Genomic DNA, 144179 nt, shown 5'->3' with positions numbered 1-144179 from the left:
AACAAAGGCTCATGAAAAGGAACAAGAATATTATTTTCTGTGTAATTATGCTTGACTTCTATTGTGTCATTCTAACATGCATTCTTACATGTTTTACTGTTTTTATGGGAACAACATAAGTTTTAGCAGTTCACATACATAGCCTACAAAACATAAGACATAAGTCTTATTTAATATAAAAATGTCTCTACATTTTCCATAAATAACAACAACAATAACAACATGGGGGCAACTGAACATTTATTTCAATCAGTGAACATAATAAGACATAATAACATAATGAAGACATTTATGTGATATATATATATGTTTATTGTTTTGTGTGTTCCTTGGCTACCCACTCGAAGGGCCAGGTCTTCCCACTGTGAGAAAGATGGAGATTTGTTTCTTACATCAGCATTGAATGAAATTCAAAACATGTCAATGAGAAGAACATTTTTGAGTGAAATATTTTACATGGATTCAGTAACCTGATTACTGTAGCTGACATTATTATGAAAGTTTGATTCAGGAGTTAACATACACTGTTTTGATGCTTCAACTGTTAGCATTATCATTATTCTCATAATTGTTCTATTTCTTTGGTAATATTTGAGATGATAAAATAAAATGAAGAGACATCCAACATACCACATAGAACAGGGCTCCCACTCCACAAGTTCCATTGGTTTTCCCTAGAAAGTATTAAAACATATCTACCATTAGAAAGTTAACATGTGCTCAGATGACAAATTTATATATATATATATATTTTTTTTTTTATAAACTGCATATAGAGAAGTAATGACCAGTGATCTTAGTTTTTATTGTATAGTGTGATGGCATGTGACAGGAAAGATTTCCTGTATCTGTCCCCTTCAACATATTTCACCTCATGTTATGAGAAAACAAACCTTTAGCCTTTTGTGGTTTACGACCCTCTTGACAGGATAATAATGTTCTCCACCAGACATCCTATGGCTGCATTCTAAAAGAGAAAAATAAAGTATACAGTTACAATGTTTTGCATGTTAATATTAACCCTCTTGCCAAAAATAAATAAAGTCGGACAAAGTGGATGAAATGCCTAAAATGTTAAAAATGCCAAGAAACTGGGTTGTAATTTTTCACTTTAACATGACATTGTGTATGGGTTCCCACAGGGTTTCTTACTGGGTTATCTTCTTTTCTACATTTAATACATGTTTTCCCTTACCAAAATTATCAGAGAAAGTAACATTAACTGCCATAATTATGTTTATGTTTATGTTTATGCATTTAGTAGACGCTTTTATCCAAAGCGACTTTCAATTGAAAGATATATAACATTACAACTAATATCAAAGCTAACAATAAGCTGCATAGAAGGAAACCACAAGTCAGATTCTGTCAGAGGTGACAGTGTAGAGATAGAGTGCAGGTATAGAGGGAAGTACAGAAAGATAAAAGTGCAGTAGATGGAGTAGGGAAGTACAGGGTAAGTGCTAGGATAGGAGATGCTCTCTGAAGAGCTGGGTCTTCAAGAGTTTCTTGAAGATATTCAGGGATGCTCCTGTTCTGGTAGCGCTCAGTAGGTCATTCCACCATCGTGGAACGACACATGAAAAGAGTCTGGATTGTCTTAAGCGTGGTGTAGGCGCTGCTAGACGACAATCCTGTGACAACTGGAGTGACCGAGTTGTGACATAAGCCTTTGCAAGAGCATTCAAGTAGATGGGAGCCGTTCCATTAAGGAGTCTGTAGGCTAACATCAGTGACTTGAATTTGATGCGGGCGGCTAAGGGTAGCCAGTGGAGTTCAATGAACAGAGGGGTGACGTGTGCTCTTTTCCGCTGTTCGAAGACCAGACGCGCTGCCACGTTCTGGACCATCTGCAGCGGTTTCACAGCAGAGGCTGGGAGACCAGTTAGGAGAGCATTGCTGTAATCAAAGTGGGAGATGACCATGGCCTGCACCAGCAGCTGGGTGGTTTGGAAGTTTGAATGCAGATGCTGTGGTGTATGGTTGGTTTGGCTGAAGAGACAAGCAGTTCGGTTTTAGAGAGGTTTAGTTGGAGGTGATGGGCTTTCATCCATTTTGATTTGTCAGAGAGACAGTCTGAGATTTGTGCTGAGACTGTGTGGTCATCAGGTGGGAATGACAGATGGAGCTGGGTATCGTCAGCATAACTTTGGTATGAGATTATACCAATGAAAAGCACTTTCGCAATTTCCACTTGTGGGATTTATAAAGTATTCTTATAACAAGCCACTAATTAATAAATATTAATTGCTTACCTCTGGCTCTGAGGGTGCTGGTGGATGGCCGGATGGCGGAGCTGGTGGGTGGCTGAATGGCGGGGCTGGTGGATTGCTGGACAGCGAGGCTGGTGGATGGCTGAACGGCGGGGCTGGTGGATGGATGGACGGCGGGGCTGGTGGATGGCCGGACAGCTGGGCTGGTGGATGGCCGGACAGCGGGGCTGGTGGATGGCTGAACGGCGGGGCTGGTGGATGGATGGACGGCTAAGCTGGTGGATGGCCGGACAGCTGGGCTGGTGGATGGATGGACAGCTGGGCTGGTGGATGGATGGACAGCTGGGCTGGTGGATGGCTGGACAGCGGGACTGGTGGATGGCTGGACAGCTAGGCTGGTGGATGGCTGAACGGCGGGGCTGGTGGATGGCTGAACGGCGGGGCTGGTGGATGGATGGACGGCGGGGCTGGTGGATGGCCGGACAGCTGGGCTGGTGGATGGCTGAACGGCGGGGCTGGTGGATGGATGGACGGCTAAGCTGGTGGATGGCCGGACAGCTGGGCTGGTGGATGGATGGACAGCTGGGCTGGTGGATGGCTGGACAGCGGGACTGGTGGATGACTGGACAGCTAGGCTGGTGGATGGCCGGACAGCTGGGTTGGTGGATGGCTGGACAGCTAGGCTGGTGGATGGCTGGACGGCGGGGCTGGTGGTGGTGAGGCTGGGGGATGGTTGCTGGTCAGTCCAACCTCAATGAAACCAAAACACAATTTAATTCATTTTTCAATAGTAGTAGACCCTATATTGCCTGCAATATATATTTAGAAAGTCCTCCCCATGTCTGCGTCTGTTTTCTCCGGGTACTCTGGTTTCCTGTCACAGTCCAAAGACATGCAGCTTAGGCTAACTGGTAACTCTAAACTGCCTGTAGAATGGTTGTCTGTCTCAATGTGTCAGCCCTCCAATAAAGCAGCAACTTGTCTAAGGTGTACCCCGTCCTCTTCCACTGACAGCTGTGATGGGCCCCAGCAACTCCTGAGATCCACTAAGCATAAGCAGTTACAAATAATGTATGTATATATATATTTTGAAAGACCCTTGCTCAAATTTCTACTTTTAATGTATATGTATCACCTAAAATCTGCCCCACAATACTTCTGAGCACAGGTTGTCACTAAAGAGGTACTTTTATATTCCTCCACCTGAAGAGATTTTTCTGCACGTAAGTAAAATGTGAGATTATTACACAACCGACTCATCATCTCAGTCTAGGTGTGACTGAGGCTGAAATATGCAAAACACAACCTCATTCCCAATTCAGCTTCTCAATCTCAACAATGATGCTTTTTGTCCAACATATCAGAAGCAGCAGTGTTGAAATTTCACAGCTCTCAATGAGAAAGTAAATGTTGTACCTTGTGGGCTATTACCATTTTTATGTTGGAAAACCATGTTAAAATAAGTATTAAGGTACATAATAAAATAACAGCCTAGACTCCATTATAAATGTCTTTTATCCATAAGTGTGGAAAATGAAAATAGCTGTCTGATCATCAGGCATAAAGTATTCATGAGATTTTGTAGTACTCTGATATGTTGACAATTAAAGGTATCAGTGATACAGTTCATGTGCTTACCTTTAACTACCACCTCAAATAAGGCCTTCGTCCTGTCTAGGCACTGCACAGCCTGGTTGGACAGCTGCCACTTTGGGTGCAGGATATTTGCAAACCAGGTGTCAGGCTTTTTGCCTGGTTTGCCGACCATAACGATGGCCTTGTACCCCAGTGCATGTAACTTTTCAACCTAGGTATCAAAAAAGTAAATTAAAATCTCATACAGAAATATCACAAGCATGAATTAAACACAGAGACATGCAACACATACCAAAATGGATGCCTCATCCATGACATGTGAGGTGGTTCTATTCTTCCTTTGTTTTTTAAGCCAGTCCTCTTTTTTTGCCTCAAATATTTTTAATTTTTTTTCAAGTCTTTGCCTTTTAGGCTGTACCACCTGGCAAGACTTGCATGTCTTGGCAGCCACAGGAATGACTGCATTGCAGCTAGTGCAGATGGTTGTGGTTGACCCTCTTGGCATTTTTTACCTGGAATATGAAGCGATATTTATATTTTAGCAACCAGAGCCATGTTCTTAGCAGCCTTATCAGTGTAATTAAGATAAGGTAAGATATCAATATTATATCAATATATCTAGATAGATATTAAATCAACTATAACAGTAGCCTGCTTACATGAGGTAGGATGGATAGACAGTTGTTATCAATAGGGTTTATATTGCATGTTAATTAGTGTAAATTGCACATTGCTGATAAAAAATGCACATTACTGTCCAAAGTTGTATGTTGCATACTACTAATTAAGAAATAGAAAAACAGTGATAGTATTGCACAAATTAAGATGTATACTACATCTTAGTATTAAGAAGAAAAAACAGTAGTAATGTTGCACTGTGTTATTATTGCAATTCCTGTTACAGTACTAGGACAACAATTAAAAAAAATAATTTACATCATTTTTGCCACATTCTTAGCTCACTGTAATTATATTTAATAAAAATATATTCACACTACATTTAATATCTGTAACTTACCTGTCCAGCTTCAGCTATACTGCCGTGTGAAGAGCGCGTACAATCGTAAATTAGCGCCAATATGTTCACGACCCGCCTTATTAGGCCTCTGATTGGCTGACTGTGATCTGTAACCAATCACCTACACAGATAACCAGGGCAGTAGCCGATCAAAAGCAAAGACTGGCGCGTGGTAAATCAGCTGACTTCCCACCCCAAACTATTATGTGGACTACGTTTTTATATTCTGACAATCCAAATATGTTTACACTAACGCCCCTTCTGTAAACATCTAACTATAGGGAATTTTGTTTAATAGTTCTCTTTATCACACAAGCATATAAAGTAAGTAAATAGAAGTTTATAAAGTTAAGAGCAGCATACAAAATAAAGTGAAATACACGTGGATGTGGGTTAGGGATGGATGTAAAGTGCAGATTGTCAGGTGCAAGTCCAGCTCATGCTTTCGGCAGAACATATAAAGCTTTGGGGATGTCATTCTGTTCATGGCCTGAACTCCCTGAACCTGCCCGAGGGGAGTGTGCTAAAACGACATTGTCCAGGGGGTGAACAGTCAGACCTGATCTTTTTGGCTCTGTTTCTCAGCTGGGCAGAGTAGATTTGTTCAAAGTATGGAAGAGGGACACCAATGATCTTAGATGCACTCTTATTGACCCGCTGCCTGTCCTTTCTCTCCTCTGAGGTGCAGCTGGGGAACCACACCATGCATCCATAGCCCAGGTCACTTTCTATGGTCCACTGGTAGAAGTTAGTGAGGAATCTGTGGGAGCCCAGTTTTTCTGAGGGTACACTGTAGGAAGAGTCTCTGCTGGGCCTTCTTCAACACTTCTCTGGTGTTCACTTCCCATATCAGGTCCCCTGAGAGGTGAACATATGTACCTGAAACTTCCCATCTGTTTCACTTCCAGTGATCACCAGACTGGCATGTGTTGTGTCCCTGTTGTTATGAAATTTTATATCCTTAGGTTACATGAGGTCACGTGTGGGCCTTGAGGTCCTTGGCAGTATTTATTGTTTGGCTTTGACTGGAAACAACAGGTGCCAGTCTATCTCAACACTGTGGTGGCCAGAGTTGAAAAGAGCGGTTGCCGCCTTCTTAGACATAATAGAAAACTGGCCGTTGACGTTCACATTGGCGTAAACCAGGGATGTCCACATGTTGTGGATGTTTAATCTGATGGTTAATCTGAATCATGTGTGTTGAAGTAGGGAAACATCTAAAACCTGCAGGACAGCAGCCCTCGAGGACCGACTTTGGACTAAACAGACGGTAGTGTCTCCAGATTACAATATGCTGACAGTAACACCTGCATGGGAAAAAAAAACAACACTCTTTGGCCTAATTCTGGGCGTAAAGTATTTGTGGTGTTATCTTGGGGTTTAAAGTATCCACCAGCATGAGTTGGGCAGAATGTGAGAATGACTCAGGTTTCTGATGTACTGTGAGTGTCTCCAATTCTCTTTGTCAAAGTGTTAATATTACAGCATAAGACAGAGGCTCCTGAACACTTTTTCCCTCCTGACCTTACCATTGACCTTTGAATTCAGCAATTTCTCCACAACACCTGTGTTTTATTAAGTCTTTGATAAGCTCCTTTGTCTTGGTGTTGAGAAGCAAGTGATTGTTCTGACACCAGGATGTGAGGGCTTGGACCTCCTCCCTGTCTTGTTGCTTCTCATCCCCACCACAGCTGTGTCATCTGCAAATTTGTATATTAAGTGTTATGAATGGCAGTGAGTGAAAAGTGAGTATAAGAACGCTGGTTATGGGACCAGGCCTACCGACAGTAAAGCTGTACTGAATACCTGATCCATTTGTTTTTGTTACATGTCATAAAGAGGCGCAACAGCCTCCTGTGATTCCACATAACTCAGATTAAGAAGTGTGATTCCCACATATGCAACTGTATATTGTGTACTGTATTTTATATTAGTTTATCTGCATCTCATATTTACAGTATATATATTTATATAATGTCATAGTGGAAGAAAATGTCACGATAGTGCAAATTTAAGTAATTTATTTTATATATGCACATCTTTTAACATCATACAGTATGCACAAACTGTATAACAAATCCACACATTTGGAGTGGAGAGCAGGTTGGTGTGGGCTCTGCAGGTACAGAGTGTTTTCCAGACTTGAACAGAGCGCAAAGATGGCCGTCATAACTCTTCATCCGTTGATGAGCTACTGTCCAAGTTTTCTTCCCCGGAGGAAGACTCATCTAAAGACACCATGTGCTGTCCCAGAATGCGCTGATATGTTGTGCGTGCTGCAGTCTGCTGAGCTTGAACTTTGCACAGTCTTTGTTTCAATACGCAGAGTAGTCCCTCACGTCCACTCTCTGTCAATGCTGCAGTACTGCCTAAGATTATTTGATAGCAAATATTAAAAGAACTTGTTAGTTTTATCATTACAAATAATCATTAAAAATATTTAAAAAAAAGCATATATACATACTTTGACCTGTGATTCCTTCAGAGAGCTGGGAGGAAAGCGTTTCAATCGTTCCAGCCATGCTCCGCATGTACTCCCAGTGCTGCTTGATTTCACGAACCACAATTACCGCTTCTTCTTCAAGTCTATTCAGCAGCATTACTTTGTCAAAAACTTTTTTTTTCTGGCACATATCACCGTGACCTGCAATTCATCACATCAAACACGTTAGCAATTATAGAAAGGTTTTAAGGTTTGTGCATGAGCAATCTTACACACTCAGTCTTACTTACATTCCCAAGGCCAGGAGAAGTTGTCTTCAACCAAGAACTCATCAGGAGGAGGGAGTTTGTCAGCATCACCCACAACAGTGTTGTAGTCAACAATGGCATCATCCAAAGCTTTCTTTTCTGCAGCAATCTTTTTTCTAAGTATATGCCTCCGCTTACTGCCAACTGAAGGATGAAACAAAATGATTGCGTGAAATTATAAATTTACAAGGTAATAAATAATTAAAAAACAAAAATAGCCTTTATAGTCTCACCAGTCTGACGATAGAGCTGAAACTTGCGCTGCTTGATGCTCAAATATAGTCCTTCGATGGTCTTCTGCCTATCATTTTGAACAGTTGCTCCTTGTGAAGACAAGTAAAGTTGTGACAGAGTTCAGTGACGGAGGCAAAATTTATTCAGTACAAGCAACATTGTCAGAACCATAAATAAATGTGAAAAAACAAAACAATTTCAATTGATGTCATTTACAATTAGTGAGTTCCAGCAGAGTTCTGTAAATAAGCATAATGAACAATCTTCTCCCCGTACTACCTGTGGTCCACTGCTGAACATCACACACCCATTGCTGGACTGCGTCTTCATGTATAGACAACTCGGTAGTGAGTTTTTGAAGGTCCTTCGTTGCGTCTGCAATCCTCTGTACAGTCTGTCAAAAACAAATGCATTGTATCATTTTCTCCAAAAACAACAAATTTTTTTTTTTAATTAAAAAAAAAAAAAAAAAAAAAAAGCGTCAATACCATACCTTGATGTATCTTTTAGCCAATGTCCAGTCAAGGTTTTCTGCCTTCCTCTTGTTCCAGCCACTTGCTTGGATCGTTAGCATGTCTGTGCGAACTTGACAAACAAACCACATTAGGCCAAGAAACCAGAAACTAAACAAATTACACAATTTAGATGAAAAGATTATTTACCTGCTTTTGCCATGAACTTAGAACATATGGCTGCTCGAGAAAGGAAACTGTTGACTTGTTCTACTTCCTCTCCCATGGTTGTACCTGCTCCTTCTTGGTTACGTCCTCCCCACTTCAACTACAAAACATTTAATGAATTGTTACACTTTGAAAAAACACAAGACTGGGGATTTATAGGGGGTATTATAAAAACAATTTGTCAATAATTACCTCACACATCCATGAATGTGCTTTAGCATGCATAATTGAAAGAAATGGGTGCATGTTCAACAGGTCTTGTAGCTCTGGACAGAAACGGACAACCCTCTCCAGATATGGCCAGTATTTGCAGACTACGTCAGAGCAAAAAAACTTCAGTCGGTGACGCCAACTGTTTCTGAAGATATAACGGGTACGCAAATATTTCACCACGGAACATATTCAGTCCTTTGAGCAAGACCCCATGACGGCAGACCGCAACTTCAACACCTTCCTCATCCAATTTGCTTGCCGACTTGCTTGCAGACTCTCGTGCTGCCACCCATTGACCTGTACCACAAGTCCCTTTTGCAGGATTCTAAAAAGAGATGAAAGCAGATATATGTAGATAAACTCAAACTGTATGAATAAAGCTGTAAATGTCAATGTTGTGGTCATAGTAAATAAAAATTGTAAGTAGACTGCAAGTGTTTATCAAAATTTAAAAATAAAATGTAAATTTACATGTTTGGTTGTCCCATGGATGTAGTCAACAAAGGAGGACACTTCGGCATCCTTGGCCAGAAACACACCATCGAAAAATCCATCAGGTCTTAAAAAAAAAAAAAAAAAAAATAGAAAGGATTAAAATGACAATTACAGTAGCACTGTAGAATTTATATGGAACAGAATTCTACACACCCCGGTTGGCTCTTGAAGCGGTAAAGTTTCCGATTTCCATCCACTGCAACAGCCAGCATGGAGGGTGTGCATGCAGGACATTGAAAATGCTGCACCTGAGACAGCCTTTCCACTTCGTATTTGGCATAGGTCCATTCCAGAAATGACTTCTGCATAGTATCCCCACATATCTTGCCGCTCTAAAAGCAAAACATAAAAGGCATGAGGACAGGGTATATCTGTTCTCTGACCCTGGATTCTGCATTCAATTCCAATAAGCCTGCACCACCTCAGCAAACTTGGTTGTTTTCTTGAACAACATCTTGTACTCACCCGACCAAAGACTTTTGTGCGATGGTCTAGCATGCTAACAAAAGCTTGCCGTGACATTCCTGGGGCAGTGATCTTGAGATCCTCGTATGTACTGAACAAATCCACAGTGTACAAAGTGTCAAAATTGGCTGTGGCTAGCCAATAACCACTATCAACCAGATCACCCATGTCCACTGACAAGGACTTTCCACAGGGGCAGCTGACACGTGGGAGGGACAGATTGTAACGGCCTGAATATCAAAAGAAAAGTTATTCCAAAACACAAGGAATATAAAAAGTTGATACTGTATGAAAAGACTATTTTGGAAAATCCTTACCATTCATTCCAATCAAAATTACTTGCTTTCCTGGGGAAACACTCATTTGCCCAGTAGAACAATCACAGTGAGGATACATGATTGGTAAGACGCACTCTAGGAATGAAATAAGAACATTTCACATTATAAATAATTGGAAAATAAGGGTGTTCTTTCAGGGTGATATAACTTAATATTGTATTTAACACATTTTAATTACAAAATAGCCTATATAGTTATTAACAATGGTTACCTTTTTCATGGTAGGAGAATTTTCCTCCCTCATCTTCCTTGATGTATGTGGAAGGTGACAATGGCCTAAAAAAACCCTCCATCATAGATGTTCTGTTATGGAGTGCAATAGACTCATGTGTTGTAACATCACATGCAGTACAGTAACGTGGTCTTGGCAAACAATCTCTGCATGTCACTACTGCAAGCTTTTGTCCACAGTGTTGGCATAATCCCTGTTTAGGCCTCTCTGATGATAACATATGGTTAACCATAAAGGGCCTTAACATAGTCCACTTTTGCAAGGTTGAACTTTGCCTTTCCTTCCACTGTGATGAGACGGGTTCTTCAGCAGGACATCCCAAGAGATCTTGTACTTCTTGGATAAGGGAGTCTAAAAGACAAAGGAGAAAATCTGCTGTAAAGTAAGGTTCAATGTAGCTAAGCACAACAAGTGAAGAAAAAAAAAAAAAACAAGTAGGGAGAAGAAGAAAAGTAACCTAAGTTTTGGATGGTCTCCGTCTCTTGTCCATATGTCGAAGAACAGGAAGGTTCTGTGCTCCCAGATGTCACTGCGAAAGTATAATGATTCATTTTGTAATTAATCATTTAGTTTTATATATATATATATATATATATATATATATATATATATATATATATATAGTATAAAAAAAAATATAATAACAATTAGCTTGAAGACCACCAACCAGTGACTTGTCCCCGTTTCCGTTTCTCCCCAGTCCTCTGTCTTTTATGGAGAGGTTGGCCGTCCTCGTCTTCCTCAAGCCAAACAACCTTTTCTGTCCGAGTTTCAGACCCTGTCGCTGACTCTTTACTTTGACTCTGTTTGACGTGAAACACACCACTTTAATATCAGGCAATAGCAGCATCCGTATGAACAGGCAACTGTAAAAAAAAATGTTCCATACATACAAATTTCTGGCGAGACATATTTAATATTACATAATAACTTCAAATTGCCTCCAGGGGTGTCAAACTCATTGTCAACGAGGGCCACAGCAGCATAATGGTTGTGAGAATTTATTATGTATTCAACTTACAAATGTTACATATATGTAAAAATGTTACATATATGTAAAAATAAATGTTCAGTTTGAAACCCACATTACTTGAATCAATGTTCAAAATATTTAAGCAAATAAAGAAAAATATGTGCCGTTCAATCGGATTGGATCTGCACCCTCTGTCTGACAAATAGTTGGTGGTCAAGGATTATGGGTAGTGTAGGCCTTTCCGCCATCCAAAAATACGAATAAAACTTTATTTATCAGAATCGATGGAGAAAAAATAAAAAATTCTGAGGGCAACAATAATCTATTTTATTGTTGAATTATCAGTGAAACTTTGACACGTTTGTGTTGAGAAATGTTGTGATATCATTAAAAGAAATCCTTAAAATAGTGAGAAAAATACTTCCGGGGCAGAGGTTCCTCGGTTTACCAATCAGATATAAGCTCAGTGTGGTGCATCGAGATTTTTTCACAGAGCCGTAAACCGGAAGTCAAAAGAGACGGTAGCTGTGTTCGAAACCGCCTACTACATACTTGCAAACGGCATACTCATTCGATCAGACAGTATGCTGTATAGTGCTACTAAAGCTAGCCGCAGCGAGTAACGCACTTCCGGTTATTTTCACAAAATAAAATACCCGTTGCCTTTTATCATAGGGAAAGCCATTACGATACAATTGGTGCTTTTGTTTTGAAACAGGAAGTGAACCTACCCTCGTAACTAGCATAGATATGGTAGCCGGTAGCTAGCTTGAAACTGCCGTTTTGACAGGAAATAACGATCGGCAACGTCACGTTACGTTGCATCCTGTGTAGTTTGAGTATGAGTAGTAATCCCATGATGCATACCCAACATTTAGGAGAATCTAGTATGCATCCGGGAACTTAAAAAACGTTAAAGTTAGTAGGAGTAGTAGGCGGTTTCGAACACAGCCGGTATTACCGTTGTTGTAGCAGAAAAAAAACCATCTCGAGCATGCGCAGAACGCAATGTCCAATTCACCACGTGCTTCACTAGTCTAAAATCACGTTTAGTGTGACTGTAAACCAAGTTATCTCGGTGTCTTAATCCGACCACGAGTAACAATATCCGCAATTTCTCTTCAGATTAAGGTGTATACATCCATTTAATAACTCATTCTTATTGTAATTCAGCCCTTAATCCGAATTTTACAGTGCCCTGTAACTCCACTGAGTATGCGCAATTATCAAACGCCTAGGGGCGTCCAGAGTTTTGCCTTTGTCGATCCTGGCTTCTAGCTTCGCTGACCACACACGCCTCATTTCCTCTGATAAATGTATTTTTTGGCAGTCTATAAAACTCCAAAATGTTTTGAACGGTCTGACCGAGTACCCCCAAAATGGCGACTGCCGAATTGATGACAAAAACTCAGGTAGAAATTCAGTAAAAAAACTCGGCACCCACATTTCTTAAGAAAGGAACATATCAAAGAAGATATTTTTCTTACCTCACATTCTCCCAAAAGCATGTCGGCAAGAAATAACTCATCGTCGTCCTCTGGCCTACTCATTGTACCTAACACGGTGTTTACCTGTTTAAAATACAAGAGTGAGCCAGCCAGCTGCGGGGCCCTTTTAACCTTTTTTTTTTTCTTTTTTTTTTTTTCAACTTTATTGACAGCGACAAACTGATAAGCCTGGTTTATAGTCGGTAACGCAAGACGCAACGCAAGACGCAAGACGCAACGCAAGCCCTTGCGCGGTTGCAAGTCCCCCCTTGCGTGCTTGCGTGTGTCACCTCAATTTTCTAAACTTTACGCAAGACGCAAGCACAAGCCACTGGCTGTGTTCGAAACCGCCTACTACTTGAAAACGGCACTCATCGATCTGACAGTATGCAGAGCGTTTACACACAGTGCACTTCACTCCTGTCCGAGCCCAAATCAGCCAGCCTGAAAAGCTGATTTCCCTTAAGCTATAAACTCTGTAAATATATAACTATAGCAACATTTGAAACATTTTCAGGCGAGAAAGTAGTCGTTTAGACCCCCAAGGTGTTGAAAATCTGACAAAATACCGGCTATTTACAAGAAGAAGAAGCATGAATCCACTCGAAGAGGTCCTGGCGGTGAATTTGCTTTCATCATAGTAGGCTTGTCATTGAAAAAACCCGCTACTCCACCTACTGTCCTGGCGGTGAATCGCCACGCAGCACACGCAAGCGCCGACAAAGCAAAATGAAGTATAAACGTCTCGAGCCATTAACATACGCGCAAGACGCAAGCGCAAGGGCAGTTAAAAGAAGTATAACTCAGCCTATAGACTTGACCTGCTTGCGCATGCGTTATACAGATATGGTGCAGCTATCTCTTAATGATCTTTTAAAATATTTCTCGTTTGTTATCCGGGATTAGATGTACGACCCCTCTTTAAAGGTTTACAGCAAATAATATCATTAACAAATACAAATCATCAGACAATATGCAACGAGGTGGCCTAGCAGCCATAGCAGCGTCCATAGCAACCACCATGAGCCCCAGCTAATATGTATTGTCCTAGTTGAGTTGCCGTACTGTGCCTGATCCGCTCGCGCATGCGGCATACAGATTTGGCGTAGCTATATTTTAATATGCTTTTTAAATATTTTTCTCGTTTGTTATCCGGGACCCCTCATTAAACGTTTACATCAAATAATATAATTAACAAATACAAATCATTAGATAATATGCAACTAGGTGGCCGAGCAGAGATAGCAGCGTCCATAGCAACCACCTTAACAACGGTGCAAATCGTTGCATTGCAACGATTTTCTAAAGAGATGCTAAAATCTTCGTAGAAACTAATAAAAGGAAGGTCGTCTACATTCTCTGATAGAAGATTATGAAAATATAATGCAAACTTCTCGTCAGAAATGTCATCTAAATGTATGTAAATGTGCATGGTAGCTCAAAATATTACATTTTCCACAGAAAATGTAAGGAGTGTCCGCCATTCTTTTTGTTTTTACCGGGGGGAAACTTGACGGTCACGTGACCAGTGCCGAGGCCAATGTAAATGAATGGCCACATTAAACGTAAGTATGTCACAATTTTAGAGCCTTTATCGTGAATATACCACGTTTTCCCCCGTGGACCAACGTAGGTATTACACGCTTTGCTGTGAGACTGGGTTGGTATATTTAACCCCATAAAACCACATCTCGATAAAATACATGGTATTACATAGGAATATATGGGCAACAGCTGAAAAGAAAGGACAAATTGTTTGTTTTGTTTATTTAACAGTGTATTTTTTAATTCCAAAATGTCTTTATAGGAAATTCCTGCAGTAAAGCAAAATTAAAAGCTATGTCAGAAGTAGCCGTGAACCTTGTGTTTGAAATCTCAATATTTAGGAATATGCAGCAGTAAAGCAACATGAAAGCCAGGATAGGAGTATCTGGAGATGTGTTGTAGATTACATGCTGCATATATATTTGTCACATCCACTGTTGCTCTGAGCTCTGGAATTGCCAGTCCATGGTGCTAAAGCTCCACAACGTCACATCATTTCAAGTCAAGAATCAGGTCATGCCTGGGCCTCCTTGATACACAGTTTTGAGTTAGCTTGCTTATTTTTTAAACTGCTCACTGTGAGGTGTTGTGTTGATAATTTAAGTTTGGTTCTGTCTCTTCCCTGTTTGGCTGTAGTGCACTGATGAGGGGAGCAGGTCGTTTAGGCCATTGGCGTTTAGGCCGCAGTCGTTTAGGCCAACAGAGGAGTCGTTTAGGCCCCCCTGCAGTCGTTTAGGCCACAGGGAGCAGTCGTTTAGGCCAGGCTACCTGAGCAGCTGAAATCTTTATTATTGTACATTTGTTATTATAAGATATAAGTCAGCTCTACTGGTCTGTTTGGGTAGCCTACATATCTATGGTAAATTATTTAATAACCAACTTTAGTGTGGAAACGTTTTTTTTATTTAATAAATGGTGATTTATAAAGTGATGTAATAAAGATTTCAGCTGCTCAGGTAGCTCGATGACAATGCATGCTTATCTTATAAATCACTATTTTAATTCTCACAAACCGCGCGAATCTAACGGGCTTCTAAATAATTACAGCATTATTGTCCAATGAATGTGGCAATGCGGATGATTATTTCCACAATTTTATGAATTTATAAATCACCATTTATTAAATAAAAAAAAAACGTTTCCACACTAAAGTTGGTTATTAAATAATTTACCATAGATATGTAGGCTACCCAGACAGACCAGTAGAGCTGACTTATATCTTATAATAACGAATGTACAATAATAAAGATTTCAGCTGCTCAGGTAGCCTGGCCTAAATGACTGCAGGGGGGCCTAAACGACTGCTCCCTGTGGCCTAAACGACTCCTCTGTTGGCCTAAACGACTGCAGGGGGGCCTAAACGACTGTGGCCTAAACGACCTGTATCCCTGATGAGAGGTGCAGACAAGGTAGAGATGACCAGTTGATTTGGGCTGGTGCAGGTAGGGCTGGATGTCCAATAAGGAATATGGTCACACACACACATACAAGGACATCAAGCAAGTAAAAGGCAAAAATGGTGAAATGAAATAACATTATGAAAAAGGAAAGAAGAAGAGTGATATAAAGAGATGGGGGGATGTCACCGATGAATTCAGCATCAAATAATCACAAAATGAAGCAGTGAAATAACTTGAAAATCACCACAGAGGTAGCTGGGGACATATAGAACAGGAATCTGGTGGAGTTTGCAGAAAACAATCCTTTTTTATTTTTTTATGAATATTTTAATATGGCCATATACATCATGCATTGGGCAAGATTTCAACATCAGATTATTAAAAGATGATGCAGTGAAACAACTTGAAAATCACCACAGAGGTAGCTGGGGACATGTCGAACAAGAATCTGGTGGAGTTTGCAGAAAACAATCCTTTTTTAATTTTTTATGAATATTTTAATATGGCCATATACATCATGCATTGGGCAAGATTTCAACATCAGATTATTAAACAATGATGCAGTGAAACAACTTGAAAATCACCACAGAGGTAGCTGGGGACATGTCGAACAAGAATCTGGTGGAGTTTGCAGAAAACAATCCTTTTTTAATTTTTTATGAATATTTTAATATGGCCATATACATCATGCATTGGGTATGATTTCAGCATCAGATTATTAAACAATGATGCAGTGAAATAACTTGAAAATCCCCACAGAGGTAGCTGGGGACATGTAGAACAAGAATCTGGTGGAGTTTGCAGAAAACAATCCTTTTTTTTATTTTTTATGAATATTTTAATATGGCCATATACATCATGCATTGGGCAAGATTTCAGCATCAGATTATTAAACAATGATGCAGTGAAACAACTTGAAAATCACCACAGAGGTAGCTGGGGACATATAGAACAGGAATCTGGTGGAGTTTGCAGAAAACAATCCTTTTTTATTTTTTTATGAATATTTTAATATGGCCATATACATCATGCATTGGGCAAGATTTCAACATCAGATTATTAAAAGATGATGCAGTGAAACAACTTGAAAATCACCACAGAGGGGACATGTCGAAAAAGAATCTGGTGGAGTTTGCAGAAAACAATTGGTTTTTGTATTTTTTATGAATATTTTAATATGGCCATATACATCATGCATTGGGTAAGATTTCAACATCAGATTATTAAACAATGATGCAGTGAAATGACTTGAAAATCACCACAGAGGTAACTGGGGACATGTAGAACAAGAATCTGGTGGAGTTTGCAGAAAACAATCCTTTTTTAATTTTTTATGAATATTTTAATATGGCCATATACATCATGCATTGGGCAAGATTTCAACATCAGATTATTAAAAGATGATGCAGTGAAACAACTTGAAAATCACCACAGAGGTAGCTGGGGACATGTCGAACAAGAATCTGGTGGAGTTTGCAGAAAACAATCCTTTTTTAATTTTTTATGAATATTTTAATATGGCCATATACATCATGCATTGGGCAAGATTTCAACATCAGATTATTAAACAATGATGCAGTGAAACAACTTGAAAATCACCACAGAGGTAGCTGGGGACATGTCGAACAAGAATCTGGTGGAGTTTGCAGAAAACAATCCTTTTTTAAATTTTTTATTAATATTTTAATATGGCCATATACATCATGCATTGGGTATGATTTCAGCATCAGATTATTAAACAATGATGCAGTGAAATAACTTGAAAATCCCCACAGAGGTAGCTGGGGACATGTAGAACAAGAATCTGGTGGAGTTTGCAGAAAACAATCCTTTTTTTTATTTTTTATGAATATTTTAATATGGCCATATACATCATGCATTGGGCAAGATTTCAGCATCATATTATTAAACAATGATGCAGTTAAATGACTTGAAAATCACCACAGAGGTAGCTGGGGACATGTAGAACAGGAATCTGGTGGAGTTTGCAGAAAACAATCCTTTTTTTAATTTTTTATGAATATTTTAATATGGCCATATACATCATGCATTGGGCAAGATTTCAGCATCAGATTATTAAACAATGATGCAGTGAAATGACTTGAAAATCCCCACAGAGGTAACTGGGGACATATAGAACAGGAATCTGGTAGAGTTTGCAGAAAACAATCCTTTTTAAATTTTTTATGAATATTTTAATATGGCCATATACATCATGCATTGGGCAAGATTTCAACATCAGATTATTAAAAGATGATGCAGTAAAATAACTTGAAAATCACCACAGAGGTATCTGGGGACATGTCGAACAAGAATCTGGTGGAGTTTGCAGAAAACAATCCTTTTTTAATTTTTTATGAATATTTTAATATGGCCATATACATCATGCATTGGGCAAGATTTCAACATCAGATTATTAAACAATGATGCAGTTAAATGACTTGAAAATCACCACAGAGGTAGCTGGGGACATATAGAACAGGAATCTGGTGGAGTTTGCAGAAAACAATCTTTTTTTTTATTTTTTATGAATATTTTAATATGGCCATATACATCATGCATTGGGTAAGATTTCAACATCAGATTATTAAACAATGATGCAGTGAAACAACTTGAAAATCACCACAGAGGTAGCTGGGGACATGTCGAAAAAGAATCTGGTGGAGTTTGCAGAAAACAATTGGTTTTTGTATTTTTTATGAATATTTTAATATGGCCATATACATCATGCATTGGGTGAGATTTCAACATCAGATTATTAAAAGATGATGCAGTGAAATGACTTGAAAATCACCACAGAGGTAGCTGGGGACATATAGAACAGGAATCTGGTGGAGTTTGCAGAAAACAATCCTTTTTAAATTTTTTATGAATATTTTAATATGGCCATATACATCATGCATTGGGCAAGATTTCAACATCAGATTATTAAAAGATGATGCAGTGAAACAACTTGAAAATCACCACAGAGGTATCTGGGGACATGTCGAACAAGAATCTGGTGGAGTTTGCAGAAAACAATCCTTTTTTAATTTTTTATGAATATTTTAATATGGCCATATACATCATGCATTGGGTATGATTTCAGCATCAGATTATTAAACAATGATGCAGTGAAATAACTTGAAAATCCCCACAGAGGTAGCTGGGGACATGTAGAACAAGAATCTGGTGGTGTTTGCAGAAAACAATCCTTTTTTTTAATTTTTTATGAATATTTTAATATGGCCATATACATCATGCATTGGGCAAGATTTCAGCATCAGATTATTAAACAATGATGCAGTGAAACAACTTGAAAATCACCACAGAGGTAGCTGGGGACATGTAGAAACATAACATTGTATTTTAGCCAAATAAAAGCATGCAAGCAGTTTGAAGTGAAGTGTTGACCCAAATGTCCATTATTCTTGGCAATGGATTACATGGACATATATTTGGTGCCACTGAGTCATGCCTGAACAAAGAACCAATAGATTTTACTGTACAATTTTGGAGCTAGGGTCCTTCAAAAACACAACATTGCATTTTAGCAGACACAAAAATCATATGCAAGTATTTTGCAGTACAGTGCTTATCCAGATGTTCATTATTGTTAACAATGAATCACTTGGACATACTGACAGCTCCACTGAGTTGTGCCTGGAAGAGGACTTAGTAGATTTTACTGTAAAAATGTGGAGTAATTGTCCTAATACCTCACGTTATGATGGGCAAAACTTGCATATGTAAGCACTTTGAAGTGAAATGTTGACCCAAATGTCAATTATTCTTGGCAATGGATTACATGGACATATATTTGGTACCACTGAGTCCTTCCTGAAAAAGGAACCAATAGATTTTACTGTACAATTTTGGAGCTAAGGTCCTTCAAAAACCTCACATATCACGATTTCTCATCGAAAAAACTTGAATATGCAAGATGTTTGAAGTGAAATTCAGATCCAAATGTGAATTATTCTTGGCAATGGATTACATGGACATATATTTGGTGCCACTGAGTCATGCCTGAACAAAGAACCAATAGATTTTACTGTACAATTTTGGAGCTAGGGTCCTTCAAAAACACAACATTGCATTTTAGCAGACAAAAATCATATGCAAGTATTTGGAAGTACAGTGCTTATCCAGATGTTCATTATTATTAACAATGAATCACATGGACATACTGACAGCTCCACTGAGTTATGCCTGGAAGAGGACTTATTAGATTTTACTGTAAAAATTTGGAGTAATTGTCCTAATACCTCATATGTTATGATGGGCAAAACTTGCATATGTAAGCACTTTGAAGTGAAATGTTGACCCAAATGTCAATTATTCTTAGTAATAGAGTACATGGACATATATTTGGTACCACTGAGTCATGCCTGAACAAAGAACCAATAGATTTTACTGTACAATTTTGGAGCTAAGGTCCTTCAAAAACCTCACATATCACGATTTCTCATCGAAAAAACTTGAATATGCAAGATGTTTGAAGTGAAATTCAGATCCAAATGTGAATTATTCTTGGCAATGGATTACATGGACATATATTTGGTGCCACTGAGTCATGCCTGAACAAAGAACCAATAGATTTTACTGTACAATTTTGGAGCTAAGGTCCTTAAAAAACCTTACATATCATGATTTCTAAACGACAAAAACTTGAATATGCAAGATGTTTGACAAAACTTATTATGCAAGATGTTTGAAGTGAAATTCTGATCCAAACGTTAATTATTATTTGCTATATATAGCCTATATATATATACAGAGAGAGAGAGAGAGAGAGAGAGAGAGAGAGAGAGAGAGAGAGAGAGAGAATTCCATCTATTCACATAGGCCTATTATTATATAGCAAGCATATTTGGGGACGCATTTTCGAGTGTGGGAGTGGTTTATTTACGGTGCTGTAACTCGCTCATCTGGCAGTGCATTTACGATGGTCAAGCTAGCCGCCACTCTTTCACACGTCGTTTAGGTTAGAACTAATAACGTTGTGTCGCGCCGTTTAAAACCGTAGTAGTAGAGAATATGAGCGCATGTGAAAGTTAAGTGGCGGCTGCCTTAACGGCGGATGAACGAGTGGCGGCTCACTTGACCGCAGTACACGCAAGCACGCAAGGGGGGGCTTGCAACCGCGCAAGGGCTTGCGTTGCGGCTTGCGTCTTGCGTTGCGTCTTGCGTCTTGCGTTGCGTCTTGCGTTACCGACTATAAACCAGGCTTAAGAATAAACTCCTTTGGATTATCAGATTTCCTGCATCCTCAGGATGCGAAAATGAGTTTATGAAGTGGTGCAACAGTAGGCTACCATCAACGCAACGTTGCAATTAAATCAACCCCAACAACTGTTGATGACAATGTCACATGGATTCTGTTCATCATAAGAATACGTATGCCCTAAAAGATTAGGATCTTTGTTGCGATAATGCTTGGGTCTCAGACACCTTGTGTCTGCTGAGCTCCACACCATCAGGATCAAACAACTCAACCAAGAGTCTTTCTGTAACCTGAGATACAACACATCATGTATGTACTACTGCATGCAGATGCATCTGGCCATTATGAAGTATTTCACCCTGAAGAAATGCTGCCACTTAATCCAAATTTGTGTGGTTTTCTCCTTCTAAGCAGCAACTCTTTTTGGCACATCTGTTTAAAAATGTACTAGGCTGTGTTTAGCTGTTAAAAGAGAAATAATATCCTTTTTCCTAAAACCCTCTTGGAAACACAGTGTAACCAGTTAATTTCCAAGATTAATTTAGTCGACATACCATATTGTAGTTAATTGCTCAGCCTGGTTTAATTTAATCTCAGTGATTTGACTTTAATCTTGAATTGATAAGTTTACTCTCAAAATTTCTACTTTAACTTTGAACTGTGTGCAAGCTTTATTCCCATTGTATTGATTTTATTTTCCAAATAGCATTTCAGTCTTATTCTGTCAATTTCAAATTTAAGAAAAGAAGAAAAATAGGACTTTGTATCATTTTTCCTGCATGAAGTCATAACTCTCTGTGATACAAAGCGCTGAGCTTTGAAGTGAAAATTTAACAAGCAATCACATAGTTGATGTTTTATTAATGAACCTATTAAATATCATATAAGCAGTGGTTGCATAGAGTAATTAAAGTACTTTTCCAGAAGTGTTCAAATTAAAGTTTATCATTTTTAATTTTATCATTATATATTTCCTGCCAGTTATTCTTTTTACTCATTTCAGTATCAATGTACTCCATAAAGAGCTAGTGGTCAACTGACATATTTGTCCATCAGGAAAGGATTAATCACTCATCTTATCGCCTGCTTAAAATATTTGTAGATAAGAATGACCAAAAGCTCAAATCCCCAAAAATCTTGGTTCATATACATCCCATAATGCAACTATATGTGATCTTCCAACTGAACCTCACCGCCAGCATTAAACTCACATGTGAGAGCTGTAAGTTAACGCAGCGTTTTGGATGAAAATGCAATTGTTTGGAGATGATGTTACTTTGTTTTTTGTTTTTTTCAGATTCCACTCTAAAATCAAAAGGCCCTTTGATGCTTACAGTTGAGCCTAAAACATGTGTTGGACACAGCCCATCATTCTTTTGTATGTCATTTTGCATACTTAATTACCAACCATTTAAATCTGCAGGTATTCTCCACTCCAACCACCAGCTATGTGAGCAGTAGGAAGAGGGAGGGCATTATAAGGCGAGTGTCCTCCCTGCAGGGCCCTGTAGAAATCCCGAGGCCTCAGGCCGCTCTCACTTACCTCCAGTTTTGTTTGTGCTCTGACAACATTCCTTTGGCAATTACCTTCTTAGCATTTGAATGTGAACAAAAAAGATGGGAAAACAACAAACAATTGTTGTGGATGAACTTCAAAAGGAATGGGAAAGGAGAGGAGGATAAAAGTATTGACGGAAAAACAAATAAGAGAATAATAGGGCTGCCACTTTGACCTGCAGAGGATGGGAGAGCCTCATTGTTGATCTGACGACTGTGCTGTTCTTTGAGAAAGCTGCTTATTGATGTACTGTTATGTTTATTTATTAATACTTTAATGGGCAGGGAAACAATTATATGTAGTGGAAGCTTGAGGGCTCTTGAAAGAAAACATTCCCAGGCTTACTTTCCATTTCAGTATTATTAGGACTGAAGGACACTGTGGATACAGATTACCCTTTCCTGACTCACTCTGCTCTTTGTATCATTTTTGCTGTTTCTTTACATTTATGGACGACGTGATCACAGCAAACCACAGGAAAAAAACGCAGCTCCCATTCTGTATGTGATGCTGATTCATTCCCATTCTCGGTGAGGACACAAAATCCGTCTGAGCTTTCTTTTCAGTTTTTTGTGTTGACACAAGGACACAGATGAAGAGAGGATGCAATTTCTCTGCTTATTTGGAGGCTTCCTGCTCATGTCAGAATCAAGCTGACATGACTTTTGTTTCCACAACAGGCTTTTTTTATACTGCCAGCATGCAAACCTCAGAGGACCTTCTCTGTTTGCTTAGTTTAAGACCACAAGCGTGATCTCAAATAGTTTTGCACGACACTCAGAAAATGAAATGCGCACAGAGGAAAAAAAAAAAATCCAGCTCAGTGAGTGTTTCCAGTAAAAGAGTCTGGCTGCTCGACTAAAAGCACTGATGACCTTCCTGTCGTTCAGCTGCTACAAAGAGAGGCAAATGAATTATGCATCATTTCCCTGACGCCACGAAAACAATCCTTCAGATTTGACTGTGTGCTTCACGGCAGCCTTGTGATATTTGGCTCAAACATCAGGGTAAGGAATGGTTTATTAGCACTGCTCTATTGGAGTTTACTTACCACAGAGAAGCAATCCATTCCCATTGGACTAGTGCTGGTGTGCTTTATGTTCCAGGGACTGTGTGCTCATGCTGGCTGCAAGCACAATATGAGTCACAACCCACGCTTATGTTGTTTAACGTGCCAGTTATTGACATTGTTTTATCACTTATTATCATATAATCTTCATTCTCACCAACCCATGTGCACCACGGGCATCCTGGATGTGGGGCATTGTCATTCTGAAAAATAATTCCCATTACAATCAGCCTAGGAATATTTCATTATAGGATAAAAGTGATCTGTTACCAGCAAAATGGCCCCTGGAGCATAACAATGTACCCCCACTGTAAGGGTCAGACTGTACTGCTTCTATGGTGTGTGAAACACACGTAGTTGCCTATTTATTGATAATATGGTGACAAATGACTCATCTAATCTTATCACTGTAGAACAGGGCAGATTGTTTTTTGCACTACTGTTATCTCAAATGTGGATTAATCTTTGTGAAGACAGGTTTATACACCGTAATTAAGCCTTTTCTCTCACTCAGTGTGCCTAAACGCACAGTTGAGTCAAGCTGCGGTCACAGACCAACTTGGCTGGTAACTGGACCACTGTTCTTGTCCCAGTATAGATGCACGGGAGGAGGAATTGATTTATCAAACAAGGTATGTCTGTTCTACAATTTCGGTCAGGCTAACATATTGACACGTATTTTAAAAGTTGGGTTTTGTTTGGACAAACACAATCTTTTTTTTTTTTTTTTTATGAGTGACATGAAGCGTGCTTACTGTTCTCACTTTCTCTGATCACATCAAACAGATTATTGTCAGTCTGGCCAAAACTGGACTTTTAAAATGCATGTGCATACATAAATATGACCAAATGAATGTATGAAATAAAGCTTCTCCAAACCGGATAAACACACTAAGGTAATGTGCTGGTAGCTAAACTGTGTCTGTGTGTCAACTCTTGGTCACTGAAAGGAATTCCAGACTGTCGCTCTGCTCTAATAAAATCCTGATTTCATAACCACAACGCTGTCTGACAAAATCGCCCTTCAAGTAACTTAAAAACATCTGCACAGTGAATTAGGCTATGTTTACATGTGGAATGATCTCCCACATAGAGAGTAGGAAGCAACCTAGACCTTCTTTGGATATGAATCCCTTTGTTCTAAGGTAATGAACATACAAATATTCCTCTTTTTCACCTTTTTTCTACGTGATTAAGTTATAAATTCTATATCTAATCTATCTTCAGCTAATGAATGTAACACATTTTAATTTTCATATCCATGTTTTGCCTCATGTTAGGGGCAGAGAGGTAGGTTACACTGAGTTATATTAAGGCAGGGAGGAAGAAAAGCAGTAAGAACTTGGCCAGAGAAGAGAGAAGAGCAGAGACTAGAGGGGGTGATTTAGGGGTTTAGTACACACGATTTGGCACATTATTGGCTTTTGGTACACTCTGTTCCAAGCAGTCTCAGTTCACATGTACAGTGCCCCTGCTTTTATAAACAGAGGAGCAGGGCGTGTTGGCTACTCTGCGGGACCACAACAGCCTCACCCCAGTGGGCACTCAGGCACAGCGTCTGTTTTCTGTGCCTTCAGTGACCGAACATGTGGAAATGATTTAAAGAAGCCATGTATTGCCATAAAAGACACAAGTAAGCACAGAAAATGCCTATGTGGTGTTTGAGTGAACGTTTTCACTGCTGGAGGTGGAGCTGGTTAGGGCTCTCTTCACACGAGGAACACCATGTAAGTGTCAGAGCTCTCAGACGATGATAATAAGAAAAAAGAAAGAAGAAAAAACAGTGTTTTTCTGTTTTTCAACAGGCTTCTTCCTGTTGAAAGATAGTTTCCACTCCACTGTCAAGTGTAAAGTGCCCCATGATCACTTTTGTTGTGAATTGGCATTATGTCAGTTGAAACTGAATTGAACTGAATTGGTCCGCCATTATAGTAAATAACATGCGTCACCCTGGCATTAGCTGTTGACTGGCTAAGATAAACTCAGATTCTTATTGTAACTGTGCATGCAAGCTGGGTTGGGGCTCATCGTTATTTGTCCCGAATTTATGATATTTGTCCCTGGTTTTTCTCCACCCCATTCCAACACAACAGTTGGAAGTAGATTACCACACTGAGTCAGGGATCATTTTTCATATTCTGAGCATTGCGGCCCTTTTGGCTGTCATACCGTCAGCCAAAACTGTCTAGCTTGAGCTTCTAGTCGCCCTTACGTTACAACAGTTGCACCACAATTTGACAAGTCGGCTAATTAATGTCATTGTTCATTGTGCTACATACACATTGTGAAAATATGTCTCCTTTTTCATGCGAACTTGCTTTATTTGTTTAGTTTCTTGCCTGCTTTATTGTATCTCTCTAAACCACTCGAAATATCAGAGAGATTTCCAGTGTTTTCAACTATTCTTGATCGATGGATTCAATTTAGCCTTTAGCTTTGAATTTATGCCAGAAAAATGTACTAGCAATAACAACAAAAATGCTAAAAAAATACACATCCAAAAATATTCATTCAGGTGAAAAATATTGCCAGCAGCCTTTTCTGTCGTCCTTTCCAAATTCACCTTTTCTGCTCCACAATCTCTTGTAGCCCGTGAGACAGCAACAACAATACCTGCATTGTTCTCACTGAACAAAGCAGAGATCAGATGGGCACTTGTAATGGGCAGCACTAGAAACAGCATGATCCATACATGTGTTCATTTGAGTGACCAATGATAAAATCAAACTGATGTAAAGCATCTAAATAAACAGGGTCAAACATGACGTTCATACAACTCTCGCACAACAGTTCATTCAAACATTCAGGTTCATGACGGGAGGCAGAGTGGAGGTGTGGTGGTCAAGTTATATAAAGCAATGGCCTAGTTTTATTATGAACTTTTCACTCAGTTCTCACATGAACAGTGACATTCACAAATGGGTTTGCAATAAGGTCACGGGGGATTCTTGGCTAGCAAAGAGCTTATGTGATGCTTATTCATTTGGACAATAGAAGTCGGATGAGCTCAGGGAGTTAAAGTAAAAAAAAAAAAAAGCTGATCTTATGCTATGGGACACTTTTAGCACATGCCTGTGCATTTATGGGGCTGAAACTGATGGTAAATCAAGTAATTACTATACAACTTGAAGAATAACCCACTGGTAGAAACACATGTACCGTAAATCCCAAGCATAATTCCACATCTTTGTTGCAGCTCCAGATTCCTGGGCTGCCTTTCTTACCCTCTGGAGGCTCATGAGCATCTTGTTTTGAGAACAGTCAATAACAATAGATCTGCTTGTATAACTGCATGTCTGCAGTGAGATGAGATGGCTGCAGAAAGCACTGGAGCTTGACCCACTTTCCTGTGCAATGAACCGCATAAATTCATCCAGCCAGGTGCTCGGGATACTCGAGGTCCGCTTAGTGAGCTTACTCAAGACCTAATTTCTCTTCACAAAGCACAAACACAACCTTGGGGTTGTAATGTAACATGGTAAAATGCAAGAAGAAATTTTTTTTTTAACATGATTACAGAAACGCAGGACTTGAAGATCCTTTCCAGGCCCGCTTCTGTTAGATGTGAAAATGTCTAAGTTTTGGACATTAGCTGTTTCATGTATTAGTAAAAGACTATTCTTCGTATGTATGTGCAATGCAGCTTGGATAAGAACACACTACAAGCAAATATAACAATGTTTTCTTTCTTCTCTTTTTGGTAAAGGCATAATCGCCATGGTGCCAGGTTAAGAGGAACTCTGTTAACTTGTCATTACTAGATTCAGTGCTTTGAATGCACAGTGTGACAGTGTAAAGACACATAAAGTGTCTTATTGAGAAGCTGGGCCCCCACATGCCGCTAGACGTGCGCTGAGGGATTGACTCTACAACGCTTGTGAGGGTCATGTGCTCGTGTTTTTTCGTTTTAATTTGTCAAAGCATCTAGTTTCAAACCGTAATCTCTTGCACCACCTTTTATTGAAAATAAGTCATCACATTCTTATCAAAGTTAATTGGTCACGGTAATGCTTAGCTGGTTTATTGCATCATCATTGGGCAGCTCCAAGTCAATCACAGTCCACAAATGGTGTTACAATGTGTCTCTTCATATTTCTTAAGATATCATGCAAATAAACAAAAATATAATTTCTGTTTGCAAACCTAAATGTATGACTGTTTTAAACCGGTGGGAGGCAGCAATCCACTTCCTGCGTCATGTTTAAGTAACTGTTCTTCCATAGAGTGTCAGTTGAGTAGATGGTTCTTTCAACTTAGTGTCTAACACATTTTCATTAGTGCTGTCATGTCCTAAATCAGAGGATGCAACTCACTGAGTTTAGAGCCTCCTTGCCAAAAAAAAGCACTTGCTAGCGCCTGGCAGTGAGTGCAGTGAGAAATGGTTTAATTGACGTCCAATCCTGCATAAAACTACTGAGTTCGACATAATGTAATGCAGTACTCTTGTATATATTGGCTCTAACGATCGTCATTAAGGGGGCACAACACTTGAGAACTCGTGCTAATTTCTGACGAACATGCTGCTCTCAGAGCTGCAAGAGTGGGCACAGTTCACTTGGTCCTCATAGACACAAATGTTTACTGACCTTAATGTCTCACACAGAGTACCGATACTGACAACAACTCGCAGACAAAAAGAGAGAAAATCGATTGATTTTTTTTCCCCTTGTGCAATCCTTTTATATCTCATCCTAAGTGAGGCCGTGTGGCACTTACAGTTCAATCAAACGTAATGAGGCTTGAACTTTTGTGAGTTTTAGGAAACTTTTAGACTTTTAGACAATAAAAAAAATAACATAGAATGTGTCCCTCAGAGGAGAACAGCTAAAACTATCAAGTGTCATCTTAAGTCCCAACCAACACCCCTTCCTGCCCACCCCCAATGTGTGATGAGAGAAGCATTACGAAGGCACAGCTCCCTTTCTGTTAATTCACTGATTTCATGAAGGGATTGAGGTGCACATGCTGCTGCAGTGCTTCTTACTCCAGCACATCTGACGCACGTCTTTCTTTCTTCTACATGGTGACATTTTTCGCATAGAGAACAGTATGTACCCTTCAAGAACACAAACACGCATCCTCCATTACTGCCTGCGGCTGTTTGGCTCATCTCTTTTCCTCATCTCAGACTGTGGCATCCCAATAGCCAAGCCACACCACATTGTGTTTCTGAGAGGCATTAAGGAGCGTGTGTTGAACCGGCCCTCTTGTATTTTCTGTGTTGGGGTTAAAAGGAGGCAGAGGCATGAGCCCTCGTGAGTTGCCGTCGGAGTAGTAAAGAGAGAATGGGGTAAAATATGAAGGAGATACAAAAGGCACATGATCCATGAGGCTAAAGCTGCAGCATCTTTGCTAAAGACTTCAAATAGAAATGTTAACAGACACATTCGTGAGCCAGTGCCTTCAGATCCGTCTTCCAACTCAATTTACATGTGAGTTGATGGTCGTAGTCTGTTTCCCCAACTCTCATTTCACTACCGCTTACGCACTCACACATTAAAACAGCAGCATCTCTTTTTTTAACATTGTTAAGCATCTTCACACAGAGAGCGACCCTGAGAATCCAGAAGATTCATCTCAGTCTGCCTCTGAATCACGCACATTCATGTGGAAATGTGTTTGTGTGACATACATGAGCTGGCAGCACAATCACTAAGGATACGCCAGCACATGGGCGCCTGCGAGGCTGTGCATGCATGAATGAAAGCGGTGAACGTGTTGGAGGATGTGTCTGCTGTACTTGAGTAATGTCTGCATGTGCTTCGGCTGAAGATGAATAAGCAAAATAAGCAGTCCAGTAAAATTTCCTCATGAACAGACAGCAGGTGTCAAGCCTGTTTTTCTTTTTCAGCTTAGCCATTAGAAAATGCACGTCATTTATGGGTCATAGAGTGCAACAAGTGTGGATCTCTAGAGGAGGACGCTCAGTGTCCAAGCTGTAATCAGATATGCAATTACCTCCCTGCCTCTCCAAAGAACTCTTATAAAGCTCCTCTGAGTCAGAGTGCCCACCGGAGAAATGAGATAAGAGGCATAAGCCATATATATAAATACTGGGAATCTAAAAGAATGTAATTATTTACAAATCTTAGAATTGATATGTCATTTACAATATAGCATAGAGAGCATATCAAATGTTGAAAGTGAGACATTTTCCATTTCGTGAAAAATATTAAAAGCTCATGTGGCCACAACACGTTTTAAAAAAAGTTGGGACGGGGGCAACAAAAGGCTGGAAAAGTAAGTGGTGAGCTAACTAAACCGAGTTGGTACCGCTCCACCTCAAATGTAAGGCTCTTTCTCTGCCAGAGAGATGACATTCCACACCCAGGAGCCAGTTTGTGACACTGGGAATGAGCACATGCAGGTATTCGTCTTCGTCTGCTGCTCAGCTCACATTTCAGCTGACCTTGAATTTCCTCCCCACAGGTGGTGAGCCTCTTCCATTTGGAAGAGGCATCCTGTGGCCCTCTAGAGAAGCACCTCAGGCTCCATCTCATCAAAAGGCTTTCCATTTTTCATTTGTCCATTTTCTAAACTGGAAAAAATGGGAAAATTACGTATTATTAACAATTCACAACAAGCCTCCCGGCTAGTGAAAGGCTCCTTTTGTGGGCTTATTCACCAGGAGGTGCCATCATGTCACCTTATTTGCCCTAACTTAATATCTCAGGAGCCTAAATCACTGCTGCTGTGTTGCTGCAATTATACTTCATCCCCGTGTCTTTCAGGGGTTTCTTTTGGATGTAGATTTATGCCGTCAGATTTGTGTTCACAGGTGTCTAATCCGCCTGCATTCTTCCTGCGGGAGGTAGTGACAGCCCTCAGCCTGTCTGTCAGTTTGCACACAAAACTTTGACAAGCAAAGACAAAAGAATGGGGAAAGAGTTTAAATAACCAGGTGATTAAAGGTCAACGATGTAGGTAAATTGTAATGACGGACGGTTACTGATGCTGTTTGAAAAATGCATGTGCCTGAAAACATGACCAGTGCAAACATTTACGGGATTGTTTTCACTTTTTCATGTTTACTTACATGTAATCTACACCTGAATCAGGTTACACACCCACAGAGCCATTTTTTTTCCTTTTGTATGCTTATCCCTATTTAACAGTGAGCTCCTGTTACCTGCGGGCTACCGAGCAGAACAGGTCACCATGTCCCGCCGGTATGGCAGAGGCAAAGCCAGAATCACATGTGACACTCACGTTTAGTTTTCCTCTTTGCTTCACGCACAAAAAACAGCAAAGAAAAGAAAGAAAAATCCCACTTCACATCTGCAGAGAACTACTATTCAATGGTGTCTACTTGTACGGTGTAATAACCAGTATATGAAGCAGGGCTTGGCAATCAGATAGATCAGAGTTCCAGGCTTGGCTCTGAATCAGCCCCCGAGGAGGCCGTTTGTCTCCATCAAACCAGCATAGAGGCCATACTCTGGACTCCAGTATAAGCCGCTCCAGCTCAGCTCAGCCTGGGCAGTAAACCTGGCTAGACGCACAGACAGGGCCCCTGGGGGGGAAGAGTCTGAATTACTGACAGAGGCTCTGAACCATAAATCTCAACCAATGAACGCTATGTCTCAACATGATCTGTCCAGATCAGAGTGTTCCTTTCTGTCTGTGTCTCTATGTCATACTCATGATGATGATTTCATTTCACTGCATCCCAGCCCTCAAGAATGTACATGTTGAAATGACATTATAAATAACTGTGTGAGTGTTAGAAATAGTGATGCAGGAAAAATCCAAGAGATCCAACCCCTCTCTTCATCTATTCTAATTCTGTTTATATAAAAATGTGGTCAGATGACACTGTTACTTACCGTACATGGATAAATGATGTGCCGTATCAAAATGGCTCTTGGCTTTCCCTGTCCTTTTGCCATCCTTTTCTCTCTCAGACCCACTGTAAAAGAAGTATAAAACTATAATTTGTTCCTGTGAGATTGTGAGACTTCATTAACTTACACAAAGGTAACAGGTAATGGGCAGTTTCTTTCATCAACAAAAAAAACAACAACAAGAGTGACCCACTTCCTCTCTCGCATCAAAATTTGATTTCGAATTTCCAATTCGCATAATTACTAATATACAAACTATGCAGTCGTGCACTGCAGTTTCACCGCTTGCTCAATCAAGGGTTTTGCACGTGAGGAGAAAAGAAAACATACTCAATCAGCAAAAGCTGGATAATCCCAGAGTTTAAAGTCTTGCCTTAAATACACATATCAACGGTCACATGAACGCCAAACAAAAACACCCCTATGCTGTGTTATTACTGCACCACCTGATGGTTTTTGCTGTCTCTTCTACATGCACCCATACACGCGGCCAAACGTTGCACACACGCAAAAAAAAACATATCTGGGCTCTGGCGTTTGAGAATCTGTCCACAAAAATAAGTGGAAACCAATTATCCAATGTTATGACATAGATCAGCAGAGGAATGTAAACAGTGGCACCAAGAAAGAGAAGGAGAATAAAAGATTTCAATATTTTTTCTAGTGAGGTTCTAAATGGTTAACTTCAGTGTGGAGCTGGCATTCCTTGACAGGGAGGAGGTGGTGGTGTGTGAGAGAGAGAGTGTGCCATTGTAATTCAAAGCTAGTGCCATCGCACACACAACCAGCTAAAACCACCACTGCCATCCCCCTACCACTGTTACCATTCAGAGGCATGCAAATGCCGGAACATGTTGGAAGGTTTACATTTCAATAAGAAAAAACAACCTCCCTTCCTTTGTGCGGGTCAGAGCTGCTTGTGTAGGCAGGCCAATATGATTTCCATTGGCCAGTGGAAATGCAAATGTGTGGTAGATATAAACAAAAGTGTAGAGATCTATGAGAGGATTTGTGTATGGATTTGCATTTCAGGGTTACCTCTGCCCCCACCACCTCTCGTTTAGTGCATCGGCAGTGAAATCCTCAAAGAAAACAGAGGTCAACAACAAACAGACATGACACTTCACTAGTTTGAAAAATATGGTTAAAAACACGGAATTACTACTATTTTAATAAGTGCAGTTTGGTGGAGCCCAAAGATGGAGTGGTAATCAAGGGTTTGTTGAAGCGCGCCGATTTGATGTCATCAGTCTTTAAAACTAGGGCTCAGTGCAAAAATAATTGGATCCTAATAATCACCTTTACAGGCAATGATTAAAGGCAATGAGAATGATAAGCATCTATCATGATGCTGATAAACACATGACTGTGACCCATGAGGTTTTCCCTAAGGGAAGCCTCTAAAGTGCCAGTATTTCTCTGATATCCTAAATGACCCTCCTTTGTGGGCTTAGGCCCAGAGGCAAGAAATGGCCATGTGCTTCTTTTCAACTCCACTGAAAAAGGTGAGGCCAGTCCGGGAAATCAGTCCTCACTTCTGTGTCAAAAAGGACATACTTCTGATCCCAGCCTCTTCCTTGTCCTTCTCCCTCTCCCTAATTAACTCAACATTCCTCTGTTTGCAGTGAATCCCCCGAATCCTCCCCGACAATTACCCACAAAGGATTGTGGGTACATACATGCGGGACAAAATGCGGGCTAAAGGATTACCCCGCATTTTACCCTCGCTAACCACCTATTGTCACCTCTGTGTGAGTGACACCCCGATCTCTCAGTCAGGTCTTATTCTGCTCTGCTGTGGCTGTTAACTGTCTTGGCTCAAAGATATTATGGGCATTTACCTGCAGCCATCCCTCACTGCCAGTGAAGGCACCCTGGAGGCATGACAACACATAAAAGTGGAGTTTATTGGAGTTACAGTGCTGCTTTTCAGACATTAAAGCGAGCAATGTGTCACTGCCTCCGTCAGTCTCTGGGTTGACTGCTGCTTTAACCACTGATATGTGTGTTACCGTTGCTGTGTGTACTGTCGCCCTCCATTAGGATATCCTCCCTTTGTTATCTGTCATCATTAGCTTTCCCGCTTGGTTGCAAGAGGAGGGAACAGTCGTGGAACCTTTTATCTTTCTGTTAGAAATATGCTGAAGCGTGGGCTTAAACCTCTCAAATGGTGACATCTGTCACATCGTTCGTTGAAAAAAAAAAAAGAAGAAGTTTGAGCTGAATGTACAAATAAAAAACTTTATGCAGAGCAGTAGGCGAACCACAATAAACCTAATTTATATGCCATCAAATGGGAGAATGTGCAGTTTTCACTCACTATAAGCAAGAAAACAGGCCAACACCGCCTGGGTGGAGTTCACTGCGTCGGCTGTGATGTGGTTAGAGGGACATCTGTGTGCACACCCAGCAGCCTGTGTCTGCTCGTGAATCCTGGGCACTAATTTCATATTTCAGCACAGCCGCCTGTCATCAGCACTCTTATCAAAAATACATACCAGACTGTAATCATGGGAGGACTGGATGCCAAAATACCTCAAAGTACATGAGCCCAAATGAAAGATGGGGGAAGGAAGGGGAGCTTTGTGGGTAATGTGACAGAGGATGGAAAAGGAAAGTGGGACAAAGATAGCCCATTTCTCAGTTAAAACAAACATAGTGTGCAGTTATATTGTCCCCAAAAATACTGTTTTACCCATCTGTTAGCACTGAAATAGTTTAACTATACAGTTATTTAATGTTGCTTGCATGTGTTCTTGTGAGATATTTATGTGTGTGTGTGAGTGTGTGTGTTTGAGGTTCAAGAGAAGCAGCCATTAACCCTTTGTGTGGAGGGGCATGTCTGAACAGATCACCAGCTACAACACAACACTGGTAGGACAAACAGAATCCATCGGAACTAAATTTGTGTCCAAAACGTTTTTTTTTTTTTTTTTTTTTTTTTTTAAACATGTGTTTTTCTCAAGGGCAATATCTTTCCATGGCATGTCAAATCTCACTGTAAATGGTAAACTATTCATTCCCCTGCTCTACGCTTCCAAAAGAAAGCCTGTTTTGTCAGGACTCACAGCGTCAGTTCCCACCTGCTGCAAAAGCATTTCTGCTCCAGAATATCCACGTGTGGGCGGGAGCGCACGAGCAAACGGGGCAGCAGCAGCCGCCAATCAGATGTGAGCACCGCTCGAGCACTATAAATACCGCGTGCGCCCCTCTTCAGCCACAGTCAGTCGGAGCTTAGCGAATTGTTGCCTCTTTCTTCTCGAGCTTTCACTTCTCCACCTTCTCCTTTGGAGTTACACCAGGCTGACTTCACCCGTATCACCTGAAAGCTTTTTTTCCTAGAGAGGCTAAAGGTTTGGACAAGAGATTCTTTTGTCTTCGTTTCCTTCACATTTTTTCTCATTTTTACGACGGATCTGATATACGTGAAAACAATGAGACTCATCCACAACATGACGACCATTGCGGAGTGTACAGCGCCTGAATATCCCGCCCATAACCGGGTCATTAAAATAGCTGTTATTGGAGGTAGCGGAGTGGGCAAAACAGGTAAGAAAATGGATGAATTACACGCGCCATAGTTAATTTTACAGCATGGCAGTAGAGCGATATATTTGGTCGAATTGTGTGGTTGTAATGTCCTCATACTTATCGCTTTTTTTTTTTTCCATTTTAGCTCTCGTGGTGAGATTCCTAACGAGGCGCTTCATCGGAGACTATGAGCGAAATGCCGGTAAGTGAAAGTAGACGCTTGTATGATAGAAAAAGGTTAAAGGCTCTTGCAAAAAATTGCTAAAATAAAAAGTGCTGAAGTTGATCTTTTTTTCTTTCTTCCTCTTGTGTGTGTGCAGGTAATCTGTACTCCAGAGAAGTCCAGCTTGATGGAGAACAGGTCACCATCCAGGTGCAGGACACTCCCGGTGCAGAGGTGGGTGCTCCTTCTCCTCAGACACAAACCAGACCGTGTAGTTGCTTTTGTTATGGCGGACTGTAAAGTAGCACCGCTCGTGGGGTTTAACCGGAAAATCTGTGAAAGAACTGACAAATGGTACAATCTAATTCAGTGCCTTTTAAAATATGTAAGAACTTCTTGACTCGATGCTGATCCAAAACTGAACCCTTTTTTTTTTTTTTTTTTTTTTCCTCTCGTCTTTTTCCTCCTGAAGGAAGCCCTTATTCGGGCTGTCTAATCTCCCATTTAGGCTAATGGCTGTCTGGGGCCAGGGTAAATGATACCCTGGTCCAGATCCAGACTTCTCAGTCGCCCACACCTCTCTGTTCTGCAGAAGTAATCTTATAGCTCTTGTCTGCCTCAGTGAGCGTTCCATTCATTACAGAAGTTAAGTTGCAGAAAGTCAGACGACATTTAAACTGGTTCAGTCTTAATTTAAAGTTTAGTCAAAAGAAAAAATGCTGAATGAGCCTCCTTGAGGAAAGTGATTTAATCATTCTCCCTTTCTTTCCTCCTCAGATGACTGATAATGGTATCAGCATACCTGACCATGTGACCCGCTCCATCCAGTGGGCTGACGCTGTGGTGCTTGTGTATTCGGTGACAGACCGCCGCAGCTTCGATTTGGTCGATCAGCTGCACCAGCTGGTTGTCCGTACCGGCGCCGCCAACATGCCTCCTGTAATCCTGCTGGCCAATAAGGCAGACCTGCTGCACCTGAGGCGCGTGGACTCCCAGCAGGGCCCTTTGCTGGCGGGCACGCTGGGCTGCTCCTTCTATGAAGTGTCTGCCAGCGAGGACTACAACCAGGTGCACGGGGCTTTCCACAGGCTGTGCTGCCAGCTAGCCAAGCAGCCACCCACTCCTTCTGGCTCCTCCCACACCTCTGCCAGCGCTGCCACGGAGAAGAGGCGCTCGCCCCTCATCCCTCGACCAAAGTCTCCCAATATGCAAGACCTGAAGAGGCGATTTAAGCAGGCGCTGTCGGCTAAAGTTAGGACCGTCACCTCGGTGTGAAGAACGGCAATTTTAAAGTGGTCCAGAGTGGCCACAGAGCAACGAGGACGGAGAAGATGAATACTTCTCTACTAAATTCCTGTACCAGTCTGAGGGGAGGCAAGTGTGAGATGAATGGTGTTAGCATCTTTACTGCAGGAGGCAGAGGAATCTTTATGGAGGTAATGGCCTCCTGCTGGCCAGGAGTCTGTCATGTCAGATGGCATGTACAGAGGTGCAGTGACGACGTTCATCTGCTCGGGAGCAGAAAAGACACCTGAGGGCACCGAGACAGTTGACTGAGGCTGAAAGAACCAGAAACTCTGTATTTAAAAAGTGTAAATCAAGCTCTCCTGGCAACAGCCGCTCTGAAGGACTGCTTATTTTTAGCTGTGGCTGTTTTTATTCAAACTGCTGCTGCACGGTTCTGCTAAATGCTGGCAATATACCACCCACTTAAGCCAGGGGTTTGTGGAGCAGAGTGTCTGCTCGGTCTCTGTTACGTCAACATTTGCAGTGTCTGTGTGTACATGTATTTTATCAGATTTTTCAGAATCATCACTGTCCATGATGAGATTGGGGGAGGTGGGGTTGAGTGGGGGCAGCAGACACAGGATGTAGCATGTGTTATGATCACTGATGCACTTTATGAAAAGGAATAGTCCAAAGGGCCTATTGGTATTTATTTGTTACAAAGTCACGTGTGCACAATAAAATGATTTAAATGGAAATGTCTTGGTTTTGTTTTTGTAGCTGGAAGCTCCATCAAACAAGTAGTCAAACATGTCATTTATCTAACAAAAAAAACATTGCAAGTCCAAAAACGGTTTTGAGTCTGTGTGATGTCCTTGGGAGTCTTAAGACTCCCCCTGTGAAGGGATGACGCACGCAGAAAAAGGTTGTCTGACCCCATGAATAAAAGGCCTTGAACAATCCTGGCAACAATGAATAGCACAAAGACAAGAGAGCGACGCCTGTACAGCCGCTTTCTGAATCTTGTGATCTGGCTAAAGGTACGCTGCATTGCTCGACCTCGGACAATCTATTCAATTAAACAATGAGTAAAGTGGAGTCGACACCACTGAAACGTTTCATGTTCTCAAAGCTAATGTAGTTTTCTCAGGGATTCTTCTGTGAATTGAATCCCCTGCAAATGGGGAGAAAATGATATTAAGCGCTTTTCTAACAAAACCTTATTGTACGTCTGATTACGTTACATTTATCTGCAACTTGGAACCTAATCAGGTCCTGGAGCTTCTGTTAATATCCGTCAGGCACTAAGGAGCAGATTCATTGGATTGTAAATCTGTTCGACTAAATGAGGAAGACCCTCGTTCAGAATCACAGGTTGTGGAGGTGGGTGAATTTACTGAGCTGAAGCTGATGTGATTCATGCCAGAGAAAGTGAAGGCAGCGGAGGTGGGAATCCAGTGTAGGTGTGAGCGAATTTCCAGCCTTGGCAGGCGGTGTGAACTTCTTTTTCACTGTATGTGGTGAGGGAATAATGTTTGAAGGGACTGTGTATTCCCTCAGCCACACCTGTAATAAGTTCACACAAGTGTCTGAAAAACGGCTAACAACCGAGCCCCCGTGCACTGTACAAACAAAAGGCAACACATGCGGACGTCTGAAAAGCATCTGACTTTATTGTTTTATATTTAACAATTACTTTGGAATTCTACACTCCGTGTTAAGAGAGGTGACTTTTGATCGTCGACACACAGGACAGGAATGTTGCTTCATTCGCACGCCGCCTCCTCAATTTCCCCTTCGCAGCTTCAAACACGCCATCTAATTTCTTGACTCGCACCCGGGTGTCCAGAGGCTCGTGGTGTCTGTCTGAGAGCACATGTTCGTGCTTGTGTTTTTCCCACGTGAAGGCTTTTTAGACGCCAATATCAGGCACCAGTCTCTGGGTGGTGAAGAGCAGCTCGGGGATATCCGTCGGTCTTAGTAACCGGGTGGAGAGAACCAGCACCTGGGGCAGAGCAAAAAAAACACACCCATTCGGGGTTAAAATATGGCAGTGCGTAACTTGACACTTTTAATTTAAGCAGACATGAATGTCGCAGTGAGCAATATACAAATTGGCAGTCAACAAGGTGCACAAATCAGGAGCCAGCCGGCATGTGTCGCTAATTTGATTTAATCACTTCTGCTAAGACGGTGAGGATTTTAGAGCGGTTTGTTTTTCTTTTTTCACGTCTGTCACAAGCTCTCGGTGAGGACTGAATCCTGGCAACGTATTGTTGAACTAACGTGTAAAAATGAAGGATGCTTATTCCGACGTGGGGTCAACATGCAGAATTCCCATCACGTTTGCATTTTAAGGTGGATGTCTGAAAAGAGCTTTAGAATTCACTCAGGACTCAAGCTGGGCGGTTTGTTTTCTTTCCCCCTATGCAAAGAGGCAAACTGCCAGCACAGACCTTTTCCATTCACCTGACAAGGCTTCAGGGGTTCAAAGTGTTTTCACTCCAAAGTGAGACATTAGGCTGAGCATCACTTCAACAAGTTTCAGTGAAAACAGATTGAAAGTTGGGCAACTGCTGCACTAAGAAGAGACAAAGGAGCTTTGTGCTTTCTCAACAAAACTACAGAACGATACTCTGCACATCAAAGCTGAACTGACATCATGGAGCCATGGAGTGAATAAAAGAGCAAAATACTGCATGCCACACACTGTTTGGGAAGATATTGTACAGATTTCCTCGAGGACGATGCCCATTCTTGAGCTCTTTAGACATGAGGTACATAATATGAATGGGCTTCATCCTCCTCCTCCTCCTCCTCAGCTAAAGTTAACGTCGGAGCTTCTTTTTGGTCTGCGCCTTTGCTCCCTGGCGAGTGCAGCTCACACCACATCCAATGAGAAAGCAGCCTTAATGGCCTTAATGGTCCTCACACTTCATTCTGACATGCCTGTGAAAGGAATGGGGAAAACCATCATAATAATAGTGTGCCATGCAGGCTGTGGTTGTGGAGAACATAGTGACAACGAGCTGTTCTTTTTGAACAAAAACCCCATAAACCCATTCAACTTTTACCTCACCTGAGGACACGGTCTCCACACACAACTCTGTAAGAATGACAGCTATCTCACACCTAGAAATTCATATTTAGCTTAAAAGAAAATACAGAATGTTGAAGTTAGTTGAGAATAATGTCAGCTGCAGCTCAAACTCTTTTAGAAACAGTTTTCTCTCATTGATTTCAGATAAAAGTCGAAAAGCACCAGAGTGCTCACTCAGAAATAACACAAACACATTTAGTTGCATGTGTCTGAAAGGGGCTTTGGCGTCTCTTTGTCCACACAGTTCTCTTCTTCTTGCTCTTAATCAGTAATAGTTTCTTTGCAGGAGTTTGATCATGAAGGCCTGACTCACACACAGTGGCCTGCCAGCAGCTGATGTTCAGATATGTCGGGTACTTGTACTCTGGCAAACATTGATGCGGACTCTTAATTTGAGACGATTTCTGTGGCTGGAAACAGACAAATGTATCCTCTGCTGCAGAGTTAAAGGGATATGCCACCCCCAGGCCAAATGAAGTGTATCCCCGCATTCCCGAGACATAAATAAGTGTGTGGGAGCGTTTTCCTGGCGAACCAGGCATTGTCCGAATCTCACAGCACTGACCACTGCTTGGTTGCGCGTAATACATACATGCTAGCGTCGCCAATCGAAATATTTCGCCCAGCGTGAATTAATTTACTTGATTTACCTTCTAATTACTGTGTGAGTGGTGTACTTTCACATCGAGTGCAAATGACTGTGTAAATCAACACAGAAGGCTTGTTTTGCTCATGTCGGTTTGGGAACTAGTTTCCAGTGCGGAAAACACAGCCAACGCACACTCCCCGCTACGTCTTTGGGAATCCCCACCCCCGACTTCCTCAAACAAACCAGCGTGAAGCAGCCAGTATTTATTTCACCAATACTTTAAGCCGAATGAATGAATGGACGCGTACTATCGCACTGTTAGTTCACAGCTGCCAGAAATAAGGTCCATGTTTAAAAAAAAAAACTTTTCCTTTTACTGTTCTTTTTTGTCAGTCATTAACTAAAAAAATAAACGTTATCCACACTAAAGCCTGACAGCTCTCTATATAAGTATATATCATGCATATTTCTACTACCACACTGTAAGAAAAGGACATGTAAAAAGCAAATAATGGTGCACATTCTGACACTAAAAAGTCTCTTGCAACAGTTTCTGAATACCCTTTAACAAAAGGTTTAATGTGAGTGTCTGATAACATATTTTTACACCAGTATAAAAGACTGGAAGCTTTACATGTATATATATTATTACTTTGATGTATACATGTATCCAGGAGTAGAATGAGTACCAGACTGCACAGTTTTAGTTGATATATGGCTCCTGTAGTCCTGAAGTTCAATAAGATCTCCAGTCCTCTAACACTGTGGAACAGAGGAGCTCTGTTTCCCCACAGCAGTGTTGCTTTAACTCTAGGTCAGCACCGAAAATTGGCAACAGGCCTGTTTGTTGTGGCAGAGCGAGCACGTCTCAGAGGAACTTTGCCTAAGAGCAAGACCGAGACTTTGCAGTTCCTTTTTTAGTGGAACTGCACATGAACATCTGGTATGGGGTTTTTGTGTATATAGGCATATACTTGTATACGGTGTGTCGGACACGTATGTATGTTTAGAGTGTGGGTGGGCCATCAGGTTATTGTATAAGCTCATCTTTATTTAGTTCTCCTGATTACAGGTGGATGACTTTGATCTTCGCCACGCCTTTCATTGCCTCTGGCCTACTTCTCAAAGCCTTTTATTAAGACTAACCCGCATCACCCAGCCTGATGTCCCCTTCAGTCTTCCTCACCCTCCTGTCAGCCAAAGAAAACGCATTCATCTGCATGTTTTGTCTGTCAGTGTGGACTGCATATGAAACAAGCACTTAGACCACCCAAACACACGGGCAGACAGGCAGGCAGGCACAAAATCCTGCGCATGCAATTACGGCATCAATACGTGTAAAGATCAGATGACACCTGTGTATGTGGGTCAGAGCTTATGCACTCGTATGCAGTCGTTTTATTTTTATTTTTCATGGCTGGAGACATCATTCAGTTCGGTTCAATATCAATAGCGTCCTGCACTCACAGGTTTTAGGATAAAGTAGAGAGCAGGGGTCCGTTTCACAAAGTAGGTTCAACAAACTCTGAGTCTATTCCCGAACTCTGAGTCGATCTACTCTGAGATAGAAAACTCTGAGTTTTCGGTTCCAGAAACGCTGATTTGAGTCAACTCTGAGTAAGTTCACCTTGAGTTTTGCGTGTGCGCCACAACTTTAAAAAGCCAGCATCAATGGAGCCCCGATTCGTCTAGTCACCATGGCAACGGGGAAGAGGAGGGGCTACATTTTTCACGAACCTCAAATTGGAAATCTTATTGCGCTCATACGGCGAGTTTCAATACGTTTTTAGAAAGAAGTGCTACACTGCTGCAGCAGCAAAAGTGTAAGTTTAAATGTAGTCCTTTGCAATCACAATAATATTACAGGGAAAACTGCTTAAATGGTAACCCATTCATTTATTTCAGTTAGGTGCAATCTCGCGGGGGAGAAGCGCACTTGGCAGCAGTTTAAGATGAAATATAAAAACATTGTTCAAACAGGTGAGACCTCGGCATGGAGGTACCTCATTTTGATCATGTTTTACACTGTAAAGTAAATATTAAGTGGCTACTTCACTGTGCAGTTGTTTTATCCCCAGCATAATGCTGTTTTCACACACATAAATGTCTTCTCATCTATATCATGTTCTGTTAAATAATTAAGCCTATTTAAACTAACACAGACTTCTACTGAGCCAACAGAAAGAAGGCAGATGCCCGTAAAACGGGTGCTGCCCAGCACCGCCACCTCTAACGGTCAGGTTTGAGTTACCTCCCTTTGTGAAACGGAAAACTCAGAGTTTCCCACATTTCAGGGTCAATAAACTCAGAGTTTTCACTAAACCTGCTTTGTGAAACGGACCTCTGGTGTCAGAAGAACAAATATTTATGAAGTGGATTTATTCCCTCCATGAATTAACGTCATCATGCTCCACTCATTCTGTGACGTGACAGCAGCAGGAGTGTTAAAGTAGCTGGTGAACAGGAAACATAACGTTACATAATACTGTAGTGTTAACCACGCACCTGCCACCACTGCTTGATAAAGATCAGAGCGATGAATTGGTGGCTACATCTACCAAAAAATACAATGAATGTCCTGCAGTGTGAGCTTGGCTTAAGAGGGCAGAGAGGGATGTGAAGTGTACGTGTGTGTCAGTTTCTGTGTGTGTGTGAGAGAGAGAGAGATAGTCAAGCACCATAGACGGATAAGATGTGTGGGAAACCCTAAATATATCTATCACAACAGTGCAACAAATTTGCTGTAAACCGAGACTGCCGGTCGACCAGGAAAAGTTTTAGTTGGGAGCAGCCCTCGTCGTCTGAAAACAAAAAAAGAGCATCTCTGCTGCCAAACTCACCTGGGTTCCTGGTTTGTGTGTGTTGACGGTCTCTTTGATAAGACGAAGCTCTGAGGGGGTAACTCCACCAACCAGGAAGAGGAAGAGCAGAGGGTTGTCGCCGGGATGTGGACGGCTCACCTGGGTTTAAGATGGGACATTGTGATTGGGATTTTTTTTTAAAGCCATCAGACTTGTTAAATCTGCCTCTTTTATTAGATCACTCCTTGATAAACAACCCATTTTGGCCAGGGAACACTTTGTATCACCTCCTCTCCATCTTCTAATGTGTGCTTCTCTGTCTGAATTGTTGCTGAGTTATTGCTCATCTGGACACCTCTGATACTGAGGACAGAGGACTCAACGGACGTCGGGGCTGCAAACAGAGCTTAGAGAAGAGTCTTGACACTGCTGTAGTGATGGCTGACACGTGGACATGAAAACAGGCACACACACACACACACACACACACACCTGCTTACACAACACATGAAGACACATAAACAAATGTTCCCCATTCCCTTTGTGATAAATCTCCCACAGACTCAGAGGTTTGGTAAACTGTAAAGATGCTCCTTTAACAGCAAGGTAATGTCTGATGTTTCTGCTGAGTGTAATTGGCTGTCGGGAAATAAGCTACGGCGCTATTGGCTGAGGGGCAGGCAGGGCAAGCCTGTGAGAGCTAACCAAGCAATCAGAGCTACAGGGGGTGGGCTCGAGGCAAGAGTGGCTGTACACGTGAAGCGGCAGCCAGCTGGGGTGAGGCGTGTCAGGGATGGTTCAACATGTGTTCCGTCAGTAAGGTGTGAACTAATGGTTTTTAGTCTATTCTGCTCATGTAACGTTGAATCTCGGGATCGACTCGTTGGTACGTAGACATGGCAACTGCATGTGAGAGCACATATCCACCTGTGCTGATCTATAGATACAGTGTGTGACCCATGTGCACTGCCATGAGGTAGACGGGAAGGGAAGGGCTGCGAGCTGAAATGTGCTGCACAGTACGTAAAGGCGGAAAAAAAAAATACACATAACAGGGACAACGCTGATTAAAAGATCTGATGGCAAATTAATTAAAAAAAATCATTCTGCTGGAAGCGACTTGCTTTTGTCTAAAAGATATTAAAAAAAAAACAGTGACTCGGAAAAAAACAAGCTTCTGGCTGCAGATTTTCCCTTTGACATTGAAACTGAGGTGACTACTATAAACCCATTCAACTTGCACGAGGATTCAAAGTGGCGAGATTCTTGTTTATGGACAGGTACTGCTAACAGTCAAATTTGTCAGAAAACATTGATTAAAAATATGACTAAGTACTACACTTTTTTCAAAATGTCTTTTTATGATGTAGGTTTGCCTGGTGAAAATATTACAAAATATGATGTGATGCATATGATATCTATCATTGTCACTTTTTGAATCTTCGTCCATTCCGTGTCTGGCAAGGCGAAAGTGTGTAAAACTCCAGGATAAGCCATTTATCTCGAGGTTAAACTAGAGACTAGGAGATTTTAATCAATGATATGACAATAAGGTGCGTGTAGATGTCTCATTTTATATAACGCACAGGGATTTATCGAAGTCTGAGCTGCACGATAGGCCTGCATGGTGGAGTGGTGATCAGGACTGTTGCCTCGCAGCAAGAGGGTTCACTGGTTTGAATCTTGAATCTCATCCTTAACCCAGTAGATATGTTAGAAGACCAGAATTGAGCAGATCGTGTGAGGAAAAAGACCGATATCCCAGTGTTTAAGCTCTAAGTGGAGGAATGAGTCATTTTTTTGTCGAAAGCAGATGTTCTGGACTGATCAACAGTTTCTGGAAACGTTTAGTTTCACAACAAGGTCACACCAACTACCCAAAGAAAGGGTTCACTTACTTATCCACTTACACAGCACGCAATACTGTATCATTCTGCTCAACAAATAAATTACATATTATAGTTCATATTAATGTTTTTTTTTTTTTTATCTTGTTTCAGAATATACTTGAAAATCTAATGATGTATTCCGTTATATTTGTGCAGAAATACAGAACACTTTGAGGGTTAGTGAACTTTAGATCCAGCTAGCATGGCATGCAAACAGCAAGGAGATCGGCTTCATAACACTGTGGACTGATATCGTGCAGAGCCATGATGATAGAGAGTGGAGGATCACCACCAGTACCCGCCTAATTTTTCGCCTTGTGGTTTCACAAAATTGTACACGAGATGGCTAGGAATGAACAAATTTTAACAGATGCGCTGATACACCACTGTGACTGCTGGACTGATGTGCTCACCTCACTTTGATATCTTGGCAGAATTTTATGGCAGGACATAGCTATTATGAGAGGGTGAAATTGCCCAATTCAACAATGTTGGTAACTTAGTGTAAAGCTGAAAGGTAATTAAGTCTTTCATTTCGGCAGTGTGTGTTTGCAAATTTAACATAAGCAGTTTGCTTTGGAGAAAAGGAACTCATGTTTGAGATGTTAGTGTGGTGTATTTGAACTGATCTTTGATTTGTAAGTCAGGGTGTTGTGCTGACAAGCCCCTAGTAACTGGGAGCAGAGAACACTGCTTACATTTAGATGTTTTTTTATACCTACTTTTATTTACTTGTTGATGGTTTTAATCTTTTTCTTTGGCCGAGGGGTTTGATGTGACAAGCTTAGTTTTGAGATGAACGTCTGCTTTTCTCAAACTTTAATATTATCATTTTTTTTGTTCCATTTCATGCTGGGATCTCTAACTTCTTTACTTAAATGAATGCAATAAGATGAGTCCAGCACCATCCATTGTCGATATAAGATTTAAAAGAACATTGATTCATAATTTTATCCAGATTTGATTTAAAACTCACTTAGTTGCTAACCGTGCGCAATCCGCTGCGGTGTTTATATGTAACTGACCCACACGCATGTGATTCACTGAGGGAAGACCCACATGCAGGAAACCGTAATTATCTTCAGGATCACAGCTGATGTGGATTTCTCAGGTAGATTTTCAAGTTTGTTAAACAGCTTAGTAAAAATGTAAACAGGTCCCGATCCACTGACGTCTAACACCCGAAACACTTCTAAACAACTGTCAATAACTTCTCACGACACATCAATAGTGATGGTAAGTAACCCGCGCTGCATAAAGTGTCCAACCTTTGCCGGTGGCGGTTATACACAAGAACTACGGCTGAATTCAGCCGTCGGAGCAGGAACTAGATCCGACTGAGACTGTGTTTAAAACAAAGACACAAGGCACAGCAGACACACAAACAATTTGGTCAGAGACAGTTTTAGACGACACTGTACAGACCTTTAGTGGGTCATATTCCAGACAACAGGGTCCAGTGTGTTTAACCATATAAATTGTTTTCACAGTGAGGCAAGTGGTTAAAAATATGTTTTATAGGAATGCTTTACTGGATAAAATGGGTGCTCTGTGCTCCTATAGAACACCCCGAGGTTTATGGGTTTAGTCTGCCTGAGTTGGTGGTTCATGGGCCAAGGTACTTAATTTGTGCAAAAACTAGGCCATAGTTACACAAGCTATCTAATGCCTCCCCCTGGGGAATCATCATTGTAAGAAGGTCCAGATGTGGGATAATCAGACTGCTGTTAGTGAGCTGCAATGTGGTGGATGTACTTCATCCAGAGGAGTAAAATTACATTTGCACTGGATAAAAAGCCAAATTTTGCCACAGCTAAAATATTCAGGTCATTGCATCTACTGCAGCTTCTAAACCTTTAAATAACAAAAGTGTAAAAAGAGGTACCCGCATCGCGTTTGTACCAGAAAAAAAATAAATAAAAAGATTCTTTAAATCAAAAACAACTCCTAAGTTGTGTTGAAATTGACTACGAGCTAAGAAAGTGTTTTGTGGACACAAAATGTTCAGTGTATTTCTCCTAATTAGAGTATTTGTTGAATTAAATGGGCACTCGAGAAAAGCCTTTGTTTATGGTTGTGAATGGTTGGCATGAAGAGCAGAATGATATGGGAGCTTTTATCGGTAGGGAGGCTGCCGCATTCATCTAGCACAGAACCTTGAAAAGAAGCAGGTGGAGACTCCATGTTGAGACATGTGGCTGTTTGTCCTATAAACCGTGATCTTTGTGAAAATAGTCCAGATGTGGTGCTTTAGCTTCAATTTACAACACTGTGCAAACGTGTTGAGCGAGCCCATATTTTCTGATATATTGCCAGGAAACATGGGAAAACAGGTGCAGCCATTTATAGACACGTTTAATAAACAGTAAATAAGGACAAATACAGAGTTTGTACAATTCTAAAAAGTTGAAAGTCAACATTTTGAAAATAACGTTATCTGGGCTCTGTGAAGTATTCATCCCTTTATAAGACCACTGATTTTCAGTCTAGTTCTTGTGATATTTTGAATACTTTAACCTTTTCTCTCCGTTTATCTTCAGTACGAGTGGCTTCTTGGCAGCCACCCTTCTAAGGACACCATTTCTGATGAGGCTTGAGTGAACAGTAGCTGGATCAACTGAATGTTGAGCGGCATCTCTTAGGTCTCGCGTCAAGCCTCATCACTTTCAGCTCTTTTTCAACTTCTCTAGCTTTTTTTTTTAGACATTTTCTTTTGTCCTGCACTTGTCCACTTTTATTAAGTCTTTTAAAGGACACACTGCACACCATACTAAGATACACAAAGTTTTAAGCTACATTTTCTGTGAGAATCACCTTGTTGGTGCGGAAATGCAAATTTCCATCTGTCCGACTTTGTTATCTTTGATTCTCTTTGTAGATGCAACTAAAGAAAAATGATGTGTCTTTTCGACAGGCTGCTGGGAACAAACTGTTTAAAACAAACTATTTAAAATAGGTTCTTTGCGTAGTTGTCTGTCATATGTATCAATAACACTGGTTCATCCCTTGAGTTATGTGTCATTTTATGCTTGAATGAGTCTTGGGTCAGTGAGCAATGATGTATGTTTACTGTATGTACAGACATGGGAAGCTTACTGAGGGTACTCAAATCAGGCCATGCTCTGTCCTCAGCAGCAGGTAGTCGGAAGATGTGGTAGAGCTGACTCCATCACTTACAAAAGTTCATTTTATTCGTCAGCAACAACAACTCACCTTCATGAACATGCTGAAACCAGTCTTCAGCAGGTCTGTGAGGCCTCCGGACATGTGTTCGATGTCGGGACATTCATGTCGGTCTGGGTGGAAGACTTCCTCCAGGATTTGCCGCAGGAATGGACGGTAGGTGGCCTGTAAAATATAAACACCAAACAAATGGGCAAGATGGTCGCCAATCAACGCAGATATGGCGAAATCAAGTTTTGTTTGTGTATGTGGATGATATGTCAATTGTAAAATTCAACACTTAACATCTACATATGAAAACGCGTTTAGCTCTTGCATGGTTGTGTGAAACAGCAGTTATAAACAGCTCTGCTCAAGCAAACAGCCCGTTGACATGAGTCACTTCAGGAAGAGGAGCTTAAACACCTCCGCAACCAGGCAGAGGAATCCTGCTCCATTAAATGTGGCTAAAAACAGCACTTTGGCCACTCATGAGTGGGTGACAAAGAGGACAAATCAACTAAAGGATCAACACTTGCCAGCACAATACATACAAACAACGTTACATAATAATAAGAGCCCAGAATTTCTATGACGACTGGATTCTTTAAATGTATTCGTGTCTTTAATTATTCTGGCCACACAGTAAAAAGCAGCTGTGAAATGTCACAACATCTGTTGGAAATTTGGTAAACACAATAATGTCCTTCTCAGACTGAGGTTCTACGGAGTGAGATGAATGGCTTGGCGAGGTATGCTGAGCTTTCAGTGTTCCACAGGTGGCTCTCTTTAAACCTAGCCCTAGTCTGAACACATAACCTGTTCGGGTGCAGTTTATGTTCAGAGTTTCAGATTCAGCCGTCTGCAAAGAGCACCGTCTTTCAGAATCTTCTCTGAAAACAAAGAAAAGCCAGATTGAAGATCTTGGCTCCAGCTGCTCGCTGGAGAGCAGGTCCGACTAGCTCCAGAACTCAACCGCTTGGACATTGATTCGGGAAAATAATCTATGCTTACATACTGACCTCACCTTTCTGTGGATGTAGGTGGTGCCCTGAAGATTCAAAGCATAAATCCTGGCGGTGTTGAACTTACTTCATAGAACACCCCTCTGGAAAACTAAGCGTACGAACACAAGCATACTGGCATCATCATATGACACATCAAAACACGCATCTGCCTCATTCTACAGCAGTTATGAAACGCTTTGCTTTCACTATCACACCAAATCATTTCTTCTCCCTCTCAGTCAGACAGAGAAAAGCTGGAGTTTCTATGAAATATGTGTCCTTGAAGGAGCTGAACTCCAGAACCCCAACTAAAGCCTCGTAAATGCCTTCAAATATTCTGAAAGATTATCCATGGGAGAAAAAAAAAAGACATTTTTCATTGCAGTGAAAAAAAAAGACTCAAGTTTTTCTGCCCAGCTACCCAAGAAAAAATTTACCATTTATACACCCTCAAAAAGGTGGATCAAGAATTGAAGGCAGATTTTTCTTTTCTTCAAGGGAGTGACGTTTGCTGTCTCAGAGAACAATAAATACCCAGATAAGACTTGGCAGATCCTTATACGGGTACTTTGAATATCAGAGGTCTTTATATAATAATACTGAATATGTTCCAGCATCAGAACACTTGATAACATTCTTGATCAAAATGAGGCCAGAATTAGTAACACACATGAAGGGTTTTTGGCAAAAAGGGAATTTGGATGTTGCCAAGGAAGCACTGAGCTCTGACCACATCTATCAAACTGTTGAGTCAAACATTGAAAGCACACACCTACTCATAAAGCGTTGTCTAAATGTTAATGTTTCTGCCCACATCCTCTCCATGTATCATTAACTGACACCTCACAGCCTCCCACTCTTTGGGAAATCCTAGAGTCCAAGTTACATAAACGGATATTTAGCCCAGCCAACATCAGTCCGCTTGATGGGTCAGTCTGCATCAACTAGCCCCGGAGTAAACACAGGAATGATTCACAGCATTTGGATTCACAATGGTGAGGCAGCTGTAAACAACAGATCTGACCTGTTTTCATGCACAAAGCTAAAAGCAGTCGTATTAAATCCCCACCTCAAACAACCACATATTAAAAACAATATTTGATTAGTCATATGATAATGGCAGTGCTTAACTATTCCTCGGCACACACATTCATGCTTGTACACACACACACACACACACACACACACACACACACACACACACACACACACACACACACACACACACACACACCTTCAAATGTGAGTATCAGGTTCCCCCCACAGGTTTTTATTGGCAATGAGATGGATGAACAGACTAATGTTCCAAAACAACATAGTGACGGACTGAAAAACACAAATGGAGCAGAGCAAACAGCAGACTGAAATGTCTATGGGCGTAATCATTGTAAATTATTAATGAAGTTGTACTGTGCATCGCATTTAAATCCCGAAAACAATAGCTTGTGTTCCATTTTCTTCCTTGAAAAGAGACAGTTTAGCTGAAGTATAAAAACATTTCCAGTAGCTGAATGAGGTTAAAACTGATCTAAAGGTTTATAAAAAAAAATTTGACCGCTATAAGCCACCCTCCTGAAAGGCTTTAGTTTGGGCATTTTGCGACTCTGTAGACCTTTTACATGCACACAGAGCTACATGACAAACTGAAGGAAGCATTAAACTGGAGCCAGGAGACAGTTGGCTTAGTTTAGCCTAGCATAGCATAGCATGAAAACTGGAAAACTATCCTTGTTTTGTCAAATTACTCCATAAGTCCCCCTTTTTTGTTCAATCTGTTTTTTAATCCATATTAAAAGGTGGTCTGAATACTTAATTTGTGAAGGGATTAGATTCTGTATCTGTTTTCTTGGTGAGGCAAAGTGGCATTAGGTGGATTTCGATCAACAGTACCTAGAAGTTTTCCAGGGCATTTTTTAGAAGCAAAACATTTATTTAATCCCTGGGACGGCTGTAAAATGTAGGGAATGCATGGCTAATGCAAGCGGCTGATGCACGCTTCACCCAAAGGTTCAGGTTAGGCCCAAAAGTAAAGACTCTCTACGGGGGCCTAAAATCTGCCCTGGAATCTGTGGTCGAAATGGAGGGGGCCCGGGAAAAGCCACCCTTCCGTTTAACTTTAGGGCGATGATAGATTTAAAAAACTGAATGTCCTGACTCTGTAGTGCTGTTGATCTTCCCAACTTGTGGTTCTATCTCCGCCGAGTTCAGTATATTGAATCAGACTCCTGCCATAACAGCCTTGATCACTAATATTTAATGATGTATTATTCAGTTTAGTTTCTTACAGAATAATACGCACACAGGAAACCTGCAGTTCTGATGGAGCTCCGTGGCGATGACTGCTATTCACTGTTGGGATGATAAATTATGACCTGAACAAACAGAGCATAACTGGAGCCGACAGGAATGCAACAGGAATGATTTTGTTGAGCTTTTTAAAGAAATTAATTGATCTACAATACCACACACCTTAATGTATAAAACATAGATACGATGAACAGATGCAACATCAACCCAAACGCAAAAAAAACTAAGCATGGTGGTCACCACTTAAAAGTAAAGGGCTGATTTCTGAAGCCAAGGATGCACGGGGCTCTGTGGTCCTTATATGAACATGCTGGGATGAAAACATATGATCTCACTGACTGTCCGCAGTGTCTGCTAGTCATATTTCAGGCTTTGTGAGAAATAAAATGAACAACTTACATAACTCTTAGTGAAAAAAAAAACCCAGACAAGAGTGACAGTAAGTGTTACACTCATGTATTCTCTCCAGATGGAGTTTATTTGGAGAAAGGATGCAGAACACCATGACACTGGAGTGACATGTACCCACGCTCCCCCCAGTACAACATGCACACATGACACTCTTTCCCTGGCACAAAAATAAAAAAAATAAAGTACTTAGACACAAAAGCGCAGAAAAAACACAGAGCAACTTGACTCCCCTAAAAAGATCTTTTAATCTGTAGAGGCCAGGGGAGAGGACCTCTGCACTCAGAAAAAAAAAAGCTGCAGTCTGAGGAAGTCATCTTGACCGACAGGTATCTGCCTAAATGGCTCATGCTGAGAGGCTGATGGATTTCTGATGTTCTTGATGATTCTCAAGAACAGACAGTCGCTCGCGGCTATCACGCAGTTCTCCTTCCACTTGAAGTCGTCTTCATAAACCAGCTGAAACACGGACAGACAGATCTGTCCTAACGGAAACACAAAGCTGCTCATGTACATGAACATGAGTGACGCTGGCATACTGACACATTTAGACAGAAAGATGACTTTCAGTTTTTCTTCATGATTCAGGTGCACTATTGTGAGGACTGAGCAATACAATTCAACCTTGAAACTCTTTGATGATTAGAAAAACTAACACTGGTCGCTGAATTTCAAAAGAAATGTGAAACCAGATGGCTTCATTTTTCACATTCTTGTGTGTTTAAAATATCCTTTAGCAGCAAGCGCTTAATCTTTTCTTCCATTTCAATGTGGATCGCACCTAGTGTTAACTGTCAGTGCGTCATCACCGAGTGGTAAAATTCCTTTGTTGAAAGCAAGATTTAAAGAATCCACCGAAAACTTCAGCAGTGAAAATCCCTGCAAGGGCTCACAAAAACTCCCCAAAACCACTGTAAGTGAACATAGAGTAGTTTGCTGCATTAATAGACAAGATAAAACTCTTAAACAAGATAAAAAACAATGCCACCTTCTCTTGGCTCAAGCTTCTTTAACAAGGACGGAGGCAAAGAAGAGAACTGCGCTGTGGTCTGATGAATCAAATGGGAATTCTTTTTGGGAAAGCATGGAAGACGGGGACCATCCAGCTTAGGAAACTTGCACATCTATCACTGCGCTACTGAAGGTTCTGGAAAACACGCTGCCATATAAGCGACTTCTTTCTCAGGGAAGGCTTTTCTTATTTCTGCAACAGAAACCAAACAACAGCAGCATTCTGGATGCTAAACTAACCTGTCGTGCAGTTGAGAGCTGCAACCCATTGAAAACTTGGCCTGTACTGGCATTTCTGGGATAACTGTATGAGTTACACATAAATTCATGAGCTTTATGTGACTGAAATGTTTAAAGATAGCATGACGAGAGTGTGCTCAGTGAGCTGTGGAGCCAAATGCAGGCTTGCAGACAAGAGGCAGGCAGGTAGAAGACGAGAGACAAGAAAACTAAGAGCAAAGGGCGCTGACAGGCTGGAATTTCTCAGTCCATAACAATCCACCGGCAGAACAGAATTGGGGCATAAATGAAAAACACAAAGCAAGGAATAAAAAGAAAGAAGAAAGAATGCAATACAAGGATTCAGCGTGAAACAAATAGAACAGGGCCGTACTGACGAGAGTTTTAAGGGGATGCGAATGTTAGGCACAGCCCAGAGGCAAAAGTAAACAGAATGCACAAGAGGAACAAGCTATTACAAGTAATACAAGTACAAACAGTAAAGCTAACTCAGGCAAAGAATGATAGAAATGAACTGATAACTAAAAAACCCCCAAAAAACAAGAGAAAAGCACCCTCTAAAACAAGGAAAGAAAGAACAGATAACCATTAGCCACGACAGACGGAAAGAGTCCAACACTTCAGTACATTTCAGACATGTTCTCTATAAACTGTCGAACACTAAAGCTCCAAGAGGCCCAATGAGAATAAGACTTTGTACGTCATTGCTTTGCATCTGGGTAAAGGACTTATGTGAGTAATGGAAGAAAGAAAAGAAATCTGTCAATTCATCCTACGAAGAGGTTTAAGAGACAAACAATAAAAGGGCAAAATGAGAAATGCAAGGACTCCCTGCTGTCGTAAATCCTCCGATAAAGCTACATTCAGTCTCCAAGGACATTTCTTCCACTCAGCTTTCTTTTTCTTTTATTAACGCCCATGAATTAGACCAAGACATCGAAAAAAAAGAGTCAAACTTTCATTGACTTACAATCTTCCTGCCCTTAACTGTTTACCCACCCAGTGAGGCTGCCACGTTTTTTTTTATTTGTGTGATGAAGAATGGCTGTGGGTGTTGTGATGGTGGTTCAGAGATTAAAGTAAACATAAAAGATGAGTCACTGACCTGATGGACTCCATCACTGGCTGTGTAGACGGAGCGCAGCTGCTTGAGGTGGTCTCTGGCGTGGCTCAAACCTCTGAGGGTCTGGAACATCTTCTCCATCGCGGAATGCGCTCGCTCTGTGGTCAGATCCTCGGGGGTCGCACAACCTAATACACAGGACGATAATAAAAAAATATCATGCGGAGTTTGGTGTAAGAATTGTGTTCATTGGTGAGAGTCAGTGTGGTGACAACAGTTTGGGTCTCAGATTCATGAAAACTCGAACACGCTGATGCTGCATCGAAACTGGCCCGTAGGAAATAAGTGAAAAAGAAAAAAAGAAAACAGCCACATGATGTGGCATGTTCATTTTTTTCACAGCTGGGTGTGCACTGAAACCAATTATCAAGGTAAATACATGGACAAGAGCCCCTTTATTTGAGCAGAAAGTGCTACAGTCCAATGAAAAGTTAATGTTCCCTCCTTTCTGAAGTGTAAAGAGCAGCAGAGGCCAGCTGTGAAACCAACCAGAAATGACAACACATATGATGGGAGAGACGAGGCCGTGGCAGGAAGCAGCGGGAGGTGGATGGGAAAACTACAGCAAAAAAAGCAAAGTCGGTCTACTGGCACCTGCACTTCCCTCTCCGTCTGCTCAGGAATGTGGCTGCCTTCTCTTTACAAGCAAGTCAGCTGTGCTATAAAATATATAACCACAAGTGCGAAAACTGAATCAGCACACCAGACTTGTAAAAAAACAAACAAACATCAGCAACACTGATGACTCCACAAACTCTAAAAATCAGGCTCTCACAGCAGTTAGCCATCAAAGTTTACACACGAGAATAAATGAACAGGGGCGGCCGCGGCTCAGGTGGAAGAGTGGATTATCTACTGATCGCAAGATGGCCAGTTAAACCCCCACATGTTAAAGTGTTCTTGGAGAAAAGGGAGCGTGTGTGTGTGTGTGAGAGTGGTAGACCGACAACGGCACTGGAGAGCACTTTATAGAAGCTTGTTGAGATAAAAAAAAAGGTGCTTTGCAAGTGCAGAAGATTTATCATGTTCTGACAGACTCCCATCAACTGGAAGCTTCTACTTACTCGCAATTAAGAGATGAGAACTGGGTCCTCCAGTCTCTCTATGAGGATTAGGTTGGCCCTCTTTGTGACGGTCAAACCATAACTTTTGCCCTCCCAACATAAACTGGATGTTAATCTAAGTAAAAACAGGTGGACTACTGCACTTAGGTAACCAACAAAAAATATTGCTTTCCCCTGACTGTGAGGGCTCGTGTACAAGCACTCAGCTTTCATGTCATTACCAGAAAGAACAATTCTATACCCCCTAATGACCAAAACGGAACGTTTAGTCACTGAGGAACCTGGAAACCCCCCCCCCCCCCCCCCCCGACAGGCACAGGGAGAACATGCAAACTCCAGTCAGGAGGTCAAAATTCAAAAGTCATGGAATCTTCTTGCTGTGAGGCGACAGAACCATAGACCACACCAATGTGCAGCCCACTCCTTATTAGGGCTGGGCGATAATTCGATCTTGCGATAAAATTTTGATCAATTTCGAAGGCCAATTCAAGAAGGCCCATCTGTCTCCTCAGATCCTGGTGAACTTCTACCGCTGCACCATCGAGAGCATCCTCACCAACGCATCACAGGTTCTCCACTCCCATCCATCGAGGCTGTCCAGAGCAAGAGGTGTCTGCGGAAGGCGCGCAGCATCGTGAGGGACAGCTCTCACCCCAGCCACAGACTGTTTGCCCTCCTCCCCTCCGGGAAGCGCTACAGGGTTCTCTGCTCCAGGACCAGCAGGTTCAGGAAAAGCTTCCTCCCTGCAGCGGTCACCCTGCTGAACTCTCAACCCCCCACTTTACATATGCACATACTCTGCACTTTAACTGCTTTTTGCACTTCTGGTTAGATGCTAAACTGCATTTCGTTGTCTCAGTACCTGTACTCTGTGCAATGACAATAAAGTTGAATCTAATCTAATCTAATATGCTTGGGACATATTATTCGATATGACATTTAAAAAAGTCGGCCTGGGTGCCGCCCAACAACACCAGTATCATCAGTTTGCCGGCTGCTGTATGCCGGTAGGACACGCCCACGAGCGAGCAGCGTGGCTACCATTGCAAACAGAGTGAGACAGAGGGAGAAAGGGGAAGAAGTAAAAAATGAGCGAAACTGAAGCTGAGGACCTTGAAACTATTGGCGAACGTGAAAGCGACACCTTACTCGAAGACATTGTTGATAAAAAAGGTCACACCACGTCAGCTGTGTGGACATGGTTTGGTTATGGCAAAAGCGACCAGGAACAGGCGAAGCCGGTCTGCAAAATATGCCGGTGGGTAGTACCAGCCAGGACGGGGAATACAACTAACCTTTTCAATCACCTGAAACGGCACCACCCCACTAACTACACAGAGAGTGTGACACTGCGGGCTCAAGCTAGCACACCACACACACAGCTAAGCTACACACACACACGTCGCCCGGTAGCATCAATAAACAACAATCCATCCAGTCGTGCTTTGCAGCCATTGCCCCGTATGAAAAACAGTCAAAGCGGAGCAAAACTATAACGAGCGCCATCACTTATTGCCTCGCTAAAGATATGATGCCCCTAACACAGTGGAAAAAGAAGGCTTAAGGAAACTGATCAAAGTGTTAGACTCCAGGTACGTGCTCCCTAGTAGAAAATACTTTTCTCGGACGGCGATGCCACATGTTTATGATGAATGCCGTCGTAAGGTAGCCTGGGAATTCCCATGCTGCTTTGCGCTCGATTTCATTCTCACTGCAAAGTCAGCCTGGAAACCACCGCCCTTATTTTTGCTAGAGTTTGGGAACCAATCACAGAACGGGGGGGGGGGCAGCAAGACAATGACGACGTCTATGCGCTACACCGAAGCTTGTAGAGTGTTAATCCAACATGGCAGCGGACACAACGTTACCGTTCAATGCAGCCTTAGAAAGTGTTTCGGAGTAGATTCACCCTGGGGTCATTTGAACCGTGACATCCAGCCAAGTAGCCCACCCGAAGTTTTTCCGATATTGGCTGAACATCAGCTGAGTTACTGAGTTATCCCGAATAGCTTAGTACAAGCGCTAACGGACCCTGGCAGTATCTCCAAAATTACCACACTAAAATCACATGTCATGACACCAAACTTCTACAGTTGTACAAATATGGTCTGTACTCACAAATCGATGCATTTGGAAGTTTGTACATAGTCCAGGAGTTTATTATTATCATCAACACAAGCCTGATAGCTTTTCTGCTGCTAAAGCTTCGTTGACGTCACTTCTGGGAGCTGGGAGCTTCAAAGTAAGATGAGGGTTGATCTACTACTGTAGACAACAAAGCAAGGCTGCTCAATTTCTCCATTATTAAAATAAATTCACAACTCTACAATATAAAAATTCATGTAGAATATAGCATATAGGCCTACTTTGTTGTCAATTTAAGTAGCTTAGAGCGCAAGTTTACTTTTATTTTCCATTTTTTTCTTCTTCCTCGTCGAATTTCTGTCGTCATCTGGTATAAGTGATACAATTGGCTATGAATCGCGCGCAAAGCAGCATGGGAAGAACCTGACGTCATTTGATAGACATTCGTAGCGCCCAATAAACGGCTCCAGGCATTCGTAAACCACGCCTCAAATACGAGAAAATGCACACCTAGTTCCCAGACCACCATCTCATCGAGATTGTGGACGCGTCAGCCAGGCTAGTCGTAAGGTGGAAATTCATCTGAATGATATTAAATACTTTGCCACCACCACCGATCTATGGTCTAGCCGTTTTTTTCAATACCTCCAACAAATCTCTGGGAGGTAAACCATTATAATAGTATTATACTGGTAAACCAGTATAATAGTATTATACTGGTTTAGTTTTTACATTTATTTTGTCTTTGTTTAACACTTTAATGTGTCAGAGGGTCTGACCCACTTGTTTACTTAGTTTGGTTTTGTACTGCCTCAACAAATATTTGAGATTATTATTATTTAATAATTGTTTTTTTTTTATTCTGTATGAGCGAAAGCATTTTGTGCTCATTATTGGAAGGCATTTTTTTATGTTATTAAACTTTATTATAAAGTTTCAGTGAATCTCTTGTTTCTTCAAGCTTCAGGATGTCTCTCACACTGGCAGCATCTGCAAAAACTATCGTGATAAGAATCGAGATCGATCAATAAGGAAAAACATATCGTGATAACATTTTTTTCCATATCGCCCAGCCCTACTCCTTATCTATCTGCTCATACCTTACGGTAATTCAAGAATGAACCCCAAGTGCTGATTTTGTGACTTTAAAATTGAACCAAAGTCCACATTATTCCCCTGGAGGACCTTTGCAGAGAACTGTACATTTGGGTGCAGAAAACATGTAGTCTACTGCCAGTCTTTTTGTGAAGGTGTGTGTGTGTGTGTGGAGGGAGGGGGTCATGCCTTTATTTGACAGTGACAATGGAAGCAGGGAATGTGGTTAAAGAGAGAAACATGGGAAACATGATCAGAAAACAGAATCACTGGGAACCGAATCAGGGACTTTCTGCTTCGTACATTCATGAAAAGGCGATACGCACCACAGCTTTTAGTTTAGAACAAAGCTAGTTTCTCTTTTTTCCTTTCTAAGGGGGGAGAAGGTGAAACCAGCTGCCTGCTGTTAAAAAAAAAAAAAAAAAAAAGATTATGAGAGCTCAGACAGTGGATCAAAACAATTCAGCTAGATGATTTATATTCACACAGGTGTATGAAGAGGAGGCAGGTACGGTAGGTTCATTACTTGGACATCCCCCCCTTTCATGGATGGACGGATTTAAAAAAAAACTTTTTCATTGAAAATATAAATGATAAAAGTTTTAAACAATTTAAACAATTAGAACGATGCAGAACAATCCCACCTGGACTATATTGTAGAGCACTGAATACAATCAGTAACTTGGACACCTCTAAACTGTATAACACAGGTCTTACGGATTGGCAGACACACAGCCCTCATTAAGGTGGCGCTGCATGACCTCTGCCACCACAGAGTTACCAAACCCGGAAACTCAATTAAAGCTCCTACTTTAAGATTACATAACAACAAATGAGCTCACATTTCGAGCGGGCCTTCCATTCGAATGAGAGCAAAAGCAGAGACTGATACTGACTCTGAATGACATGCGAGTTTTGGAGATAAGATCTAACAGCGGACATGTGGTAAAAATCTCCCATGATGCACACTGATCATACTGACTGTAATCTAGCAGACTTTAAAGTGATGGAGTGTAAGGGCCGCTACGTCACTCCCAACTCTTATCCCCTCAAGATAACTCTTACGAGGCTGAAAACTGACCTGCGAAAATATTTAACTTTATTTCTTTTGGCACGGTATATCGTATATGGTGTGGAATACGTCAGTGTCGGCGTAGTTAGGTAACATTCCCTCAGCAGCTTGATTTTGTCAGGACCTAGTCCCTGTTTTTTTGTTCTTCCACCTTCCCGTATAGATGATATCAAATTTAGCATGGCGGGTCTTTGTTCTGAGTTGCTCTCCTCAGGAATGTAAAGTGTCTGGCTCGCTGGCCCGCTCTCCTGTGCTGCTTGGGCTAAACTTTTGGAAAACAGACTGGGGCTCAGTGTGGTGACTCAGTGAGATGTGGGTCTTATCTTTCCAGATGCCTGCAGAGAAGAAGAAGAAGAAAAAAAAAAAATCTAGGAAAACAAACTGCAACTGAGCCATTAGAGAACGAGAAGAATGAATATAAGGAAATGCAGCATCCATGTGCAGCAAACGTAGTCGGTTATATTTTCCAAGACTGCAGAGGATGTGCGGCCACCGGATGTGTCGGTAGCAGCAGTGCACGGGACACGAGGGCGAGACAGGAGGAGACGCTGAAATCTGTTTGAGAGCTTGCGTGCCTGCTGCAAGAGAGCCGGTTGACTTGCTGCCAAAGCATACAGTGCAGGTTCCGGGCTGGGTGTGGGGCTGTGGCAGGCTGGTGGATGCAGGCTCCCCTGAGTCAATCTGTGGTTTGGGTGTTGATCGTGGCATTGCATTGCAGATCTCGAGGAGGCGCAGGACCAGGTGTCGATCTGCGAAAACAGCCAGCTCGGCTGCCAGGCCGAACACCTGCGTCGGATTTCATGTCACGCGGCGCTGCCACGCCACTCACCTTACCGATACCACACCACGACCCGATGTCTCCCACTCAGAGTGTGAACTGAGTTCCGGTTTGTTCAAATCAAGTGAATAATGAACGCTTATTTGAAAGCCAACTGACTGTGTTTGTCGCCTTCACGTGAAATCACAGCGTTTGTAGTAGTAAGGCACATGCCGGGAAATGAATATGCACTAATCAGAACAGCTCTTCATGTGCTTGAGTGCACCTGCCATGTCCGTCAATGCAATTACTTCCCAGAACAACAATCACCTTCCCGTTTGGAGAATTAAAAAGTAATGTCTGCTGACTGACTCAGCACTGCACTACGCTTTCTGAGAGACTAAAAGATTAGGAACAGAGAGAATGTCGTTCGGTCCTGATATAAGGAAACGGCTGATTGAGGGTTCCCTTAATGAGACCTAACACAGCCAGAGGTGAGTGATAATTAAGAAGCGAGGTGTGAGTGTAACCTGTGATGCTCCAAAGGAGGAAACAAGCAACCAGATGAGCACAGAAGAATGTCTCACTAATGAACAGGGCTGCAGAGGGAGTGAAAATAAAAAGCAGAGAGAGAGAGAAGCAGCACAATCAAATATCTTGGCCAAAAAAAGTACGGGTTTAAAGATCCGTGGGAATAAAAAAAATAGTACAACTGTCGGGTCAATATGAATGGAATTTACTATTTAATTCGGTCGAGTTTTACACTTTTTTTGAATGCATAATTCACAGATTGTATGATTCCTAATCCTTGTGGAAATGCATGTACGGATAAGGCAGGTGTCATTCTACACTTAACAACTACAGGAACAATGTCTTACAACATTTCTCAGAATTTTCCATCCGTGGTTCTCATTAATCAAGCAACATTTTGCTGAGAAAGAAGGTCTGGAAAATGATTGAAAATATATAGCCTCAGTTTTTAAGGTCCTACCCCAGCATTTCAGCGCCTAAAAATGAATGATTAGTTTGATAAGTTTTTGCAATGAGAAAAACTTCTTATCGCTTTAAAATGGCTCTACGCCGTATTCCATATATAATTATTTTTTCCATACTTTTATATTCAGAAACAGGAATCTAAAAGGATGAAAATCTGGCATTGCCCACATCTCTGCCCACCAGCAGCAGCTTGCGGCCACTAAACGCCCGAGTCCCAGCGGCTCATGGTTAGCGTCCATTCACCCCGCCCTGGTCGAGTCCTGCTGGTAAGTGGCTGCTTACTGGCCCAGGTCCTATCCTACTAACACCCACTCCCAGTCCCGCCGGCTTGCTACTGGCGCCTGCTCGTTTAGCCGGGCCCTATCCTGCCCGACAGAAATGAGCACCCATTTTCTCAGCTCAGGCCGACTTCTCCTCACAGCTTGCTCTAACTTCTTATTTCCTCAGTTCTTCACAGCACGTGCACGATAGCTCAGCACCACTCTACAGGTAGTCTGGATTGGTTCCTCTGATATCTGCAGATTCACTGCAAAAAAAATCCCCCACACTTAGCACTGGTGGCTGATTTTACTCATGATATGTCTCGCGACAATGTAATCAAAAAGTATTTTTTCGTTTTGTTTTGTAGCTTTTTGCATAGCCTGCTCCAACAGGGAGAAATAGAAGGAACAGAGAAGCAGTGCTGTAAGTAAGTAATAGGAAAATAAATAAACAAATAAAAATCAAAGCAATATGGAAGCATTTCTGTTCATTATTGTTGCCGCTAAAGAACACGAGGAACACTCAATTAGAAAAACGGTCGGTTTCCTCAACAACCCTCAAAACACTGCAACAGCTCACCATCCCTGCCTGATCCCACAATCCCAACTAATCACTTTGCACATCTCGGCGGAATGTAGACAACCAGACCACTTATAAATATCCATGCTTGTTTTGAAACCCCATCAAAAGTTCTATTCTGGGATGTGGGTCTCTGAGAGGAGACCGAGAGTACGTGGTTTTTAGAGCCGGACAAACAGAGCGAAGGAGCGGAAAAGCATGCAGCAAAGTACAAACTTTTTTTTTTTTACAAGGAATTTATATCAGACGAGGTAATCCTGTGTGGAATGCTGGAGAGGAAAAGCTCTGTGCTACTGTATCGTAGGATAAAAGAGGAGAGACGGAAGTAGGGGGGGGGTTTAGAGCTATATGCCTGTAATGCCCCTTCTCTCTTACAGGATGCTGGCTGTAACCATGGGAACCACGTGATTCCCTCTGACAGAGGGTGCCCCCCCTTTCACATACTGGTATGAGTTTGAAATGATACATACTAATACACAGCTAGACTGGGCTAAAAGGTGCTATAATCCATTTAACTCTAGATTGTCTTAAGGCTCTATATGTGAAACATTTAGGGTGATCTGTTGGCAGAAATGCAACATAATATTCAAAACTGTGTTCAGTTTTGCATTCATGTAGAATCACCTGGAATTAACAGCTATTGCCTTCTTCTAATGGACAGTTGCAAGTCCAGCCCTGCTGCTGCTTTATTTATTATTCACACAATACTGATTAAAGCGGCATTCTGAAAACCTTTTTGTCATGCAAAGTGAAAGAAATGTCGGAGAAAGTTCAGTTTTTTTCTCCTTAAAGAGTGATCCAGAGGTATTCTCAGCACTAAGTATATGAATTCACTGAACTATGTACTGTTGCTTCATAGAACACCTTCATAAGAAATAGTGCATCCCATGCTTAGTTAAATGTGTGTGAGTAAAATCAGCGTGCGTGTTCTGATTGGAGCCAGAAGCAAATAGTTCTAAAGTTCACAAACTTGTCTCGCATTGCTTTAAAAGGGCTAAAAGTTGTTGCACGGTACGAAACAAAAACTCCATCCATTAAGGATGTTATGAGTTAGCTGCCAGGATATTTGCAGACATAATGACTTTATGTATAACAACTTGCCCATATTTTGGCACTGTGACCATATATGGTAAAAAAAAAAAAAGACAAAACTTTTTTCAATGAACATATTTCAGTCATTTCTCTAATTTTACGGTGGGTCAAAGAAATGTATGTGTTGTTGGCGTAATCCTAGTATCCAGCGAAGTGACATTTTTCAAGGAAAAAGCAAGTAGAGCCTGGAGGTTGGCTTGCTGTGTCAGCACCGAAGAATTTCAAATTCCGGTGATAGGGCTTAATCCTCCCCTGAGTGGCCCATTTAAGAGAAAACACAAGACCTGCTAATCTGGGCTGCTTCACAGACTCTTTAGGAAGGGCAGAACAATACCCCTCACACACAACCTCCAGGACATGAAGTCACTTCAAACTCCAGCCCTCCTCATCGCTATAAAGCCTTGCCGGGCACGCTGAGCACACAGGGCTTAGTGTAGATCCGTGTTATTTAGGAATGCAGATGAGTAGAAATGTAAAGTGATACAGCGGGAGCACCCACACCGCACGCTCTACACACAGAGTGGCCACAGTATGCCACCGCAGTAAGCTTCAGACAGCTGCTTCAGGGGCCTGTGCACTGTGTGGGTGTCATTCATCACATGCTGAGGATGCTGTGGTCGCTGCTCTGCCGCTTCTGGAGAAAACCAACATGGTAGAGAAGCCAACGTGCTGCCTAACTGGAAAAACAGAGCGATGCGCTTGTATAACACCGTCACCTGAAAGTTTTCATGTCTGGTTCCATTAAACTGATTCAAGCTCATTTCAAACATCCCGGAGGCAAATATATCTGGGAGTAAATGCTAGGATTGACTATTCTGTCCCCGTTTGATCGGAAAAGACTGCAGTGATGAAATTTTCCATTAAATAGAGTTTCTATTTTTTTATGTTGAAATAAAGGGTTAAATAAAACAAATCCAGAGCTGGGGTGAAGGGGAAATATTTCATCCTGAACGTGTAGGTATGTTAAAATGACTAGCAAGCATGAGGATACAAGTGTCTCATTTTGAAAAGTCGGTCAGACAGCTGTAGGGGATGAAGGTGGGGGCAGCAGCTTAAATCATAGGTTAGTGTACTGGAATGCTCCATTAGTGTATGGCAGCCTCTGATTTTCTCATTTATAAAGCAGATTAGGAGGTAGGACCTCACACACACACACACACACACGCACATATAGAAAACTGTCTCAGTACATTTTGTTGCATATTAACAAATACAAGCTGGAACATTTCTATAATGACATTTAGTTGCTCTGACACGCAAAGCCTGGACCGCATTACAGCACTTAATCATAATGTAGTTTTGACAAAAAAAAGCAAAAAGGAATGCATACTTGATGGTCTCCGTGGTAATTACATAACTCATGCAATATTCAACAGCTATAATCAACATTGTTTCATTGACAGCTCCATACTGAGGAACACAGTGTAACACAGCTGTATTTGTATGCATGACCGGCTTACATTCTACCAATTCAACAGAGGCAGTTTGATGTCGACACGTGCCAAAGCACTGCGGGGATATAGTTATGTAACAACAGGGAAATTAATGAGACAAAGGAGCTAACGTTCTGTATATTATGTACACTGGTCCAGACAGGACTGGGTTGTTTAATATCACCACATAATATACGCCCTGTTGTGCACACTGTTCCCCCTCGTCATCCAATATAAAAGGAAAGGGATCATGTTGCATCGCGTGCAGAGTTGTAATTCTGCCTCAGTCTGGAATTGGTGGCACCTTGCCAGATTTCACTGATCCACCCAAAACCTACCAGAATCACGGTTAAAAACCACAATTATCATACTCTCCTTACAATTACACCCAAATATACACACTCACACACTCCACACTGTAATTACAGAGGATGAAAGTCATTCAGCTGATCTGATGGTTGACCAAATGGCACCTGACAGCAAGGTGAAGCCCAAATTTCCCTTTTCTGGTCGGGGTACTGAAATGGAAACAAAAGGTTAAAGTGGAAGGCCACAACGTGCCATTCAGAAAGTAATTGCTTTAATGTTTAAAAAAAAAAAGATAATTTTCCTCCCCATACTGGACACCAATGCAGCCACTCATGTCAACTGGGCTTTTAATCCTTTTCAATGCAAAAAAAAAGCCTCTTTAATAACAGCAAAGTGTTTAAATCCTTCACCGAACTCTTAAAGGTGCACAAAAGTGACCACACATTTCCTTACTCAAACGTCTTGATAATTAAGACGCACTTTGAGACATGTTTTTGCAACTAATGAGTTAAAACTCAGGCTGCACAACCACCAACATAAAGCTGTGTGCATCCGATGTGCTCCTGGATACCGGGGCTGTCTGAGTTCAAAAAGTGTGCCATAAGGAGCTTATCGGCCTGTAGGTAGGATTTATGTTTCTGCCAGTGAACAGGTAGTTGACATAGCAACGCCCTCAGGAAAACAGAGAAGCCTGCACCTGAGAGAGGCTCAGGTCCTCTCTTTTGTGCACCTGTGTGCACTAAAATGTATGCGGGGAAACTTGTGCAATCACGCTCGCGTGTGCACGAGCAGCCGGCGTGTTCAGCGTTACCAGCGGCGACTTCTCCTGCTATGTGAAACAAGAGCAGTTTAATTAACAACAAACATTCAGGGGGATTTGATTTCGTCTTTGGGAGCCAGCAGTATTTCATCGTGCAACTGTCCAACCGTGAAAATACTTTATTTATCCCAGAGGGAAATTAAATTATTATGCAACAAAGAAAGAAAGAAAAAAAAAAGAAAAAATCCCATCTCCTAATACAGCAACGCAAAAAATATGAAAGAATTATGTGATGCCACTGGGCGCAGTCGAGACTTTTGGAAGTGAAAATCCTGAAATTCCCTTGTAACATTAGAAGTGCAAAGTCACAGTGCAGCGAGCATGTTAGAGAGGACTGAAGTCTTTTAGGGGGAACATCTCTCTCCTGCAGGGTGGGCGCTGAACCCGACTGAACCTGCAGTGTCAGAGTGTCATACCTGCATGTGTGTAGAAGAATGTCATTAGACCTGTGATGACTGAGGTTGTGCATGTGCCAGATCAGGAGGGAGAGAGTTGGGTTTTTCATTTTTTTTTTTTTTTTATAAAATTTGGTGAAATGTGCTTCGGGCAACATAAGCCTCGTATACACTCCAACACAAGTCTGAATGTGTGTGTGCATCTCCCAGCTGGTAAGGGACTGTTTTCATCACTCCTCAATTCAGGATCATTCCTGAGGCTGGGCGTCAGCGGCTGCAGACATTAGGCCATTCCACAGAAAAAGCACCCACAGTGTTTCTTTTTCTTTTTAAAAAATCTTTCAGCAGAAGCTGGTGATATATCTGAGCGCCTCTAACTGCTGACAACGACCTTGTCTGCGGGATGAGCTGCGAGATCACAAATCTCATTTAAACAAGCCACTTTGTGCAGACGCACCATCAGACAGTCACGCTCCCTCTGCTATGCAAACACAGACACAGAGCCAATTTAAAACAGACACTTGGTGTAAAAGTAGCATTAGTCTGCCCCCTGGAGGACAACAGTGGTGGTACAGGTGGTGAACTGAATCCAGCACACTGGGGGTGCAGGAGCTGGCAGCTTATTTTGCAATCAGATTATTGTTGAATAAACAGCAGTGGCAATAGTTGTGTAACTGCAGATCCTTAAAAAATAGAAACATTACAACAACAGTAGAGTATCTGCATTAAGCAAAACCTTCCATTCTGTAAAGTGTGTTCCCACAGGATGCTCTTCAACAACAGAGAGCCCTCTTTTGGCCAAAGACAGACCAGCGCATAGCGTCTGAACTGCCACCGATCATTATCTGTGCATCAGGCAACTGTAGCTTAGATTGCACAACTGATGATAATAATCGAGTCGATTGTTGAGGGGTGAAAGGCGCTCTGAAAATTTTTTTTTTTTGTGTGTGATCACCTGTGAACAAAACAATAAAAAATGACCTTTTAGCAAACACTAATGATCTGATCGTCCAGCAGGCACGAAGGCTATAGTGCTGTTAAAATGTGATGATATGTCTCACCATCAGGCGACGTGTTCCCAGTATTTTCTACTTCAACAACATTTTTGGTGTCCTTTGGACACTTTGGTGGCTAACATTTGGATTTTTAGATGCTATCACTTTTAGAGACCCTGCACAGGGAGCTGCATCCAGGAAAAAAGACAATCATGAATATGAAATGAAAACGAGGGCTTGGCAGCTCAAGAAACTCACTATAAAGCTCCATAAATAAAGGGGACCTTCATGGTTGAGTGATTTTCAGTGGGTTTGTAAACATATTAATCAGGTCAGATTGACCTGATCAAGCTCATTAAGAATGAATTGTGATTTGATCCCCAACTCTATTACCTGGGTGTGTTCGTCCTGTTTTGACACGCTGGATTTCGTGCGACTAATTTGTTTACGTGCATGTTAAAAGTCCAATTTAGGTCAGACTAACATGATTAACAAAGCTACTTTTTTCCTAGTGTCATGTAACCATGCTTACTGACTGAGAAAATGTTTCCATGTAAACAGTGATTCTGCTTGATTCGAACTGGAATACATTTGCTCTTTCTGCACTTGTTCGAACCACATGGGGGTTTAAGATTATGCAACGAATTTCCAGAGGCAGAAACATGATGACAGCGAAACTAAACTTTTTCTTTCTCCGTCAAAAGAGTTTAATTTGGATGAATGCTTTACAATATGCATGCAAACAACTTCTCAGACTCTGTGTCCATGTAAATAGAGATAGTTTAACTGATATCTAACTACCAGGCAGCACAGATGTGACAGTTAAGAGCTGCTGTGTCGTAAATGATGAGGTTCGCTGTCAGTTTGCCTCTTTGAAGCAAAGTAAACAAAGTCGGCGCACGAGGAGCGACACACTGGACGGGTTTACTTTGAATATTCACAGATCATGATGGGATCGTATGATGAGAGAAAGAGAGCAGGATCTAATCGTGCGCTCAATAGTATCTCATTATTTATTGCATTTTAAATGAATTGATTTATTTTCAATTCAGATATGAAATATCTGAAGTGTGTCACATATATTCCTTGCTATCCTATGACTAATGATCCGTGTTATGTAACTATTTCCAAAGATAAATTGGAACACCTGCACTGGTGTAATAAGTGTGTGTTGCTGTGACAGCCTGGGACTGGAGCGATGCTGGGATTCTTTGGTTTTTTGCTCTGAACGTGTAAAGAACCATCTTGTTGTTTCCGTCAGGATCATTTGATCCACGATATCTGTCAACATGGCAGCAGCCTGCTGAGCATCTCAACACTTTCTGTAGAGGCTTGACATCAATGGCACGGCGTCTTTAGAGTCAGAAATCCAGAAGAAAAGCGAGGTCAGAGACAGGGTTAAATATGAGTAAACAAGGACTTCCTCCCTTAGGGTAAAAATCTGCACCTGGACTTCTCATTACTGCTGTGCTCTGCGTCTCTTCAGCACAGAGTGCACATGTGACCCAAAGGAAACAAGCTCATAGCAGTGCAAGTCTCCAATACTGCATCAAACACAGACGGGGTTCTGGGAAAATGTAGCGGCCAATAAGGGTTCAATGGGCCACCTCCCCAGTCTTAATGAGTAACCACAGCTGCGTTACCTTCTGGTAAAACTTCTGTTAAAAGTAACGAGACTCAGAAAGGGAGCTGTGAGTTTGCGGTGCTCAAAGAGCTTGTCTTGCAGTACTGGTAGAATCAGTGTGATACAACAACCACTCCATCTATCCACAGGGAGGAACCGGGATTTATTTATGACTCACTGACACTTTGATCCTCTTCAATTTCACAGCTCAAACAGCTTGTTTGCTCCCCCTCAGCTCCCACTCTATTACATCCTATTACTTTATGGACAAGTGTTGAGAATTAGCACTTCTGCTAAAACATTTAAACAATGCATCTGGTACGTCCAATGTAATTGCTGTCCATATCAAATAAATAGAGAAATAAAAAAATCCATCTCCTACTATCAGCATCGACACAAACAGCTTGCCTTTTTCTGGTTCAGAGTGTGCTTTCATCTCGCTTTGAACCACGTTCATCTCATCAATGCAAGTGTCAGGTTTAAAACAACCAATGTGGTCATCATCTTTATTAAGCCAAAAGAATAATGATTGGCCTAAAGCATAACATAAATGGAAAAAACTGTCCTCCTTCCCATTTTTCCCCGCCCTCCTGTTTCCACAAGGTCCTCACTTAGGGCCCCGCAGGCCCCTGAGGAGCTCTGCCCTACCATGGGGAGCAACATTAATCAAAGGTGGAGCAGAAGGAGGAAGGCAGGAGGAGGAGAGAGTGGCAGGGGTGTTCTGCTCTCTCAACATGTTTCATCTCCATTCTCCCTGTGCCTTTTCGGGACCTTAAATCTCTCCCAGCCTGAGGAATCATCGCTCTCAAAAGATGCAAAAACAGAATGCAGAACGCCCGGAACGTAACATGTCCACATGTGTGTCAGATAGGACGAGCAGTGAGCTGCCTGTGAGGGAGGCTCGGTGTTCGAGCAGAGGTCCAAAGGGGGCCAGCTCTTATTTTGCCAGTCCTTGTGTCCAGGGAGAAAAATGGCCAGCGTTCTGTTTGTTTTTCGAGGGGAAACATCTGAACATCTGTGGTGTTCCTCGGAGCAACATGCTGGGCTCGAGTTACAAGCTGCGCCGGTGGACAAGAACGCATAAACACATGTGCGCTGCTGGACACAGTAAAACGCACATACAAACACATGCGTAATAGGGGGGAAGCATCCAAAAAAGAAATGTAAGAACAGGCTGAAGATGACGTTCTGCAGCTCTGCCGTAACATCTTATAACTGTCAACGAGAAGCAAGGCGAGAGCTACATGTTTTTAATAAGATAACACGGAAACACCACAAAACTTCAAAGAGAAGCCTCAGGAATGTTGCCCGGATGTCACGACTGTTGGGGCACTCAGACCCTGTGAATGTGTGCACACATGTGTATACATGTATGAATACATGTGTGCCTGGCACATACGAGCTTGTCTCCAGTCAGAGCTGGATGGACAACTTCATTGTCTTCTGGCTGTGGCTCGTGTTTGTTTTTGACTTACGACATATTGAACCAAGAAATCCAAGGCTCAAAAAAAAAAAAAAGCCCTTAAGCAAACACGGTGTAAGCTTTAGCTCGTTTTTGTTGGCAAGAATATCTGGGCTTTGTGACAGGTCTTTCTGTGCCAATAACAAGTCGTGTCTCTGGGCTCATTTTGTTCTGAGGAACGCAATAATTCAGTGGAAACACAAAGCTGATGGAGATCTAGAAAACTTCGCCTGAACCATAGAAGAAAACATGTTCTCCAAACAATACTTTTTACCCAGTGTTCTCAGTTTGACGTGATATCTGCTGATGCAGTTCCCAGAAACGGACAGTAGGGCGCACTGTTACACCGCTCGCCACTCCAACCCCACCAGATGTGTCAGTCCACACTTCTAAACAAGCTGCTGCCACGACAGAGCTGGTTTTTTTCTTGTTCTCCTGAGGGAGATTAGCATCTTTTTTTCTTTTCTTTTTTCCTCCTTTACTCTGTCCAACTTCTCCATTTCAGATAATAAAGCGAGGTTGTGGCCCAGATGTGAGGCACCAACTCTGAGACTGCTACAAAAACAGTCACTTTCCCTCCCTCTCAGCTCTCTCCACGTCTTCTTTTTCCCTTGACTGTGTGGTGGTAACGTCTTTGCTTATTTTCTAGGTTCATTTCATATTGTAAGAAACAGTCAAAGTTACAACTGCTGTTTTTTTTTTTTCTGGAGACCACAGTCTCATATCAAAGCAAATACTTTTCCACAGCAGCCCGCGACAAGAACACATTCCAGCCGATGTTTAATTAGTGACAGCTTTTTAGTTGTAAGTTTCAATGTGTCCGGAGATATAAGAACATCATCTGGTCCTTACCAGCTCTTAAGATATGTAAAAAGCCAAACGCTAAAGCAGAATGTGGAAAACTAAGTACACCCTACGATTCAGCAGCTTGTAGAACAACCTTTAGCTGCAATAACTTGAAATAATAACTTTCTGTATGACTTTATCAGTCTCTCACGTTGTTAAGGAGGGATTCTGACCCACTTGTTTTTGACCCATATTTTCCTTTCAGTTCATTGAGGTTTGCAGGCATTAATTTAAGCACAGCTCTCTTAAGGTCTTGTCAAAGCATTTCAAATCAGGTTTCAAAATGAGGTCTGGACTTTGACTTGACAGTCCAGAAAACGGAATGGCTTTTTCAGCTATTCTGTTGTATAATTGCTGTACTTGGGATCATTGTCCTGTTGGATGCCCCGGCAACTGGGTCATCCGACAGGACAATGCTTCTGCCAAGCTTTAACTTTAAGACAGATGACCTCACATCTGACTCAGGAATATTTTTGGCATGCAGAGGAGTTCATGGTCAACCCAGTGACTCCAAGGTGCCCAGGTCCTGTGGAAGCTAAATAAGCCCAAATCATCAGCCTTCTACCAAAGTTGGTATAAGGTGTTTGTGCCGATATGCTGCCGATATGCTGCGTTCGACTTTCTCCAAACATTCTGCTGTGCATTACGACAAAACATCTCCACTTTATTCTCATCAGAGGCTTTCTCCTGCAACCCTTCCAAATAATCCATACTTGTTCTGTCTTTTTCTAATTATTCTGTCATGAACTTCCACATTTAACATGCTAACTGAAGCCTGGAGAGTCTGAGATGTAGCTCTTATAATTTTTGCAGTTTCTCTGAGCATTAAACGGCCTAACTTAAGGGTGAACTTGCTGGGACGATTGTCACCTGTTTTGAATGTTTTCCACTTGTGAATAATCGTTTTCGCGGTAGAATGACGGATTTCAAATTGTCTGGAAATTGTCTTATAACCCTTCCCAGATTGATGGGTGGCAACATGCTCCAGACCAGTAAACTGCAGTTCAGATCAGTTTTTGTTGAATAAATAATGTCATGGGGTAATATTTCACATGTTTTTCCTCTGAGGTTATATTTACTTCACTCTAAGACCTGCTAAGGATCAGATATATTCATTTATGTCACTATGTCCTGATATGTGAAACCAGCTGAAAACAGGGTGTTCTTTCTTTTCCACATGACTGCACGCAGCCATAAACATCTTCTCTTTAATAATACCTTTTCTCTCTAAATCACAAGGGACAATTTACACTGTCCAGTACTTGGGCGCGACATGTCGGGTGGTTCCAGTCCAACATTTCTCAAACCACATCTGAGGGGGTGTGGAGCCACACACAGAAAATGTGACCTGTAAAACAGCAATGAGGGTTAAAACAGAGGCTTGATCTACTTTGAAATAACATATTCAGCACTGATAAACTATCATACTAGAGACAGGTTGACAGGGCCCAGCCCTCTGAAATAATAAGGTGAACGAGTGGTTAGAAAACAAACCAGAAGAAATGCAGAACCCGGTGTTCAGGTGAAAGCATCATTTCCAGAATTAAACCCGCATCAGACCTTATTCATTTCAAGAAAATGAGCTGTACAACGAAGCAGAGAGTTTATGGTCACAGAGAGGCTGGTGGACATAAATATGTCAACTAAAACAACCAGTTTAATAATGAATTATGTCTGGGTAGCACGAAAGGTGCTGAAGTCACATGCTGGCTCCACAGAAACGATGCCAGCAGGCAGTAAACTGGCAGACTTCTCATCATGGACATACTATTCCTGCAGGTCGTGCCGGACTCATGGCTCTCATACTGGGACCAGCTGATAACTTGTAAAGAAACATGAGTTTAAAAAAAAAAAATCAATATATTTTTATGCAGCAGCAGCAGCAGCTTATCTTTGCATTATGACTGCAAATAGTGGGATTACAGTCTGGAAATTGCCTCGATGCCACTTTCTCAAGAGCCAATTAAAACTTTGTAAGATTCCTACTAATACATAATCCCAAACAAGAGATCCCAACACATTTTTCTTCTTTAATGAAAGAATTAAGCTAAACAGATATATTCTCTTCCTCAGTGAGCTTTAGAGGTGCTGGTAGTTAAAGTTAGCAAAAAAAAAGCAAACTAGCTGTTCCCTTCTTGCATGAGAGACGTTAGCTGTGTAAGAGATATCCCTTTCATTTAAGCAATGAAATAGGTGTATTTTAAAAAGAGGACATCTTAAAAGGGCTTAGGATTTAGGATTTAGTGACATTTAGCCGCAAAGTTGCAGACAGAAGCAAACTGAAAACCCTCTCAGTCCCTTCTCATGTCTGTAGGAGAAACTATGTTGGCTGTTGAAAATGTGAATAACACAAAAGGGCAGAGTTCTCTTTGTCCATTTTCCACTAATGTAGAAACACGGTGCAACAAGGTGTACTCCGTGGATGAGAAACTGCACGTCAACAAATATAGAGGGCTCGTTCTAAGGTGAAAAGAAACAACTATTCATTTTTTTTTTTTTTTTTTTCACATGATTGTGCATCAGTGATAACTCCTTAGGCCCCTACACTTGGCCCCACCAAGGGTAAGGTAAGGATGACCTTTTTTCTAAGGGGATCAAGCTATAGTGGTTATCTATTTCTTCTACAGGGGTGTTGGGGGGCATTTGGATGGCTACATGATGGCAACAATTTAACCACACCCCAAAAAAGGGGCAAATATCATACCTGCTACAACCCAAAACGAAGGGGTGGGGCTAAGTGAAGGAATTGGAATTGGGCCCAAGTGTTTTTCAAAGCTACCTCAAACCACTTACTTTTACCAAATTTGTATTACCAAGAGACAGAGCCATCTACATGAGAGTAGGATTGATAGGACCCTCTGAGAAGAGAAAATATGTTCTATATATAAAGGTCTTTTCTGACTTAGTTGTAAAAAAAAAAAAAAAAAAGGTTATTATCTACAAGTAAAACAAAACAACTCTCTTTTTAACTAAAGACTATATCAACTATATGGAGGTCAGCATTTCTAAATAATCTTGAAAGTTGGTTTAGTAAAAACAAGCTCCCTGAGAGGGTCCATCTCTAAACATTTTGGTTTCCTGCTACATTAAATCTGACAATATTTAGATGAAGAATCAAACATAGACGTTCTGCTAAAAGAAAAAAAAAAGACATCAGAAGTTCTACAAGTGCGTGTCAGATCAGCCAGTGAAAGTGCTTAGAAGCCTGATGGCAAATGTTCAATCCCACACACTAGGAAGCATGATAATGTGATGATGTGCATGGCAGCCCAGACTGCCCTGAGTGCAGCCTGGCTGCTCCCCAGCCTGATCCCACAACACCAGGCATGGCTGCAGGCCAGCCTCGCTGCTGAGGCTATCATCAATGAACTATGGAACAACGCTGTTGTAACTCATGGCAAAATATAATTTGCTCTTCCACGGCTGCTTGATTTCCTGAGGAAAAAATAAATAAATCAGCCAGTTGCACGACAAAACAACCGTGCAACAAAAGATAGCAGGATGGATTGTGTGGTTTGTATAGGACACATTAAAGGGACATAATGCAATTATGTCTCAGCACAAATGCCTTTAATTACAAAATATGAGAAAAAAATGGATAACAACGGTACACTTCTGACAAATTCATTCAGTGCCATGAGGAAATTATTAACGTACTTAGTTTCATATTCTCAACGACTTTTCAGATGATCCATTATCAATTTTCTATTTGTTTTCCCAGCACGCTGCCTGAAGTGTTGATACGGAAACTCATTCACAGAGAAAGATCTCTAAATATATATTATGAATAGGGCTAATTATGTTTTAAAATCATTGCCAAAAGAGAAGTTTAGAAAAATCAACACAGGAAAAAAGCTGACAATATTTGTGCACTCAATTTTTCTCAGGGTTTAGCTGCTCAGGCAGCAGAAACGCTCACACTTAAAAAAAAACACTGGATTAACCTTGAACAGCTAAAGTTCTGACCATTTCTGGACTTAACTGCCATTTTGTGCCCTTGACCCATTTCAGAAATCTCCATTTCAGGGTGCAAAGGCTTCTCTGTAAACGTATACCTTCTGAATGAGTAAGCACTTCCTGCTTCAGCCAGGACTGGGGTTCGTTCAGGGGGGGGGGGGGGGTTCCCTCTCTCTGTCTTTCTGAACTTTAAAGAAAACTAAATAAATACACAAAGGGTCAAGAGCAGCATTTTCAGATGACTTGCAGACTCTTACACGTGCAGCTGAAATCTCACATACTTATCAAATTATAGAAAAGCTCTGTTCCGCAGACTTTATTGGAGCATACATCAAATTAATAGCCAATGTTACAACTACAGCAGAGACACTTGGTTCCCATTAAATCACAAAAATGAAAACAAAGAATTGTAGTTTCATAGGAGAGAAGATCCAGAAGATTGAGAAGAAAACAATGAAGGAGGTGGGCGGGACCGTTATTTACTGTGTGCAAACAAGGGAAAAAAAAAAAAGGGACCAAAACGTCCACAAGTGAGGACAGAAATGATCCCAAAACCGCAGACAAAGGCTCGTCCACATGTACACACAACCTCACACACACACACACACACACACACACACACACACACACACACACACACACGTACGTATAAACAAAACCATTAGACAGGAGGAGGACAGATAGAGGAGAGGGTGGTGCAACTGATGAAAAGACATGATTAACCTTTGATCTTCACTTGGTAGTGTGTGTGTGTGTGTGTGCGCGCGCAGGCGTGTCAGAGTGAGAGCGAGAAGGAGAGAGTGTGTGTCTGCTGAATGATAACTGTGCTATGTGCTCCGCTGCTCCCGCGGGAGACAGAGACCGATAACGTTGACGCTGTTCAGATGCTTTGATAATGGCAGCAGAGATGGAGCGGGGGGGGTTGGTGTCAGTGGTGGTGGCCGCGTTTGTTTGTGTAAGTGTGTGCGCTTGATGGCTGGGTGACACTTTGGTCGGGGTGGTGGTGTAGCCTCTGCCCTGCGGTGGTCCCTGGGTGCTGCTGGTATGAATTACGCGCCGCGGATGAGAGGACGGAGGGGCGGACGCTACAAGTAACGGAGCTGACCCGAGACGAGGCGTGAGAACGCAGGAGGCCGGGGTCCGACGTGTGTGTGTGTGTGTGAGACAAAGAAAAAGAGAAGCAGAGGAGAGAAGATGTGAGGGTCTGTCTGTGGGAAAGCAGGGGAGAGGCACAAGTTTCTATAGGTGCGGGACACTGCGTTGTGCATGACTGTTTATTGATTTTTCAAAGCTATCACTGCACAGTCAGAGCGAGGGAACACACGTGATTGTGAGACACAGTTGCGGGTTTAACTTGATACCTAGAAGCCAAACAAACAAGCCGGAGCTGGCAGATCTGAACCCGAAGAAATAAACTCCACTGATATTTGAGACGCGGGGTCTGTTTACAGGCTGATCAGTCAACACACCACAAGGGCGCACACACACACACACACATATCTTGACCTGGATGGTCTGACCACACTTGTTCCAACAGAATGCTGCAGCTTACAAGCAGATTCTTAAGCTATGAGATATTCAGCGTCCTGATGGTGTAACAAACTCTCCAGTGAGAAATGACTTGTTTTGAACCACTGAGACGTCTTCGGTGGTCACAAGTCTCTGTGAAGGGTAAGAAGAGGGGTGGGTCGCAACAGAAAGCAGAGATTAAAGCCACATGTGGAGGCACAGCACTCATCACACACACACACACACACACACACTGATTAATTAATCTGGATTGTTTTAGTCTTTTCTCCAGAAAGTTCCACAGAAAAGCCAAGACAGACAATACTGTGCTGCTCACATTTAAAGGGATTCATTCGCACCCCCCCCTTTTTTTTTTTTTGCTTATGTATACACTCATGTGACTCACACTGATCTGCTCTATCAGATGCAGACTGTTTGTATGTGCAATGACTCACATCGTCTCCACAAAGGAGAGCGATGAGGTGAAGCTGCAGCAGCGGAGAACAAAGAGAGGCCTTCATCTTTAAAGTCTCAGGTCTACAACAGAGATGCTGGACCAGGAAGTGGTCGAATGCTGACAAATGCTTTAAGAGTGAAACAAGCTTGTGATGCCGCTCACTGAGGACAGCGCCATACGGCAGGAGGAGCAGGTTGCATCACTGCGGAATCAGGGTGAGGGTTAAAAGGGAATGAGAACACATGATGGCACACCAAGACAAACATGTTGAAATGCAAGATTAAAAAACATATGCTTCACAGTTGCTATTTCACGCAGTGGATACACTTCTGATTAAAACCATTTCGATAAGTGTGCAGATTTTCAAGAGTAAGCAGGGTATTGACTTTGGAAACACAGTTTCATACCTGTTTTTCTTTTTAGACATGAAGCAGGCAGTAATGAGCATCATGGGAACTTAAACAGGGGAGTAAAAACGCTATAAGACTCAGTTGCACATGTGAAAATATAGCAACTGGCACAGATGGCACTGTGAGCAGGAATAATTTTCTTTTTGGCTTGTTTCTCTGCCAAAGAAAAAGCCTGCGGCCATTCAGGGCATTTCTGCAGCAACTCCATTTCTCCAACATGATAAATAATGGGAGAAAATATCTCTGTCAGGCGAATACACAAATCTCATTTCTGCAGCTACCTTTACTCTGAAGAATACTGATTTGTTGGACTCGTCTGGCACACAGTGCGTGTAATGAAGTGTCTGGAAGGACAAAGACGGCGCTGCTGTGAAAGCACGACGACAGGACGAAAGGAGACATCATCAGGAAAGATGAAAAACAAACACTAAAACCATAGTTTTAAAACTAATAGATAAGTAGCTAGCATAGTTTTCACGTACACTCTCAGCTGGTTTCAGTGCTACTTCCGAATAACAAATGCTTCCAGGATCAGACCAACAGAGGAGAATTCGGACTGCTTTCCTTCAGTGTATACACCGTTTCCCCCATTCAAATACGTTTGCTTCTACATGTTTGTACCCACTCAAGAAGCTCCGTTTTCTTTTTCAACCGGTTTTTCTCCTAATTTCATCCCCTTCCACTACACAATAACACATTAAACTGCTGTTAATGTCGTGGCAGTATAATGGTGATATGGACCCAAAAGAACTGGGTGCAGCACATACAAACCTGATGCAGCGTTTATGTGCTCATCCATTTAAAGCCCTAATGCACTGAGCAATGAGTGAGCATTTTGCACGCTTTCATTCATAAATTTTGATGACCATTAAGGCAAAACTTGATTGAAGATCCACTTTTATTAATGCTTTCCAACAAAAACTAATCACGTAATCCTGTACTGTTATTCATAACTCATAAAAAGAAAATATTGCTATACTCGTTTTTCACAATATTTTGCAGCCAAACTCAAAATATTTTGTGAGACAGCTAAATAACAAGATTTGTGAGATCAAATCACAGGAGAATCCATCTTTCCAGGCTTCCAGCTGTCTTCTAGCCAATCGGAGTGATATACTTGCAGCTATGGGCAGGTTTTTACATGTGAGAACAATCAACAGTAGCAGCTCCAGCAGAGGTTAGCGTAGATGCTGTTACAGCATCAGTCGGATCAGAACCGATGCTCTTTTTCTTCAATGAAAGACAACACTTGTCAGAGGAAAGGAGGTTTTCCCTCCTCTCTCAAAAACAACTGGCTTCCCTCCAGTTTCCAAACAAGACATTTCAAACGGCTCTGTTTAACATACCAACTGGCAAGTAAAAAATATGCTTTTCATATGCTCATCTGAGGGCTTCACTCACCCCTACGTTGACTCTTTAGAGCATCTTTAAATCTAGAAAGATGGACCCAACTTGCTGCAGGCAATGCGCACAAAACTTCCTCCATAACAAATAGTCTACATTAGAGCTGGTGCCATCTCTTAAAACGGAATTTTTTCAAAGTTTTGCCGACCATAAACTAAATTCCATTCACCTGCAGTTTAAGCAGATATGGCTACATTTCACTAAGGTGCAATGAGAAAAAAATCTACTTTTCTTCCTTTCATATGTGATGTGAGCAGCTGATCTGTTTAGGCAACAGAAAAGGAGTAAAAGGAGTAATAGATAAAGAGAGAGAGGGGGGGAGATAAAGAGGTGAGTCCCACAGACACAGCGGAAGCCTCCTATCACAGGAAGCTCCTCTTGCAAATGTCAGATCCTCCTTATCTCGGCTGTACTTCCTGATTCAGCCCCGCGTGCTGCACAACATCACACTGTACGAGCACCCACAGCCAAGCGGCATCGCACATATACTTATACCCATCCAGGCAGGCATCCTACACAAACATCACATCCTGGTGGGGTTTAGGTCCACATCAAAGTAGATTATAGGGTGGATGAGGTCGGTGCTACAGTGACCGCCGGCAGACGTACCGCCTATCATTTCTGACCTTGGTGCTGTATGTCGACGCCACCAAAAGTAAGAGAACGTCTCAGATTCACACAAATACTCAAATGTGTAATCTACATAATGTGGGTTTGTGTATAATATATATAATTTAGACCTAATAGCAGACAATAACCTTTTGCTTCTTGTTTTTATTACCATTTTTATTGCTTTCGTGAGAGGTCTGGAATTTTTTTACTCTCGTCTTTTGGTTAATTCCTGTCTATATTTCGCTTTTGCTCTGTAAAGCACTATGATTTGCACTTGGGTTTGAAAGGTGCTATATAAATGAAGTTGAGCTGGGTTGACATGCAGTACAGTATGTGATTCAAAACGAGGTTAACACAGCCCAAATAACAGCCGGCAGTGCTGACCACAGAGTCTCATAATGCACACCAGCCCCACAGAATCACAAAAACTGCATGATGCCGTCATTCAAGACACAATGGGCTAATCGGCTCCCACATATCCCAACAGAAAGTTGTCATGGATGGGTTGGAAACCGCAAGACTGTGTATCACAACTAAAAACATGTGCACTGCGAGGACAGCTAGTTTCAGTATTACTCAGATTAAGCGAGAGTGAGAGTGTGAAGCAGCTGCTGATGTGTGTGCGCTCAGCCTCTTGACTGGTGCAGTGATGCAAGGAGGCCTACCAAAGGTCTGTTGCTCCCACCTGAGAAGCAGATGATTGTGCGTGTGTCCACACAGGAAGATATAAAGGAAAGGGCTGGACCTACCATAGTTATGCTATAAAATGGAAATAAGTGAGTCTAGTAGAACTTCAGTACGACATAAAACTGTGAGTGCATATCTGTAAAATCCGATTTTATGATCCTGCGACAAGATTCGCGATGCAACGGGATTGTATGTAAGCCTCAACGCACTGTGTGACGCATTTCGAAAAAAATCTGCATCAGACATCACAGCTCTAAAGTCGACACTCGGGAATGAATTAATGAGTGTCTCACTAAAGGCGAGAGGTTGTGTGTGACTGGAGTGGTGTCACTGAAGAACTGTGAACTCTTCCAGCAGCAATGTGCGTGGAGAAAGTCTTAAGAGGGGGGAGGGGGGGAGGCAAAAAAACAGGAAAAGGAGAAAATTAAAACCATACATCCCATCCTGGAAATAACACACTTGCTGCAGTGGATTTTCTTAGGATTTGCTGTAGCAACAGTATGGAGAGGGAAACCAAAACAGCCCAAAATACTTTCAGTACGGAGGCTGGAGTTTGTGTTTTCTGGGTCAGGGACGCTATAGAAGGAGCTGGGGGAGTATGCAATTGTGACAGGGAGGGTAGCTCTGGCCTAAAGGCAAGGGGGCGACTGTTATAAAAAAAAGGTGTGTGTATGTGTGTCTTCTAATGTGTTTATTTTCTGGGGGGCTGAGTTTACACTGGCCTCACTGCAGCAGTGCTCGCTGCAGACGGTCATTATCACCGTCTATACTCCCACGCCATGTGGATGGCGGTGATAATGTAGGGCAACGGTGCACTTCTGCAAAACGCTTTATACCCTGTGAGAACTGCTCCCAACAACCGGTGCAGTCATGCCTCCATCTCTGGGAGACGTTTACCTGGACTGAGAGTGGGCCGAGTTGAAAGCGATAGTGCTGAGCTCCCGGACACAGTGCAGACACCGGGTGACCGTCGACAACAAAGACCACAGTCAAGGGGTCTGTGAGGAAAAGGAGGAGGGGGGGGGGGGGGGGTAGGACCAAGAAACAGACTGATCTAAGAGAAGATAGGATGAAATGATGGAGAGGGAGACAGAAAATGTCAAGAGAAAACAGGCCCTATTGGAAGCAGGATTCAAACGACAGCAAGTATCCTCTGCAGCAGTCTGTACTTTGTCAGTTTGAGCGACTTCAGCTCAGTAACAGTATCAGCTCAGGACAAAACAACTTCAGCACCTTGCAATTATGACTGGAAGACCACAAGGATAAAAAGAAAAGAAAAATGAAATCATAAAGCATTGTGTGCTTTTTGTTTTCAACCAACATTAACCCGGCTCACAGTGTACCACCAAATAAATCTGGATGTCATTTGGACTTCATAAGAAGGAAGGAGCATTGTGCAGAAACCTTTAGAGCATCAAAACACATGCAGACGTTGCACGGCAGATCTGCAGGCTGATCTGCAGGCTGATCTGAAAGCTGGAATCGAATGCAACTAGCAAAAGCGATACTAAAAAAAACACTACATATTAGCATGGATAATGAAGTAATTTTCCATGATACGACACATACATCAAAGTCACAGGATTAAAGCTTAGGAAGATAACCAGTGCCAAAGAAATGACTCATTTCAATTAAGAATAAGATATTAAATTTGAATATTGCTGAATATTGACAAGCCTTTTCTGCTGTCAATGGGATATTAAGAATAAGATTAGTTTATTGTCATGTATCACACGAAATTACTCCTCCGCTTTTGACCTATGCAGGTTGAACACACACACTCATGGAGACAGATGCCATACCCCTGAGGGCAGCCAATCACAGCATGGGGGTATGGTATGGTGCCTTGCTCAAGGGCACCTTGGCCGTGGCAAGGTGGACTGCCACCCTTCCGGCTCTCAGTTCCTCCAATCTTTTTTTGAGTGGCGAGAGTGGGAATCGACCCACTCTAACCACTGAGCCACGGCCGCCCTGTCAGAAGTGTGCTCTTATCAATTCACGGCTTCTGAAAGCTTTCATCCCCAAAACCAAGAAATAACTGGAAAAAGTTGCCAAAATTCAGAGGACCAAATGGACAAATGATGATCGACTGAGTAACAATAACTGTTACAAGATATTTTGAAATCACAGAACACATTTGAATTTATATTAGAAAAACCAAAGTCAATTCCCTCTGTTTTGAATGTGAGAGGAGAATCTTTGTACAGCTTGCTATCGCATTGAGTTTTTTTTGTACTTTGTACTTTTTAGTATTTTGAGGAAACGCGAACCAAGCATCATCATATTCCATCATGTTTGAGAGAAAGCAAACGCCTCTGTGGCTGACATCTGTAAAAAGTGGACAACTCAAAGAGTCTGGGAATATTTGATCTCTGGGTGTACTTTCCCTTTAAAACTCGACCCTGAAGTAGGACACGTGTACTGTACTGTATATGAATCTGCAGAAAAACCTAAGCGATGTGTCACTGCTGAACACTGGAGATGAGGCACGTACACCATTAAGTTATTGAGAAAGATATAGCAGGATCTCAAGGAGGGAGGGATGGAGTCCAAACATTCCCTTTGACGGCCCCCCTCAGTTTTAAGGCCTGTGTCTGGTCAGCGGGAAGGTCAGATGAGTAGGTGGAGCATGGAGATAAGCCTATCTATGACTGTGTCCATCATAATCCTGAAGACACAAACAGACACAACAGAAAGTGACCAGATACCAGACTGCAAGTAAAGAAAGACTCCTTTTTACTCATTCCTTACTATCTCCTCCTATCTACTGGCTGGACCTGCAGTTCTCAGTGGGGACACTTTGATAACAAAGACCATAACCACCGAAATACACTCAGAGTGGAGTAATTCATATACTAAACAAAGCAGAGGCACAGTTTGGAGGACATAAGAATACAAACTAAAGGGTGAAAATGGGTGAGGAGAGAAAAAAAACAAAACAAAAGAGTATTTCTTTGCCTCTCTGCGAGATGAGGGGGTGTAAGAGGAGAGGGACCATAAAAAAAAGGTGGAGGAGGTGGTGGTAGGGGAGTTGGGGGCGTTCCTGCTGGCTCAGGCCTTGATTAACACCAGGCCTCCTGACAGGAAATGACCGGGCCAGCTCATAGCGCCAGGAGAGCTTCCATCTGGTGTTACGGCCACAGAGGAGTTCTCCACCCAGGAGAGCTCAGAACCGAAGCAGCACCGAATGAACATTTTTCACATCCAGGACTTAGAAAAGTCCCGCCACTTGGACAGGATGCCATCACAAACACCATCCTTATGTCTCTGCTGCTCTCTGACAGGCACGGAAGCAAAGAGTGGTGCTAAGCCACACCCTTTTATTCCAAACGACAGATCAAAATCAACCAATTTAAGGACAGTCAGCAGGTTTGAAGTAAGTTAGAGTTCCATGCATTAGAGAAAAACACTAAAACGGAGGTAGTTGTACTGGAAGAGTCGAGAGTGGGAGGGGGGTTGGAGAAAGAGTAAAGGGACACTTTGGGGAGGAAAGCGGGTACATTAGGACAGGTCATCTTTCACTGCCGGCTGGAATCTCAAATGTAAACAAGCTCTTCCGCACCAACAGATAAAACGCAGATATACCGTAAAACCAAGTGGGTCTGGTAAAAAGCAGACTCACACAGACGCGATGAGCTACACTTCTACAGGCCTGGTCAGAAAGATTCTGTCTGGTTCACATTTTCTGGCTGTAGTTTTTATTTCACAGTATATGCAACTTTGCTTATTATCTGTGAATATTTCATGCTGTCGTTTGGGGGCATAGAAGCAGAGAGGGGTACCAGATTCTGCACTTATACCTCAGCGTAGCCTCAAGTCTGACCGAGTCCGTTTATAGATTTGTTCACGAAGATCTTTTTAAACATCTGCTTCTATCCTCCATCACACTGCAGAAGAAAATATCCACACCTCCGACACGCTCCTTAAATTCGGCTGCGGGCTTAAAAGCTAAATATTGCACAAGCAAACGAGAGGGATAGTTTCCCAGAAGAGTCGATGAGCGTCTGTGCAGAAGATGTGAAAGATGAGCAAGTGTGCTGGCCAGACTTCTTCTCTGACCCTCTGTCCGAGGGTCACCAGCTGACCCCAGTCTGCACTGACGCGTGTGCAGGGGCCGCTGTTTCTCTAAAGGTCCCACCGGAGCGGGCCTGTATGTGCGTCTGGTATGTATTTCTGCCACTGCTTTGTTAAGCAAAAGTGCGCGTATGTATTTGCAAGTCTGTGGGGGATCACAGTGGTGTCCTTTTTCATTCCACGGGCCCAATTCCCAGCAGAGATATAAGTGCTTACGAGCCTTTTACGATGTGCATTTCCTGCCATAAATGAAAAGCAGAGGAATTCTCCACTGAGCGCTAACACACTCTATAAAGAAAACAGAGGTGTAAACACACACTGGGTCGGCTCTGAAATCTACTCGACAAAACCGTGGCCACTGCTGACTGAACTCGTTTTACAGATGATGGCTTGCTTCTGGTGACAACACCACAGGTATCCTTTTTCGCTACTGCACACAGCACAGCGAGCGGGCTCGGGACCAAAATGTCTTCAGCACGATGATGCAAACACATCCCTTCCAAAAAACAGCAAGCCTCCTTTGTGTCATGCATTTTGCAGCCTTACTGAAAAAAAAAAAGATCATTTTACAGATTCTGTTTTCAGTTGTTCATATATCGACAAGAACTGTGAGGTGAACTCGAGGGATAATGGAGTATTCTGCCTGATGCAACAGAAAAAGTCAGTTACTTTCACTCTAAAACTGAAACAGTAGAATGATTTCAAACTTCTATATTGATCCAAGGTCAGTGCCCCTGTTTTGGGGAAAATGAGGCATCTACCATCTTTCAAAGCTTATTAACAGCTCTTAAAATAAGATATTGTTGGCACAATGCTAATTCTAATGTAGGAGGAGTGTGTGCACAACTTACTAACTTTAAATTCAATTCAATTCAATTCAATTCAAATTCAATTCAAAAATACTTTATTTATCCCAGAGGGAAATTAAATGTTGATGTAGCTCAATTAAATCAAAGAGTTATTATAGATGCTGATGGCTGTGGGCAGGAAAGATTTCCTGTAGCGGTCCGTTTTGCATCCAAACTGAAGAAGCCTTTGACTGAAGAGACTCTGTTTTCTGATAACAGTCTCATGGAGAGGATGTTCAGGGTTGTCCATAATTCTCTTGATTTTATGCAAAATCCTTCTTTGCATTATTGTCTCCAGAGGTTCCACAGTCGTCCCCAGAACAGAACCAGCCTTCCTTATCAGGTTGTTGAGTCTTTTTAGGTCCCTGGTTCTGATGCTGCTGCCCCAACAGATGACGCAAGAGGAAATGACGCTCTCAACAACAGACTTGTAGAAGATCTGCAACATCTTGTTGCAAACCTTGAAGGACCTTAGCTTCCTCAAGAAGTACAGTCTGCTCTGTCCTTTCTTGTAGATGGCTTCACTGTTGTGTCTCCAGTCCAGTCTGTTGTCCACATGAACACCAAGGTATTTATATTCCTCAACCACCTCCACTTCTTCTCCCATGATGGAAACAGGGTTTGATCTGACCCTGTTTCTCCTGAAATCTACAATCATCTCCTTTGTTTTGTTAACATTCAAGATGAGATGATTGTTCCCACACCATGCCACAAAGCGGTCCACCAGCTCTCTGTACTCAGCTTCTTGTCCATCTCTGATACACCCGACAACTGCAGAGTCATCTGAATATTTCTGTAGATGACAGGAGTCTGACTTGTACTGGAAGTCTGAAGTGTACAGAGTGAAAAGGAATGGTGAGAGTACAGTCCCCTGTGGTGCTCCTGTGCTGCTGATCACCTGGTTAGACACACAATTCTTCAGTCTGACAAACTGTGGTCTGTTTGTCAGGTAGTCATTAATCCAGGTGATTGTTGAGGCCTCCACCTGAGTCTTCTGGAGTTTCAGACGAAGCAGATCAGGCTGGATTGTGTTAAATGCACTGGAGAAATCAAAGAACATGATCCTCACAGTGCTGCCTGCTTTATCCAGATGACAGTGGGTTTGTTGAAGCAGGTGTATGATAGCGTCTTCAACTCCAACTCCATGGCAATAAGCAAACTGCAGGGGGTCCTGATATGTGCTGGTTTGCTTACACAGGTGGGTCAACAGGAGTCTCTCCAGGACCTTCATGATGTGGGATGTCAGGGCAACAGGTCTGTAATCATTGATGTCTGAGGGGTGAGTTTTCTTTGGTACCGGAACCAGACAGGAACCATTTTAGCAACTATTAATCTCCTAAAAACTCACGCTTCTCTCGAATATATGGAATATGACACAAAAATCAAACATATCAAAAATAAACAAATAAAGCGCTTATCAAATAAGAATTGGCACCCAGCTAATTTCCCATGAGATGTAAGCAGAGCTGCCCCAGATTCTTATGGGTCAGGTTTTTACATCTTTGGTTAAGACATAAAGGCTTACAGAAGCCGATTTTGCGCTATAACAGACATAAAGAGAATATGTCAGGTCTGAGACGGTGGCAAAAACACACAGAGTCACTCCTCCTTGTTTGCGCAGTTCTTCATCAACTGTGGCTTGTGTTAACTTCCCCTGTAGTTTTCTGGCTTCTCATTTCATCATTCCTCAAAGTGCGTGCAAATTGGCTGTACAGCCCCTACCCTGCAAGTAATCAAGATCGGTTCCCGAAGCCTTCTATAAAGAAATTAAAATGCATTTAGACCAACAGCACCCAAAATTTAAAGAGATGTGGGCTTTTTATGTTCCCTGAAAGATTATTTCAGACATGGCTATGTTGCATTCCCCCTGAGGTCTAAGGCTCAGGATAGATTAGGGCCACTGAAGTGCGTCGCTCCACCCCACCAGTGCCTGCTGGAGTCTCGGCACTGACATGCTGTGCTTCAGCTGTATTAACAAAAAAAAATTGTTAATGTGACAGAGTTCTACAGGGTTTGGGGTGCTGTTTTATTTGTACCTTAGAGCATAATCGCTTGTAAAATAATCAGAGCTTCATGTTATATTGATCTGATTTGACTGCTTTCTTGTCACAATTTGAGCTCTGTATTATTCATTTTGAAGCTTCCAGAATTAATGTGGTTTGAATGTTGTGTTACAAACAGTAAGAGACAGAAAGCCGGAAATGAAACGCTGGGAATAGTTAACCTAACAGAAATGGTTACTGAAGCAAGCCTCACCCCATAGGTTCAGGGGAGTCTCAATAGTACTACCTCACTACCAGGAGCCTTTTTGAGCCTGAATTCTCTCCCCCATAACTCCGTTTAGCCTCTGGTTCTGCGGTCAAAACAGAGGGGACTGATGAAAAGACCCCCCTAAAAAACCCTGGATCCTGGAAAAGGTTCCTGCAGTTGACATGCGGCCATAAGGACTGCTTGACTTTGCCTTCCTGAGACTGCGGGAGCTACTCTGCAGATTCAAAGCAGAAATCCTTAACCACAACATTAATGGATGATTTTTATGGACATGATAACGGCTCGACTGATAGCGTATGTGGACATTAAGATTTGTATAAGTACAAAATACTAAAACAACAACTTTTCCAGGTACTTAATCATATTCTTAGTTACCTGTATTCTTCCTGTTACACAATGTGATCACATTTAGCTTTATGGCCTCTATTCTTAGCCAACTAAGACACAACATATCATTTAATGTCCAACGGGCTTCGAAGGCAGAAATGTTATTAGCAACTGTTGCGGAGACTAACAAAACAACAGAACATGGGGTGACACCCCCATTGGCAGCAGATCATTTGAATTGAAGGTTGGGGTCTTGGTGGATTTGGTTTGCTCTGGCACACCCTATACACTTCACCTGCCAGTGGTCTCTTTGATTCGAATTACTAAAGCCCGGGTACAGAATGACGGGACAGTGCTAAGAAACAACCTCTGTGCTGACTTGGGAGAACACTGTGGGGTGCAAGAGTGGGGAAAGGGGGGGTTGATGACAACTGTGTGTGGCCCAGCCTGTTATCCAGGCCCACATGGCTCAGCAGTGAGGAGCTGAAGAGACTGTTAATTAAAGTCTGAACTCCATGTCATCAGCTTATCTGATGAAGAGGGAGAACAGCACCACCGGCTGCTTTGGTCATCCCGGGGTCTGCTGTTCTCTCATCATATATGAATGAGTGTATATGTGTCTTTGTGTTTGTGTAACAGAGGAGGAAGTAAGGAAAGTCCACCAATTAAAAATAATTGGGACTAATTTCATAAGCAAAGTGCAACAAGGGAAATATATTTAATCATGCGCAATCATTAGACTCACTTATGCTCTACTTCCTTTGCTACCAGCAAGATGCTTTGGGGCCTCTGAGAGAGGGGAAGAAGAGGGAGTTTAAGGAGGTAGACAAGAGAGGGGAAAAGACGAAAAAAGAGAGACATGGATACATAAAAAGAAAGAGAAGTAAAGTTTAAAAAGTAGACAGAAAGAGTTGGTGGCCAAAGTTATGTGTGATCCCTTTCATGTCCCTTGCCTGGCCCAAGTTACCGTGCCAACCCAAACACCAGCGTTGGGGAGGTCCGACTCTCCCACTGCTCCCCTCTTCCTTGCCCCATGCACACCCCACTGACAGGATGAATAACAAACCCAATGAGTGACTGAGGCTGAGTAAGAAGAACATGAGAGGAAAATAATGCAATTCCAGTTCAAATTCCTGTTTTGCTCTACAAGTCATTCAGTGACTTTCCCTCCCTCCTCTGTCATTGTACCGAGTAAATCACAAGCATCAGCATCAAGTGGGGTTTGGACTTCACATTCTCACTGCTGGAGCTGCACACCCACTCCCTGACATTAAGTATACACAAAGCATGATCCATCATCCTGAGCCAGCTCGATGTCCAAGGGTGGGGAATGTGGAAAATTTAGCTTGGCCTACTTTGCCCCAATACTGAGAGAAGAAAGTTTTTCAAAAGGAGGGAGGATGTTTGATTCTTTACCAAAGAAAACCAAGATTCACAGAGACTGACAGGAAACAAATCCATAAAGCAGTATGAAAAGCGCTAATTGTTGCCCTCTAACCCGCATAAATGTAGTTTTTCCCACAACTGAACGATGGATTAACAGTAACTGCTCAGAGCTATTTACAACTTGCACACATCACATACACCGCATCCATGTACACTGCAGATTGTCTGGCAGCAGCCTATCAGACTACAGCTTTATGTGGAGTCTGCGTTCCCTATCCAATCCCAGCGTTTGCTATGGCTCTGCAGGGTTGCCTACAACCAATGTGGATTTTCCCACATGTGGTGATGGCTGTGGAGCGTTTGGTTTAGGAGCTCATTTCCCAGTCTGCAATAAGCGGAACCATTTTCTTGGATAAATACTGTTTGGGCTTTAATCAAAGCCATACACAAAGACAACAATGTAAAAAGATACTGAACTGGATAGTATCTAAGTTAATTTTCAATGCATAAACACTGAGTGACAAAAAAAACAAACATCCCTGAATTGCAAACTTGGAAACCCTAGTTCTACATGACAACATACTGAGGAGTCTTCTTTCAGTGTCTTTAATTTCTACACTTTGGTGTGAAGAAGAAGATGAAAAATAAATAACTTACAACTGTTACACTGTCTTCCAATGTCTGTTGCTAAGAAACTACACTGCCCAGGAGCGTTGGGAAATAATTCCGTTTTCACCTTTTGGAGCTTGGGTATAAATGGAACTAATGAGCTCGGGACTTAGCATCAAAAGCTAACGAGCTAGAGATTTCCTATGTTTTATTGCATAATATCACATACGTAATACTCCAGAGTTGGGTAATGAAATTAGCCTTATTAAATATTTGGTTTGATTGGCCTGGGCAGTCTGGCGACCCACAACGCAGGTCGGACTGCTTCAACTGCAGTTCCAGCTGCTAATATGCAAACCAGCTGCGACTGACCTCCCACTGTGCTGTTGTGCATAATTTTGTGAAGTCAAAAAATGGCCGATGCAAGCTAAAGAGCTCTACTGTGGTTAGCTAACAAGCTTGTTAGCTCAGTTTGCTACAAAGAAGACAGGAAGTTCATTGAAATCTGCAGCTTTGCAAACCCTTTCAAGAGCTGTCTGAGCCAAAACATCATTACACCTGCGTCCTCCTTTTTGGACTGCTGAGCTCTCCGTTTCAGAAAAAAAAAAAGATAAATCAGTGGCTTCATACAGGTTCCTAAAAGCTGCAGATCAAAACTGAGGTGAAAATATTACTTTTTGGGGGCAAAATCAGTATGGGCAAGTATGAAGGGTATGGATTATGAAACAAGACGCTGCTTGCTGCCAATTTAGGCACTTCCTCAATTCTTGAGGCACAAACCAGGTATCTGGAAGATTTATTTTTCATTCGTTTTAAAACACTGAATTAATAGTCGTTTGTTGCCGGAAACTAAATGAAAGATTCACCGGGGTTGACAGGAAACATGTACAAGAAAAAAAAACAAACAAAAAAAAACTACAGTGCAGAGCAGTCTGAGGAACGCCATTTCCTGAAGATGCTCTTTAATTTAGTTCCCAGAAGGAGGTAATTAGCAGGCTCTGGGTGTGTTGCACTAGCCTGTCCCGCTTACTCTCCTAAAGTCACATGCTCTTACTGCTTTCTTTGGGCACTCTTGCTTCTGTATATTGTTCTTGTGTCTCTGCACCCTGTTTGTGCATGCACTGTGTGTATCTGCAGCGTGCTGGCTAAGCCTGGGCTGCTTGCTGTAGCCAAGTGGAACAAAACAGAAGAATTTGTAAAAACACTGTTCTCATGACGACCAGGTTTCATTCAACGTCTGGTTTCCATTTGAGTCCTTTAATTGGGGAGAATGTCACAATCAATGTTTTGCTGTGGATGCTGAGAGAGACGGCCTCCTCCTCTTGTTACCGCTTCATCAGCTGCCATGAAACCTCTCTCTTGCAGACACCGGTGCATGCACGTATACACACGTTCAGATTGAAAAATGCGCTCGCTGCCAGACTCCTTTCAATGGTTGGGGCCTGTGTACATGCATATTTAGATTTTTTTCTGTCTTAAACACACCTGGCAAATTGTGACAGGCTTATTTCCAATGAAGTGTTTATAACAGAGTCAAGTTTTTAACATGAGCCACATCTCTCAGCTTGTGCCTGCCTGGAGGCCCCTGGATTCCAAACTGCACTAAGCCAAGTCGAACAGGAAGAGGGAGAGACTTTGAAGGGGGGGGGGAGAGGAGTTCAGCAGTCTTTATTAGTGTTTTACACAGATTTAAAAACCCTATATACGACATGAAAAAGAGTCTGCGATATGAGACTAAACCTCAGTGTATTATTTCAGGGCATCTGTTAAAGGTAGGGTAGGAGATCCTGGATTTTGAGTCCAGCGAAGCTGCATTTTGAAAATACACAGGTAAAAAGTCCCAACCCTTTTCTTCACTTTTCCCCCGAAGGCACGCCTCTAGAGTACATGAACGCGCACGAGCACGAAGGTGCACGAGCGCTGTTCTGACAGCAAGCATCGATCGTTGCCGTATTTAGTATTTAGTATATGCTAACTATACGTTTAATAATGCTAGGTGCTAGCCAAGCTGGCTCTAGTTTAGCTTCCTGCCAAGCTTCTGGACGTTCACGGAGCAGGGTACGCGCACAGGGAGAAGGAGGGGGAGGGGGGAGCAGATTGCAGTTTGATAGACGGCATCAGTATCCAATCATTGTGAACGGTCCGTTCACAATGATTGGATACTGTTTTTCCTAGATTGTAAGTTCTAGAGGCCACTAAAACTTTTCATATTTGTGTCAAAACTTTTAATTAATTGGTTGCAATGGGGGTGTGAAGAGTATTTCAAGCAATATGTAAAAAAATGTTCCAGAAAAAGATCCCCTACCCCGCCTTTAACGTACGGTGAGGGCCAAAACTAAAAGTAGGACTAATTATGAACTACGTGGCAGGGGAGGTTAAAGACTCAAGGGTAAAGATGCTATTACTCTGGGAGGTGCAGCCGGCTGTGGTGTGGAGGTAGACGGTCCATTCATCTTATGAGATGGCCTTGATCTGTTCTACCACACAGTTACCAGCTCAGCTCAGCAAGCGAAAGGTCTAGTGTTCGACTCAAAGAGCGCAGAAAGCACACACACAACCACTGGTGCTCATTAGCTACATAATAATCGGTATTCATACAGTACAGCTGCACGGTGAGCAAAGGAATCTAATTGTTATAGCAGAGGTTAAAGTGAAGGGTCGTTTCTCTCTAACACTTATCCACATACACTAAATTCAGGCATTTCCACACTCGGCTATGCGTGTAGCCGCTTGGCAGAATGACAAGAGGGTGTGTGTTTGTGTGCGTGCACCAGAGTGTGACAAGGAGTGTAAGAGAAGGATGGGGTGTGAGGACTTTGATAAAAATCCTCCCATTAACAGCACTGGAGGCGGAGAGAAGGGAAATAAACAATCAGTTGCTCGCACCTTCTTACAGAAAGCTCTGATAACACTGCAGGCACATAAACTCTTTCTCACCGGTGAGTCTCAGGAGCAGGGGGCTGAGTTCTGTCTCTCGTGTGATGACCAGGGTGAGCGCTCCGATCAGGTCCCTCTCCAGCTTCTCCAGCTCCTCCTCGGTATCCTGCTCTGTGCACTGGGCTTCATCAGCAAGGGAGTACAGATAGACCAGCAGGAGGATCAGTTCATCTGGACCGCACTCGTCCTCCCCGAGCCGCGACCCCAAGGATGAGCTGTCCTCGCCTCCACGGGGCTTCATCAAGGGCAGCAGCTGCCTCAGCACAGCAGGGAAATCAGAGTCCCCGAGAGCCTGAAGACACAAGACAATAAATATAAAACAAGTGGTTTGCCAGCAAAGTGTAAATTCCCTCTCATCGTAACAAAAATGACCCGAACAGGGACACAGATGATGGGAACTTTGAGGAAGCATGCTAAAGATCTGATGAAAAGGTTACGCCTGTATGCTGAGTATGAGGCTTCCACGAGATAGCTGAACAGTACATAATGTTTGTTTGTTCCTGAATAGTTTTACAGGAAGGGAGTTATGTATTCAGAGTAAATCCCCGCTTCTTTGATCATCTCACAGTGATAAAGACACCAGAAAGTCGCTGCATCTTGCCAACAAACTGACTTTTATTGAGAAGTAAACAAGATACAATTAGTCAATTAGTCAACTTTAGAAGCTGCTGAAGGCAAGATTTTTGTTGTCTTACGTAAAACTGGAGTCGCTGTTCTCAGCTATTTTGAGTCTCTTTGTCATGAAATCAGCTGCTGGCAGAAGCTTCATATTTCCAACATGAGAAGGGTCCACGTCAGTGGGCTGTACGGGTCATTGCAAATCCTTCAACGTGTGCCTCCTGGAGTAGTCCATCGTGAGGTGCAGTTAGAGTCATTATGGCTTATAAATGGTCCTCTTTCCATCATCAGCTTATGTACAGTTAAATGTTTACTTTATCCGTGTGTTTGTATTCACTTCAATCCATTCTGTCATAAAAAGCTGCACCTCTTTTCCTCCAAACTTACCTTCGCTCACTGTGGCCAGGAAGTTCTGTTAATCGAGTAACTTTCCAAACTTCATCAGGTATGCACAGATGCTCATTTGCATCTCTTGTGAGATGCAGGAAAAAGTTGTTTTTTTTCCCCCTGATGATTCTTCTACAGGGGTCATTTTTATGCAGGTTTTTTTGTGCAGTAGAACAGAGCACCGCCACCTCAGAGACTGCTGAATCTGGCTGAAGGTCTTTAGCCGTCAAACAGAGGTTTTGAATGCCTTTCCAGCAAACCTACGAGTTTTCTCTAAAAGTTGTTCTTAGTCTTTTATAGCTCAGCTTGAGCACCAAAGTTCCTCTGAAATACCATTTCCTTATTTTTTGAGCAAACTGACAAAATTGTGACCTGCTTTGCTATGTATTTATAGCAATCTCCTACTTTGTGGGTATGATTTGTTTTAATTTCAGAGCGTTACAGGCTGATCACACTCACACATATTCCTATTAGAGTCGCTGCATGGAGGACTGAGTTCCTGCAGATCAACATCCAGAAAGAGTCATGGTGCACATGCACAGCATATAAAGTCAATGGACGAGTTGCAGCAAGGATTAGGTACAAGGTCATCCACAAAGATGATGACATTTATGTCATAAGCACTCCATCTGAACCTAGTGTGCAGCTATGGTTAACATTAAGCGCGGCTGAGCCCGATGACAAAACTAGACTGTGGAAAAGAAAACATGGCTAAGACAAAACAAAACAAAGAACATGACTTGGCATAACTTGAAAGTTAACTTAATTTTACTTGACGTAGGGTGAAGACGGTGAAGGTGCAAGGATTTCACAAAGACTGTGAGAAACCAGAAAGCCTAAATACTGTGGGGACTGATGAGTGAATGGATGCAGCTGAGAGAATCTACAGGTGAAGTGAATGAACTAATAACCTCAATATGGGGACTGAGGAAACAGAAACTGTGGGGAAAACAATGGCAAAACTAAAACATGGCAAAACTTAAGAACTAAACATGAACTTAAAAACTAAGACATGAAATAAATTAAAACATGATAAAACACAAAACTAAGAGCTAAAAACATGGGGAAAACCCCATGGACGTGACATATTGGTTTGAACATGGTTTGAAGAGTTTGTGTATTCATAAAGCCGGACATGATAGTGCACACACCCCAGCCCTTACAAACTCATCAAGGTCTTAGTAAAAGTTATCTTAAAGCTCAAATCTCTGGGTGTGTCCAGACTTTTACACAGTCCCGACCCCCCCGCCTACTCTAAAATTCTGCAAAGCAAAAATAATAGATCAATCTCCCTGATATCCAATTTATGACTTTAGAAATCAATGAGTGTCATAAGAGAGCACCAGAATGTCAGATCAACACAAACAAAGCTAAATCTGAAACCTAACTTGGAGACCTTCAAGCAACTTATTGAGCTTAAGATCTCTGGAAAACCAGAGCATGTGGACCCACCAAACTGCAGGGATATTTATCCTCCAACACGTGAGACTAAACCAACTGCAACGCGGAGCAGAGAGCTCGTTAAAAAAAAAATTGTATCGTGATGGAATCAGATGATTCTCATTGGTTAGTGCATTTGTTACTGTAAGCGCGAAAATAGTGTAAATGTTTAAATCACGGACTTAGTATGAGTGACCTCATCCTTCCATTTGCTAATTTTACAGCTCTGCGAGAGGCTGAGGTAACACTTCATGTTGATTCATTCTTTTGCTGGATTAGCACTGAACTGTTTTCCCCTTCTCCATCGGTCAAGCAATGTTCAGGCGCAGTGACCTGTTTTTGCGAGCCCGTCTGAGCAGGTCTGAACATATAGTTGACCCGATTGATTGAATGGTCCAACATGCCGTAGATCCCAAGATCTTTCACAGAACACTGGCCACTTTCACAACAAGGGTGAGCTCACAGACCTATAAAACTAGGGTGTGGCGCTAATCTGTCAGATGAACGGCGTGAAATCAAATGGAGGGGAAAAAAAAAAGGGCTGAAAAAAAAAAAAAGGGGGGGGGGGGTGCACGCAACAGGGTCACAGATTGATGGGAAAAATGAAAAATGAAACAGGGAGAAGGAGCAAAGAAAGATACTCAGATATTACAAGTAATTACAAGCACAAATGAGTAAGCTTCAGATGAGAGTACAAAGGAAATGACTGTTGGCAAAAAAAAAAAAAAAGTTTGTTTTGGAATACGCTATAAATGGCCCAATGGATATATTTGTGAAGAGCTTTGTCTTCCTCTCACAAAGACAAACAGGCTCTGAGAATGAGGGTCTTCAGACATTGTGGTGGGCCCACTGGGGGACGCTGTGTCTGACCCAATGGAACGGATCACTGAGCCAAAGATGCAATAAAGTCCGGAGATTGAATCAGAGCCACAGAACTTACTGACTGTCCCTCAAGAAGCAGAGTTTGGACTATTTATTTATTTGTTAAAAATGAATGTTCGTCTGGAGAGTAAACACAATAAAACATTATCTTCAGCGTGGATGTGGGATTTTCAAAATTAAACTCAACAAAAATCGTCACTGCTGAAGGTGACGTCCGCGTGCATCACATCCTCAACATCCAACATGCAAGGTATCCCAGGAACACACTCTTGCTCGCCTGTTCACTCCAACAAGGCCTCTTTCCTGCCTCAGGCCCGAGCCAACCACTTGCCCCTGGAGACCGTTCAAATACAATCACACCACACATTTTTCTTCTTAAACATTGTGAAATCAAATACCTCTCCAAGTTGCACTCGTCTGAACTGCCAAACAACGTTTGGGATCTTTCCCCTCGCTCATTCTACTGGTGGACAAAAAAGAAAGACAAAGGATATTAAGGGCTGTTGAAATGCAAACTGCTGAGCACTTTCTCTTTCATCTCTCACTTTAGAGCATCTATTGATCACCAACATCTCTGTCTGCACAAGGACGTTCATTTGGTGCTGTAGGTTCTAAAAGAAGAGTGCCAAAGTCAGCAAGTAACATTTTCATTTGAGAAGTACCTGTTGCTATGCAACTTGGGCATCAGACGCTCTGAGTATTGGACAACAAAGAAAAAAAGGGCTGAAAGAGGAGATCTGAAGGGACTCTAGGCATCTACATCATTTGTCAAGAACTACTTCACTCAAACCCTGAGCTTATGTTACCTCCTGGACCTCCTGGACCTCTGAGTACACAAACAGTACATGTTCTCCACAGCAAGCAGCGCTTTCAGCAGTTGCTCTAGTTTTTTTTCAAATTCTTTTTGGCTGGCGTCCACGTTTATATGACGTTATCGCTCACATGCGATAACCACAGTGTCGGATTGAATTGTGAGCTTTTCGAGCTAAGAGTGACTTTGATTCATGTTCAAATAGATGTTTTTTAACTTATCGAGCGAAAAAAAAGCAATTTTTTTTTAAAGGGAGTCACGTATATGCTTGCCAACTATCCAAATCATTCATTTCTGTCATAGCTCTCTCCAACTTGTCGTCAATACACTTCTGAGATCAGTTATCAGAGTCAGACGGGATAAAAAAAATGCCTTGTAGTCTGAACAACGTGGCAAGTTACAGATTGTATGCTGTAGTACAACTTTCTGTTACTTTCCACAAGTGCACCACAGTATGATTTTCCTAATTTTGAGCACAGTGCAATCTGTGTACAGCGTGGCATGTGCATATTTTTTCACGTGCTCAAGGAAGCATGCAGTGTAACTGGGTCCCTTCAAGAGATTTGTAAAAGCTACCGTCAGCTGGATGCCATGGCGCCAGAGCAGGAAATGGAAGTCTTTGGAACAGAATTGGGACTGAGCTGAGCGAAGCCGACTAGGAAGACCGACTTAAGCGTCAGTCAACTCAACGAAGCCCGACTCACGGAGCTGGAACACAATGTGGAATACTACGGAATGATGGGAATGCCACAAAAAAAAAGAATAAATCTGCAAAAGAAAAAGAAAATGACTCAAGAACTAGAAAGAGGAATTAATGAAAATGAATGTGGAAATAAGAATAATTTAAACTAAATAAATGTGGAAGTATTGTTTTAATTAATTTCTATTTAAATTAATTTAAAAAAAATACATCCACATTTATTTTTCAATAATTCCTCTTAATAGTACCAACCTGGACAGGTGGCCAGTCCATCACAGGGAGACACACAACGCTTAGACTGCATATAACATTTAGTGTTTTTGAATTGGCATGCAAACTAATGCCAACCCTAACCTTAAACCTAACTAAAACCTAATCTTGACATTCTAAAGAACTTTATAAAAACACATTCAGCAATTTCCCATGAGACCCTGAGAGAAATGCTATCAGTGGTAGAAAGACTGGTCTCTATTCTATGAACTGTGCAGATTTAGGGACAGTGCTCCTTCCAGGAGTTACAACATTACTGCTATAATAACAGGAAGCTAACATTATTATTTCAATTACTGAATCCACTGGCCCTGCTGCCATGTGCTAATGTGACCATTAAACAAAATTACAGATCAACGATGGCATTTCTCTGAATAAGTAATGCTAATTTTAGGGCACGCAATTACTCTGACAAAGCCATTACTTTAAATAACTTGAAGGTTTCTTGTCATGACACAATATTTCCCAAAGAAAAGTTGACTGTGGATAAAATATAGAACCCTTCTTTGTTGTCTGAGTAGGCTCAGCAGATTGGCTGACTCTAAATGGGTTATTGGTAGAAGGCTGAAGCAACACTGGCCTCCTCAACAGACTTTTGCACCAATCATAAGCTCAATCTTGCATTATGGTCTGGTTTAAATCTGTCTGCCAGTGATTGACAGATTACTGTTTGGCATTTCCAACCATCCTGGGGTCCATAAAGGCTCAATCTCGTCCAATCACAGAGTCTATCCAAACTCCGCCCCAGCCGAGCTCAGCCTGAACAGGAAACCAGCTCCAGATGCAACCCCTGGAGGAAGGTGAGTGTTTCAGATGCAGTGCAGTACGCTAACCAGAACCAGGCCTCGCTCGCATTGCTCACTGCATACACAATGAACCTTTTTCTGGGCCTGAGGGGAAGGGGGAGGGGCGTGTTTGGAGGTGTAGGTCTCAGACAGAGCAAGAAGGTCACTAATTCTTGGCCAAAGTCTCTGGCCAGCCAAGAGTCAACTCAAGGAGATGCCAGGCAATTTTTTGTTATTACCGTAGCAGCCGTAAAAAAAAAGAAAAGAAGCTCGCTGCATTCTTTTGAAAACACACACATGTGCTTAATTTGCAAATATGTAATCACATCCAATTTGCATTCACGAATAACAACACGCAACGCTGGAAGGAAAACAAGCAGACTTCAAAAAAACAAAATACATAAATCCTGAAGCCAGAAGACTGCAACTAAAATTTTGACTCTAAATCATGTACAGCAAGTTCACTATTGATTTCTGCTAGAACAGCTGAAGGGCAAACAAGCATGTCTTCACTCTCAGAGAGGCTGGCAAGATTCTGAACATGTAAACAACACCAGAACTCAGAGGAAAATCAAAAATCTTCTCCCAGACATTCTGTTAATGAGCAACGCATCTTACCCTTCCAGCACAACCGCACACATACAGTATCTCTGCAGAGACACATGTTCATTGTATCCTGCGGCGATGACAATGATGAATCCGACAATGGCTTCACCGGAAAGTTTCTGTTTATCAGAAGGAGGAAATTTGCCTTAAGTTGAGCTGGAGTGGAAAAAAATAAAGTTGATCTCTGGATCTCTTTTAACAGCCATTGTCCTGGGCGAAAGGTGTAGACAACGCAGCAGGTTTTTGTCAAGGAGAGCGGAAATGGAACTCAAAATACAAAGAAGAGAGTGTGCACACAGAACAGTGGAGAATCACTTACGAATCAAATCCATCAACTAGCTTGAATCTCACTCTGCTAGAGTCACATTTCTCCATGAGTCCCACATCTTTGCATCCCCCTCTTTTTTCTTTTTAAACAAAGAAAGGCAAAAAAATTGCATTGCAGATCATATTGGTATTGGTTCGGCATCGTGTGCTAACAGCTCACATTCTCACAGGTGAACATTGCCACATCATATTTGCTCGTTTCTCATAATTGTGACCTCTCAGAGGGCTGTAAAAGAACGTGAGAGACTGTTAACACTCCAACATCTGCAGACATCAGTGTTTACTTGCCATCGTACAGCTACCGCTCTTCAAGAGCCGTAATAAGCGTCTGCCAATGCAAGCCAAACATTTCCTACTGCTGCTGCTTTTCATGAAAGCAAACGCAACTGAGTAAAACAGGTGGCTTTTATTGTGGGGAAGAAACAGCGTAGCCAACTTTACTGCGTCCTGGTGTTGAGAAGAAACCCACTCACACCGTATGCAGAACGCATTCAGATGATGGTTACTATAATCTTTGACTGAAAGTAGCGACTCAAGGGGAGTTTGTTTGGTATTACATGACATGTATTGTTACCACAAGCGACCACAGGTAGTGAAAAATAAACTCAGCCTGAAACCCCAGGGATTAGCTCTCTCCACTAAACGTTTCATCACCCAGGTGACTTGATGACTATGCAAAACCCTTCTTGAAAGCAGAAAGAAAAACAGAAGAAAACAGGCCAGGGTTTTCTTTACAACAAATCTATTAGCACCCTGTGAAAACACGAGACGCACAGCCTGACCCACTACTGGTCAGCTCCAGCATCCCTGGGCTCAGACAAAAAAAGACAGAGGAGCCAAAAACACAACAAAGGAAGAGAGAATAAAGATAAGACTACTTGATTGATTGGCTGATTGGACAGAGTGTTGTAAAGTACAAGATTTACGGTGGCCCTGAAAGCTCCGTGCGCTGGAACAGAAAACACATGCAAGCAGACGATACGCAAACAAATCAAGTAATCGTCTTTAACAGTCTGACAATGAGGGCACAGCTGTAAAGAAGGTTGCAAAGACTGAAGACATGGCAAAATAACTTGGTTCTTCTAGGCGGTTGTGCTTTTAAATGCTCATTTGCATGCATTTTCTAAAGTTGCAGTGCATTGAGCATTGATTGGGAAAAGCTTTTTTCGGTAAGGTGACCTCTGCTCTGGATCCATCATCCTGATGCCTGTCCTGCTGATTGAAATAAAGACATAAATCTTGGCGTGAAACAAGGCCCAGATTACCACACAGGGTGCGTTTTCTTTCTGCCAAACTAAGCGGTCTCTGCATGCTGATCTCCATGCTGGACTGTTGAGGGGGAAAAAAAAATCAATAGAAAAGTGCACACAGATGCGCACAGCTGAAGTTCAACTCGCTAGAGGAGGGTTGAAAAGGGAGCTGCCTCTCTGTCAGTACATGAAAAAGCTTTCGATGGCTCTTACATCAGTCCTCCTCTCTCCCACCTTTCATCCTCTCTAATCCACCAACTCCACATCTTTCTGTCTTTTATCTGCATTTGTCTCCTCTTAAAGTCTGTGTGACATAAAATTGGTCTGGCTCAGAGCTCGAGGGCTGTAATTTGGAGAAGACATGGGACCCAATCCCAGAAACAAACACACAATCCTCTCCCTCCGCCCTGCCACCTCCAGTCAGCCACATGGTGGTCACTGCGGCTGGAGCCTGTCTGCCCGGCACACGACACCCCGCCTGCTTATCTCACTTTGGCTAAGATCTTTTCTTAGAAAAATTAACGATAAATGTGAACATTTTTCATTAAGGTCCAACACTCAAAGAGTGTTTGGAAACAAGACAATTAAAGAGACTTTTTTTTTTCTTTATAGTTGTATTGGCTGCAACAGATTATGGTGTAATTCACAAGAAGAGAGTTGCTCTGCAACCACAAACCCCGGGACCACGTTAAACCTCCCGCACCTTTCTCACACTGAGAAGAACTGAGTCATTCGCATTTACGGTTAGACGCATGCATGCAGGCAATCGCACAGAAACACACACACACACCCCTCCTATTGCAAGGGATAGTACATTGCATCCACTACTAATTGACTAAGGAGGCTCCTGCAGGGAGAAAACATCCTGAGGTGAAACAGACTGTTTCAACAAAACAACCCCAGTTTAGCCGATGGAAGTCAAAGCAAAAGCAGCAAACTTCAACCTTCTGAAGTTTTACAGTTTCACTTCACAGCACAGCCGCTCAAAAATGGTTTTGATAGCATATATCACTTTTCGTTTACCAGCAGTAAGAGCATAGCTGGTGTGTTTTCACCTGAGTGTGTGTGTGTGTGTATTATCCTGGTAAAACATGCTCCTAGAGACACCGTAGTGGCAGCACCACAGAGGAAGTTTTGAGTGTTTTGGTGGGTGTATATAATGTATGCCTGTCTGTGGATACATCTTGTCAACAATACAGCATGATAACCGTGCAGTCAGGAAAGAAACAACAGCGCAGTTGAGCTAAAGTCTGACCTGTGAATCACCAACCCATGTTAGAATCCAGTAACTACTCATGTACTCATGGGTGGAAAGGTCAAACGCCGACTGATGTGGCTCTCATCACAAGACAGTTTCCATTCATAAAAAAAAAAAGTCAAACAGACCCTGTGATCCCAGTGTCTGTCTCACATGTGGAGGGGAGGGTGTCGAACACATGGCGATGGGGGTTGAACACCAAACTTGCAAAACGGAGGCGATTTCAAAATAAGAGCTCAATTCTTACTGGTAGTGCAGGGCAAGGCTAAATGCTAATGTGCAATTCCTGAGAATCTAATGTGATTCTGTTCTGTTTTTAAGCCTAATGTATATGTGAAAGAGTGTACAAGAGTGTGCACCTTAGAGAGGGATCACGTTTTTTGGATAAGACAGATGTTGCTTTTTCATTCGGTTCCAGGGCTTGTGGAGAAATGTGGGGAAAGGAACATTGGGGGGCACTGTTGCGCCACACCAAGTCCAGAAATGCTCCCGCTCAGCCTGCACAGACTCAACCACATCTCTCTTCTTTTTCCCTCCAAAAATCTGTCCAGGAAAAGTCCTCAATTATCAGGACAAAAACTGCAGTTGAAATAAAGTGTTAGCTGCCTGCTATGTGGATCACAGCTCTGCGACTGCATCTCTGTCCAAACGGCCATTTCTGGCCTAGCAGTTGGTCATTGTAGGCTGCCGTGGAGATCTGGAATGGGTCACTTTCTGTGCTCAAGACTGAATAAAATGCGGAATACATCACCATCATACTGAGAGTTGCGTCACTTTCTGGTGTGTTTGTCAGTATTATGAGGTACAGCTGGTGTGTCTCACTGAAGAGGAGGTGTGTGTGTGTGTGTGTGTGTGTGTGTGTGTGTGTGTGTGCGGGGTGCACATATTCTTGTGCAACATCTGCCAGAAGGCAGGGCTTCTTTTCTGACCTCACATTAACACACAGGTCAGAGAGGTAATGTGGTATCTATATGGGGCAATTCTAAGTGAAAAACAAAAAGAGGCTATATGCACATTGCACATCTGTTTTTAAGTAATGGGATGTAAGACTCACTAAAGGGAGGCTCTGTATTTCATATTTTTTCTGTTGTGTAAATAAGGTCTTCATCGTCATAATCTGGACTTTCCTGCCAACCTGAGCATATCTCTATGATAGACGCTGAGAAACGCGCCTACGCATGTCTGCTCTTCCCTAAACATTTATAGAACGCTCATTACAGAGAGGGGCGATGGAAAACAACTAATCTCCCTCCATTTACTAACACATGCACACACCTGGGTGGATGTTCAGAGTTAATGGAACGTTGTTTATGAAATCATAGTTGCAAACAAGGACAAGCATTAAGGAAGAAAACAAAAAAACAAGGAAGAGAGGAAAAACAAGGTTTGGGTTGATGGGAAGGGAACAGCCTCCACAGAGATGTTATCGCTGTAGTGACGGTGGTGTGAGTGTGCTGGCTGGGACACATGATACTCCCCGATGACCACATTTGTTATGTGACTCAAGTTTTATTCTGTATTCATCACTTGATTATGACTTACAGGATTATTTTAGTGTCCGAGGAAAGGGCTAACTAGAGGAGTGTTAAAGTCGATAAAAACCGAAAGAGGATGAAACAAAACAGATATTCTAACGTCTGCATGCGAGCACTAAAAAGGGTTCGGCAGTAACCAAGTGCAGACAATTCATAAAGAGGCGAGAAAGTAGGGTCAGAGAATGGAGGCTGCAGGGATGGGTAATAATGCCAGAAAGAAACCTTTCGAATAGGATAGAGGAGACACATGTACTTATCAGTAAGTGTCATACTTTTACTATTTCAAACTTTTTATCTAATTCAGAACTTATCTCAAATACATACTCGCTGAACAGTTAAAGCCACCTTGGTAATCTAAGCAAAATTAGCCATCAGTGCTGTGACTGGGAGATAAATCTACAGTGTACCTGCAGTCTAACAAAAACAAGGTCAACAGTTATGATGTTCCACATAAAAAAAAGGGACCGATCCTGGATACCTGCAGCGTAGAGCTGTAGAGCTATTCTGTATATGCTGTAAGGAATCCATGAGCTGAGAAGCTAATAAACTATGAGGAGGGCGCTAGCGGCAGCTCATCCAGTCCAAAGGAACAGGCACTAGCTTCTAACCACCGGGACCGGGTCTGGCTGACTGAGTGGCCTCCACTAGCCACCAGGACAGAGCAGAGAGTGAGAGTTTGCCTCCCTGGGGGAACCGAGTTCAGGCAGCTAGCCCCAGCTAACTTCTAGCTTGTGCTAGCTCGACATGACAGGCACCAGATTAGTATATTCATAAATCCCATTGACAGTACAGGATGAGAAAAAAAAGGAGTCATACAGGCCACTTTAATGCCACAACTCTTTTTTTTTTCCAAGGCAAAATCTTTAATATTCGAGTGGAGGCGACACAGATGAGTTTTTAGAAGGGGAGCGAATCTCCAAGCGCCACACAGTTGAACTCGATAATGATTCAATGGGCCACGGGGTGCTTTTTGTCCGTCCCTGGAAATGTGTGATGAGGTTTCTCACGTTGGACTTCTTTCCAAAATCTTTTAGTTCAACTTTGCAGAAGCCAAAGTGCTTCCATATGCCAGCTCTTAATGCTGAGGGTAGCAGTTGGATTTCTTTCTCAGTCACACTGTGAACGCCACAGATTGTCTGGGCATTTCACTCGCGCCTTTTCAAGTTCCTCCTTTTGCATTCCTTCAGCATTGCTTTACTAAATAACATAAAGAAAATCGGTATTTGACATTTGTGAATAAATTCAGAAGTCTAGAAATTCAGTCCAACTAAGTCCACTGCAAAATATAGGCAGCAAAAGTAAATGGACTGTACTTGTATTGCGCTTTTCTAGTCTAGCTGACCACTCAAAGCGCAAAGTTGCGTGTTATGCCTGTGTTGACTGAAGTGTCACACGAAGGACTACACACAGCATGCAGTCTGGAATAAGACGGCACAGACAAACAGCATCAGTCCGCAGACAACATGTCTGCACGCTGACATCCATTGCTTAGCTGCAATTCCATCTGTTGTAACACTTTCAGTATCAGAGGGCTTTAGTGGGACCTCTTTTTTGGCGATTCAATTTGAACGCAGACCCACAAACAAGGATGGGGCTGAAGAGAAAGTAGTTGGGGTCAGGACGGAAACAGCCAGGGTTGATTTCTCTTTATATACGTGTATGTGTGTGTGTGTGTGTGTGTGTGAAACACAGTCCTTGTCTGCTGACACTGGTTCAACACACAGGCTGAAATAGAACAATACAAACAACATCACCCAGAGTTTCTCCTCCACAAACATTCCCACCGCTTTAAGCCCACAGCTCAGCTAAAAAACACTACGAGGAGGGGCACTGGGACAAGCTGAAACCACTAATACACGCTAACACTTATTTTTTTTCTTATTTGACTTATTTTTATTATTTGTTTCGTCTTGGACACAGTACATAATTCTCTCCATGGTTGTCTCCCCTTTCCCAGATTTCTTCACCCATTCCCCCAGTGTATCCCACTCTCCTCCTCTCACTGCTTTACTTGTGAAAGGCAGAACTCTTCTCACGCCAAATCTCACAGACCCTTATCTGACATGATGAAAAAATAAAAATAAAATCCTCCAAGAGCAATATAACTTTGAGAAATCATAACTTACATCTCTGACAAAATCAAGTGCCGGAACTGCTGCATAACACAAACTGAACAGCAGCTGCGTCGACATTTTGCAAGAACATCTTGCATGACTGGGGAGGTGGAGTCACGAGTGGACCGCTTGACCAAATTTTAATTGGAAAAAAGATTCTGTTTTGACTGCTTATTCCATCCATTTCACTCTTTCCTTTCCACTGTCTAATGTAGGACTGACGTAAGGGTCTTGGGGACCACCTTCCCTTCACAAAATTCTGGCTTCACAAACTGTTCGAGCACACATTAAACAACTGAAGACGGCAGATTGCTGATGTTTCTTACACTTTCTGACTGCTCGTGTACACGTAGTTCTCTTTTTGTGTTCCTAATGTTTGGAAGTTTAAGTTTTGGCTGAGTTTTCAAACCGGCAGAGTGTCTCAAAATGTTGGTCCAACTGTCTCTTTGTGAGCTTTTTGGCTTTGCAGCCCAAGGCGGCCTCACTGACAACCTCCTATCTTTATTTAAATTTAAATACGACGATGTGTGACGATGTTTGACTGTGTTCTCTCTGATAAATGTAAGCCGTTGTCTGGTAGTAAATCCTCAGCCCTCCCCACAAGAAAAAAAACCCAACAGTCTCTTCGTAGACCATGAAAATGTCTCTCTCGTCCTCATCTTCTCCCATCATGTCTGCCCTTCTTGAACAGATGGTAAAGACATCACTAATGCCTTGTCTGTCTGTTTGTCTATCTTGTGATGCAGCGCAGAGCCTCTCCATTAAACAAGACCTAAAAACCTTGCGCTGGCAAAGAGGTGCAGCTTCTCTAAACACCACTAAGACTGTGAGAATCATGTCACTGTGCGCTCGATGGTCAAAGTGGTCGAGTATTCCAAATATATCCCACTTAACGAATATCATCCCTTTATTTCTATTATTCAAACAGAATTTTCCCACTAGTCCTTTCCTTAGTCACTTAGTGAACACGTGTGTTTTTTAAATTTATTTTTATTTTCTATTTTTTTTTTACTGTGGACCAAGTAATTTACTCATTTCCTCCATGCTATTATTTAACCAGCACATTTGAGATAATTTTCATTAAGGTCTTGCTCACACAGCCATTAAAGGGAAAGGTCAGAGGACGCAAATTCCAAAGCTAAAAATATAGCTGCAAGCAGTGATGGGGGGGCCTAGCAGCATGGCACAATAGGCAAGGCTTGGGCTGCCCAGGAAGGCATCGGCGTAGAGTTTGATTGGCTGCCACGGGCAAACGGAAGCGAAATAAAAAAAATCCACATGATAACTTATGTGCGGCTTGGTCTGAATATTCAATGTGCCAAGTCCCGTGGAGATTGGACAATCTCAGTGGCCTTAAATGCTTTTTGAAGGTTTTCGATTAAATTAAAAAATGGCAGAAAATCCAATATGGCGCAGATGACGTCATGAGGTGCTATAACCTCGTCTGCGTCCAGGGATTCCAACAGTACCTCATTTGTGAAATTTGGACCAAGGGGTCCAAAGATATGAGCAAAAATGCATTTTTGCTACATATAGCCCCACCTATAGGCCAAACGTCATCAAACTTCTTTGCCCTTTTACCGCAGTGGTCATGAGTCTGTGTTACAAGTTTGACGTCATAACATCAAATGGTTTCCAAGTTATGGCCTCACTTCCGGTTTGGTGGCGTCAACCTCGAGTTTGATTCGCTTTTATGGAAAAACGGAAGCCGAATTAAAAATACCACACGATAACTTTTGTGCGGCTTGGTCTTAAGAGTCTATTTGCCAAGCCTCGTGAAAATCGGACTATCTCTGTGACCTGAAATGCTTTTTTAAGGTTATTGATAAATTTCAAAATGGCGGAAAATCTAAGTATTGACGTCATAGGGGGGACTCAAGGATTCCAACGATGCCTCATTTGTGAAATTTGGACCAAGTAGTCCAAAGTTATTTGAAATTTGACATGTTGGTGGCGCTAGAGAGTAGACTATTGGGGCATGAAAATTCTTGGGTTTTTGTTTGGCACTGTGCTGATTACGTGTGCCAAATTTCACAACTTTTTACCACAGCGTTCATGGGGCTGCCATAGACTTCAATTGCAGCGGAAACGGATCAATAATAATAGGAAAAGCCACTAACACAATGGGTGCCTTCGCAGCTTCGCTGCTAGGCCCCCAATGACTTAACGTCCACAAAGAAAGTAAAGACGGCACTATAAAGATGATTGCGAAGTCTTTTAGCGGTTGTTATTTGGTGTGGCGCACTATTCCTCCGTACCGCCCCACCCTCACAGATATCACCTTCAGTGAAGAATCATCTTCAGAAACGTATCTTTTACTCTCACCACAGGCTTCAGTATCAGAAGTCAGCGGATCGAAACAAGTCCTGTGGACTGACGACGCTGAAATAAAACTCCCTGGCCACACTAAGCAAAGAATGTTTGCAGAATTTCAGGTTGTTAAGCGCCGGGCTGGATCGATCAAGCTTTGCGGTTGTGCTGGAATTATTACCTTGTTAGAGGGGAAAACTGATTAAATGAAATGGCAGATTCTTGCCAAATTCTGCCGGGAAACATCACAGGAGCTGAAGTTTAAAATGAGACGGCTTCTACAACAGGAAAATAATACTGTGAACACCTCGAATCAATGGGCTACCTCTAGGGATGCAAGCTGAATGTTCTGGCATGGCCCCTCACATTCCCTAAACCCAAACATCTGTGGATGGACCTCAAAAGTAGGTCCAAAAATTCTCACGAAACAAGCAGTGAAGCAGTAATAATCCAGGTGTCCCATTTCTTTTTTCTGCTCTTATTCAGTTTTCTCCATTCAATGTATTTGTACAGCAAAAACTCGCAGGCTTAGGAAGACGAACCTTCATGTCGTAGCACAAAACAACTCCGATCGGATCTAATCACGCCCTAAAATTTTAGGAACTATATCCATTCGGAGTGCTGTAATAACAAAGCTTACTGGCTAACAGTCAAAACTTTACCATCATTTCGAGTGAAATTTGGATTTCGATTTAGTGTCATAAATACGTAAGTCAGTCTATAAAACTGAATAACTGAAGTGGAAGTAGCTTTGTACAAAAAGATATTGGGTCACAGTGAATAAATTAAATGAACAGTGAAGTTCATTTAATTTATTCAGCTTCTTTTTTATTTTTATTTTGGTCTTATTATATCATCGCTCCAATTTATGTGAAGATAGCGTATAAAACCAAGTCTCCTCAGCTGAGAGTCAGTCAGTAAGTTTAGGCTCAGAATCCCCCAAGTGGCTAAGTTCTACTTACCATCAAATGTAGCAAAGTAAAATAACAGCTTGTCAAGTACTCACTGCAGACTTGAATGTTTTTGCTTCTTGAAGCTATTTTTGTTATTTTGAAAAGGTAAAAAAAAAAATGGAGATGGAATCAAATCATTCTTTAATCAAAAGTGCTCCTGATCCTGCTTTAGTGTTAAAGGTGTGAGCTGGATTTAACTTGATGAAAAACCTTCAGAGAAGAGGTTCGAAATCAATTCAACCTTTTGGGGGGAGCAGTTTCTCTGCATGTCATATTTTCGTTATTCCATCTAAAGTATTAATGTCAAATATGAAACTTTTGTTCAGGGGGAAAAAAGAAAGGAAAAAAAACCTTCAGTTTGTTTTACTTCAACCTAAAAAACTGTCTGACAAAGTTTGAGGCTTTTCAACATGGGAGAATCTAAGAAATATTAGAAACTAGTTTAATCTTATGAGATGAGATCATAATTAACAGCAAAACCGTCTAATTGTCTCGGTGTTTTCATTGACACGGAATTCTAAGTAAGTTTGAACCTTGGCAAGGAGGTTTGTTTACTTCCAATGACATTAATTGGAGAAGAAAAACTAATGCTACCAACTTTAAACTATAAGTTAATGCAGTAACGTTTCCAAAATGGCCAAAGAGCTGAGCCAGCCTCACTGACACATTCTGGGCACAAAAAGATTCAGATATGCTTTGTGAATGCACAATTCAATGCAAAGCTGCTTTATTAGATAACAGATGTACCAAGAGGTATCCATCTTTTACCACAGGGTGTCTTTATGAATATTAAGAAACCATCACTATCATTTCTTTAAATAATCCATCATGTATGGATTTCTTTTATTCTGTATTACAAGCAAAAGCTCTGGGCCACAGTTTTGTCTTTTCAAAGAAAAATGAAGCAGTGGGCAGAGTCAGCTAATTACAGATTGTTTCATGCAAACTTGCAAAATAAAAATTGGATTCTGCAGTTTCACCTCTGGACTGTTATCTTTTCGGCAGGATGTGGACTGGTGGTTAGTACAGTGTGAACGAGGACAACTGAACTTTTGATCCTCACAGCCAGATGTGCGGCATGCACCTAATGTGCTATCTGAGTAAGTGCTTCAGTCGCTCGACAACCAGCTCCTAATAACCACAACAAAGAAATGACACTTACGCCAAGGCTTCTGACTATCTTAGCGTGAACGGGGACACCCAAACAGAACACACATTAATCAAATAATACATGGTGGAATTTATCATGCCCCATGAGCACACAATAGGCGGTGCGCAAAAGGCCCATAAACCTTAATGTCGTGAAACGCGCCCCTCGCAGCCATCTCTGCTGTGATGTTTAGATGTGGCGCTCACAACACAGAAACATGGCGACTGCTAACATGAAAGAGGCAACAGCCAGAATCTTAAATAACTCAGAACAAAAGAAAAAAACAACAACAAAAAAAAAACAAAGCGGGGTGGAGAAGATTAAGTCTAAAGCAGCAGGAGAATGGGACAAGGGGACACATGGCAGGCGTATGAGCAATCACTCCCCTCCTCAACCTCTTCAGGCCTCTCTAGCCCCTCTAACCCCCCCCCCTCCAACCAGCTCATAATTAGCGGTTCGGCGTCTGCGCTCGTTTTGGGTTACTTTTATTTCTTTTCCCATTTACATGAAAACAGCAGTGGGACAAACAGGCCCACATGTGCTTCAAAGTACAGCAAGCTTAGAACAATAGAAGAAGAGATGTGGGGCATACGAGTTCACCCCAGATGAAAGCTGGAGTGGGAAAACTCAGGAATTGATGAGTGGTTTTTCAAATCAACTTTTCCTATTGGATCGACTATAGTATGGAGGGCTGGAACAGCTTAGTTTTGGCTTCCACCGGTATACACCATGTCAGGCAGTGGAAATTCTTCAACGAGGCTCTGCTGGCCTTTCGCAATGCACTATTTTCCAACTGCCCACATGTTTGATTATATCGGTACGATCTATGTATTCGTGTCATGTATGGTTCAAAGAAATACATCTCTCTGTGCGTTGCATCTAGCCAAAGTGTGGGCAACTGTCTCCATTTGTCATGACTGCACCAAACATATCCAGCATTCTGGCGAAGGTTCTGACGCAGTTCTACCAAATCCATTTACAAATATTTTGTCAGGGCGTACATGCTCACACTGGCCGCTCTTACAGGGTGTTTCAGTAGTCATTCTTAGTCCTTCTGCTCTGCATATGGGTTCCAAAGATCTAATGAGACATTTGTAAGAATAAACAGAAGAGCAATATTATTGATAACTACAGATGAAAGGATTAGGGGGAGAGAAACACATATGTTTGAGGATGAGGAAAAACTACAATGAAAACAAGACATTCAAAACCAAGAGAGAAAGTTCTAACAGTGTGGAATGAAGGGGGGGGGGGTATTAATTACCTCCAGACCCCAACAGAGAGCCTGTGGGGGGTTGGGTGGGGCATCACCATATTCTCTGCACCCTGATGTCAATCATGTTACAAGGGGAGGGGCGTGGTGGGTTCCCTAAAACTTCCACCACAGATGAGTTTAATTTGTAGATCACACAAGCTGATTCCAAGACCAACAAAAGGCAAACACACACACACACACACACACACACACACACACACACACACACACACACACACACACACACACACACACACACACACACACACACACACACACACACACACAAACCTAAAAGCAAGCGGTGTTGTATGCATTTCTTTTTCTTTTCATCAACATATACTGAGGAAGAAATGCAAATTCCAGCTCAAGGTGAAAGCTGAGCTCAAAACCAGATACAGCTATGATTGTCACAATCCATAAGCTGTGAGACATTTAAAGTCAAAGCGGCCTGGAGTCTGTACGGTCCGATTCCTCAAATCAAACAAAATGCCCTCCTCCGAAGAAAATGCTCCCACGACTCTGAGATGCTGTGGGATTTGTTTCAGATTCCTCCACCATGAGCTTCTCAGACATTTAATCAAACACAGCATTCTTTCAAAATCAGAGGTCCTCACTCATCACACAGGTCATGGGATAGAATTGAGTTCCTATGACAAATCTGAGATAGAAATGAAGCCGAAATGGTTTCAAAACTCTGTTGAAGGTGGCGCCATCGCTTAGTTGGTAATAAAGGCAAGACTGACTCCGTTGTAAAAGCATATATTACACAAATGGTGCACTTCACCTGACCATACACCCAATTCATTTGGATTCAGATGGCTGAGCTATGTTGTTACATGTGGAGCAAAACCCCGAGGGAGTGAAGGTAATTAATGACAGAACAAGGGTGGCAAAAGTCTGTCTCTTATTGACCTAAGATGACCCTCAATGCTTAGTTACTATGGTGATTGGTCAGTCTCATTCCCTCTGGGTGACAAAGTAGTGGGCACAAGGGTGGGGGTTAGAGAGGAGAATGGGGTGCAGGCTGGGGTTTCAGATGGGTATAATTCCACAAGATATCAAAGAGAAGTCTTTGTCCCACCTTTGCTTCATGACCTAAGGGGTTCTTTTCTCCAATGATGATCACCTTTAGCCCATTTATCTCCGTTTAGAGCTTTCACGCCTCTCCCCATCAATGACAGAAGAGGGTGCTACTTTCCTAAAATGTCCCCAATTCTATAGGTTAACGGGAAAGTGGCCAAGCAAACTGTAAGATATCACTGTCAATTGGCTAAAAAGGTTGAGCATTCACAATCAATCAACCAATCACATCAAACCTGGACTGTCGTGTGACTACCTGGATGGCTGAAATCAAGCCGAGACGGTCAAGTAAACTACTCAATCACAATTAAACCTTCATTCTAGCTCCAAATATTTCATCGAGCTCCAAGTCTCTCGGTATCCAAAGAGGACACCCTGGAATGTTCCTCTGTCTCCATTTCAGATCAGACACAGAGACACAAAGACGCATGTCCTGTGGGCTGTGACCTTCCCTGGCCTGTGCTCAGCAGGTAGTGACAAATGACCTGATAGTTAATCTGTCCTGAGGTGGAGCTTTCCAATGAGGAACAGAGAGCCTGTTTGTGACAACAGGAAGTCGAGACAATGTTTCCAGAATAAGCACATTAAAGGATGCACATGCATGAATGCTTGCAAGCACACACGGACACACACACACACACACACACACTTGCAAGTACATCTGGATACGGTTTCAGATGCAGAATATCACGGAACGAATGGCACATGAAGAGTGACGAGTGACATAGAAACTGAGGGATGACTTGTGTGTCACTCAGAGAAGCAGAAAGGCAGAAAGTGTTTCAGTGGTGAGCTCCATCTGGGACAGTGAGTCATTGTTGGGTCCTTTACAAGTACCTGCCTTCTTAGTTAACGGTCAGCTTTTTCTACGGCCTTCCCCTGTAAACAATCCAAGTGTGAATGCTGGGCATTGTGGTATTCCCCCCCCATCTGTGGTGTCTTGTTGGAGCATGCTCAAATGCAGTCTGACGCCAGGAGGCCAAGTCAGCAGACCACACTGACCCGATTCACCGAGGATGGCGAGGGTTAGTGGGTACTTCATAAGCACCCACCGCTCGCTTTCCCCAAAACCAACTGACATGACAATGCAGCTCAGTACAGCATGGTTCTGGAACACCAAATGCAAACATAAGGGGAGCGAGCAATGTGGACGATCTCAATTTTTTTTTTTAACATTTTCAGTTTGGTCTGAGCGAGGGTGAGAGTCCTTCGGCCAAGGCTGTGAAAAAACAGTCCGTTGAAAAATGTCGTAGAACCCTCAAAAACAAATATTCATGCGGGGAAAAAAAACTAAACGCCACATGAAAAGTCCTCAGGAAGTGAAGGGCTTTCACTGACTCTGCAGTTTAACATCCAGAACAAAGAAAAATACACAGATGTAAGATATAAGCAGAAAATGCAACTTTACGGGGCAACGTCAGAAGAAAAAAATGCAGCTTTAAGTAAAGGAGAAAATGTTTAGTCTTATACACCAATACAAGCCCATCTTATTCTCCCACTTTTGACATTCAGGGAGCTGCAGCTCTATAATTCTAAAGCTATTAACATCAAAGCAATTCCTAAACAGTCTCAGTTCAGTGGGCTGGGATATAGATTTAGTAGAAAGATGCTTAGTGGAACACTTAAAATGCAGTAGATGCAAATTACTATTGAGCTGAAAAGTGAAGCCAGCGAGGTATAATATGAGGCAACTTCATTGCACCTTCTTGTTCCTCGATTTTCCATGAGAGACAAATTGAACACAATCAGCCAGCAGGACGATTAAGGATAAGTAATGCAGACAGAAGAGTGAGCCGAGCACCTATCTGTCTGAAAGAGGAGAGGCAATGATAACAGGAAGTGAGATGAGTTGGTGTTGCCCTCTGGCCTACCAGCCCATCACCCTTGTTAAAAAGGTTCCTCTCTATAAACAGGCCTCTCTCTGCCTATTAAACAGATAGTACATTAGGCCTGCAGAATCTAAACACAGCCGTCAGGGTACCGCCACTGAGGGTGGGGTGGGGGGGTGGGGGCTGAGGAGGGGAAAGGAAAGGGGGCTTGAGATGGGTGCTATTCCTGGGTCTTCCTGGGAGTAAACTCCACTGCTTTTCTCTTCCACTGTAATCCTCTCCAACTAAACACAGGAAGGAAGAGATAGGTAAATAACTCACTCTTTTGATAAACCCTGCTCTTTTCCTGCCACGCATTCCTTCTACTTTCAGAATATTTGCTATCCTGGAAAACACAGAGGTGTAGAGTTTAGTGGAGCGCAGGAGTTCACGTTGACCACTTTAGTGTATGCTATGTAAGGAGACGTATGTTTGGAGAGGGCGCAACAGAGAAAGAGGTTAAACATTACACATCTAAAAGGAAATGCACCATAAAGCCCAGTTTTTAAGGGGAAAGTTTTTGACAAAAGATAAACGGAAAAAAACGACAGCAGAGACAGAGGGGCCACTTTGTTAAGAGGCAGACAGGAGATGATCCCGAACCCCCTGTGACTCGTTCTGAGTGCAGATCTGCGTAGCTCCAGGGTTGGATAAGGGACAATGTGGTACAGAAAGTGGATGGATTGGGAGGCGGTCAGTCCAGGTCAGTGCAGATGTGAAGCTGTTAAACAGTGGGGAACTGGAAGAGGTCAATACTGGACATTTCAGGGCAGTGCCCTGGAGTCATTCACACCCCCTTTGTTACAATTGCCAGCAAACTACATCAAGCGGCGGGGACACAGCAGAGATGCAGAATAAAGGGGAATGTCTGGGATGTGGGGACGGGCTCCATGCACAGGGGAAAGGCCAATTACTGGCTTAAATCCCCCCGTCTGTCTGTGGCATGCAGCTCAGATAAGATGAGAGTTACTCAGAACCAATATCAACATTTTTCCATCTGTCGCCATAAGAAATTATACGATCCAGATGTTACATAAGTATATAACTGTATAAGCTTCGGCATTCTGGGGATCTGTGTGCTTTTCTTCCAGCTTTTTACTGTCAAGCTGCTAACATACAGCAGATCTACAGGTTTAAAGCTCTGCAGGTCAGTGTCTGTCCAGGAGGGATCAAGGGGTGGAGGTGAAGGGTCATGAGTCTCTAGGCCAGAACAGTGACACTGTCCTGGGGGTTGTTAATGGAAGATGATCCTGTTGATCAGACCTGGGAGTATGATTATTTACAACACAGAGAGATGCAGAAACAGAACAAACATGAGTCTGGGAAACATCTTGGGACTCAGTTTGGCTAACGCAATAAAAGTCTGAAAGGGAGCCAAAAAAAGGTCAAGCTTTGCAAACCGTGAAAAGTTTTCAGAAAACACGTGTTTTTGTTGCTTCACCAGCAGCATTTTTCTTTTACAAGAAAATCCAAACTTCTTTGTCTTATTTGCTACCATTCCTCACCGTTTTGGGTTTTTTTCACAGCAGAATAATGCCGTTTATTGAATGGAGGAAAATCTATCTGGGAAAAATGGTTTGTTTGGCTCATTTGAATACCGAAACAGTGTAATATAGCGCAAAATAGTTTTGAGTCAAACATTGTTAAAGAAATAGTTAATTTTGGTAAAAAGAGGTATTTCATGTGGAAAGCATTGAGAGGTTTGCCCTGGTTTCTTACAGTTCTCACATAAAGTGATACTTTTTAATTTGATTAATTGTCTGTAATCTGCAAAACAATGTGAATTAAGATAAAAATCCACACCTTTTTAGATAGTACATTATTCTTCACTGTGTGAACTTTTGTGAAAAGATCTGATAAGACCAAATCAAGAATGCAGTCTTCTAGAAAAAAAGAAAAAAAGAAAAAGACCCCCAAAAAAGGGAGGAAAGCAATTACAAAGTGGCTGCAATCATAGACTAGCATTACATCTATTCACCCTCAACTTTATAGGCTTTCTTTAAAAATATTGACACCAAAGGTAAAATATGCTACCTGTTCCAAATCCAACTGAGATCCATAGTTGCTCAAACCCACTTCCTAAGAACCCACTAGTGTGAACTAATTTGAATCAGGTCGACTCTTCTTTTGAACTTTTTTCCTTCTTTGACAGCAACTTACTATAAGTAATGACACCATTTTTGTGTTTATCCAATTATTTTCTATGGGCTTTGACAAATGAAAACTGATGTTAAGGGCAATGGCTTTGGATCTAAAACTCAATCCTAAGTCATATATTCCCTTCTTCAGACTTAAACACAAACATGCAGCAGAGACGGAGATAAGAACCAGGCGGGCAGTTTGACAGACCCATGGGAGACGGGGACACACAGCCCAGCGCAGCTTTCTGCCAGAACAGTGCTGTGACCAGTAATAACTCTGAACTCGAATGTTTGCAGAGGCGTGCCCTGGTAATCCCAGCAGAGTGAAGCAACAGGCCGGGGTGAGAGGGGTTTGCTCCGTTTCTACTGTGCTGCTGTCATCACAACTTTGTGTAGTGATGTGACAGACTTCTCAACAGCACACTGCAAAGCACACTTAGGCACAACACTGGCCGTCAAAAGTCTGCGATTCCAGAAGATGTAGCTGCAGCATGTATGAAGTCTGCACTCTGTGGGACGCGTGCACAGTACCAGTGTGCGTGTTTAGTTTGGTAAAGCAGAGGCCCTGGCTGGGCTGTTGATGGGAAGGTGCGTCTGTGATGTTCTGGGAAGTGGTGAAAGAGTGAGTCTGTTGAGCTTTTTCACTGGCCGCACCACCCCTGGTCTAACGCTGAGCACGTCTAGCACACACACACACACATTCTTTAACTGTGGGCTGGAACTCGACCAAGTCTGCTCAATCTGACCCATTCAGACTAAAACCCAGTTACATGCCAGACAGCAAAAGCCCAGGCCAGCAAGGGGGGTATAGGTGCAGGCAGGGTGGCAGTGCCAGACAAGAAGATATCTGGCCGTCTCACATAAATGTAAGCACTATATCATGGAGGTAATAAATCCAGTGGCAGGATAAATGCCAAGCATCATACAAACCACATTTACATCATAGTCCAACTAACATGTCAGTGTCCATAACCACATCAGTGCACTTTTCTCATTAATCTCCAGCTGCAAGACCCTCACAGGTATATTGCCTTTCACCTTATATTTGCAGTTTCACATCTGCAAAAACGGTGTTCGTTTCCTGATTTTTTTCCTGTCTGTTCCTGCATATTCAAACATGACTTCATCACCAAAACACGATGCTGCAGCTGAAGAAACGCCGTCTAGGTCACAAAGTAGCTGTCACCCATTATTTCATATTGACAGAGTGAGCATGACTTTTGGGAAAGACGAGCACAAGGCAAGGCCCTGAACCCAATAGCCCTCTTGCCTCAGTGAAGCTGCTGCCCACTCCGAGGCCCCAATGTACCACATGAGTTGGCTTGAAAGAACTCAAACTGTCGCTAGTGATGGAGCGTCGAGCCCTGTCCAGTCGTCCTCACAGCAGCCCTCACACACACACACACACTCAGGCAGAGCAAACACATCTCGACCGCCAGGCAGGGCTAAGAGGCATTTCACTCCACCATTTTGTAGTGTAATTAACTTCTCCGCCTCCATGGTGAGCCAAAAAAAAAACTCACATGGAAATTGAATAAACAGAGGGGGCAGAGAGGACACGCAGCTCATTTCTCTTAATACCTCAATAAAACTGAGAGCCATTTTGATTACTAACATCAACTCTCACATTGTGCTCGCGGCCTGATTTTGAGATCTGATTTTCAAAGAATGTCCTTTTTGAACGTGGGCCAAGTGGTTTGGACTTTGAAAAATACACCGACGCAAGATACGACGGTTATTAACACGGCCGCAATCACTTTAATGAGACCTCGCTCCACCTGCGGATGTTGTTCAGTTTGTTCTCACAAGCTATGAGACTAAAACTGGAAAAGTGCAGTGAGAGAGTTGCTGTGAATCATCCAGGTATGGCAGACACTCATGGGGGAGTGGATCAAAGTGGAGTCATGGAGTAAACGGATACTGGAACTAAAAGCCCTAAAGTCTTCTTCCTTTATTTAATAAACGAGTGGCCCTAGCTGAGCATTAAGGTTTAAGAGGTTGTTTTCAAATTCCAGTTTGGCATGGGCCATGACTGAAGGCTTGTTTTATTTTTCTGCAATTTAGTTTAATAAGTTCCAAAATGCCCTGCTGTCCTATTTGCTCGTCTTACAGCTTCAGGAATATAACGAGGATAAATGAAAATAGCAAGGTAAGAGGAGGAGGAGGAGGAGGAGGAGGAGGAGGAGGAGGAGGGTGAAATGGAGGAGGAGGAGGAGAAATAGTTTTAGTATTAGTTAGCCCTGAATTTGGAAATGTTTAGCTCTGGACTCTGCGTAAATGAAGGAAAAATATGCGCTGACCGCTGCTGAGGGGGTGAAATAAGAGGTTAGCAACAGATGACTGTGTGTACTCTGGTTTTTGATTAATTCTTATTACTACACTTCCCCCTCATCACCTCTGTCTCTCCATCAGACTTTGCTCTCTGACCTTTCAGAAGTCAAATGCATAAAATAGGCCTCTTCCACCTCGAGACTCAACAGGCCTCTAAACATCATGATGGAAAATTGGCCTTTTTGCCATCTTTACTGGATCTGAATGCTTTCCCTACAAACAAAAATGACCTTGTTTATCTTTTCTTTTTTTTCCCCCCACAGGTAGCCGTCAGTTTAACAACATTCTGTCCATCAACCAGCAAACCACCCACTTACCTGTAAGCACTGGTAATGAAATGCCTACTTGACAGGAGAAACATAAAAGGCTACTTCTAGTGGGAATCTGCCGTTTTCCTGTTTACAGCCCCAGTCCCAAAAAAAGTTGGGACGCTGTGTACAATGTAAATAAAAACAGAATGCAATGCTTTGAGCAATGCTGTCAATGCCATTCTCATAAAAACAAAATATTATTCACAATTAGATATAAAAAGCATATAAAAAGATTTAAATTAGACAATTTACTCTTTCATCAAAAATATTAGCTCAAACTAAATTTTGTGGCAGCAAAAAGGATGGACAATAAAAAAAAGCTGAAAAAGTAAATGGTACCAAGAAGAAACGGCTAAAAAAGAGCACCTTAGAGATGCAGAGTCTCAGAAATAAAGATGGGCAGGGGTTCATTCATATGTAAAAATTGCATCTACAAGGAGCAATCCCAGAATTATGTTCCACGATGTAACATTGTGAAGACATTGAATATTCCATCATCTAAAATACATAAGACCATCAAAAGATTCAGTGAAACTGGAGACTTGGTGAAAATCAATATTAGATGACTGTGATGTTCAGGCCCTCGGTCGGCACCTCATTAAAAACAGGTTTGATTCTGTCATGGAAATCACTGCATGGGCTCAGGAACAGTTCCAAATCTCTGTCTGTGAACACAGACTCTATCAAAGCTCTATCGTGCAAAAAAAAAAAAAAAAAAAGCCAACTGAAAATATTATTCGCCACATCTTAAAACGTAAAAAATACGACAAAGTTGACCCAGGACTGATGAGCTGCTGGAATCTTATGTCAGACAGGAATGGGACGACGTTCCTCCCTTTAAAGTCCCGCAACTGGTCAAAAATGCGAGTCACCTGCCTTGTGTTTTTATTTCCATTCTACAGTGTCCCAAGTTTTTAGAAATTAGCGTTGTAGGCAATTTTATCGGTTTAAAACGCACATTCTTTAAGTTATTTAACCAACATTTCTTCACATGTGAAAAAGATCATTTCTTCCATCTGAAACACAATTTTGCAGTAAAAAAGCTCAAAGAAAGTGTCTGCAGGCTTCCCACTTTTTAAGTGGTGAATACTCCCCTGGTTTTCATTACCTGTAGCACATATTGTTACGTTTGTGTAAAATGAGTGCACACCTGCAGCAGCAGCCTCTCAAAAGCCAGGCAGGCATCCCAGCGGGGCAGGCTGGGGTGGCGGAGTGCCTGGGCTGTTGCCAGGCCCAGCTGGAGCACCCCACAGTGACTCTCTAGCGCCCCCCAACTGCTCTGGAACAGCTTAGCGTAGGAACAGAGCTCCTCGGGGGTCACACGGCCTGTGCAGAGGGAATCATGGAAGAAAGAAAATTAGAGCCATCATAAAAATGTATCAACATCAAAAGTACGGAATATATGTACACTATATTGTAGATACAGGAAACAGTTATTCTCTCACAGATGATACAATGATCTGTTGTGTGCCATCTGCTTGGTAACACTCACAGGCACAATTAAGAAAAGAGAAAGACTATTCAACCTCTTGCCAAGTATAACAGTCATTTTAATTACTACCATGCACTCAGCTTAGGGCAGAGGTGAATGACTGATACTACAGCAGACCATAACATCATCTTAATTAGCAAAAGCTCAGAAGGGTGACAGTAGGCCAGAAGGAGTCATTTGTGTGATTGTGTGCCAGTCACAAAGCAAAATTCTTCACACAATATGTGCAAGCCCATTGTGGAAAGTTGCTGTTACAGTTACAGTTCTCAGCGACATATGAGTCACTTAGTATGTGTGTGTATGTGTGTGTGTGTGTTGTGTGAGCTTTGGCATGTCTACATATAGCTGAGGTGCAGCAACACAGATAAGAGCCCCTCTTGAGTGTGACTAATAAGTGTAAATCAGAGGTTTTTACTGATTATTTATAGAGGAGGCAGAGCGAAGCCAGACAGCTCACGGTGTTTGGGATCCTCTGAATGTCCCCAAGATGATTGTCAGAGACAACGAGGAATGGAAGTGTAGAAGGTGTAAAGCTTTCTGAGAGGGGGGGGTGGGGGTGTACACGGCTGTGCAGAGGAACAAGTGGACCACGTCGACCACGTCAGGGCACTTGGACAGAGACAGGGCACACATTAACTCTCCATAAAGCCTACTTCTTCATGTTGATGTTCTGAACCAGCACCAGATGTGGGGGTATTTCCTGTTAAACTACACGGCCAGTGTTTTCTTTAGTGGGGCCAAACACATGACTAGAGGAAAAGCTGGGTAGAGAAAAAAAAAAAAGAAAAAGAAAAATACAAAACAAAACACCCCAAAAAACGCACAGAATACTAAATATATGATAAAGTCAAAGCAGCGCATTAAACTCAGTTTAACCCGATGACAGAAAAAAAATCTACGGATGTGCACCACTTTCAGATGAAAATTTAAGTCATCATCAATTGAGGCAAGAAACAGCCACTAATTTTCATAATCAAATACATTTCTGCAGTCCCGCCTGTTGGAAAACTTTCCTTCCACAGAACAAAGCAAATATCTACAAAAGGGTTGAGATTCTTTCTGAAATTAAAGTATTTCTGAAGAATAAGCTTCACTCCAGACATACTCAGAATACTGAAAAGCTCTATTGTGAACATATCCAGCCATAAAAGCCCTGGCAGTATAAGTGAAGTTCCCAAAGCTCGATGTGCCAACCATAATTCAGCACAGAACAAGGATATACGTACAAAGCGAGGACCAAGCACAAGTTCACCCCGGAATAGGCAACCAATAATGGGGCAGTGAAGGCCGAACGTAATCAGGCTTTACAGCTAAAGCAGACCAGATGAGACTGAGTGAGAAAATGGAAGATATTGGAAAAAAACTGAAAAAAGGGGTTAAGCCAAGAAAGCCACACAAAAGCCTGCTCTCCATTACACACTCAAACAATCCTGGCCGAGCCTTGGCTCTTATCTATGTCACTGAACTTCCCTCAAAACAATTCTGCGATTCCTCAGGCATCTTGTTGCCAGATGAAAAATGAATCCAAGGGCGATGATCTGTCAGCTGAACACTCGTTTCAAGTCAGGGTGTTATTGTTGTAAGTAAAGTACAAGCAACAATACGCTTTGTTCGATTCGTCGTTTGGTTTCATAACTACTTTAAACTATAAGTATGTTCTCAGAGTTTTCTGGATTTCAAAAATATATAATCGACATATCATCCGACAGTGCACATACAAAGATATTCAATCAATTAGACGATGTGTGCGTGAAAAATAAATGATTCTAAATAAACTCATGACATCAGCTGTGAGTTTTTGTTTTTGTCAGGAGGCGCCACATGCCAGACATCTCAGGTATCCACATTACTTCAATTTTTGCTGCTCTTACCCTAAAATGGGAAAGAAACTGAACCTTTTGGCCCTTTTAATGTACTTCTGGGTGCACTTATTGCAAGAACCGCCATAAAACAAATCACATTTGGATTCTCATGCTAGAAACAGCTTGAGTTGCAGTCCATTTCGGCCTGATGTGCAGAAGTGGCAACTGAGACACGGCCATGATCAAAGTCTTCAACAATGCAAAAAAGGGCAGGGGCCAACAATAATTTAGTCCTGTTACTGGAAGATGACTTACATTCTGGGTGCACAGGGTTACACAGAGGCTAAGTGATGTCTGATGTCAATGAAGAGCTGAGTGTTGGCCTGCCTCAGCAGTTGGACAACCTCACAAGCATTAGGGACACAGGAAGACTGAGACAGTTATTTATGCGCTCAAAAGGGAGGAACATCCTTAAACTTGTATTTGTGGATACGTGTTGGGGCCCCTCTCAAGACTTGACTATACATAAGAGCACCAGGGCACCTCCGCCGCTATACAACTCGGGCCTTGGCTAGTTACTATGTCAAAAGAGCTTTCATCTGTTGTTCCCCTTCACCAAAACCTCTTTGCATTTTGATTGTCTTTAAATCTGATCTGGATAATCCCATTTCCTTGTGTTAATGCTGCTTTTGTTTTGTATAATGTATCATGACTGGTAGAGCTCTGAGGTCAACAAATCCATTTTTGCTGGAAGTGCCCAGGTCAGAATACAAACCCTGGGGTGACCGAGCCTTTTCTGTTGCTGCCCCCAGGCTCTGGAATAAGCTCCCCGTCGAGCTGCGTCTTATTTCTGACCTGGGCCTCTTCAAATCTAGGCTAAAAGTCTACTTATTTAGGATTGCTTTTAATACCCAGTAGTATGATTACACTTTTATCTTATTCGATTGTGTTGTATTTTATTGCTTTCACTGTTCTTTTATTGTTTTTATTTGTTTTTACTTATTCTTCTCTTTATTTATTACCTGCTGTAAAGCACTTTGGTACACCGTAAGGATTGTCTGTAAGGGGCTTTATAAATAAAGAACATTTACATTTACATTTACATTTACATGACAATGAAAATAAATATTCACTCATGCTAGCTAAAGCTAGCTAGCTGCTGTGTGAGGATGTGCTTATTTGCACAATGTTTTCTTAAAACTAATATCAAGTCTTAAGAAAGCTAGCTTACAATAACAATGCTAGAATGAGGATGCATAGTAAAGCTAGAAATTGGCATGCTAACTTTTGCTGATTGGAATTAAACATATATTTAGTACTTGGCTTTAAAACAGACAAGCAGGTACGATGATGGTGCAAGAGGAAATGTCAGGGAATCCCCAAATTGATACCAATTCATTCTAGATAAATATGAATGTATACGCTAAATTTGATGTCAATCCATGCAAAAATTCTTGAGATCATTTATCAAAAAGTCATGTAATTCCATGGTGGTGCAGTTGTGTGATTTAAGTGTCTCTAATATTCCTACAAAGCTTCTTCCGTGGGCAGTACAAGATGTCATGAGGTCCTTTCAGACATACAGTTCTTCAGACTTCATGTGGGGAACAGACTAATGAGCTTCCCAAAAACTGTATACCTTCACAACTTCAGGAAGCTTTCTTTAGTTTAATTTTTTTTTCCTTTTCATTTGCATCACTGACAGAAACAGAAACTGTAAAGTGGTATGATAGCCAAGTGGCTGATGTTTTTCCAATATTTACACTTTTTTATTTCTAACAAAAAAGAAACGCCAGGTTCCATCCTTGCGTTTATGTGTTTGTTCATATATTGAAAAATAAAAATCCAAAGACATAAGTACTTTGATCCTTCACTTCGTTGCTTGTTGAAGCACTTTCGGCAGCATCGGGTCTTTTTGGGAATGATCCCAATTGGCCCATAAACATAAACTCAATCCTTAGGAAGTTTTTCCCATTCTTAGCAGAAAAAAATTCAAAGCACAACTAGGTCAAATGGGGAGTATAAGGGCGCAGCCATTTTCAGGTCTGTCTCACACGAGTTGCTGTGCTAGGTTCAGGTCCAGACTCTGGGTGGGTCACTCTAGGATTTCCACAGAGATTTCCTGAAGCCAATCCAGAGTTTTCTGGGCAGTTTGCTTCGGGGCGTGGTCTGGTTGAAAACTGTTACCAAAGCCCGAGCTTCAAAGCACTCTGGAAAAGGTTTCCACACAAGATTTCTGCATCCATTTTTGTCTCTATCAAGACTAATGTATCCTAACTAGAGTTCCGTGTTTTGAGGGGCATGGATTTTGAGGGACTTTTTCTACAGTTGCATAGTGATACAATGTGGGCATGCATGATGGTGTAGTGGTAAGCACTGTCGCCTCACAGCAAGAGGGTTCCTGGTTCAAATTCCTGTGTTTCTGTGTTAAGTCTGCATGTTCTCCATGTGTATGTGTGGGTTTCTCTCCAGCTTCCTCCCACCATCCAAAAAAAACCATGCATGTTAGGTTAGCTTGTGTCTCCAGATTGACCCTAAAAGCGAGTGTGAGCGTGCATGGTTGTTAGTCTCTGTGTGGTCTTGTGATGGACTGGCCACCTGTCCATCACAAGGCCTCCTGCCCAATGACAGCTGTGATAAGCTCTGCGACCCTGAATTGGACTAAGTGGGTACAGAAAATGAATGGATGGAGATTTCAGTTAGACTTTGTCATTTGTTTTCCCGTTGCCAGCCTTCCTACTCATCATAGGTCTCCTGTTACTTGTTTTAGTCGTGTCTGCCACTCAACTCCTCTTACTGACTCACCAACAGCCTCTCGTACATTCATGTATACTCCAGTGTATACAGTCCTTGGTGTTCTCTGTTCTCCTTCAAATTCTCTAGTAATGTTCATCCACTATTTTCCGTTTACTTTTATCTGGTTTGATTAGTTTTCTTTTGGAAAGTGTATTCAAATCTTTTGTTTTCCTCATCTGCCTGCCTCTTGTTTCGGCGCACTTGAGTTCCTCCTTTGAAGAACACAACATGATTGAAATGGGATTTATTTGGCCCTTCAGCTTAACGAATTACCAAAACACAAAAATATTAAATAAATCAATTTGAAGTCGAGCGTTTTTTTTCCTACACTGTATTGAAACCAGTGATATTACACCCTTCCCCTCCTATTCCAATCCATCTGCCTAAATTTAATTTCTTGAAATGATGAATCCAATCAGTTGTCTGCCTGGGTCGCTCTCCTCTCTGCTGTTAAAAGCCCAGCCAGCTCCACAGGAAGAAATGCACTGTCAACACATCTCATTTTACGGTCCAGTATCAGGTCGCACTGTACACAAACTGTATATAATCTTGTGATGCACACATATGTATGCGTACATATACACACGCAGATAGCCAGATAAGCGCATGCTTATAGACGATGAAACCGTAGCTGTCTGACTAATTCCCTGTTAAGAGCAAAAACACCCAATACAAACACTGGACACAACCACATATTGTACATGTCCACACACACAGTGAGGGAATTTCATCATCCTGTTGTGCTATGAGAACTCGAGCTCTGAGAAATGGATTATTTTCTCTGCCTCTCTCTGGATGATCTTATCCTGTTGGGAAGCCAAGTTGGGCCTGCGAGTATGTGGGAATACAGGGCCTGTAGTGCCCTGATAGAGAACTTTCTGTGCTGATCTCCAAAAGCCTACCAGAGTTGAGGACGTTCTTGGATGCGAGTGGAGAAACGCTACTCTCTCAGAGAGCGGGTGGGCACGGACAGAACAGATAGGTATTAATGCAAAGCGTTTTGTGTTACTGGGTTTAGCTTGGTCTCATTTGAGCAAAGCATGTTGGATTGAAAAGTCTGCTGGCGGTGCTGGTGTGTGGGATGGGAACAGTGTGGGGGTGTGCTGGGAGCTTAGGGGGGGATTGGTGGACTCTGGTCCTCCGCCAGTGGGGTATAAACGTTCAGTGTGAGAGGGGTCTGACAAGTAAACAGACTGTCAGTCGGCAGGCAGGAGCACCTACCTCATGCACCTCATGGTTTTACTGTCAAACTACTTGTTGAGCATTTGTATAAATGAATACACAAGGTAGCAGCCATTTAGGAGCGCTGTTCATCACAAATGTGCGAAAGGAAACCACAATGTGGATCTGCAGGTGCATTACAGGTTGGGTGTGTGTGTATGCGTGAGTGTGTGACCTCCAACATAATACAACCTGCCTGTTACGAGAGGACCTTCGTCACCTGACAGATTATAGGAGTTAAGGGACCAAAACACCCCTCCCTTTTAACCCTCCCCTTACTGCCAGATGTTAACCCGCACATTAGGCCTGTGTGTTAATGTGTGTTCGTGGGAGTGTACTACACCGATTACCTCTGTGAGCAAGAGGGTGGCATAAAGGTGAGCGTGCAGCAAGGCTGCGCACGCTTGTGCGTGTAATGACTTTATTTTTGCGTGCCTTCACATATTTTTATCCCTCACTTCAGCCCCTTTTGCTTCATTAACGAACAACAAAAGTTTTGGAAAAGCAGCGTGTGTGTGAGGGAGCATGTGTGTTTGTGAGAGTGCGTGTCATGCAGCCAACACGTGGTTCACATTTCCTCTGTGGATACATGGGCAAATATACGGCGAGGCAGAGAGGCTGACTTTATGCAGGGGGCGCTATGTTCCTGCTCCAAAACACAGCAGTACCAACACATGCTTCTCCTCAGGCATATGCATTTCCACATATGATGCTTTTATGTGATGTAAATGTTTGTGCTTTTTTTCTCCGTGTTGTATGAAGTTGTTTTTATGCTTGATGGGGATACCACCCCCGTCCGTGACATTAAACATCTTACCCATGCTCATCTTGATTGGCAGCTTCTCTTTACTGGCTGCCTCCACCAGGTGCCGACGGACCTCCATCAACCCCTCTTTATGTTTACTGGTCAGCATCGCCTCCCACAGTGATCTCGCTGCAGATGGCCTGATAGGTACAACAATTAAACAGGTGAGTCTCATCTGGAAAAATAAAAATGTAATAAAAGTTGATTCTTAGAACAAGCAGGATGAGCAACAGTTGCTTTTCTTAGATTAGATTAGATTAGAAAGCTTTATTGTCATTGTGCAACAGACAAACTGTACACAACGAAATTACAGGGGGCTCCACGAGATGCTGGTCCTAATATAAATAAGAAATAAAAGAAAATAAAAAAATAAAAATACCACAATATAGATACAAGTGCAAAAATACAAAATGAGATACAAATGGAAAAATACTATCTTACATAATTGCACAAAAGATTATTGCACCGGGGGTTCTGTGAGGGTGGGGTTATTGCACATGAGGTTTTGCATGTTGGGGGTGCTGGTGCATGTGTGCATTCAGGATGGTGATGGCTTTTGGAAAGAAACTGTTCTTGAGTCTGTTTGTCTTGGCTCTGGTGCACCTGTAGCGTCTGCCATTTGCTTGCTTGTTTGTTCAGACAACACAAAGCCCCGAGTTTAAACATGAAAGGAAAACAAGGACGTGATTGAATGCTCGTCTTGCAGATAGTGAGTGGTTGGTTGCGGGGGTGGGGTGGGTGGAGGTGGTGAAGACTCTGCAGTGGGACCCGTCACAGGAAAAAGCTGAAATTAACAAAAGGAACATGAGGAATGTTTTGAATCCACCTAGAATGGAATGTTGGTGCATTCCTCAGGACAGATCGGTGCTGCCCTTAAATCAGGGGCAAAGCAAAAGAGCCTGAAGACCGAGATGCCTCTTGGTACCATCGGAGGGCAAATCTAAGTCCCTCATCTCATTATCAGCTAGGTTACGAAACACACTGATCCACATCTCTAATGGGAGAGTGACAACAATGCTTGTGTGTGAGACTATTACCATCTGCTGCCCGCAGAAACCGCTTCAAGAACCAAAAAGTGTCAGAGTGGAGCCCCATCATCATTAAATTCACAGATAATGGCAGTTTCTCTTGCAAGTGTTCCCTGTATCTGACTTCAAACTACAGACAGATTTTATATCCTAGTCTTAATTAATTTCCCTTCAGATTTCTTTCCTTGTTAAAGGCCCCAGTGCTTTGGAGGTTGGTTAAAAGGGCATAAAAAGCTAACATCTCCGCCCTTGCTTTTGACAGCTTAAAAGACAAGTGGACATGATCTTTGTACTCTAAAGGGCGAAATAGAGAAGCGAAGGAGACAAAGGAAGAAAATGAACCAAGCACAGACGGAGAGGGGAGGTAGGAGGGACCTCGTTGACAAATCTGCTCTGTTTTTCTTTTCTTTCTTGTCTTTTTTTGAACCCTTTTCTTCTCTCGCCTTTTCTCTTTTCTAACTACTGCCATGTGTTTAATATCAGATGTAATTTGTTCCAGACCTTGGGCTGTGGCTAGATGGGGAGGAGTGGGGCTCAAACTGGGACACCCGCCATCTTCACACTAGAACTAGACACTAAGACCTGCAAACACAACTCAGCACAGGACCAGTTTAAAGTAAGGATTCATCAGTAAAAGCTCACATATGTACACTTGTCATTTGTGTGTGAATATATATTATATATATATATATATATAAATATCTATTTACACGCAGAACAAAACAGGCTTTGCTCAGATTGCAATTAAATCCTAAGTATGAGTTAGCGCACTGCAGCCATTGGTCAAGAGCTATGACAGGGGGCCATTTCTGGAAAACGCCTCTTTTATCTCTTAGAAAACACCTCCCATACACTTGATGATGCATTACTACTGCTACAGTTACACAAATCATGAAGTCCCACATGCTTGCCATGGCTGAAATACCAATAGTGTGACTAGACCAGGCCATATGCAAGTAGCCCTAAGTGGGTTTGTGTCTGAGGATGTGTGCACATGCATCTGTATACGTTTTCACACATCCCTGTGTATCTGTGTGTGTTCTAGGAAGTCAGAGGGGCTTGGAAAAGTGTGGATGAAATATGGTTCTCATTTGGCTTTTTGCCCACCCACCCCCCAACACCACCGCTGGCCCGATCCCCTGATGCCTTCCCTGGGCCATTTGGTCAGACGAAGGTGGGGGTCTGAGCTTGGTTTATATTGGCAGGGTGTGAGACAGGCTCCATAACCAGCCAGAAACCTTGTTGAGTAACAACTCTACTATGGAGCAGGGGTGGGTGGGCGGTGTGGGAATCTGGGGTGCGTGTGTTCGGCCATCTGCGTGTCCGTGTGAGCGTGGAGTGCTCAGCGACTCTCCTTAGTAAAGAAAATGGCTGCTCAGATGCAAGCTGAAGGGGGCGCTCTTGTACTTGACTTATGCACACCATGGTGTACGTCCTCTCTGAACTGCTTTGACAGGCTGAGTGCGTGTGTTTGGAGAGTGTGGACAAACTAAATTTCAATAGTGTCATACCATTAAAAGGTAGTAAAGAACTAAATGTCATAGCTTAAAGGACAATGTGTTTATTACGTTAACAAATATATGTGCTCATTAAAGTGCCACGACCAGGTCTAGATGATTAGTGACTGAACGGGTGAGGAGGGGGCAGTATTACTGGCAGTGGATGATGCAGGAGAAAAGAATGGCTAAAACCATTGTGACTCAGGATTTCTTAAATCTATTCCTCATCCTGTAGCCCCTTCCAAATTTAGTTAAAAGTGTTTATTTCTTTGATATGAAACCCTCTAGACACAAAGTAAGACGGCGCCACACTCCATGACATGAATGAGTCACACTGTTATTACGTACAATTAGTGAAGGGTCAGTTCAACCAAAGTTAACAATAAATAAATCTGACCATTTCACCCAGTAATATATATATATATATATATATATATATAGATAGATAGCTAGATAGATAGATAGAAGGTCACGAGGGGAATTTAGCTTGTGGTAATTAATGGATTAGTAAGTAATATAAAGAAGAAGAAAAAGAGAAAGAAAAAAAAAACAGCAACAACTCAGTTAAAACTGTTAAGCAGTCATTCATCAATTTCCTGTTTAGGAATTTTATGGTATGCCTAAAATCAAAGCTCTATGACACAGTGGTGTGAGCGTTTAGGATGAGGAAAAAGCCAACCCTGCGCCTAAAACTGTAATTATATAAATAGGCTTACCACAGCGCATTAGCCTCTGACAAGCCAATGCCACCTTTCTATGTATCTAAAAATCAGCTAGTAGCATCTTCCCTGGATGGCATAATTTGCAGAATTTAGGCCATTTACTTACCCTGATGAGGGATGATAAGAGGAAGAAAAACTGGATTCATCTTGTGAAGAGCAAAGCAGAAATGCAGCCCTGCAGATTTTGCAGTAGCTGCACACCATCTCAGATAAACAGATGAATGAACGTTGGTTTGAAGGGCCAAATTATTGCAGGGCCGCGTGTGCACAAGTTTTCTGTAGTTACTGTGGATTAAGGTGCAGGACTGCACAAGCAGAGGTCAGGGTGACGCGTAAGTACACTGAGAACTGAAGCTACAAGAGTAACTACATTCAGTGGACACTCAGTGGGTTCATTTTTATAGAGGTGAGGCTCACCACCAATACCCGCCTCATTTGACACATGGTAATTTTACAAACTTTTTTCCAGACACAGCTGGGATTAACTGATACACTACAGTTACCAGATTGCATCTCTCCCTCGCCAACTGCGCAGGCAAAATCCTTGGCAGGATATAACCGCCATAAATATTTAATAATGTTGGTAACTTAGAACCCAAATTGGAAGGTAACACAAATATTTAATATCTGCAGTATGTATTTGTGACTTCAAATCTAAGCCGTTTGGTTCTGGTAAAGCTGTGGTTTAGCTGAGCTGATCTGAGATCTCTTAATCAGGGTCTTCAGTGGACACAGCCCCAGCCCCTGAGAGCATTGCTCCTTTTATCAAGATTATTAAACCTAATCTTAAATACTTAGGGAATGTTTTCATTATTCATATTTGGCTTACTGTTGGTCTAATTTACAGCGTAATTTCGCCACATTTGTGAAGCACTTGTACAACAGTGTATCTGGGTTCATGTTCACAAAGCACAGTACACTCCTGCTCAGACTCAGCAGACGGCAAAACCAGAATTACCTACTTCACAGCACAATTCAAATGATCTACTATATGTACTTTCCAAGAGGACTACGAGTAACAGATGCAGCTTAATACTGTGGAAGTGTGCACGGTCAGCCTGGCTCGCAGGTGACTTAATTTATGGAGTGTGTTTAATGAGACAGAAAAAAAACACTGTTGGTTTCCTGTAAACATCCTCATGTAGCACAGGACAGAACATGAGAGAGAAAGGGAGGATGCTGGAGCAAAACCAGACCTGGCCTTGAGTGTCTGTGTGTTCTGGCAAGAGGGACAAATGACCCAGTGGATTTATGCAGAGAAAAGGAGGGAGAGGAGTTCTGCAGGAAGTGAGAAAGAGGTGCATCAAAAAAGGAGATCTCACTGCCCCATTTTCTTTCACTGAGAGGAGTTTTGGTTCAACTCTATGGACAGTATACTGGAGCATTCTAAACCCCATTTTCCCCTGTACTAAACAAAGAAAAAAATTTGTTATGTAACAATAATAACAAGAACATTAAAATACAGGGTAGTTCCAAGGGAACTTGCCTAATTTCACACATCACAAGCAGTTTGCAGGCTTTTGGGAGTATTGTAGTTTGTGTGTGAATGCTTTTATGACACCAAAGGGACCTGAGTGAAGTTGGATAAACATCCTCTAAGTGATGTTACGTGATTAAGCGCAGATCGCAGCTCAGAACTAAAAATGAAAAAAAATCTGTCGATGCGGACGTGAAATTCAATTCAATTCAATTCAATTCAATTCATTTTTATTTATATAGCGCCAAATACAACAAATGTCATCTCAAGGCACTTAGATAGTAAGTCCAATTCAAGCCAATTGGAATTCAATTAATTAATAATAATCATAATTCATAAAATAATCCAATTCGTTCATATAGAGCCAATTCAAAAACAATTTCCTAGCTAAGAAAACCAACAGATTGCACTGAAAACTTTTTGTTTTTCGGTCCAATCTCCCGGCCTGAGCGTGCCTGAGGCGACTGTGGAGAGAAACGACTCCCTTTTAACAGGAAGAAACCTCTGGCAGAACCAGACTCAGGAAGGGTGGCCATCCGCCTCGACCAGCTGGGGTTTGAGAAGACAGAAAGAGGGGGGGAGGGCCGCAGCGGCGGCGGCACTGTAACACCATTCAAAGGATATCTGTTGGAACAGGGAAACACGAGTAAATGACCACAATAATATCACATATACATAAAGAGAGTAAAGTGAGGAAAGGTGTGACAGATGAGGCCCCCAGCAGTCTAGGCCTATAGCAGCTTAACTATGGGATGTTTCAGGATTACCTGAGCCATCCCTATTCAAGGTAAACACAAGAAACTTGTGCTAACGAAAAAATAAATAATAAAATAAAGGACCAGACTCAGTGAGTAATTCCCTATACTCCCTATATAGATCTGCTCCTCACACCACAACAACCATCTTTTTACAGCCACAAGCTACCTCAGCCTCTCACCAACTGCACACCAGTCACAGCGGGGTGGGGATGCAAACCCTGGTTCGGGTAGGGGGAGAAATAAAAGAGGTAAGATAAGCGGGAATGGGATTCAAACCCTGGTTCGGGTAGGGGGTAATGAAAGTATAGAGGGTGCCAGAGGTGGAGGCAGGACAAGACACACTAGCAGACACACTATCAGATTCAACAGACCTAACTATAAGCTTTATAAAAAAGGAAAGTTTTAAGCCTGGTCTTAAAAGTGGAAAGGGTGTCTGCTTCCCGGACATTTACTGGCAGCTTATTCCACAATAGAGGGGCCTGATAACTGAAGGCTCTGCCTCCCATTCTACTTTTAGAAACTCTGGGAACCTCAAGTAAACCTGCAGTTTGGGAACGAAGTGCTCTGTTAGGAAAATATCTTACAATGAGATCTTTAAGATATGATGGAGCTCGGTCATTAAGAGCTTTATATGTAAGGAGAAGAATCTTAAATTCTATTCTGAATTTAACAGGGAGCCAATGAAGAGAAGCTAAAACTGGAGAAATATGATCTCTCCTGTTAGTTCTCATCAAAACTCTGGCTGCAGCAAAGGAAGGGATTTTTGTAGCCCACTCCTCATTTCTGCTTGACGCCATCTTTAAAGCAGCATTATGATTCATGTTGTACGACTATGACTGCTATAACTTTCCTTCACATTTCCTATGAAGAGCACAAGTGAATAATTGCATATCTTCAAATTCAGTCAAATCGCAATAAATGCTTTAAAAACTCAATCAAACAAGAAAAAATACATAAAAAAGTACAATCTGGTCGGCATCTATAAAATCAGATGATATCATTAGTTATAGTTAGAAAGTCTTCTTTGCATTGCAGACAGAAAGGGTAAAACATGTGAGAAAATGAAAAGATCTGCATTGGGGGTAGGGGGGTGGTAAAGCAGAAGTCTTCTTCCCCTCATGCGTCTTGGCTACTTTACCATTTCAAATGAAAGCCAGCAGTAGGCACTCTTTGAAGGAATGGGGCTGGAGGAAGTAAAGCCCCATCTTTGGGGGTATTTTATCAGCTCACTGAATAAATCCACACACGCAGCCTCCAAATGAGAAAGGGTGTTCTGTAGTGAAAATCACACCACAGAGCAGAAAGTCAGCACAGAAGACAGAATAGGTTCTGTTATCTTATTCTTGATAGGAACACGGAGTACAAGCTGTTCAGGTGAAAGTAATCTACTTGATTTATATAGTAAGGCTTTCAGCTTGAGAAACCTTCCACATTGGAAAAGAGAGCCGAACTGGGTAGTGAACGAGACAAACACAGCATGAGAGGTGGACCTGGGGACGCGTCGGCTCACTCAATCGTAAGAGACAGCTAAATCTCTGCATCTCCAATTGATAAATTTTTCTTGATATCGATTTTGTTTTCAAGAAAGAGAGGCCGTTAGAGAAAGCTCATCAAATCAGTAAGATAAAATATTGGATCAAAGCAGCCAAACTACGTTGCTCGTACTGACAGATGTTTAAAGCTCAAGCTGGGAGCGTGTTCCATTATGTAGACGGATAACGCCACAATTACATCACTCTTTGCCTATTTTAGTCTGATCTGCAATATATATACTGCTATGATGAAAGAAACTAAACCGGTCCTTTAGAATAGGAATTGTTTTCTTCGGGATAAAAAAAAGCAATTTTCTGACTCTGCTCCCAGCACATTCTGTATGAACACTGAGGATTCACTTCCCCACAGACCAGGTAAGTACAGAGGGGGCGGCTGGAGATGCTGGAGCCCCTGTGCCTTAGCCCACTGAAAGCCAAAGTGCCCTTTTGTAAAGGCTTCTTTTATATTTTTTTGGCCCCATTCAAGTTAAATATTTATTTTCCTGTAAATAAAACATCTGAATATGTTTGTTCGTCACTCGACGGCCTTTTGCTCATCTGTAAAATGCTTTAGCAAAGCTGACTGACAGACTGATGTGATACAGAAGCAACACAATCGTCCCTTTGAACTTTGTCTGCTGGGAAATGGCGATTACAGCTGTTTTTGTGTGCACTATGTTGATTATTTTGCAAGAAGTTAGTACATTTTAAAAAAAATTTTTTTTACTTAAGCAGGTTGAGGTCAGACATTCCCAAGCGTTTGGTTTTTGTATGTAAAAGACAACCCGACTGTAAACACAAATGCATCCTCTAGGTAATTAAAGTTCTTGCACAAAAAAGAAATTTCATCCTGCAGTCCAATGAAACCTCGCAAATAGAGTGATGTTACAGATAAGACATGCTACTTGTACCCAGAAAGCACGGATACGTGTGCCAGAGAATCACAACCCACCAGCATAACTGCTGCAGGGTCATGGTGGGAGTGGATAAAAACAGGAAAAAGCAGTTACTGGAAGAATGAAGTTTTCATCGAGGAAGAAATCCTGATTTTGGCCAGGGTCTGTATTCTGTGTTACACCGTTGAAGGGCTGCATGTCCTCAGTTAAAACAAACTTTTTTACCACGTACAGTGCTCGATATGCAGATCTGCATGGGAACTCGAAGTGTGTAATGAAAGAGCAAAGCTGACATTCATGGATCACTTATGAGAGTTTATCTTCATTCAGCTGTTTGTGCCACTGTTCTATGTCTAAGTACAGAAAGGCAAAAACAATTCCTGCTTTGCAAGGAAACCATCACAGAATAACTGAGGCCAGTTTTCATCTCCCCTTCTTATTCTTGGTGGGGTAAAAACAGGGTTAGTTATCCTCAGCTCTCTGTCATTTGCCCGTTCCTCCCCACACATTACTATCTCTGCTGCTTTTGTTAGCTTTCCAAAACAGCCTCAACACAAATCAGGGTGCATGGCTTTTTATTCATGCTCATATTTCCCAGCTTAGACAGAAATAGGTGTTTTCCCTCCCTCTTGGTGGTACGCGTACAGGATCTGCAGGGCAGACTTGAGGAGATGGCAGCCTTGCAGTGTTTTCACATGGCAGGGTGCGGTCGGTTTCTCCGCCTGGCTCAATCTCAGCAGCTCCCGAGGCAGGCCCGGAGCGCCTCGGCCACCCGCACTCTGCTCTGCACACACTTCACACGCCTCCCACCGCAGAATCAAGGTCCAATGCGGCCAAATGACGGGAGAGCAGGTTTTAGTTCGAGACTGAGGGGAAACTCTGTGCCCTCTGCCTATGGGGTTCACATGTCCTGCTCAAAATCAGAAAGGGCTGTGAAGCCAAGTACAGCAAATTACACAGACTGGGCTGAAGGTACCTGACCACAGGTACACACACACACACACACACTAAGAAAACATGCTTCCACTGCCACTTTTCTTTCGCATCATTTTACTTTCAGCAAAACTTGAGCCCTGGCATGACTGAAAAAGAATGTCAGAGCACAGGAGTGGAAAAAAAAAGAAAGAAAATCTCATCAAGCAAAATGTGTGCATGAGAGTGCGTAGACCCACACAAAGTACTTTCTGTCTGGCATAATCACTGGAACCTCAGGGTGAAAGCCAGGTTGTAGGATATGGAATATTCCCAGCAGGTTATGAAACACAATACAAGAGTAATTGCAAAGTAACTTCGGGGTCTCGCCTGTTGAGCTAGAATCAACAACCACCCACAGAGTGTTTAAGACATAGTGATCTACAAAAATATCCTGGAATTACGGAAGGATATATTATACAAAAAGGTCCAAATTACATCCACACCTAATATTTAAAGGTTTGAGAGTGGAAACCAATCAAAACACGCTGTGGTCTGAGCTAAGAATAGCTCAACAAATCATAGGTGTATAAACATCCAGTTGAACTAAACTGATTATGCAGGCAATCACCCCACGCAGAGCCAGCAGGTTCTAGCGCTTCGCCCAGCTCACGTTATGCACCGAAAAACATTTCCTTTCAGAGTTTTGTAACTTTTATAGAATCAGAAGGCTTGTGCACACCTTAAGATGACACACATGCAGAGCCTGGTCTTAAACATATTGGAGTCATTGAAATAAACTGCGCCTGTGGAGAGCTGTGCACTTTAATGCAGTTAAATATAGCGGGAACTTTAGTCTTCTTTCTTGCTCTGCCTCGGCAGCACTTCAATCTCCTAAACATCAGTGATAAGGCTCAACTGGGCCATCCGCAATAACACTCCTGTTGATCTGGCTGGCCCTGATCAGACACACAAGCAGAGCTGTCGCTTACTTATTCCTTTTAGCTACCCTTCTTCATCTGTGTGTTTGTATTTTTAAGCATCTGCGAAAGCTTTTACTCGGTATCGGAATAGATCATCTGAACGTGGTGAGATGAGAGTTTTTGCCGAGACCGCAATCATATTTGGCAAACAGATGTGGAACGATGATTGCAAGCCTTGCTGCAATCTCAGCCTCTGTTCAGCAAGGAATCTTTACTCAGGATGCTCTGTCCAAAATGTAACTGCCTCTAATTCATCATCATACAAATGACCCTTTCTCTTAGACATAGACAGCAAGAGTTACAAGCTTGTTGCTGCAGGTTCCAGCACACGATGTGAAACATTTTATCCATATACAACCTAAATGTGTTGGACAAGCTGAATATTAAACACAGCTACAGTTACTTGAGACATTCGAGGTATTTGTCATTGACTTGAGTCCAACAGATGTCGGTGCAACCTGTCCCTGCTCTGATCGCGTCATCTGCTACAGGACACACGGACTAAACGGCATTGACAACAGGACCTTGCCCTGTCCTTACTGCATCCAGTGTATGTCTAAACCTGGTTGTTAGAGAACTATGGTCTGACATAATGTTTGACCGCTCTTGCCACAAGACTCTTCCACTCAGTCAAAGCCTGTTCCTCCAAAAGCCACATAAAAGGGAAAAGCCCAAGTGGAAGACATGATGTAGGACTAATTCATGCCATTAACAACAGCCCCACCGCAGGCACCTAACACACACGCACCTGCACAGCCAAAACCAGAGCACTGCTGAGCACCTAATGCTGGTCATATACCACTCAGCCCACTCAGAAAAGAAAGAAGGCTGGCGAGTGTGTGTTTGGCCAGCATGTAAGATCGATGTTTTGGTTTCGTCACAGGATGAGAGGATTAATGTTCTGGGACACTTATTCCCAGTCATTAAACTCAATCTGAGTGACATTTAAGCAACTGACCAGTTATAGACAACTGAAAGAGACAAAAAGATGTTGTGTTAAAGATGTGCAATCATATAGAGGCTCTATTAATCTCATCCACATGTTTGAATTGTGGTAAAAAGCTTGAGCACCAAGAGGAAAGAGAAACACAAAGAACATGGAAAGTCCACATAGAGACGCCATCTTTGGTGGGAAAGTTTTGCCGACTTTATTTTATTTTAATCTGAGACATTAACTTCATTTGTGACTTACTTATGCATGTTCAAATGGCTCCTCAAGAATGCTTTTACAGCGATAAAATAAACATGGTCAATTAGGTGAATAAGTACTGCTCAGGACAAATAAAACCAGCTCGCAGAATGCCTTTATGTTGGAGACATATAAACACTGTTTCAACAAACTTGTTGGATCTTGCTCTCTTAATGTAACATCGGGCATTGTTTCATTATATCACTGTAATTGCTGAATAGGAGGGGGAGAGAAGACGCATGTTCCAGATAGGCTTGATTTACTTTACTGTGAAATTTAAACATGACAAAAGATAGATTAAAAAAATGATAATAACATTTTTTTTTTTTTTTTAAATGACCCAACCTCCACAAGGCAAATAAATTCTGTTCAAATTAAACTAATCTCTTCAAAACATTAATTTTCTATACCTACTTTATCCAATTCAGGGTCAGGGCCTGGAGCCTTTTCCCAGCTGCCACTGAGCAAGAGCTGGGGTGCAGCCTGGACAGGTCGTCAATCCATTACAAGGCCTCACATTCCCTCCTAAGGTCAATTTAGAATCACCAATACCCCTTACATGCATGTTTTTGGACTGTAAGAAGAAGCCAGATTACCCAGAGAACATGCAAAAAAATACCCCAGCTGAGATTTGAGGCAACAGTGTTAACCACCACACCACCATGCAGCCCCTCTACAAAACAAAAGCCCTGAAATACTTGTTTTCACTCTGAACTTTTTTGAACCTTGATTCTAGTGTATCCAACTAAACTGACCTATTTGATCACATTTAATGCACTGCCAAAATAATGTGACCGAAATCTTTATCTACAACTTAATAGATACCAAACAGACATAAAGTCTGTTTATGTCTGTTTATGTCACAGTGTGTAATCCTGCATAAATCTTTCTAATTTGTATGTGGTTATTGGTGACGAATGAGCGGAGATGTAAGATGAGTGATCACCGCAAACTTTCAGCGGCTCAAACATTTTTGACTGGGAATGAACTCCTTTGCAAATCATGTCGCAAATAATTTTGATTGTGTTTTTAGATATCTTTTTCTGTTAATTCTATGTCATAGGCTCTGTACAATACACCCAACATAAGTTTCGCGATTCCTTATTCAAAGAAAAAAAAGCACCTTTAAATAAGACCCATTTTTTTAACTGAACACTGTGACACATTAAGAAAAATCATAGTTTTTTTTGCCATGTAAGCTTTATATAGAGAAACTGCACAGAGCAGATATGTCGACCAATAAGTTTGCTATGGTTGCGCTGCCTTTCCAAACTCCTTTTTGAGTGGGGTGGTGGAACCATGGATAGATTGATTTATTTTTCAGATCAACAGTATTAATTGGAATGACACCGTATTGACAAATCATCTTGTAGTTGCCAGTCTCTCCTTTTTTAGTGTGGTTTAAAGAACAGGAGCCCAAAGAGTTTGTGTTTGGCTTTGCAACTACTTCCCCCGCATTGACATTAAATGTCAACAGAAGTGAAGCGCCTCGACATAAACAGTTGCAGGCACAGATTTCTCCACTCAGGTGCCATTAAAATCATGACATTTCTTTCAGTTTCATCTACTGTTGAGACAAAATGACAGCGGTCAGCTCGAATATTTGCAACATATGTCTCATAACTGAGAGAGTCTTAACGACTTCAAGTCCGTAGCATGAATGGTGAAGGCGTCTCTTGCCATAACTGCACATAACAACAACTGTAGAGAGATAAGATGCACTCACTGGGTCTGTGCAAGGCAGCCAGGAGCCACGGTGTTCTGGGAGTGGGGGGTTCGCTGTAGACTGGTGAGCTCCAGCATGTCCACCTGCACGTCAGTCACATGACCAGGTAATGGTTTCAGTACAGTCAAAATCTTCTCCACCAGGTTGTCTCCATGGTGACCAATAGCCCCTGCAAATAAAGCACACAGTAGTTAAGAATGCACAGTAGAACCTTTTGAAGATATGACCTTTTTTTTTTTTTTTTTAAGATCAGTGAATCAGAAATGATCAGTGTAACAGATCATCACTGAACCGGGTCATGGTTGTGATATAATCGTGGTTCTGTACCAACAAAGCTTTCACACCTGTGAGATCCATTGTTCGGTCCATGAAGAGAATTGATGCTTTATTAGGAGCGGTCTTCCTTCGATTTCTTGCTTGAGGATGATTGGCCAGTTCCCCACCAATGATTCGGCTCATTGGACCCACAGCAAAGCTTTCTTCCTTCGTACCCGTGGCTTCAAACATCGCGTTCAATGCTGACACCAAGGATTTGACTTCAATCTGCAGTTCAGCAGGGAGCGAGTGCATGTCTAGGTCATTCGGGCTAACAAATCTCTTCTTCTCTGGTCGTTTTGCATTTATTGTGTCCAGGTCTGGTGACAGCAGGGGAAACAGGTGCGCAAACGTTGGTATGATGATCAGCCGCTGTGATACAGGGGCGAAGACCACCGGAGCATGCATGACTTCTGCCGTGTAGTTCATGTTTCCCATCCACTCGCAGAGCTTTTCTTCAAACTGCTCAAACACAGGGTTGCCCTCCATCTCCCCTGTGACATTGTTGGCGAGCAGGTGCACAGAGTGAGCAACGGTGGAGAAGACAACACAGTACTGAAAGCGACTGAGAGATATGATGTCTTTAATGATGTCGACGGTCCTCCCCTTCAGCAAGGTGCTCACCACAAACACGGCTTTCGGCTCATTTACACCACAGGCTTCGAAGCTCGAAAACTGTTTTACATTTCTGGCTCCAGCCTCCAGTAAGGTAGCAGCCCCTCCGCTCCAGTGGAGAGCCTCTGCACATTTGTCATCCATAAAAACAACAGCTTTCTTTACCTTCGACAGCACCTTCTCCCACAATTGGAGCGGCAGCTTTGTAAAATCTTCTGCGGTTAACATTTTTCCAAATACAAGACTTCAGTGAATGCCACGAAACAGAAAATGCATTTAAAAAAAAAAGATGACAGCTACAGTCGCCTCAACAAAACAAACACACGAGTCTCTTAAAGGTGACGTGGCACCCAAGCGTCGCAGTACATATACGTCACCTAAACGTTGCTATGGTAACAATAAGCAGGATTTCAAGAATCTCTTACATTGACAGAGTTAACAGTCTTTTTAAATAAATTTTTTTTTCCGAGAATATAAAATTTACTAACTCTACTAGCAACGAAGCAGATAGAAAAAAGAAAAAAACAAACAAAAACTAATTTAACCTTGAAAATTATATTTGAAATATGTCAGTTTGTATAACTGCAGTCGTTCAATTTAGCGCGAGACGATTTTTTTCGGTTTCCATAGACATTCCATCAACTGGCAGTTTAGATGCTCAGTGGTTAATATTATATTCTGTTTTCCACAAAACTTACCGCTAAGTTGCAAGTTTGACTTCTACCTTCTAGCTGTTTAAAACGACCTTTTCTTCGCTGACATGTCTGCCTCAGAATCAGACTCCACGTGTGCTCCCGAGGAGGAAGACGAGGGGGAAATATATCAATGTAGCTAAGTCTAAACGGGCAGTTTAATGACGCGTTGCTTGTTCACTTTTTTTTGTGTGTGTGTTTAAACATTAGCCCATTTAGAGATAAACTAATTAACGCTATAATGGGAGCTTTAGTAAATGTAAAGCACTATTTTGGATTTATCGTGAGGATACTTTATGGGTCACGTGCATTTTTCAGGGATATATGAACTCCACACAGATGATCTAGAGGAGACATTCCCTCACAGGTTTGTTGTGTGTTATAGGAACGGACAACCAACATTTTCCTTCCCATAACATTGTGTTATACACTATGAGACATATACGTTACATACATATAGTATAAAGAATGTTAGCAGGGCTAGTTTATACCCATGCACTTGTTTCTCCAATAGTCTTTTATTATGTATGTAGCCTATGTTAAGAAGTTAAACACATTGACTTGACTGGCCAAAAAAAAAAGCAGCGAACGAAATCTTTATTACTGTGTGGTCATGTTCAATTCTCCCCACAGCCAAATTCATTATTCACTGTAACACATTCATTTGGCAAATTGTATTGCTGTTGGGATTAATGGTACTGTTGAGCAATTCTTTGCACTCCCAGTTGTTACACTTCATCAAACCCAAACGTTTAACAAAAGGGAAGTTAACATTTGTTTTTCTTTCTCTGGAATGTATCAACATGTGCACAATGATTAGGACAACTTATTGGTGCACAAAAAAGATTATTCAAACTCTTGATATGATAAGCGATTACTCTAAATCCAACAAGTGTTCAAGCTCACACGATCTGGAGGGGGGGGAAGTGTGAATAATGAGGTGAGATCAGAATGCTCACTGGCCTGATCTGTTTTTGCGTGCAGTGTAGTCATGAAGCTTTCAGTTATGATAAAGTTTTCACAGCACAGTAATGACGGGAATCATTATAGTTTCACAGTACATGTGTTGTTCGGCCAGTCATGTGGAACATTAACAAGTATTTAATGGTCATTACATCTGCCGCCATGAAAACAGCGTTTGTTTGTGAGCTGGAAAATGTGAATATTAGCAGTCACACAAGTGGAACACTGATGATATCTGTGGTCTGCATTTTCAAGCCGTTTTTGCCCCAGAATAGCTGTCACACAAATCTCAATGTACAGTAATGTTTTTGTGAAACACACTGAAACCTCAGCAATTTCTTTCTTTTTTGTTTTTCTGACTAAAAATATAAAACTTGAAAAACGCACGTTCAGCCTTTGCTGTTGGTCCATATTCAGCCCTGATGGCTGAGGTATACAGTGACATCGTTACATTCTTTTTGTATAATTTTTCATGCTGAAAATCATTTCTCAGAAAATAATAATACAGTATATATCTTTGAAATATAGGCTTGGTGAATATTTTGACATTTGTTGTGTATTTCTTTTGTTTTTGTGGGGCACTTTAATGTCCATGATGATCAGAACAGTCACAATGAGGCTCGTATTTCAGTGCAAACTTTCATCCGTGCATATGAGAAAGAAAATGTCTGTCATCCATCTACTGGCAAAATGATGATAAATCTCCAGCTTTTAATTGTGTTTTCTGCCTGTTGGCCAAAATACGAATGCACATTATTTGTCAGGAACCCACTTCTGTCAAGCCGTTACTCTGAGATATTTTTCTTGAATTCGTTTATTTATTTATTTTCTAAGGAGTGCCATGTATTAGTTTTCCATGTTGAAATTAGGCAGTTAGCACACACTCCAGCCAGACCAGTTAGCCACGTAATTGACATGGTGATAAAAGGTAACAGTTGGGATAAAGTGAGTCTTGATTTCTTGCAGCTCTGGGCTCTCACCTTTGCATCTGGAGAGTGATACTGAAAGGAGGACACATGCAGCTGGTAAGGAGGTGCTCTGACATACATTCTGAGGATGGGCCACAAGACCAGACGACTCAGAAAACAACACGAGCACAAAAGCAGAGAGACCACCACTTCTATCCTTTTTCATTTGAGATAAAATTGATGGGCAATCAGCCCAAAACCCAACACTCCTAAAATTCATCTTTTTTTCACATGTGCACTAAGGACATTGGCTTCATTACTGTCTATTGCAGTTGATTAATATCTTTACGATGAAAAATGTGGATGATTTACAGATTCTCCAAAGGAACAAGACATGGATCTGTTGGAGGATGTCCAAGAAATAAAAAAAAATAAACGAAAGGAACAGTGTCATGAGAAAAAGCCATGGAGGAAACCCGGTGAGTTGTAATTAGTGAACTTATAGATGATGTGATCCGTCCCGTTGAGTCCTCTCTGAGTAATCCTACTTCATTGTGTATTCACTGAGAATATTCTGGCCTCTCACGATTTTGCGTCTTCATTTCAGAAGCCGACATATCCGATTACTTCAATTATGGTTTTAATGAAGAAACCTGGAGCGCCTACTGTAAAAAACAGGCAATACTTAAAACATTCAAAAGAAAACGTGCCAAAATCATGGTAAGGCAAGGCATTTCTGATGGGATGTCCTCCTCTTTGGAGACTGCAAACTTATGTAGATCAACACAGTCTCCAAACCTGTGTCAGAGCAGATGCCATTGCACTTGTTTTCAATTAAAATTGTAAATGTGCTTTGATGCGAAGAGAAAGAGCAAATGATGACCAGGAGTTTGTTTTTGTTCCGCTCAGGCAAAGAAGAAGCGTGCTGGATATGTGGAGCAAGTTCCTTGCTGTTCTCACTCTTCCTCAAGCACACCATCTATTCCAGCTTCCAGGTGGTTGCATGTTTCCCTGCTAACTCCCGTTATGTGTGTCATTACTGTCCCACCCCACATGATATCCCATTCTGTGCTACAGCTCGGAGCTGAGAGGGGCTGGCAGCTGGTTGTTTCTGTTTGTATGGGACACAACAGTTATCTGGCTGATGTCATCTGTTTTCTGTGATCCTAAGATGGGCTCAGCACATTAAGGTTGTCTTGGCAAATGTTGAGGTGT

General features: G+C 42.1%; 3 protein-coding genes and 1 long non-coding RNA gene across 5 annotated transcripts; 1 reads left to right on the top strand and 3 right to left on the bottom strand.

The window, feature by feature from the left end:
• Window positions 1–6874: 6874 nt before the first annotated feature.
• Window positions 6875–9420, bottom strand: LOC142400956 (uncharacterized). 2 transcript variants are annotated; one of them, XM_075486197.1, is made up of 10 exons: window positions 9354–9420; window positions 9177–9264; window positions 8685–9030; window positions 8475–8592; window positions 8306–8397; window positions 8092–8206; window positions 7812–7901; window positions 7561–7722; window positions 7292–7471; window positions 6875–7196 (listed from the first exon to the last, which is right to left on the bottom strand). In XM_075486197.1, exons 3-10 carry the CDS (start codon window positions 8736–8738, stop codon window positions 6994–6996), a joined length of 1014 nt encoding a protein of 337 aa, XP_075342312.1. In that variant the 5' UTR covers window positions 8739–9030; window positions 9177–9264; window positions 9354–9420; the 3' UTR covers window positions 6875–6993. The 2 variants fall into 2 exon arrangements, with proteins under 2 accessions (XP_075342312.1, XP_075342313.1); XM_075486198.1 differs by lacking the exons at window positions 8685–9030; window positions 9177–9264; window positions 9354–9420 and having other exon boundaries at window positions 6876–7196; window positions 8475–8637.
• Window positions 9421–10220: 800 nt separating this feature from the next.
• LOC142400955 (uncharacterized) lies at window positions 10221–11006 on the bottom strand. Its single transcript, XR_012773015.1, has 3 exons — window positions 10903–11006; window positions 10693–10764; window positions 10221–10586 (listed from the first exon to the last, which is right to left on the bottom strand). It is a non-coding gene; the product is annotated as an uncharacterized LOC142400955 (long non-coding RNA).
• A 23536-nt stretch (window positions 11007–34542) lies between these two features.
• rasl11b (RAS-like, family 11, member B) lies at window positions 34543–36996 on the top strand. The gene is made up of 4 exons (XM_075486196.1): window positions 34543–34866; window positions 34994–35050; window positions 35169–35245; window positions 35789–36996. The coding sequence occupies exons 1-4, from the start codon at window positions 34752–34754 to the stop codon at window positions 36284–36286; spliced, it is 747 nt and encodes a 248-aa protein (XP_075342311.1). The 5' UTR covers window positions 34543–34751; the 3' UTR covers window positions 36287–36996.
• An 891-nt stretch (window positions 36997–37887) lies between these two features.
• Window positions 37888–140735, bottom strand: scfd2 (sec1 family domain containing 2). The gene is made up of 9 exons (XM_075484702.1): window positions 139816–140735; window positions 139472–139640; window positions 126762–126889; window positions 119784–119959; window positions 92249–92540; window positions 53858–54003; window positions 47831–47965; window positions 42768–42887; window positions 37888–38243 (listed from the first exon to the last, which is right to left on the bottom strand). The coding sequence occupies exons 1-9, from the start codon at window positions 140627–140629 to the stop codon at window positions 38151–38153; spliced, it is 2073 nt and encodes a 690-aa protein (XP_075340817.1). The 5' UTR covers window positions 140630–140735; the 3' UTR covers window positions 37888–38150.
• Between the last annotated feature and the right edge of the window lie 3444 nt (window positions 140736–144179).

The sequence above is a fragment of the Odontesthes bonariensis genome, chromosome 15 (assembly GCF_027942865.1).
Source record: "Odontesthes bonariensis isolate fOdoBon6 chromosome 15, fOdoBon6.hap1, whole genome shotgun sequence".
NCBI lineage: Eukaryota > Metazoa > Chordata > Actinopteri > Atheriniformes > Atherinopsidae > Odontesthes > Odontesthes bonariensis.
The sequence above is the reverse complement of the archived record's forward strand: the minus strand, read 5'-3'. Positions and strand labels throughout refer to the sequence as shown.

What these genes read in the sequence shown, in the direction of transcription:
- LOC142400956 (XM_075486197.1), bottom strand. Translation starts at nt 8,738, where the DNA reads ATGCACCCATTTCTTTCAATTATGCATGCTAAAGCACATTCATGGATG. An exon ending in TGGCTAAAAGATACATCAAG is followed by an intron (nt 8,207 to 8,305) that starts GTATGGTATTGA and finishes TGTTTTTGACAG; the next exon opens with ACTGTACAGAGGATTGCAGA. An exon ending in CTTCTCCTGGCCTTGGGAAT is followed by an intron (nt 7,472 to 7,560) that starts GTAAGTAAGACT and finishes GATGAATTGCAG; the next exon opens with GTCACGGTGATATGTGCCAG.
- rasl11b (XM_075486196.1), top strand. Translation starts at nt 34,752, where the DNA reads ATGAGACTCATCCACAACATGACGACCATTGCGGAGTGTACAGCGCCT. An exon ending in TAGCGGAGTGGGCAAAACAG is followed by an intron (nt 34,867 to 34,993) that starts GTAAGAAAATGG and finishes TTTCCATTTTAG; the next exon opens with CTCTCGTGGTGAGATTCCTA. An exon ending in AGGACACTCCCGGTGCAGAG is followed by an intron (nt 35,246 to 35,788) that starts GTGGGTGCTCCT and finishes TTTCCTCCTCAG; the next exon opens with ATGACTGATAATGGTATCAG.
- scfd2 (XM_075484702.1), bottom strand. Translation starts at nt 140,629, where the DNA reads ATGTTAACCGCAGAAGATTTTACAAAGCTGCCGCTCCAATTGTGGGAG. An exon ending in GGCTGCCTTGCACAGACCCA is followed by an intron (nt 126,890 to 139,471) that starts GTGAGTGCATCT and finishes TGTACCTATCAG; the next exon opens with GCCATCTGCAGCGAGATCAC. An exon ending in GTTTCAGCATGTTCATGAAG is followed by an intron (nt 42,888 to 47,830) that starts GTGAGTTGTTGT and finishes TCTTAAACCCAG; the next exon opens with GTGAGCCGTCCACATCCCGG.